Source organism: Bos mutus, chromosome 18 (assembly GCF_027580195.1).
Source record: "Bos mutus isolate GX-2022 chromosome 18, NWIPB_WYAK_1.1, whole genome shotgun sequence".
Lineage (NCBI taxonomy): Eukaryota > Metazoa > Chordata > Mammalia > Artiodactyla > Bovidae > Bos > Bos mutus.
The window spans coordinates 5,609,526-5,748,620 of NC_091634.1; the positions used below are offsets into that span (position 1 = coordinate 5,609,526).

The window sequence follows — 139,095 nt, forward strand, 5'->3', positions numbered from 1 at the left end:
TAATTCAAAGCAGAGATAAGAATGCATAAGTCTTGTGTTTCCTCCCTCTGTTGTTGGAGACTCTGTGGAATAGCAGTAGCTGATGCTCACAGGATGTTGGCTGTCCAGACACCGCGGGTAGAGAATCTATCAGTCAACAGGGTGAGCTGTGCTTGCCCTCAAACGACTCTCAGTGTATTGGAAGAGAAAGTGTTGGTTGCTCAGTCTCAGTCAACTCTTTGTAACCCCATGGACTGTAGCTCGCCAGGCTTCTCTGTCCATGGGATTCTCCAGGCAGGAAGAGTGAGTTGCTATTCCCTTCTCCAGGGGATCTTCCCGACCCAGGGACTGAACATGAGTCTCCTGCATTGCAGGCAGATTCTTTACCATCTGAGCCACCAGGGAAGCCCAAAGAGAGAGGTGGAGTAAAAACAAAAGCAAAAAAAGAAAAAGCATAGATTTAGTTTTTGTGGGGTTTTTTTGGGTAAATGACATTTTATTATTCAAATTCTCTGGTGTCAATGTGCAACAGGAAAATCACTTCCTCCTCATAGACTGACTTGCATTTCAGCAGCAGCATCAGTGGGAGGTGGGTATAGAAACAGTGGGATGTTAAAGAAAGTTCATCTTCTTTCCAACAGAGCAAGAATTTCAACTTCTTTCCCAAGGTAACATCTGTGTTTATGTAGTGATCTTAGCCACTTTTGCTTCTTCTAGTATCTTAACTTCTCTTTCAAGTTTTCTTTTTATTATTATTTTTTTAATTGGAGGCTAATTACAACATTGTAGTAGTTTTTGCCATACATTGACATGAATCAGCCATGGGTGTACATGCGTCCCCCATCCTGAGCCCCTGTCCCACCTCCCTCCCCATCCCATCTTGAGACTGAGATAGAGAATCAGAAATGGTCACTGAGGATTATCATCAGGCAACTGTGAGCAAGTCAAATCAAGTGGGCTGGAGTCTGAAGGAGCAAGACAGTTGAAGGAGTGGGAAGAAGGGAATTCCAGGAAAAAGGAAGGATGTGAATTGTTGTGATAAAAGGAAAATGTGTTTGTTTGTTTGTTTTTTTTAAGGGAAGTAAATTCAGCTGGACTTAGGACAAGAAATGCTAGTAAGATGGGAAATGCCTTAGGTGCCTGACCTTGAATGTTATAACCATCCCTCACATTCCTACCGGACGGAGAGTTTATCTTCTCAAAAAACCAACTCTCGTCTTTGCTGATCTTTTATTTGTCTGGTCTGTATTTCATTTACTTCTGCTCTGATTTCTGTTAATTCTTTCCTTCTGGTGAGCATTGGGCTTAGTATTTTTTTCTTTTAGTTCCTGGATTGTTAGATTGTTCCTTAAAATCTTTCTTTTGGGATTTGCCTGGCAGTCCAGTGGTTAAGACTTCGCCTTCCAATGCAGGGGGTACGGGATCCATCCCTGGTCCTGGAGCTAAGGCATCCCACATACCTTGAGGTCAAAAAAACAAAACATAAAGACAGAAACAATTGTAACTAATTCAATAAAGACTTTAAGAATGGTCCACATCAAAAAAAAAAAAAAAATCTTAACAAAAAGACTAGTTATCATATTCGTTTCCAAGTTTAGCAAGATTCTCATTTTTACAAAAATGAAAACTAATGAAGATGTAAAGCAATCTATCTGTGCCTTGGGTCTAACAACCCAAGTATTTTATTAGCTTTCGGGTGACACAGTTGACAAGCAAAAACTGTACTTATTGAAGGTGTACACCTGGATGTTTTGACTGAAATGTTTATTTTTACATATGGCTTGAGGCAAGCTGGAGACTGCTCCAGAAAAATCCCTGCACAGACAGATTTAGCAAGTCAAGACCTGCAAAATTATTGATTAAAATTCTTTGCAAACTAAGGTTATTTTCCATACCAAATAGATTACCTGAGGGACTTCCAGCAGCCTGTATAGTCAGAATACTACCAGTTTCACAGGGGTGTTTTATGTACTATCACATGAATGTATAATTTAGATTTCTCCACAGTTGGAACTATGTTCCCTGAAAATTTTAATAACTTCTGTAACCCTGTAATATGTATATTATTCTGCCTTTGTTTAATTTTCTTCATGCATGATAACGGTAGAAAAGATGAAAATGAATTATAAATATGGTGCAGGCACTGACTCCATGGATGTGAGTTTGAGCAAACTCCGGGAGACGGTGAAGGACAGGAAAGCCTGGCATGCCGCAGTCCATGGGGTCAAAAAAGAGTCAGACACGACTGAAAAACTGAAGAACAACCGTGTATTTTTATTTTTGTCTCCTTTCACTTGTTTACCAACTACATGTTTATTAAATTTATTATTATGTGTCAATCATATATTTTTTACCAACACAGGCATGGCTTCTAAGCTCCTGGGTTTTACATCTGTGTAGGGAGTCAGAATATAAAAGTAAATAGAAAGAAATACAAAATAATAATGATAAAATGTGAAATAGGTGTCAATGGTGTACTTCTGCAAGTTCAGTCCCTCCTGTGTGACGGATGATGGTGTCTCTCTTTTCAGAATAGAAGGTCCAGGACCTGTACGATATGAGAGTCCCCATGTCTCCACTAGAAAATCCTGGTCTTCCTGCCAGGCCGCTCTGAAGCCCTCTCCACGTGTGCTCAGGAGGATGTGAGGAAGCAAAGGTGCCAGTTGCTCGGTCACGTCCGAGTCTTTGTGACCCTGTGGCCCACAGCCCACCAGCTTCCTCTGTCCGTGGGATTCTCCAGGCAAGAATACTGGAGTGGCTTGTCATTCCCCTCTGCAGGGCAGCTTCCCGACCCAGGGATCAAACCTGTGTGTCCTGCATTGCAGGCGGATTCTTTACTGTCTGAGCCACCAGAGAAATCCCCATTCAGAAAGATGCTCCCCCCACAGAAAGAATCAGGGGAAATGTTTCTGAAAGCCTTATTTCTGTTACAGGTTGGGAACGGGACTCTGGCTAACGTCATCCTCTTCTTCTGTAATGTCTCCCCAGTCTTGCTTGGCCACAAACAGAGACCCCCGCAGACGATTGTCACCCACGTGGCCGTGGCCAACTTCTTGGTTCTCCTCTCCGCTGGGGTTCCCCACACGATGGCAGCTTTTGTGTCAAGGAAGCCCCTGTCCAGTCTTGGGTGTAAGCTTGTGTATTACATACAGAGGGTGGCTCGCAGCACCACCCTGTGCTCCACCTGCATCCTGAGCACCTATCAGTCCTTCACTCTCACCCCCAGGACAGCGGCGTGGGTGATGCTCAGAGGAAGAGCCCCCAGGGTCACTGGTCCTTCCTGTTGGGTCTGCTGGATGCTCAGTCTATTCATGAATATCTGGATTCCTGTGAGCATCTCTGGTCCACAGGATGAGCACAACTATACTGATGCCCAAGGCAAGTGGTTCTGCTCACCCTCGGCTTCTAAAGCAGGCTGTGTCTACTTGTGGTCCACCTCGGATGCCGTGTTTCTTACCCTCGTGGTCTGGTCCAGTGGCTCCATGGTGCTTTTCCTGCTCAGACACCACCAGAGGGTGCAGTATATTCACACCCCCACTGGGCACCACAGATGCCCCCCAGAGACCAGAGCTGCCCACACCATCCTGATGCTGGTGGTCACCTTTGTCATCTTCTACCTGCTGAATTCTGTTTTCACTTTTTATATCAGGGCCCATGATGATTTTCGGCTGTGGTTAATGCAGGTCTCAGATGTCTTGACTTCGTGTTTTCCCACCATTTCCCCCTTCCTGCTACTCCTTAGGGATCCTAGAACCCTCAAGTTCTGCTCCTGAATCTTGGCAAATAGCTGGGGAAACAATGGAAAGAGTGACAGACTTTATTTTCGGGGGGGGGGGGGCTCCAAAATCACTGCAGATGGTGACTGCAGCCATGAAATTAAAAGACGCTTTCTCCTTGGAAGAAAAGCTATGACCAACCTAGACAGCATATTAAAAAGCAGAGACATTACTTTGCCAACAAAGGTCCTTCTAGTCAAAGCTATGGTTTTTCCAGTAGTCGTGTTTGGATGTGAGAGTTGGACTATAAATAAAGCTGAATGCTGAAGAATTGATGCTTTTGAACTGTGGTGCTGGAGAAGACTCTTGAGACCCTTGGACTACAAGGAGATCCAACAGTCCATCCTAAAGGAAATCAGTCCTGGATGTTCATTGGAAGGACTGATGCTGAAGCTGAAACTCAATACTTTGGCCACCTGATGCAAAGAACTGACTCCTTGGAAAAGAGCCTGGTGCTGGGAAAGATTGAAGGCAGGACGAGAAGGGGACGACAGAGGATGAGATGGTTGGGTGGCATTGCCGACTCAATGGACATGAGTTTGAGCAAACTCCAGGAGATAGTGAAGGATAATGTAGTAAACAACAGTAAAGGGAAGGCTGGCGTGCTGCAGTCCATGGGGCTGCAAAGAGCTGGACGTGACTTAGCTACTGAACAACATCAAAACCACGAAGGTGTTACAAATCATCAAGTTCAAAATAAAGTCTCCATCTGTGCCCTGCGACCACACGTAGCCTCTGCTTGTTGGAAAGGAGGATAAGAAAGAACCTTGGGTGTTTGGAAAAGGGAGAGAACATGACCATTCTGTAAGTTCCTACCCTTCATAGACAAAAGTTTATGCATGACACCATCAATGTCGCGTCACATCCTGTGTGCGATCCACATTCCGTATTTCCAGGTTGGTGGATTACGCTTTAGATGGAAACACAGCCTGTGATCTTTCACAACAGAAGCAAAGGCTGAAACTGGGCCTGTTTGCATATTAAGAACCAGTCTAACCCCACCTCCCCCCGGAGTGTGGGATGGACATGCAAACAGGGTTGTATTTAAAATGCAGAACCAATAAGGACCTACTGTAGACACAGGGAACTCTGCTCAGGGTTATGTGGCAGCCTGGACAGGAGGGAAGTTTGGGGGAGAATGGATACATGTGTATGTATGGCTGAATCCCCTTGCTGTCCACCTGAAACTGTCACAACATTGTTAATCAGCCATACTCCAATACAAAATAAAGTGTTAAAGAATAAATAAATAAATACAATTTGTAAAACAAAAAAGAATCAGTCAAGGTGTCCATTAGGCTAATTTCATCACAGTATTATAATTATGGAATCATAACTACGTCTATCCCACCTCTCAATCCATGAGAAATGAAGTTTTTGATTTCCTCAAGACATTTTTTTATATCCTTTGCTTTATTTAATCCTCTTAATGGCCCCAAGAATTTAAATTATTACACCAACGAGGGAAAAAAAACACTTACAGGTGAGCCCATGTAGGATCTTGGGCCAAATAGAGACTTGGGTTAGTATTCTGCAGACTGGGCATTTAACGTGCTGCCTGTCACAGACTGAAGGGGCATCCTGGAGGCGACGGCTCATTCGTCCCCATGAACAGAAATTCCTGAGCAACACATGCGTCAGGGAGGCTTTTCTCCCAGGACGGGCCGCGGTAAACCTCTGGTGTCGCCTCCATGGGTCACCACCACCATCTCTCTTCAGGGTCATTAAAGTCCCACTGAGACTTGACTCTCAAAAAGCACCCCTTCTCATGTAGTTTCTCCAACTCGGCACTCACTACAGAGCACAGGTCTTTTTCGAGCCTGCAAAAACAGAGACAGAAGGAGAAGAGATGGAGACAGGATGAGATGCTAAGATGGGTGTCCCAGAGAAGCTAACTTTTACCGTCCCCTGGATCTCTCTCTACCTCCAGCTTCATGCAGAGATTCCAGGGCACTAGCGCTCCTTTCCACAGAAAAGCAGAGCACAAAGGAAAGAGACGGGAAATCCCCAGGAAAGATGATGAAACAAACGTAAGACGGGGTATTCCAATGAAAAGCACAACCACAGAGGGCCTACACAGCACAGAAAACCATACTCAACACTATAATAACCCACAAGGGAAAGGAATGCGAGTAGAAAAGAACAGATATAATAGACACGGAACACATAACTGAATTACTTGGCTTTACACTGGAAAGCGGCACCGTTATAAATCAGCCATATTTCCATTTTTTAAATGTATGACATAGCATCTGCAGAGACGCGGATGGACCTAGAGACTGTCAAACAGAGTGAAGTCAGTCAGCGGAAAACAAATGCCGTGTATTAATGCAAATACGTGGAATCCGAAAAATGCTGGTGTATACAACCTTATTTACAAAGCAGAAGTAGAGACCAGACATTGAGAACAAACACATAGACGTAAAGGACAGGGGGGTGAGAAGAACTGGGAGACTGGAACTGACACTCGTCCACTGTTGATACTATGCATAGAATCGTGACTAAGGAGAACCCTCCGTACAGCACAGGGAACCCTACTCAATACTCTGCGACCTAAATGGGAAGGAAACGCAAAATCGAGGGGATGTAGGTAGCAGACGGCTGACGCCCTTTGCTGCATGGCAGAAACTAGCAACACTGCAAAGCAACTAGACCACAATAAAAACTTTAATGTGTGTCTTAGTTCTGAAGTTGATAACACGAAATACTCAGTGTACAGCTTTCGACCAACTTCTCAAAGTGGGCAAGGTTCCCTGGTATTGAAGAGGATTCCTGCTAAAGCATGCTTAGTTTAACGTCTTTCTCAAAAAAATAAATAAGTAAAACCACAGCTTATCTTTCTGACCTCATCTCCAGGATATTAAACAAGGTGGGAAGTGTTCTAATCAAATGCTCTTCTTTCAAACGAACTCACAGTTGCCAGTGGCAAAAGAAATAGAGTTTGGGATGGACATGCACACACGGCTGTATTTAAAATGGGTAACAAGGCCCTACTGCAGACACAGGGAGCTCTGCTCAGTGTCATGTGGCAGGCTGGATGGGAGGGGAGTTTGGGGGAGAACGGGTGTATATATATGGATGGCTGAGTCCCTCCGCTGTTCACCTGAAACTACCACAACATTGTTCATCGGCTGTACTCCAATACAAAACAAAAGTTTAAAAAATCAAATGCACTTCTTGTGATGCCCCCAAAGATCACACAGAGCTCGGTCCAACCTCGGGGCTCCACACACATTCCTCTGACTTCCTCGGGGCACACGCCGCCCTTACCTGCAGTCACTGTCCGTCTTCCCCGCCTGCCACATGGTTCGTCCCTCCAGCCTCGCCGGGTCCCCCACAGACACGCCTTCCCTCACCACCCTGCTCTCCACCACAACCCGGAGCTTCCCTCCCAGCATTCACGCAGCTAACCCTGCTGTCACGGGTCTTGGATTTGTTATCTCCCAAAGACAAACACACACCAGCATGAAAAGGCCCAGGACCGTGTGTCACACCAACCACCACACCCCCGTGCTCGGCCCAAGGTCAGCACTGGGAAGGAAGTCGCTGAGTGAACATCTGAGTGAGACACGGCAGGCGCCAGAATGAGAAAAGTAGGGGACTCTCCCCAAAACACCATGTGCGTAGGACCGCGCCATCGTCTGGGGACCACAGGCACACATGGCTGGTTAATTCAGCCTAAAGACTAAAAAGTCAGCTTGTCCACTGCAGGAACCATGTTTCAAGCGTCCAGTACACGCACGCCGCTAGCGGCTCCTCTACTGGACAATGTGGATGCAGACCACCACGCGTGATGCCGGAAGTTTTGCTGGCCCGAACCGCCCTAGGAAACTGAACGCCCTGGGAAACCGAACCGTGGGCTTGCTTTAGGACCTCGTCCCATTCGTCCCCATCCCGACAGCCGCTTCCCCGTGGAGGAGTCGGGGGATTACCCGAGTTTCCGCAGCTTGCACGTCGGCTTTCTCAAGGGCATCCACAGCCTGCTGACTCCGTCTGGCCCCAGGTTGTTTCCTAAAAGGTTCAGGTTCTCCAGGCTTTTACTGCTTCCGAGAACAGAGGACAGTGGCCAGCAGCAAGCGGCCGTCAAACTGCATTTCTCCAACCTAGGGGTGGTGGGACAGAAGCGTGAAAGATGGTCCTCCAAGATGGAGGAGTTACAGACAAAAGGGACACAGAATTTAGGGGGACACATACTGAAGGGCTTCCCAGGCGGCTCAGTGGTAAAGAATCCACCTGCCAAGGAGAGAGACACAAGAGACATGGGTTCAATCCCTGGGTGGGGAAGATCCCCTGGAGAAGGGAATGGCAACCCCCTCCAGTACTCTTGCCTGGAGAATCCCAAGGACAGAGGAGCCTGGCGGGCTACAGTCCACAGGGTCGCAAAGAGCTGGACCCTGAAGACAGGCACACAGTACACATGCTACTGAAACAGGCTTGCTAACACACACCAGACACTGTCCAAGTGTCGACAGGCAGCATTCAATCCATATACCAATCCTGCGAAAGGCAGGGGTTATCCTAAACCCCACCTGACAGGTGAGGAAACTGAAGTTTAGCCTGCCCGGATACGGAAGAAGTGGTTTCACTATAAAGTGGACGTGTTCATTTACAAGGCCCTTAAAAGGACAAAAATAACACTACCACCCCTCATTACACTTTTTCCATCCTATTTCTAATTTTCAAATGCAAAAATCTGAAAATACTCGCTACTAGCAAGACTAACGCAAAAGTTACAGGAGACTGACACACAAATCATAGATAACAGACATTTACACAGGTGGTAGATACACAGGTACCTGGATGGGAGATGTTAACTGACACACAAATCATAGATAACAGACCTATACACAGGTGGTAGATACACAGGTACCTGGGTGGTAGATGTTATAGATACAGAGAGATGGGAGAGGAGACAGAGAGATTACAGAATAAGTCTTTCAGGCAGAATGTAAACTACCACTGAATCTTGTTCAAAGGTTAATGGCAATTCTTTGTACCCCTTTTGCACCTTTTCTGTAAATTCAATGTATTACTAGAAGAAAAGGTAACCAAAAAAGAAAGAAAGAAAAAGCACTGACTCACCCAAGTGTCTGCAACACACAGCTCGGACTTTTCAGGACACTGCACAGCTCCTTCACCCCCTCGTCCTGAATGTCATTGTTCCCGACGTCCAGAATCTTCAGGTGACCATTGCGCTTGAGGGCGTGAGCAAGCTCGCGACAGCCCGCCACCGTGAGAGAACAGTGTGACAAGCTGCAAGATGAAAAAAAGAAAATACAAACGAGGGAAAAGCAACCCCTGAACCCTTGCTCTCTGCATGTTCCAGCCCACCTTCTAAGGAAGAAAGCGACTCCAAAACCAGGCTTCTCCGGAGTCCTGGAAAGAGGAGGGTGCTGGTTAGGAGGTCTGAACACCTGGGCGCCCCATGTACCCGTGAACGGAAGAAAGCAAAAGGAACAGCCACGCGGCCCTCTCCCTGCCGACCCTCAGGCCACCGACAGGCTCATCTGTGTGCAGGACTTCTCTCTGCAACACTGACCCCCGGACTCATTCTTTTTCTTTTTTACTATCAAAGAATATTCCATCCTAAAGGAGATCAGTCCTGGGTGTTCACTGGAAGGACTAATGCTGAAGCTGAAGCTCCAATCCTTTGGCCACCTGATGTGAAAAACTGACTCATTTGAAAAGCCCCTGATGCTGGGAAAGATTGAAGGCAGGAGGAGAAGGGGATGACAGAGGATGAGATGGTTGGATGGCATCACCGACTCAATGGACACGGGTTTGGGTGGACTCCGGGAGTTGGTGATGGACAGGGAGGCCTGGGATGCTGCAGTTCATGGGGTCGCAAAGAGTTGGAGACGACTGAGCGACTGAACAACCACCACCACCAACACCCACCCACACATTCCCACCTCCAACAAAACCAAGAGCCTGCTGGGGACTGGCCACCAGGCCCAGGACTCAGATCCCAGCTGACCTCAGGCCGAGTGACACGACCCTCCTCTCGGCCTCTGACCGCAGGAAGTGGTGGAACTCACTTCAGGCTCTGCAGGGCGCAGTCTGCACGGCCCAGGGCTGAGCTCAGAAGCTTCACTCCCCCGTCTCCCAGGCTGTTCCTCCTCAGGTTCAGATGTGTCAGGCTCCGGCTCTGGAGGAGGGCGTCCGACAGGTGCCTGCAGCTGGGCGTGCTGAGCCGGCAGCACCAGAGCCTGCGCTCCCAGAAGCACAGAGACGGGCACTCGGGACAGCAGCTCGGGGCAACGCCCGCCCGACCGCCCCTCCGGGGCCTCCCTGAGCCCCGTCCCGGACACACCCAGTACCTGCCCGTTACCCTCTCTCACCCCAGCCTGACGCATCGAGCACACCAAGGATGTGCCCGTCACTCATGGCTGGGTTAAAAAAAAATAAAAGCATCTTTTGTTTTGCTTTTTTGAGCTTTATACAAATGTGTTAGGTCACTCCAGTCGTGTCCGACTCTTCGTGACCCCATGGACTGTAGCCCACCAGGCTCTTCTGTCCCAGGGGCCCCCCCACAGAGGGTCCTCCCCAGACACTGAGCCAGGAGGGACTCACTCCAGTCTCTGCAGGACACACTCAGGCCGAGTCAGGGAGCCACACAGCAGCTGCACGCCCTCATCTCCGAGTGGGTTCAGTCCCAGGCACAGTCGAGTCAGGTGGGGGGTGCTGGTGAGAAGTGAGGCCAAGTCCTCACAGGCGGCTGCTGACAGGTTCCCCTTCTCCAGCCTGCAGAGGGGGAGACGCCAGGTGAGCCGTACCCCGGCTCCCTTTCTGCTCCCCAACTCTCTGTCCCGGGGCCCAAGGCTGTGCAAAGATCAAGTCAGGTAAAGGAGAGAAGCACCAAGGAGAGTGAGGTGGCGAAGGTAACACTTCTCTACCACATGACATTCCTCATATGTGAAATCTAAATCTCACAAATGATCTCATGGAACAGAAGGAGGCTCACAAAACTGTATAAATCTTAATTATGTCGAATTGGTTCATAATGCTTTTCAAGTCTGCTACATTCTTCTGCTTCTCTGTACATTCACTCTAATTCCTGAGAGTTTGAAATTGAAACTCCAACTAAAAATCTTCATTTATTTACTTAAACAACTGTAATATATAATGGAACTGTATGTAACTTTGTTCTGTGTTTTCCAAACCTGTTTATATTTTCATAATTTAAAAATTAAAAAAGATAAAATACGTATCAAAAAAATTTTTAATTTAAAAGGAAACTCACAGACTCAGAGGATGAACTTATAGTTTCCAGGGGGGGAGGATGGGGGAAGGGATGGTTAGGGAGTTTGGGATGGACATGAGCACACAGCTGTATTTAACATGGAGCACCAACAAGGACCTGCTGTAAGCCCAGGGAACTCTGCTCTATGTGGCAGCCTGGATGGGACGGGACTTTGGGGGAGAACGGATGCATATATATGTTTGGCTGAGTCTCTTTGCTCTTCACTTGAAACTAACACAACATTGTTTGCTAATCAGCTATGCTACTGCTGCTGCTAAGTCACTTCAGTCGTGTCCAACTCTGTGCGACCCCATAGACGGCAGCCCACCAGGCTCCCCTGTCCCTGGGATTCTCCAGCCAAGAACACTGGAGTGGGTTGCCATTTCCTTCTCCAATGCATGAAAGCAAAAAGTGAAAATGAAGTTGCTCAGTCGTGCCCGACTCTTAGCAACCCCATGGACTGCAGCCTACCAGGCTCCCCGTCCATGGAGTTTTCCAGGCAAGAGTACTGGAGTGACCCCAATACAAAATAAAACATTAAAAAAAAAAAAAAAAGATTTCTCCATCTCAGTCCTGCTGACCTTTGGGCCAGATCGTTCTTGATTGGGGCTTCCCACGTAGCTCAGTGGTAAAGAATCCACCTGCCAATTGCAGGAGACCCGCGTTCAATCCCTGGGTCGGAAAGATCCCCTGCAGGAGGAAATGGCCAACCCACTCTAGTCTTCTCGCCTGGAGAATCCCACGGACAGAGGCCGCAGAGAGCGACCAAGGGTTGGACGCAACAGAGCACGTGCGCTCCAGGGCTCTGGAGAGTCTGATCACACAGGTGGTCCTGACCCATTAGATGCCAAGAGCAAACTCCCCTCCCCACATGTGAAAACCAAGCACATGTCCAGACACTGCCTCGCATCCCTGGCAGGACAAAATTGCCCCTGGATGAAAACTAGCCTGTTTGGAGGAGGCTGGCAGAGGCCTGAGGAGGTGAGACAAAAGAGACAAAAGCAGCCAATGGTCAAGACGGCCAAGACAAGGTGAGAGCGAAGCTGGCTGAGAAGGGGCCCCGAGGGGAGAGGGGAGAGGCAACCAAGTCAGGGAGGGCCCCCAGGGGAGAGGCGGCTGAGACAGGCCCCCGAGGGGAGGGGCAGCCGAGACGGGCCCCCAAGGGGAGGGGCGGCCGAGACAGGGGCCCTAAGGGGAGGGGTGGGAGGCATGAGGGTGACGAGACCCGTGTCGGGGGTAGGGAGACACAACACAGGGGTCCCCGAGGTGCCCCAGATGCAGCCCCACTGATACCCCCACTCTGCCCCGCAATCCTGCAAGGAAGGGCTTTCTGTGGAAGCAGGGCGACTTACGACAGCTCCTTCAGGGCACAGGTGGCCGTCCCCGGGGGCTCCCGCAGTCTCTTCAGCTCAACGTGGGAGAGGTCGTTGTCCGCCAGGCTGAGGAAGCTCAGACTCGAGTTCCTGCCGAGTTCGGTGAAGAGCTGATGGCAAACCTCAGTGCTCAGGCCACAGGACTCCAACCTATTGGAGAGACCCAGGGCTTCCCTGGTGGCTCAGACAGTAAAGAACCCGCCTGCCAATGCAGGAGACCAGGGTTTGATCCTTGGGTCGGGAAGATGCCCTGGAGGAGATGGCAACCTACTCCAGTATTCTTGCCTGGACAATCCTCAGGGACAGAGGAGCCTGGCCAGCTACAGTCCACGGGGTCAGAAAGAATCAGACACGGCTGAAGCAACTTAGCACGTGTGCTCCACCCCCATGCATTCTCCCCCTTTGCTAGCCTTCACATGCTTTTCCTGCAACATTTACTCCAGCCCTTCCAGTGAGTCCTCAAACCCACACATGATGTTGGGGACAGCCCTGGAACGCAGTGACTCACCACAGATACTTGAGGCCACAGGCTGAGTGCCCCAGCATTCTGAACACGCCCCTGGACACAGCAGCGTCCAGGCTGTTGGAGCTCAGGTCCAGGTGGGTCAGGTGCCGGTCACCACGAAGCAGAAGACCAAGCTTCCTCAGACCCTCCACAGGGGCCATGGACTTCCAGCTGCGGAGAGACGCAGGGATGGAGCGCTGGAGGGGAGGCGCTCCCGCGGTTCATCTTTCCAACACTGCACACACACCTAACCGCCAGGGCGAGGGACATGATACAAGAGGAACCCAGACACTGAGGGGCATCACGGTGCAGAACTGTACTCAATTTTTATTTCTAATTGGAGAACAATTGTTTTACAGTGTTGCTTCTGCCATACATCAACATGAACCAGCCACAGGCATACACAGGCCCCTCTCTCTGAACCCTCTTCCCGCCTCTTGCCTCATCCCAGCCTCTAGGTCATCGCGGAACACCAGGCTGAGCTCCCTGAGCTATACAGCAGCTTCCCCCCAGCTGTCTGCTTATATACTTTGGTGTGTCTGTGGGCTTCCAAGGTGGCTCAGCGGTAAAGAATCCGCCTGCCAATGCAGGAGGTGCAGGTTTGATCCCTGGGTCAGGAAGATCCCCTAGAAGAGGAAATGGCAACCCACTCCAGAATTCCTGCCTGGAGAATCTCATAGACAGAGGAGCCTGGTGGGCTACAGTCCATGGGGTCACAGAGAGTTGGACAACTCTGAACAAGGGAAGACGGGGGTGGGGCTCCCCCATATATAGAAAACTATAAAACACTGGTGAAAGAAATCAAAGAGGACACTAATAGATGGAGAAATATATCATGTTCATGGATTGGAAGAATCAATATAGTGAAAATGAGTATACTACCCAAAGCAATTTATAGATTCAATGCAATCCCTATCAAGCTACCAACGGTATTCTTCACAGAGCTAGAACAAATAATTTCACAATTTGTATAGAATTACAAAAAACCTCAAATAGCCAAAGCTATCTTGAGAAAGAAGAGTGGAACTGGAGGAATCAACCTGCCTGACTTCAGGCTCTACTACTATGCCACAGTCATCAAGACAGTATGGTACTGGCACAAAGACAGAAATATAGATCAATGGAACAAAATAGAAAGCCCAGAGATAAATCCACGCACCTATGGACACCTTATCTTTGACAAAGGAGGCAAGAATATACAATGGATTAAAGACAATCTCTTTAACAAGTGGTGCTGGGAAAACTGGTCAACCACTTGTAAAAGAATGAAACTAGAACACTTTCTAACACCATACACAAAAATAAACTCAAAATGGATTAAAGATCTCAACGTAAGACCAGAAACTATAAAACTCCTAGAAGAGAACATAGGCAAAACACTCTCCGACATACATCACAGCAGGATCCTCTATGACCCACCTCCCAGAATATTGGAAATAAAGGCAAAAATAAACAAATGGGACCTAATTAAACTTAAAAGCTTCTGCACAACAAAGGAAACTATAAGCAAGGTGAAAAGACAGCCTTCGGAATGGGAGAAAATAATAGCAAATGAAGCAACGGACAAACAACTAATCTCAAAAATAGACAAGCAACTCCTACAGCTCAATTCCAGAAAAATAAATGACCCAATCAAAAAACGGGCCAAAGAACTAAATAGACATTTCTCCAGAGAAGACATACAGATGGCTAACAAACACATGAAAAGATGCTCAACATCACTCATTATCAGAGAAATGCAAATCAAAACCACTATGAGGTACCATTTCACGCCAGTCAGAATGGCTGAGATCCAAAAGTCTACAAATAATAAATGCTGAGAGGGTGTGGAGAAAAGGGAACCCTCTTACACTGTTGGTGGGAATGCAAACTAGTACAGCCACTCTGGAGAACAGTGTGGAGATTCCTTAAAAAACTGGAAATAGAACTGCCTTATGATCCAGCAATCCCACTGCTGGGCATACACACTGAGGAAACCAGAAGGGAAAGAGACACATGTACCCCAATGTTCATCGCAGCACTCTTTATAATAGCCAGGACATGGAAGCAACCTAAATGTCCATCAGCAGATGAATGGATAAGAAAGCTGTGGTACATATACACAATGGAGTATTACTCAGCCATTAAAAAGAATACATTTGAATCAGTTCTAATGAGTTGGATGAAACTGGAGCCTATTATACAGAGTGAAGTAAGCCAGAAAGAAAAACACCAATACAGTATACTAATGCATATATATGGAATTTAGAAAGATGGTAACAATAAACCTGTATACGAGACAGCAAAAGAGACACTGATGTATAGAACAGTCTTTTGGACTCTGTGTGAGAGGGAGAGGGTGGGATGATTTGGGAGAATGGCATTGAAATATGTATAATATCATATATGAAACGAGTCACCAGTCCAGGTTCGATGCACAATACTGGATGCTTGGGGCTGGTGCACTGGGACAACCCAGAGGGATGGTATGGGGAGGGAGGAGGGAGGAGGGTTCAGGATGGGGAACACATGTATACCTGTGGCGGATTCATTTCGATATATGGCAAAAGCAATACAATATTGTAAAGTTAAAAAAAATTGAATTAAAACACACACACACACACACACACAAAACATCCTCTTCACTCCCGGAGTTGCTGAACTGGTTTCCTTCTGCTTTGGGAGAAGTCACCATCTCATAAAGACACTGAAGTCTGTTTCCCCAGGGACTTCCCTGGTGACCCAGTGTTTAAGATTCTGCCTCTCAGTGCAAGAGGTGTGGGTTCAATCCCTGGCTGGAGCTAAGATCCCACAGGCCTTCCAGCAAAATAATAAAAAAAACAACAGAAGCAGTACTGCAACAAATTCAATAAAGACTTTAAAAATGGTCCCCCCATCAACACACACAAAATCTTTAAAATAAAAAAAACTTTGTTTCTCCGCCATAACGTAAGCTCCATAAGGCAAGAAGTAACAGTTCTGGGACTTCCCTGGTGGTCTAGAGGTTAAGAATTTGCCCGCCTATATTGGGGACACAGGTTTGATCCCTGATCCAGGAGGATCCCACGTGCTGCAGGGCCACTAAGCCCATGCGCCAGAACTCCTGATGCCCAGACACCCTAGAGCTAAATGATTAAAGGGTCGGGTCCCCCAGTGTTCACCGCAGCACTGTTTGCAGTAGCCAGGACACGGAAGCAACCTAGATGTCCAGCGACAGATGAATGGATAAGGAACGTGTGGTCTGTATATACAACGGAATCTCACTCAGCTGTAAAAAACAATGCATTGGAGTCAATTCTAGTGAAGTGGATGAACCTAGAGCCTGTTATACAAAGTCAGAAAGAGAAAAACAAATACTGCATATCAACGCATGTATATGGAATCTAGAAAGATGGTATGGATGAACTATTTGCAGGCAGCGATGGAAAGCAGACAGAATTGTGGAAACAGCAGGGGAAGGAGAGGGAGGGGCGGATGGAGAGGAGCACCAACGTGTACACACGATCGGTGTAAGGTTGGGGAGCGTGACAAGCTGCTCTGTGGCACGGGGAGCCCCTTCCGCGACAGGGGAGAAAGCGGGGAGGCAGGAGGCCAATGGATGTGTAATTATGGCTGATCCGCCTTGTTGTCTGGCAGTAGCTAACACAACGAGGCAAAATTAAAAAAAAAAAAAAAAACACACACAAAAAGGTCAGACTCAAATAAACCAAGTAGAAATAAAGGGTGCCACGTACAAGGGAATGCCACACACTAATTCTAGAGCCATGATTCATGACAGTAACTGAGCTGTTAATGGCTCTGAAGGAATCTGCTCTAGAAAGGTCAAGTCTCTGACCAGCTTGCCACTTCTAACTCCATCAGCTGGCCATTTAAAAAAAAAACTTAAGTCGACTCTGCCTAAGTAGGAGCTTCGTGACTCTAAGTCCCTTGATTTTATTCTCCTAAGCGCCCAGCTCACTTTCTGGCTGATAGATACTTATGACCGTCATCAAAAGATAAAGTAAGTTGGGTTATTCTCCAATCGTGTTCTTCAAATCATGAGCATCTCACACTTACGCCAGTTTCTGAAGTCTGCACCGTGGGTTTCCCAGCTTGAGACAGAGTCTCATCATGGAGGCAGTGCTAAGCTTGCTGTTACTCAGGTCCAGCTCACTCAGGTTCCCGCTGCAAAACACCGAGCAAATATCCTCCCACTGATGCATCCGGAAATCAGCAACCCTCATCCTTCGTGGGGGAAACAAGAGAGAACGCTGATGAGAGTAGATGAAACCCAACCAACACCCAGCATGTGAAGTACAGGCAGCAGGAAGACACCCTCACCAGGGACTCACTGGGGCCCTGAATATGAAAGTGTGCAACCCGAAAAGCAGAGACACCACTTTGCCCACAAAGGTCCGTCTAGTCAAGGCTATGGTTTTTCCAGTGGTCATGTATGGATGTGAGAGTTGGACTATAAAGAAAGCTAAATGCCGAAGAACTGATGCTTTTGAACTGTGGTGTTGGAGGAGACTCTTGAGAGTCCCTGGGACTGCAAGGAGATCCAACCAGTCCATCCTAAAGGACATCAGTTCTGAATATTCATTAGAAGGACTGATGCTGAAGCTGAAACTCCAATACTTTGGCCACCTGATGAGAAGAGTCAACTCATTGGAAGATATCCTGATGCTGGGAAAGACTGAGGGCAGGAGGAGAAGGGGATGACAAAGGATGAGATGGTTGGATGGCATCATTGGCTCAATGGACATGAGTTTGAGTAAACTCTGGGGGATAGTAAACGACAAGGAAGCCTGGCGTGCTGCAGTCCATGGGGTCGCAAAGAGTTCAACAGGCTACGACTTAGCAACTGAGCAACAGTACTACTGATACATCGTTTAAAACCACTGAGGGGGAAAAAGCCAGTAAGAAGCTGTGCTGTAGAGAAGCAAGAAATAATCTCAACATCAGAAGATCTTCACTTCAGGGAAGGTCTGAAACTTCCTTACGCCTTAGGATGATCACACATAAAGGGAGGGATGATAAGGTGAGATTACTTTTGGAAAATCACTTGTAGTAAAAGCACTTACATGACCCAATACTGAACATCACCAAAATAGTCACCTATTGAAGTTTTAGGGATTCCAGGACAGGACAAATGATCACCAGTAAGTATCAGTTCAGTTGCTCAGTCGCTCAGTCACACCCGGCTCTGTGATCCCATGGACTGCAGCAAGCCAGGCCTCCCTGTCCATCACCAGTTCCCAGAACTTGCTGAAACTCATGTCCATCAAGTCGGTAACACCATCCAACCATCTCATTCTCTGTTGTCCCCTTCTCCTCCTGCCATCACACCCCCAAACCAAGCACCTTATTAATATCACAGTCAGGTGAACACAAAGAAATTAAGCTACTCAGCATTTCAACTTCTTCACTCAAAACTGAACTGGTGCTTCTCGAAAATTTGAGGGTTAAACAGGAAAGGGTTTGAGAACATATACAGCAACTCCTGTTTCAAGATAACAATTTAGAAAACATTTCTGGGACCTGAATTTAGGAGAACAGCTAAGCTTCCTTATCATCCAGCCGGGAAGCCAGAAGTGTCAGGGACAGGATGAAAAAGGTCACAGGAGAAGAACCAAATGAAACTCAAGTATTTTAAAATATTATTCCTTTAGGAGGACAAAGGGACAAACACAGAGAAAGCTTTAAGACTTTGGTGACACCACTGGCCCCACTCTGGCTCCAACACATGCTCAGAGGAGAGCCACAGGGCATTTTATGGACGGTCTGGAGCTCTGAAATAGAGCTGGGCACTGACCCGGGCCGGGCTACTTCAGAGCCACACGGACTAAGAGAACTGTGCATTCTTATCTCTGAGTGACAACACCAGACCCCCCTCCACTGAGTTTCGGGCACCTGTTTGACACAGGTAGATATCATCTCTTGATGCCTGGTACATGAACCTTCAACATGCAGGGTCTGAGATACAAAAATTACCCCTAAGTAAATGAGTTAAGAATCCAGGGAACCCTACATAAAACCTAAAGGAAAAAGTGCTCACAGACTGGAACTGATCTAGGATGCTTGGTCAATCCTAAAAGAAATCAACCCTGAATATTCACTGGAAGGACTGATGCTGAAGCTGAAGCTCCAATACTTAGGCCACCTGATGCGAAGAGAACTGGCTCACTGGAAAAGACCCTGATGCTGGGAAAGATTGAAGGCAGGAGGAGAAGGGGACGACAGAGGATAAGATGGTTGGATGGCATGACTGACTCAATGGACATGAGTTTGAGCAAGCTCCGGGAGATACTGAAGGACAGGGGAGCCTGGCGTGCCGCAGTCCGTGGGGTCTCAAAGAGCCGGACATGACTCAACAACCAAACAACAACAAACCATGGATTACACAACAGACCAGACCCCTAGTGTTTCCTGGAAGAACGTGGGCAGAGCCTGCGAAGGGGAGCCAAAGTCAGTTAAGGAGGAGGGCCTCCGGAATACTCACTCCGGAGTTCCCAGGCCGGAAGTCTGTTTCTTTTCCAGGACACGGTGGCTGACAGAGAGCCTCAGCTTTCGTAACTTCTGACAGTGCTTGAGGCAAAAGGAAGAGACCCGGAGGTGTTCGCAGCCCTGAATGTCCAGATCGGCCACTGGGAGGCGATTCAAAACCCGCCGGGCCAAGTTTTCGTCCTGGGTCTCGTGCAGGCACTGGAAGAGCCACAGGAAGTCAAAGCGCCCCGAGACGGCGCCGCACCTCTCCAGCTCCTCCGCCCAGTCCAACACCTCGTCGGCCACCCCGGGGGACATCCGGCAACCCACGGCCTCTTCCAGTTGCCTGGCCAGGTCTGTTCCTAAGAGACCGAAGAAAAAGCGCACCATCTGACGCCAGTAGGGGTTGGCGTCGGCAAAGGCGTGGTTCAGCCACCGCCTCATCTCCTGATGCCGGGGGACCCCGCCCAGCGAGCCTTGGGCCCCCCAGAGCACGTAGAACAAGGCCCCGAAGAACTCCTGGAAGCTCCGGTGAGCAAACGTCACGCAGTGCTCACAATCGCTGACCCTTCGAAGAATCTGCAGCCTCAGCAGACCGTCGATGAAAGGGGCTTCCAGGCGCCAGCGCTCCAGGGCGTCTCCCGCGAAGGTGAAGGCGGCCAGCCACAGCCCCTCGGCGGCCAGCGAGCAGAAGGCCCTCCACTGTCCGGCCGAGCTGCCGGTCCGCAGACCCGGCTCCGCCCCCGCGAGGAGGCTGCAGAAGAGTTGGGCGTAGAGGCCGGTGGGGGTGGGCGCGCCCGGCGCCGGTGCCGGGCTGCCGGCCAGCTGCCGCTTGAGGCCGGCGCACACAGCCCAACACGCCAGCGGCGCGGCGCACAAGCGGACCAGGGTCTCTGACCCCTGCATCCGGCGCCAGGCCTCCTCGGCCACGTCCGGGTCCCCCAGGAACCTCCTGAGATACTCCCGGCGGTCCCCTTCGGTGAAGCCCGGGATGCCCACGCGGCACGGCCTGAGCAGCAGCCCGCGGAGGGCGCGGCCTCCGGGGGGCCCAGCGGTGACAAGCAAGGTCGCCTCGGGGACCAGCTCCTTCTTCAGCAGGCGGACTAGGATGCTGGCCGCCGGGAGCTCCTGGTACCAGTCGGCGCCGGGCCGGCTGGCCGAGCCCTTGGAGCCCAGGGTCACCTCTTCCGCGCCGTCGATGACGAACAGCAGCCGCTCGGGGTGCGCCCTGAACTCTTCCACGGGGACCTGCGAGTCCGGCCAGTCCAGGGCCAGCAGACCAGCGAAGCTGATGTCGCCGAGCTTGGCCAGCCAGTGGCCACTGATGTAGAAAACGTAGGAGAAGCGGCCCCGGAAGAGGACGCCCTCCGCCCAGTGCAGCACCAGCTTGGTGGCCAGGGTGGTCTTGCCCACGCCGGCCGCGCCCTCCAGCAGCATGGTGAGGGGCGGCGCCCCGGCCCCCCGCGGGCGCAGGAGGCCCCGCAGCTCCGCGTGCTCCCGCTGCGTCACGTTCCGCAGGTAGATGTGGTCCTCGGGCCAGGGCGTGCGGTCCCACAGGGCCAGGATCCGGGTCCTCAGCCTCTCCCTGTATCTTCTTCTGTGGGCTGAAAGGGAAGGGAGGCGACACAGACAGCCCAGAGGCTCCTGAGATGATGCTCAGCATCACTAAGGACCAGAGAAACGCAAGTCGGAACTACAGGGCGGTGGGAGCGAGGTTTGGGCGAACGGATACAGGTATAGGTACGGCTGAGTCCCTTCGCGGTCCGCCTGAAACTGTTACAGCATTGTTAATCCACTGTGGTCGCTCTAGAGTTGCTAAGTCGTGTCTGACTCTGCAACCCCGTGGACTGTCGCCCACCAGGCTCCTCTGTCCAGGGGATTCTCCAGGCAAGAATACTGGAGTGGGTTGCCATTTCTTTCTCCAGGGGATTGTCCCCACCCAGGGATCGAACCCTAGTCTCCTGCACTGGCAGGCAGATTCTTTACCCTGGAGCCAGTGGGGAAGCTGTACTCCAATATGAAATGAAAAACTTAAAAAAAAAAAAACAACCTACAATGAGGTATCACCTCACACTGGTCAGAATGGCCATCATAAAAAAGTCCATGAGAAATAAATGCTGGAGAGGGTGCGGAGAAAAGGGAGCCCTCCTGCACTGTGGGTGCGGAGTGGAAATTGGTGCAGCCACTAAGGAGAAGAGTGTGGAGGTTCCTTAAAAAAAAACTACCACATGCCCACTTCTGGGCATATATCTGAAGAAAGCCAGAGTCCGAAAAGACACATGCATCCCAGTGTTCACAGCAGCACTACTTAGAACAGCCAGGATGCAGAAGCAGCCTAGATGTCCACTGACAGACAGACGGATAAGAAAGACCGAGAGTGTGTGTGTGCGCGTGTGTGCGCGCGCACGTGTGCGGTGGACTACTACTCAGCTGTAAAAAGAATACAATAATGCCCCCTGCAGCATATGGAATGGACTTGGACACCACTATACTAAATGAACTAAGTCAGACCTACATACAATATCACTATGTGACATCTAAAAAATTCAAACCAGTGACTATAGCAGAAAAGACGCACTGACACAGAGAACAAAGCTGTGGTTGCCCATGGGGGGAGGGAAGGGGAGGGGCAACATGGGGGGGGGGGGGGAGGGGAGGCACAAACTACCGTTCCTAAGGCTACAGGGATGCTGTGTACAACATGGGGAATAGAGCCAATAGATATATTTTTAAAAACTGTAAATACAGTGCTGCTGCTGCTGCTAAGTCGCTTCAGTTGTGTCCGACTCTGTGCGACCCCATAGACGGCAGCCCACCAGGCTCCCCCGTCCCTGGGATTCTCCAGGCAAGAGTACTGGAGTGGGGTGCCATTGCCTTCTCCTGTTACAATTGTGTAAAAAATAAAATAGAGCTACCTATCACTGCAGCGCAAAATCCAGAGACAGACACTGTACCTAAGCCCTTAGAGGGGACCCGGTGAGAATGTCCGGCTAACGGTGACCTGTTGCTCTTCCAGGCTTGATCAGAAGGTCAGATGGGCTAGTTTCTGGCACACTATAACTGGAAGGCAATTTCAAGGCAGGAGCGAAAGTAGAACGCATGGAACGCGCGTTCCACCGAGCAGCTTGTCTGCGATCATCGTGTAGTCTACAAACCTGTCTCTTCCAGCGTCTCTGGTTCTTCCTGGTTTGGATCTTGGAGTCTGCACACCTGTGACATTTCTGAAACGAAACAGGATGGGATGCTGAGATTCTGCCCGGCTGGAGAATAAGCTCAGAACCGTGGGTGATCTCAGCAGAACCAACCATTTCTCTGCCAGACGTGGGATTAAAGAGACTGAAAGTCATACCTTCCAGCTTATCAACCTGACCACACTGAAAACATGCTCCTTTGCAAAACTGCAGCTGATGTTAAAAGTGCACCCCTATGGACACAGGGAGAGGGGAGGAGAGGGTGAGATGCATGGAGAGAGTAACACGGAAAGGTGCATTCCCATATGTAAAATAGATAGAGAACGGGAATTTGCTGCATGGCTCAGGAAACTCAAATGGGGCTCCATATCAACCTGGGGGTGGGGGGTGGGGTTGGTGGGGAGATGGGAGGGAGCTTCAAGAGGGAGGGGCATGTGTATACCTATGACCGATTCATGTTGAGGTTTGACAGAAAACAAAAGTCTGTAAAGCAATTATCCTTCAATCAAAAATTTTTTTAATTATTAAAAAAAAAAAAATACCACTGCCTGGAGCCCTGGATCCAGCCAGCACCCCCCACCCGGTCTGGAATGCTCCCCCCACCCTCCACCCCCCACCCCATTTCCGCTTAGCTCGCTCCATCCCCTCGGAGTCTCCGCTCACATCTTGGCGCCTGGTGACCTGGGTGGGCCTACAGTGTGTCAGATGTGGTGAGTCAGAAAGAGAAATACACATAGCATATATGGATTACATATTTGTGGAGTCTGAAAAAATTGGCAGAGATTATCTTAATTATAAAGCAGAAATAGACGAAGAGAAGGAGCATATGGACACCAAGAGGGCCTGGGGGGCCTGGAGACGGGACGCACAGCGGAGACTGCGCGTAAAAAGGCGCCTAATGAGACCCTGCTGCCCAGCACGGAGCTCCTATCAGCGCTCCGCGTGACCGGAGGGAATCCCAGAGAGGGGTCTAGACGCCCTGCTGCACAGCAGGAACTGACAGCACTGTAAGCAGCCATACTCCCAGAAAGACGGCTTTAAAAAGAAAGTAAAAATATCTGGACCCTACCAACTGCTGTAAAAGCAAAAAAAAAAAAAAAAAAAGGTAGTTGCCGATCCTGTTAAGGATGCATCACACGCCTTCCTCACCACGTGCCTTCCTCGGCCCCACTCGCCCTCCCCTCCCCTCCCCACCCCAGCCCTGCCCCTCCTTTCCTCTCCCCTGCACTGCTCACCGTCTACCGGGTTCTACAATGTACTGATTCAGCACGTCCATCACCAGCTCCCTAAGCTGGAGCAGGAGACAGCTAAACACCCACCATGCATGTGACGCAGCCATCCCACACCCAAGCATAGATCCAAAGAAAACCAAAACTTTAAGGACGCCCGCACCACAACCATCACGGCGGCACCAGGTCCAACAGCCAAGATGCAGAAGCAACCTGAGTGCAGAAGGGCAGAGGGCTGGATAAAGGAGGTGGGGCGCACGGACCCAAGGCGGTGTCAGCCGCCACGAAAACGGACGAGAGACGCCACGCTCAGCCGCGGGGAAGCGCAGCGGCGACCACACGAAGTGAGGTCAGCGAGGAGAGGAGACACAAGCGCCGTGCAATATCACTGAGAGCTGGAGTCTCAACATGGACACACACGAACTTGCTTAGGAAACGGAAGCAGCCTCACAGACTAAAACCAGAAACCACGGTTACCAAGGGAAAGGTGTGGGGCAGGGAGGAGTCAGCAGACAGGAGAACGCAGACACACTGCTGTTTATAGAAGAATCCACAAGGACCCACTGCGGAGCACAAGGAACCCTGCTCAACACTCTGTAACCACCTATATGGGAGAGAACCAGAAAAGAACACGTGTGTCTACGTATAAATGAACTAAGTTTCTGTAAACACACACACACACAAATCCCACACCATTGTAACTCACCTATATACGCCAATTGAAAAAAAACATGGAGGGAGGGAGAGAAAGGGACAGAAGAACCGCTGGCCCTGTCCCCTCAGGCCTTGGGGACCCGGGCTGGTGTCGCAGCCCTGGGGCCTGAGCAGGCTCGGGTCCCCAGGCGGGACGGGGCTGAGGGCGCTGGGCAGGCTGTGCCCGCGGTGAGCCCCCCTGGACCTGGCCTTCCTGTTCCCGTCTGCCTGAGCCCACTGTCTCCAGACCCAGGGGTCTCTCCTGCAGCAGAGCCAACCCTAGCGCCCCCAAAGGACGGTGCGGTCTCTGGGCTGGAGGCGCTTCGCAAAGTCCCTGGGGCGCCGTGTGTCCTGGGGGTGGGGTTCAGCCTCCTCGCTTAGGATCCCCGCCTGAGGACAGCTCCCTCTGCAGAGCGGTGTGGCAGGAGCTGGGGTGTGTCTGGGGATCAAAGGTAAGGAGAAAGAAGGACACACAGGCCTTAGGTGTCTCCATTCTAATCAACACCCCAGGAACAGGCTCTGGTTGCCCAGGTAACCGGAGTTGGGCAGGAAGAAATGCTGCCGCCTTGTGGCCATTCCCTGTAACAACCCCGTGAAAACCGGTGCTGATGGGCCCAATATTCACCAGGCCTGCAGGGCTGGAAATGACACCTGCCCTCAAGAAATGCCCCGGGGTAAATCAATTCACAACAGGGCTGATTAGAAGATAAAGACTTTGCATCACTAATTATTCAAGCAATGCAAATCAAAACACAAGACATTATCAGTCCCACTGCTCAGAATGGCCATCCTCCAAAAGATTTTGTAAATATTAAGTGTTGCACAGGGCGATGGGAGCATGGAATCCTCCCACACTGTAGGCGGGATATAGGAAGGAAACAGCTCAGAGATGTCTTAATACACTAAACATAGTGTATAATACCACATGATTTCCCAAGCCCACGCCTTGGCTTAGATCCACAGAAAATCATAATTTGAAACAACACATGCACCCGTATTTTCAGGGCAGCGCTTTTCGTAATATCCTAGGCAGAGCATTGGCCAAAATATCCACGGACAGAAAACTGAGTACCTGGTCCATCCACACACCAGAATACACTCAGCCATCAAAAAGAGCGGGAAAAAAATGCCACCATCAGCAGCATGGATGGGCCGAGAGATGACCACAGCAAGTCAGTAAGAGAGGCAGAAAAATAGACCGCTTACAGGTGAAAGCTATAAATTCATACCAATGAACTCATTTACAAACAGACTCACAGACTCAGAAAACCAACTTATGATTATTAAGGGGAAAAAGGGGGAGGGGGAGGAGAAGGGAGACATTAAGAGGTTGGGGATTAACAGATACACGCCACTTATGATCCTACTGTTAGACCAGGGAAGTCTACTGAACACACTCTCATAATATATATGGGAAGAGAACCTGAAAAAAAAGATACACATCGATGTATAACTCAATCATGTTCCTGTTCACCTGAAACAAACACATCGGAAATCGACGCTACTCCAATAGAAAATAAAAATTATATTACCAAAAGAAGAAAAAAGTTGCGCATGGAAAAATGCTGCCGCTTTGTGGTCGCTTTTGGTAACTACAGGGGAAAAACCTGTGCTCAGGGGCAGTTGACCCTGATAGCTCAGTTGGGAAAGAATCCACCTGCAATGCTGGAGACCCGGGTTCAATTCCTGGGTCGGGAAGATTCGCTGGAGAAGGGGATAGGCTACCCACTCCAGTATACTTGGGCTTCCCTTGTAGCTCAGCTGGTAAAGAGTCCGCCTGCAACGCTGGAGACCTGGGTTTGATCCCTGGGTTGGGAAGATCCCCTGGAGAAGGGAAAGGCTACCCACTCCAGTATACAGTCCATGGGGTTGCAAACAGTCGGGCATGACTGAGCGACTTTCACTTCATTTCATGGGCACTTAATATCACCAAGCCTGCAGGGATGGATGGAAAGAAACACCTGCCCTCAACAAATGTCCCTGGGGAGGTCCAGGTAAAGAATTCAAAACGGAGTAGACGTTTAATAGGCAAATTTCAAGAGGTTAGTTTTACTCACACTGTTTTTTAAAAATCACCTGAAAAAGCTTTCAACATCGCTAAGTCTTAAGAGAAATGCAAACCAGAACTCAAAGGAGGTTATCACCTCACTGGTCAGAATGGCCTTTGTTAAAATGTCCACAAACAATAAACTCTGGTGAGGGTGTGGAGAAAAGGATGCCTCCTGCCTTGACGCTGGAAACTTGTAACAGCAGGATGGAGGACTAAGTGGAGGGTCATTAAGTAAGTGAAGAGAGAATGAAGTTAGGACACTTTCGGACCCCAGACAGAAAAAGAAACCCCAAATTGATTAAAGACCTCCATGGAGGCACGACTACTCTAAACCTCTTGGGCAAAATATAGGCTGAGCTAGTTTTCACATTAACCACAGCAGTGCTTTTTGGGCCCAACTCAGAATAATGAAAAAGAAAACTCAATGAAGGGAAAAGCATTTGCACAGCTAGGAAAAGCCATAAAGAAAAAGATAAGCCTCAGAATGAGAAAAAAAAAAACCTTTGCAAATGAAGATACCCACAAAAAATTCATCTCTGAAACATGCAAACAGCTCCTGCAGTGCAATATCAAAAAATACAAACCAAATAACCTAATGGAAAAATGAGCCAAAGACCTAAATGGACATTTCTCCAAGGAAGGCATCCAGATGGCCATAAAGAACGTGAAAAGATGCTCAGCATCACTGTTAGAGAAATGCCAATCAAAACGGCAATAAGGTACCATCAGCTCAGCCCCTCAGAATGGCCATCCTTGGAAGAGCTACAAAGATAATGGCTGTGGAGGGCGGGGGCACAGGGACTCCTCTTGCTCTGTGGGCGGGGAGGGACGAGGGTGGGTGCGGCCACAAGGAAAGCAGTATGGAGATTCCTTAAAACACCAGACGCCTTACGTCTGAGCCGCCAGGGAAGTCTTAAAACACTAAACGCAGATTAACCGTCGATCCAGCAACCCCAGCCTTTGCCTTAGGTCCGGAGAAAGTCACAGTTTAAAACGACACATGCATCTCAATCTTCAGTTCATTTCAGTCGCTCAGTCGTGTCCGACTCTTTAAGAAAGACCCCATGAATCGCAGCACGCCAGGCCTCCCTGTGCATCACCAACTCCCAGAGTTCACTCAGACTCACGTCCATGGAGTCAGTGATGCTATCCAGGCATCTCATCCTCTGTCGTCCCCTTCTCCTCCTGCCCCCAATCCCTCCCAGCATCAGAGTCTTTTCCAATGAGTCAACTCTTCACATGAGGTGGCTAAATTATAGAGTTTCAGCTTTAGCATCATTCCTTCCAAAGAAATCCCAGGGCTGATCTCCTTCAGAATGGACTGGTTGGATCTCCTTGCAGTCCAAGGGACTCTCAAGAGTCTTCTCCAACACCACAGTTCAAAAGCATCAGTTCTTCGGTGCTCAGCTCTCTTCACAGTCCAACTCTCACATCCATACATGACCACTGGAAAAACCATAGCCTTGACTAGACGGACCTTTGTTGGCAAAGTAATGTCTCTGCTTTTCAATATGCTATCTAGGTTGCTCATAACTTTCTTTCCAAGGAGTAAGCTTCAGGGCAGGACTATTCACAATATACAAGACACAGCATCAAACCAGAATGTCCATCAGTAGAGAAACGAAGAAGAACGGGTCCACCTACACCCTGGGATACACTCAGTCATCAAAAAGAACGAAAACTGCCAACGCAGCAGCATGGATGGGCCTAGAGATTTACCATACGGCGTGGAGTCAGAGAGGGAAAGAGAAATGGTGTACCACTTACAGGTAGAATCGGTAATGCATGCTGATTAACTCATTTATAAACAGAAACAGACTCAGACTAAAAAAGAAACTTTTTTTTTTAAGTCCAGGGGGAGGGATACATTAAAAGGGTGGTTAACAGATACACAGTACTTATTATCAAATAGATAATCCCAAAGGACCTACTGAATAGCACAGGGAAGTCTACTGAACACACTGTAATAACCTACATGGGAAGAGAACTGGAAAAAAGATATAAATCTATGTGTAATTGGATCAAGTTCCGGTACACCTAAAACAAACACAACATCAGAAATCAACTCTACTCCAATCGAAAATAAAAATTAAATTTCAAAAGAAAAAAAGTTGCGCGTGGAGAAATGCTGTCGCCTTGTGGCCGCTTTTGGTACAACACCTGAAAAGCCTGTGCTCATGACCGCTTAATATTCAGCAGCTCTTCCAGGATGTAAGGAAATGATATCTGTCCTCAAAAAAATGTCCTGGGGTAGGTCCTGGCAAAATAATTCAAAAGAGAACAAACAGTGATGAAGGCAACCTTGAGAGGTCAGTTTTGCTCACACTTTTTTTTTTTTTTTAATCACATGAAAAGCTTTCAGCATAACAAAGCGGAGGACGGATACTATAAACCTCCTAGGACACTGTAGGCAGCCAGGCTTTCACATTAATTGCAGGCAGTTCTCTTTGGATCCACCTCTCAAGAGTAATACAATTTTTTTAAGTCAACAAATAGGACCTCATCAACCTTACAAGCGTTTGCACAGCAAGGGAATTTATAAAGAAAAAGACAGCCCTCAGAATGGGGAAAATATTTGCAAATGAAGAGGCCCATAAGCGATTCATCTCCAGAACATACAAACAGCTTGTACAGCTCAATATTTTTTAAAAAATGCAGTAGAAAAATGGGCCAGAGCTCTAAATGGATACTTCATCAGAGCACATGAACACATGCTCAGCATCACTAATTACAGAGATGCCAATCAAAACTACAATGAGGTATCAGCTCACACTGGACCGAATGGACATCTCAAATATTCGACAGCCATAAGTGCTGGAGAGGGTGTGGAAAGAAGGGCACCCTCCTTCACCGTGCGTGGGAATGGAAATCATTGCATCCACTCTGGAGAGCAGTACAGAGGTTCTCGAAGACACTCAACAAGTACGATGTGACCCAGCCATCCCAGATCTGGGCACAGATCCTCAGAAAACCAAAATTTTAAAAGACGCCCGCGCCACAATGATTACGGCGGCACCAGGTCCAACAGTCAAGATGCAGAACCAACCTGAGTGCAGAAGGGCAGAGGGCTGGATAAAGGCGGTGGGGCGCACGGACTCAAGGAATGTGACTCGGCCCCAGGAAGGATGAGGGACGCCATTTGCAGCCAGGGGTGAGAACAGACAGGCTCATCCCAAGGGAAGTAGGCGAGACGGGGAAAGACAAGTATCCCATGAAACCACTTTCAGCTGGAATCTAAACATGGATACACGTGAGCTGCTTACAAAACAGAAACAGCCTCACAGACTCGGAAAAGAAACTCAGGTTACAAAAAGGAAAGGTGAGGGCCAGGGAGAAATTAGCAGCTTGAGAATAACATAGACACACTGCTATTTATAAAAGAATCCCCAAGGACCCACTGCGGAGCACAAGGAACCCTACTCAACACTCTGTAATAACCTATATGGGAAAGAACCGGGAGAGAACATGCATGTGTCTATGGACAAATCAGTCTCTGTACATCTGAAAAACACACCCACAGCCATTGGAAATCACCTGTATATTCCAACTGAAAATAAAGACGGAAGGAAAAGAGGGAGGGAAAAGAGAGACAGACAGAAGAAACGCTCTCTTCCCCTCAGGCCTTGGGGACCCGGGCTGGTGTCACAGCCCTGGGGCCGCAACAGGCTCGGGTCCCCCGGCGGGACTGTCCTGGGGCTGAGGGCGCTGGGCAGGCTGTGCCCGCAGTGAGCGCCCCCGGAGCTGGCCTTCCTGTTCCCGTCTGCCTGGGCCCACGGTCTCCAGACCCAGGCGTCTCTTCGGCAGCAGAGCCAACCCTAGCGCCCCCAAAGGACGGTGGGGTCTCTGGGTTCCGTGCGTCCTGGGGGTGGGTTCCCACCTCCAGCCTCCTCCCTTAGGGTCCCCGCCTGAGGACAGCTCCCTCTGCAGAGCGGTGTGGCAGGAACTGGGTGTGTCGGGGGATCAAGGGTAAGGAGAAAGAAGGAAGGAGACACAAGCCTTAGGTGTCTCCACTCTAATTAACATCCCAGGAACAGGACTCGCCCTGAGGCTCTGGTTGCCCGGGTAACCCGAGTTGGGCGGGAAGAAATGCTGCCGCCCTGTGGCCGCTTTGGGCAACAACCACTTAGAAACCGTGCTCGCGGCTCTTAATATTCACCAGGCCTGCGGGGCTGTAATTGGTATCCGCCCTTGAGAAAGCTCAACCCGGTGCTAAGAGGGGCGGGCGGGGGTGGGAGGGAGCTTCAAGAGGCGGGGGACATAAGTGTACCTGTGGCTGATTCATGGTGATGTATGGCAGAAACCAACCCAACACTGTAATTATCCTCCAATAAAAAAAAAAAAAACTGTCTTGGGGTAAATCACCGGAAAAGAATTCAAAACAGGGCAGGCTTTCAATTAGCCAATCTCAAGAGGTAAATTGTACTCACACTGTAGAAGATTAAAAGCCCATGGAAAGAGACGCAGCATCACCAGTTACTAGGTAAATTCCAATCAAATCTACCAGGAGAGCAGCTCACACCGCTCAGAAGGGCCATCCTCCAAAAGATCTACAGAGGTTAAATGCTGTCGAGGGCGGCGAGGGGGGGAACAGGGAATCCTCCGACATTGTGGGCTGGAGGTAAATAGGTGGGTGCGGCCAGGAAGGAAACGGTATGGAGATTCCTTAGAACACTAAATATAGAGTTAAGCCCACTCCTTGCCTGAGATACCAAGAAAACCACAATTTTAAATGGCACATGCACCATTATTTTCAGGGCAGCGCTGTTTATAATACCTAAGGCAGAGAATCAAACAAAATGTCCATCGATAGAGAAAGAAGCATCACCAATGCATCTAGACACTGGAATACACTCGGCCAGAAGGACGAAAAAATGCCACCGAGAGATCATGCTAAGTGGAGGAAGTCAGAGAGAGACAAACACGCTAAGATATCACTGACAGGTGCAATCTATGAACCCACACAAACGAACTTACTTATAAACGGACACAGACTAAGAAAACCATCTTACGATTTTACAAAAACTTGGGAGGGATACATTAAGAGGCTGGGGCTAATATACACACACCTGAGCCTCTTGCTAAAATGCTTCAGTCGCATCCGACTCTCCGCGACCCCATGGACTGTAGCCGATCAGGCTCCTTTGTCCGTGGGATTCTCCAGGCAAGAATCCTGGAGTGGGTTGCCATGTCCTCCAGGGGATCTTCCATGGACCAGGGATCAAACCCGCGTCTCTTGCGTCTCCTGCTTTGGCAGGAGGTGTCTTTACCACTGAGCCACCTGGGAAGTCCATATACACGCCGGTATATATCAAACAGATAATTTTTAAAAACCTACTGAATAGCACAGGGAAGTCTATCGAACACACTGTGATAACCTAAATGGGAAGACTCCAAGAAGAATATATAAACGTCTAGGTATTTCCTGTAAACAAACAGAACATCGGAAATCAACTCGACTCCAGTAGAAACTAAAAACTAAATTATCAAGTAGCGCATGCTGCCACCTGGTGGCCACTTTTGGTAACAACACCTGAAAAACCTCTGCTGATTGGCACTTACCATTCACCTGGCCTCCCGGATGTAAGGAAAAAACACCCGTGGTCAACAAATGTCCTGGAGTAAGTCCAGGAGAAAGAATTCAAAGCAGGGCAGACGGTCAAGAAGCAATTTCCAAGTTTACTCCTACTGTTTTTTTAAAGTACATTGTAACCTTGAAAGCAATTATACTCCAATTTTTTTAAAAAGAGAAACACTCCACTTTGCTAAATATTTAAGAAATTCTAATCAAAACTACAATGAGCTATCAGCTCACATCAGTCAGAATGGCTATCGAAAAGTCTACAAGCAATCAATGCTGGAAGGCGTGTAGGGAACAGGGAACTGTCTTACACTGATGTGCGTGCTAAGTCACTCAGTCGTGTCCGACTCTTTGAGACCCCATGGACTGTAGCCCACGGGATTTCCCCGGCAAGAATATTGGATAGGTTGCAATTTCCTTCTTCAGGGGATCGTCCCAGACTAGGGATTGAATCTGCATCTCCTATGTCTCCTGCATTGGCAGGCGAATTCTTTACCACTGAGCCACTGGGGAAACTCAAATAACTAAATAAGCTTAAAAACAAAAACAAAACAAAAGCAGGGCTTCCCTGTGTGGTCCAGTGGCTACAAATCTGCCTTGCAATGCAAGAGACACCAGTTCAATCCCTGGTCCGGGAAGACCCCACAGGCTGTGGAGCAAATAAACTCCTGCTCAACACCTGAGCCTGTGCTCTGGAGCCCGCGTGCACCTAGAGCCTGTGCTCGGAAACCAGAGACGCCCCGCTGACTGCAACTAGAGAAAGCCCGGGCGCAGCAGTGCAGACCGAGCACAGCCAAAAATGAGTAAGAAGTAAATATTTTTGAAACAAAAGCTGTCTAGTAACAGAGCTGAACTTTCAGTTCCCTCTTGGTGCTTTCTTCCCATAACAACCCTCTCCCGGGCCAGGGCGCCGGACTCTTACAGCCCGTCAGGGAGGCTCCGGCTCAGGGGGGACCAGGGCGCCGGACTCTTACAGCCCGTCAGGGAGGCTCCCGCTCAGGGGGGACCAATAATCAGGGAGGACCCCACAAACGCCCCGCAGCGCGCCCGCCGTCCGCTCACCGTGCAGCTCTGCTCGCATCCGCTCGCACAGCGAGCTCAGCCGCAGGTCCTCAAAGACGCGGAGGGCCGCCTCCCACGTCCGCCTCCCGGGGAAGCGCTCCTCCAGCAGGCAGAGCAGGTCGGCGGGGCCCGCGGCTCTCAGGTCTGCCCAGGGGATCCTGCGGGCGCCCTCCGGCAGCAGCTCCGGGCACTGCAGGGCGAGTTTGAAGTCCTCCAGCTGCCAGGGATCCAAGCCCCTCAGGTGGGACAGCAGCTGGTCACGGGCACCATCATGCCCAGAAATGCCGGCAGGGGAAGCCATCGGCCCGGGAGCGAGGTCTCCAGCCGCAATAGGAACAGCTCCTGCGGAAACAGACAGCGGAGGCCAGGCACCGCGACTCTCACCCGCTTCGCGCAGCGGGATCCAGCCACGCGCTGCTTTCTCCGCGCAGCACGCCTGCCTTGTTTTTCTGTGCCTACTGACCTCTCTCTTCCACAAGGAGGGCTTCCCAGGGGGGCTCAGCCGTAAAGAATCCGCCTCCCAGTGCAGGAGACCCGGGTTCCATCCCTGGGTCGGGAAGAGCCGTGGAGGAGGAAACGATAACTCACTCCAGCATTTTTGCGGGAGATCTCATGGACAGAGGAGCCTGACGGGCTCACAGTCAGAAACGACTGAGCAACTAACACTTTTATTTTTTTCTTCCTTTTTAAGACTAAGATCCTATTGTATTACTATGTATCTCCCACAGAGTAAATGCAAGTCATGCAGGAGGAATTAGTTTGGGGATGTGCCCTACAGCAAAGGGCCCCCAGTCATCTATACTCTTTAGTACCCTGAAAATTGTAAGAGGATCAGCCTCATGTTAAACGTTCCCGCCACACACACAGACCCTGCAAAGAAACTTCTGCAGGTTCTGGCTTGTCTCCACATTCATGAAGATGCTTGTTAAATGTTTGCAGTGTTAAGGGTTGGATTTTTTTTTTTTTTCGTATTCAATTATACCTCAATATAGCTGGGTTTTTTTTTTTTCCCCCTTACCTTTAAATCCATCACTACAAAGCTGTTTAAAAAAAGAAAAGAAATAAAAAGCCAGAGTAAGGAGACCTCACTCACCAAGCTGTCTTCTCAGCTCTTGCGAGTTTCTAGAACGCAGACTCCGGACCCGCAGCAGTCTGCCCCACCCCTCCCCAGCCTGTGATTGGCCCCGGGGCCCCTCCAGCTCCTATCAGGTCTGTCTACGGGTGTCCCGCCCCCTCCGTCGCAGCCGCGTCTCCGGAGGGTGGAGAAGCCACCTGCCATAGGTGATCCTGGAGTCCTTCTCTTCCAGGTGTAAGTTGTCCCGGCTAAGAGAGGGATGCAGAGTTGGAGGTTCTAATTAAAACCCAGCTGATGTAAATGAAATCTCCCACATCAGCAGGAGGCCAGTGGTGTGAATACCTGTCCTAGAGTGGGGCCATAAAGAAGGCTGAGCGCCGAAGAATTGATGCTTTTGAGCTGTGGTGTTGGAGAAGACTCTTGAGAGTCCCTTGGACTGCAAGGAGATCCAACCAGTCCATTCTAAAGGAAATCACTCCTGAATATTCATTGGAAGGACTGATGCTGAAGCTGAAACTCCAATACTTTGGCCACCTGATGAGAAGAACTGACTCATTGAAAAAGAGCCTTACGCTGGGAAAGACTGAAGGCAGGAGGAGAAGGGGACGACAGAGGATGAGATGGTTGGATGGCATCACTGACTGCATGGACATGAGTTTGAGTAAACTCCGGGAGTTGGTGATGGACAGGGAGGCCTGGCGTGCTGCAGTCCATGGGGTCGCAAAGTCGGACACAACTTAGCAGCTGAAAAACAACAACAACCATCTTCAGGGCAGGGTGGGGTGTGCAGAGATCTTAATAAGATGATGAAAGAGGAGACAAATAAAGAGTCTGTGAGACTCCGACATAGGGAACAGACTGGTGGTTGCCAAGGGAGAGGCTGGGGAGGACTGGGGCTTTGGATTAGCAGAGGCGAAAGATTATGGAGGGATACGATCGTACTGCAGAGCTCAGGGGACTGTATTCAACTTCCCAGGATAACCCATCATGGAAAAGACTATTTAAAAGGATGTATGTGTCTGCGTGTAACTGAATCACTTTGCTGTACAAGAGAAATGAACTCAGCATTGTATATCAACTATGCTTCAATAAAATAAAAAAAAAGAGTCCATGAGGTCTGAAAAGCACAACCACATCTGGAACCATTTCTTCTCCCAATGCAAGGAAAACCACCCGTGAACCCATTCCGTCAGATACACGGAGGCTTTTCCACTGAAGTCAGGATCAAGGCAGCTTAGTCTTTATACCACCACTATTTACTATTGTATTACCAATTAAATTAGTGATTTTAATGAACAATTATAACTCATTTAACTCACCCCTGGAGGGAAGTAGGCTTCTTGACTCCTTCCTGTCATAAACATCTCCCAAAGCAGAAGGAAAATGCACTTGGTCTGCCCCACCATCCACCTTTCCCCCCCTTTTTAAAAAAATCTTTTAAAGTATGCAAGTAGGATAGCACATTTACAGTAGACTTGAGAAACAGACTAGGAGAAGGCAATGGCACCCCACTCCAGTACTCTTGCCTGGAAAATCCCATGGATGGAGGAGCCTGGTAGGCTGCAGTCCATGGGGTCGCTAAGAACGATGTTACATATAATTCCACTATCTATTGCAATTATTTTTTAAGTAGATAAATTAAGACTTTTAGTTGGAGTTTCAATATTAAACTCTCAGAAATCAATAGAATGAATAGACAGAAAGAAGTCTATGTGTGTGTGATGTTAAGTTGCTTCAGTCGTGTCCGACTCTGCAACGCTATGGACTGTGGCCTGCAAGGCTCCTCTGTCCATGGGATTCTCCAGGCAAGAATACTGGAATGGGTTGCCATTTCCTACTTGAGGGGATCTTCCTGATCCAGGGATCAAAGCTGCATCTCCTGCAACCCCTGCATTGCAGACAGATTCTTTACCGCTGAGCCACTGGGAAAGCCCATAGAAGGATACTATAGATCTAAAAAGCACTATGAACCAATTCAACAATTAAGATTTATACAGTTTTCACACAACAGCAGGGAATAAATTCTATTTAAGTTCCCATGGAGTATACACTAGGAGACACTGGAACGTGTTGTTGTTCAGTCGCTCAGTCGTGTATGACCCTTTGCAACCCTATGAACCGCAGCACACCAGGCCTCCCTGTCCATCACCATCTCCCGGAGTTTACTCAAACTCATATCCATTGAGTCCATGATGGCATCCAACCATTCATCCTCTGTCGTCCCCTTCTCCTCCTGCCTTCAATCTTTCCCAACATCAGGGTCTTTTTCGATGAGTCAGCTCTTTGTATCAGGTGGCCAAAGTACTGGAGTTTCAGCTTTAGTCCTTCCAATGAATATTTAGGGTTGATTTCCTTTAGGACTGAACATATCCAGGGATGTAAACCAGGTGAAAAAAAATGTCACGGTCTAAAGGTTTTGAAAGCATACAAAGTCTGTTCTCTTGTCACTGTGGAATTATGTTAGAAATCAATACCAAAGGATATTTGAGAATAACCCACAATGTGCCCCGCCTTCCACCTTTAATAGGCTGAGGATCCAGGCAATGGGCAATTGTAATTAGTTTTAAATTTAGCAATGAGGAAACAATTAGAGCAAGGCGTAAGGCCTGGAAAAGAACAGGTAAAGCTGTATATGCAGATTCTTGATTACATATTGGAAAACCCAACAGATTTTGTGGAAAAGCTATGACCAAGATGTGTGTGTGATATTCTGACATGCTCTGTCTCTGGGTCTCCCTCTGAGAGGGTCTGTTTTGGGGAGACCCACATTAGGACCTGCTGATGCCAAAACCTTCCTTTTGCTCAGTGAAATTACATTCCAAATAGGGGTGATGGTCATGGGAACAAGATCATCCGGTTAATGGCTCTAGAGGTTTACCGCTGGACGCAGCATCTTTGTGCTGAGGACAGGCGTTTTGCCCTCTACGCGTCCGGGGGAACTCCCCAAACCTGTCATTTTCTAAAGTTGCTTGTTCTGCTGAATCGAAGAGGCAGGGGCGCAGGTCCTTCCCAAATGGGAGCACCCGTGAGGATAAGCCTTGCAGCCCAGGCCCTCCCACTCAGAATGCTAAATGCTTTCCAGCTTGTGCGGTGAGGAGGCGGCAACGTGCCAGCCGCAGCCAATGGGAAACGAGGGCGGAAGCTGAGCGGCGCCCAGAGCTTATAAAGGTGGACGGCGGGCCGGCCCAGCGCCTTCTCTTTCTGCTTTGGGAGATGTCTGTGACAGGAAGGAGCCAGGAAGCCTAGCTCCCTTCGGGGTGAGTGGGTTGTTTTCCTTTTCTACGTCCTAGTCTTCCACGGCACTTTCCCACAGTTACTGGATCAGACCCGTGCATTCACGCTTCTCTTTCTAGTTCCTCGAGGTGTGAAGTTCGGTTGTTATATTGAAGACCTTCCCTTTTTCTTAACCTAGGCTTCTTCTTTTTGCTCAAACAGCAGAATAACGGAATCAAGAGTGGAGGTGGTTCTTATCCACAGGGAGCTTGCAATTATCCACAACCACTGCTGCAAAGGGAAAGAGAGAGAACTTTGAGTCAGCGCCCAGCACAGGATGACTTAAGCAACCGGGAAGTTCCCGGATGAGGGGATGAGCGCTGAAGGAGGATAAGGAAAGATGACTCAGAGACGGGCTCCCCTGGTGATCCAGCGGTTGAGACCCCACCTCCCGGTGCGGGGGCGGGAGGGGGCGGGTTCCATCCTGGTCAGGGGGCTAAGATCCCACGTGCCTTGTGGCCAAAAATCCAAAACATGGAACAGAAGCATTATGGTAACAAACTCAATAAAGACTTTAAAAATGGTCCACATCCCAAAATCTTAAAAAACAAAAAAACTCGGAGAAGCAATAGGATGTGAGCATAAGTAGACCGAGACTCAAGCCCCTCCTGATAAAGACTTCATTCTCTCTTCCTCCACATTCCGCTCTTCACACACAATAAATCCGGTGCAAGCGGGTGGAAGAAGGATGTGATGTGGAGAAGATAGGTAGCAGGGAATAACATACATACCTTTTAAAAAATATTTACATTAATTCTTTAATACCATATATTATCAAATCCATATTCAAACTTCCCCAGCTGTCCTAAGAATATCTCCTACAGCTGTCTTATTTAAACTAGGAGCACAAATTGCATCCGCTTATTACAGGGTTTGAGCTTCCCAGGTGGCACTGATGTAAAGAGCCTGCCTGCCAATTCAGGAGACGTAAGAGACGCAGGTTCGATCCCTGGGTTGGGAAGATGCCCTGGAGAAGGAAATGGCAACCCAGTCCAGTATTCTTGCCTGGAGAATCCCATGGACAGAGGAGCCTGGCGGGCTACAGTCCACAGGGTTGCAAAGAGTCAAACAGGACTGAAACGACTTAGCAAGCACGCATTACGGCTTTTGAAACACTTTTATTTTAGAACTTCCCTCCCCTCCCCACCCTTTTGACATTAGCTTGTTTTTTTTTTTTTTTTTTTTTATTGTGAGTCTTTAAAATAACCATGGTATAGAAGGAAGCCCGAGTCCTTCTCGGAAGCTTTGATGTACCAGGCGCTGTCTTAAATGTACCTCTGGGGGTGTCTCTCTGAGAACCGTGCCCGGCAGCTATGATAAGATTCCCGCCATCAAAGGTGAGAAAAGAATAAACGCCAGAGTGGATTTGAGTCTAAATGCTGAGCCCCAGCACCGGATGGACCCCAGGTCTTTCCACAGGACAGAGAGTTTCCCAGGAAGGGAGGGAAAGAGAAAATCCAGCACGTGACAGGCTTCACCGGTTACAGTGTTCGTCACTCAGTCATATCGCACCTTTTCGTGACCCCGTGGACTGCAGCCCGCCAGGCTCCTCTGTCCATGGGATTCTCCAGGCAAGGACACTGGAGCGGGTTGCCATTTCCTCCTCCAGAGGCTCTTCCCTGCCCAGGGATGGAACCCAGGTCTCCTGCACTGCAGGCGGGTTCTTTAGGTCTGGACCACCAGGGAAGCCGCCAGGCTCCATCAAGTCTAAATAAACCTCCTCCCCGGGATGGTGCTCTCACATTCTGTAACCTCATGTCTCCACAGGCTGCCTCTGTCTTCTCTTCTAGCTGGTCCCCTCTGCCCGCTGGTGCTGCAGTTCCCAACCCTGAGTGACCATGGGCGACATGAACTTGAACTCTGACCCCTCCTCCTGCCCGTCCTCCCCTCTGTCCCCCTCTGGTGTCTCCCCTCCCTCGCTGGAGTCCTCCTCCTCCTCCACCCTCCCCTTCAGAAACGGAGTCATGCCTTTCATGCTTTCTGTAAGCGCGGAGCATCTACAAAGGTTCAAGCAGCTTTTGGTGGAGGAGAACCCCAGACCCGGCTGCAGCCCGCTCACCTGGGACCAGCTGAAGTCAGCCCGCTGCGGGGAGCTGGTTCATCTGCTCACCGAGTACTTCCCGGGACAACGCGCCTGGGAGATGGCTCGTGACATCTTCGCCAAGATGAACCAGACAGAGCTGTGTCTTCAGACGCAGAGGGAGCTGAACGGTGAGAGGGGATCTAGAACAGAGCTGGGGGTGGGCTTGGGGGCTGGAGAACTCAGCACTTTCTCAGCCGCTCCTGTGGGCCAGCTGAACAAGGGAAAGAAGTGGAGTGTATATGTGTGTGTGTGTGTACACACAGACATACACACACATGTACGGGCTTCCCTGGCGGCTCCGTGGTAGAGAAGTCGCCTGCAATGTAAGAGACACGAGTTCAATCCCTGGGTCAGGAAGATCCCCTGGAGAAGGAAATGGCAACCTGCTCCAGTATTCCTGGCTGGAGAATCCCATGGACAGAGGATCCTGGCAGGCTACAGTCCATGGGGTCACAAAGAGTCAGACACGACTGAAGCGACTTAGCATGCACGCATTACAGCTTTTAAAACACTTTTATTCTAGAACTTCCCTCCCCTCCCCACCCTTTTGACATTGGCTTTACATTACGACTAAGCGACTGAATACACACACACAGACACCCTTCCCGGTACCGTCTGCCTCTGCACCATTCTCACCTCCCAACATGGTGATGGAAGCCCAGGTATTTTCCTCTCCCTGCGCCAAGGAGATGAGAGGATGAGACTTGTGGATGGCCTGGCCGCCACTCTCCTTAAAGGCCCTGTTGCCTCTGGGTGGCTCTGTCTTTCTGTCCATCTTGTCATGCCTATGAGGCAGCCTCCTTTTTGTTTTTTTGGTCTGTTCCAGAAATTTTACCTAACTTGGAACCAGAGGCCTTGAGCCTGAGAAAGAGGGAGCTGACTTTGGAGGAAGATGAGTCTGGTACGTGCTGGCCCTGTGTAGACCCTGGCAGACAAGAGGCGGTGGGTTGGGATGAGATGCTGGCTTCCTGAGGTGGGGGGCACTGCAAACGGGTGTGCCCAGTGTCCCTTCTGTGAATCAGAACTTCAGATAAAGGAGCGCTTGTGAACTCATCTCAGAAGGAAGTCCAGCCACCATCCTTCTCTCTCTCGGTTGGATTCAGTCTTTTTTTTTCTTCGTATTTTTTTTTTTTATTTATTTTTGGCTGTGCCAGGTCTTAGTTGCGGCATGTGGGGTCTAGTTCCCTGACCAGGGACACAGCCTGCGCCCCCTGCATTGGGAGGGTTGAGCCTTAGCCCCTGGAACACCAGGGCTTGCAGGACAAGTGCCTCATCAGTGCACCTGTGTCCCAGAGCCTACGGTAGACACGGAGGCTCGTTCTCTGGTTGATCGGTTAGTTCTCACGAACAGCTGATGCTGGACCCTGTGTCTCCCCCGTCTCGTTCCTGCAGATAAAATTCGGGAGTACAAGGCACGTGTGATGAGTGAGCACTCAACCCTGTGGGACAGGACATCTTGGCCTGGGAACAACGTGGACTTCTTTTACCAAGAGCCCTGCAGAGAAGACACACTCCTGCAGTGTCTTCTTCTCCCCAGAAAGCCCCAAGGAAGACAGCCCAAGACCGTGGTCCTTCAGGGAGACGCTGGCGTCGGGAAAACCACCATGGCCAAAAAAGTGATGCAGCAGTGGGCAGAGAACAAGTTCTACGCCCACAAGGGCTGGCTCGCTTTCTACCTCCACTGCCAGGAGATGGACCGGCCGGAGGAGCAGAGCTTCTCCGAGCTGATCGCCTGCAAGTTGTCCGGGTCTCCAGCTCTCGCGTCTAGGATCCTCTCCCACCCAGAACACCTCCTCCTCCTGCTGGATGGCTTCGAGGAACTAACCTTGACCCTCATAGACAGACGGGAGGACCTGAGTGAAGACTGGAGCCAGAAGATGCCAGGCTCCGTCCTCCTGACCAGTCTGTTGAGCAAAAGGATGCTCCCTGATGCCACGATCATCGTCTTCCTGAGGTTCAGCTTGTGGAAGACCGTGAGCCCCTTTCTGAACAGCCCCTCTCTGATCACCCTGATGGGCTTCAGTGCGCCTGAGAGATCCAGGTACTTCAGGTCGTACTTCAAAAACAGGCGCGATGCCGACGCAGCCTTGCGTTTTGCCATGGGCAACGCGGTCCTCTTCTCCATGTGCCGAGTCCCCGTCATCTGCTGGCTGGTCTGCTCTTGTCTGAAGCAACAGATGGAGAGAGGAAGCAGCCTGCCGCGGGCATTCCCCAATGCCACGGCCGTGTTCATCCACTACCTCTCCAGCCTGTTGCCAACCAGGGTGAGGCATGTCGTCGGCGAGACCCCCCAGGAGCAGTTGAAACGCCTGTGCTCCTTGGCTGTGGAGGGCATGTGGAAGAACCAGTGGGTGTTCAGTGAGATGGACCTCAAGCTGGCCAGACTGGACGACAGGGACGTCGAGGTGTTTCTCGGGGTGAGGGTCCTCCGGAGGGCGGTGGCTGGCGGGGACCTCGTCGCCTTCGCCCACCCGAGCTTCCAGGAGTTCTTTGCCGCCCTGCTGTTCGTCCTCTGCTTCCCGCAGAGGCTCAGGAATTTCCAAGTGTTGGATCGCTTCCGCATCTTTCAGCTGCTCGCTCATCCCGGGAGAAGGAAAAACCACCTGGCCGGGATGGCGCTGTTCCTGTTTGGGCTGTTGAATGACACGTGCGCCCTTGCCGTGGAGCAGCTGTTTGGGTGCAAGGTGTCCCTGGGGAACAAGAGGAAGCTGCTGAAGGTCGCCACCATGCCGCCCGACGGTGACCCCCTGACTCCGCAGCACGGGCTCCCCCAGCTGTTCTACTGTCTGCACGAGATCCGGGAGGAGGTCTTCGTGGGTCAGATCCTCCACAACCACCGTAAGGCTCTGCTGGTCATCAGCAAGATCAGAGACCTGCAGGTCTCCGCTTTCTGCCTCAAGTTCTGCCGACAGCTGCGGGAGTTAGAAGTGACCATCTCCTGGGCCGTCGCCAAAGCCACCAGCCTCTCACCAGGCCCTCTTCCTTCCCCCCAGTAAGTGCTCAAATCTCTCCTTCGGTGGGATTCGGGGTCCTGTTGGGGAGCCTTGTCTAGCATCTCCTGGGCATCAAGGGTGACCGCCTGTTGTGAGTTGATCCCTTGTGCATGGGAGTTTGTCTTATAAACAGGCCGTTCCAGTTTAACAAAAAAAAAGAATTGGTAGTGGTGGGCTCAATGGTGACTTCATTATCTGAACCCCAGAGACCGTCAGTGAACTAGAGAAACTTCGTGTATTTTTTTTCTCTCTCATGCAACTAAAGGAAGTCCTGGGTTAAATGTTGCAGAGCATGTGTTTAGTCATATTCCGAGTAATTCTGCTTGAAACAATATGGCTTCGTTGAAAACACAAGCAGGAAACCAGCGTTTATGTCTTGGCTGGGGGTTGTCGTGAACATTTGGTACAGTTTCACTGACCCACGTGTCTAAGAGTGTGTGACATTCTAAACCTCCCATCATTGTTTAGTTGCTAAGTCGTGTCTGATTCTTTGCAACCCCACGGACTGTAGCCCGCCAGGCTCCTCTGTCCATGGGATTCTCTGGGGAAAACACTGGAGTGGGTTGCCATGTCCTTCTCCAGAGGGTCTTCCTGACCCAGGGATCGAACCCATGTCTCTTACATCTCCTGCACTGGCAGGCAGGTTCTTTACAGCTGACCCACCAAGGAAGCCCCAAACTGCTGGTGGAAAAGCATAAAATGGAAAAGAAAGTAACTCCTAAGCTGGGGGAAAATAACAGGACAGACACTATGCCTGGGGTTGCTGGGTTCCACTAAAACCAAGAAAATCCTGGAACAAAAAAGCAAGATGCACAGTTCACCTTCCTTCCTGCTATGCTGAGTGCCCTCCCCACCACGCACCTGGGGCTCCCTCCCATCTGTCACCCCTTCATTCTGTGGGGCTCCCTCCCGTCTGTCAGCTTCATTCTGTGGGGCTCCCTCCCGTCTGTCCCCTCACTCTGTGGGGCTCCCCCCGTCTGTCCCCCTCACTCTGTGGGGCTCCCCCGTCTGTCCCCCTCATTCTGTGGGGCTCCCCCATCTGTCCCCCTCACTCTGTGGGGCTCCCCCGTCTGTGCTCCTCACTCTCTGGGGCTCCCCCGTCTGTCCCCCTCATTCTGTGGGGCTCCCCCATCTGTCCCCCTCACTCTGTGGGGCTCCCCGTCTGTCCCCCTCATTCTGTGGGGCTCCCCATCTGTCCCCCTCATTCTGTGGGGCTCCCCCATCTGTCCCCCTCACTCTGTGGGGCCTCCCCGTCTGTGCTCCCTCACTCTCTGGGGCTCCCCGTCTGTCCCCCTCACTCTGTGGGGCTCCCCCGTCTGTGCTCCTCACTCTCTGGGGCTCCCCGTCTGTCCCCCTCATTCTGTGGGGCTCCCCCATCTGTCCCCCTCACTCTGTGGGGCTCCCTCTCTGTGCTCCTCACTCTCTGGGCTCTCCCCGTCTGTCCCCTCATTCTGTGGGGCTCCCCATCTGTCCCCCTCACTCTGTGGGCTCCCCCTGTCTGTCCCCCACACTCTGTGGGCCCCCCCCTGTCCCCCTCACTCTGTGGGGCTCCCCCGTCTGTGCTTCTCACTCTCTGGGGCTCCCCCGTCTGTCCCCCTCATTCTGTGGGGCTCCCCCATCTGTCCCCCTCATTCTGTGGGGCTCCCCCATCTGTCCCCCTCACTCTGTGGGGCTCCCCCGTCTGTGCTCCTCACTCTCTGGGGCTCCCCGTCTGTCCCCCTCATTCTGTGGGCTCCCCCGTCTGTCCCCCTCATTCTGTGGGGCTCCCCCATCTGTCCCCCTCACTCTGTGGGGCTCCCCCTGTCTGTCCCCCTCACTCTCTGGGGCTCCCCCGTCTGTCCCCCTCACTCTGTGGGGCTCCCCCGTCTGTGCTCCTCACTCTCTGGGGCTCCCCGTCTGTCCCCCTCATTCTGTGGGCTCCCCCGTCTGTCCCCCTCATTCTGTGGGCTCCCCCATCTGTCCCCCTCACTCTGTGGGGCTCCCCCGTCTGTGCTCCTCACTCTCTGGGGCTCCCCCTGTCCCCCCTCATTCTGTGGGCTCCCCCGTCTGTCCCCCTCATTCTGTGGGGCTCCCGTCTGTCCCCCTCATTCTGTGGGCTCCCCCGTCTGTGCTCCTCACTCTCTGGGGCTCCCCGTCTGTCCCCCTCATTCTGTGGGCTCCCCGTCTGTCCCCCTCATTCTGTGGGGCTCCCGTCTGTCCCCCTCATTCTGTACACACTGTAATGTTTTCAGTCTCCAGGCACATGCTGTCCAGTGGGGTCTGTGATGGGGAAGAGTGAAGGTGAAGACCGGAGCCAAACCACTGAACACGCTGCTGTTGGGAGAGACTTTAGACTCTGTGCTCACCATGCCCTAATAGTAATAATGATACTTTCCCCTTATTCTGTTCCTTTATAGAGTTTTTTTCTTCCTTTTTAAAATTTTTACTTTATGTGTGGTAGAGCCAGTAGAGCCAATTAACAATGCCACAATAGTTTCTGGTGAACAGCGAAGGGACTCAGCCCTACATGTACACGTGTCCATGCTCCCCCAAGCCCCCTCCCATCCAGGCTCCCACACAGCCCTGAGCAGAGTTCCCTGTGTCTACAGAAGGTCCTTGTTGGTTCTCCATTTTAATAGCAGCGTGTGCATGTCCATCCCAAATTCCCTAACCATCCCTTCCCCCCATCCTTCCCCCTTGCTAACCATAAGTTCCCAAAGAGTCAGACACGACTGAGTGACTAAAATGGACCATAAGTTCATTCTCTGAATAAGTTCAGTCTCTTTCTGTTTCATAAGTTCATTTGCATGATTTCTCTCTAGATCCCACATACGAGGGGTGTCATATGATACTTCTCCTTCCCTGACTTACTTCAAGGCGTTTCTCCTTAATGACAATTTCATAGGCACACAGTAAGAATACGGTTTCTATCTGGTGACCTAATACCTGCCCGCATATAAATCCTGACTGATCACAGCGCAGCGCTCTCTCTCCCTCAGTCATGTTAAACTGTAAGTGGGGCCACAAATCTCCCTGGAATAGAATGAGAAGTCTCAGAGCAGTTCTGCTGGGCGACTCTGTATTTATTTTTTAAATATGTATTTGGCTGCGTGGGGTCTGGGTGGCGGCAGCCGCTCCCTGCTTGCATCATGTGGGATATCCCCTCGCAGCGCAGACGCTTCAGCTGTGCCTCCTGGGCTCAGTAGCTGTAATGCGGGGGTTTGCTGCTCTGCAGGCATGTGGGAGCTTAGTTCCCACCAAGGATCAAACCCACACCCCCTGCATTGTGAGGCAGATTCTTAATCACTGGGCCACCAGGCAAGTCCCCTGGGCCACTTTCTAAATGAGGGCATCTCAGGAAAGCCCCAAAGGGATCCACGATCATAAGCAAGTCCTGGGTTTGCTGGTAGGTTTTCTCGAGCTTAATAGCTAATGATGAGCTATTTTTTCTTTTTCTTTTTTTTTTTTTTTACTCCCACACAGACCAGAAGGCAGTGACTTGCGTTCTCTCTGGTGGCAAGACTTCTGCTCTGTGTTTAAGACACACGAGAGTTTGGAAGTCCTGACTGTGAGAGACAGTGTGATGGACACAGAGGCCGTGGAGACTCTTGCCACAGCACTGAGGCATCCCCACTGTAACCTCCGGAAACTGATGTGAGTGCCAGTCAGCCTGACCTCAGTGTCGGCCGCTCAGTCGTGTCCAACTCTTAGCGACTCCATGGACCGCAGCACACCGGGCTTCCCTGTCCTTCACCATCTCCCAGAGCTTGCTCAAACTCATGTCCATCGAGTCAGTGATGCCATCCAGCCATCTCATCCTGTCTCCCCCTTCTCCTCCCGCCTTTTCTCTTTCCCAGCATCAGGTTCTTTTCCAAGGAGTCAGGTCTTCACATCAGGGGGCCAAAGTACTGGAGCTTCAGCTTCAGCATCCATCCTTCCAGAGAGTGTTCAGGGTTGATGGGCTCGTAGGACGCTGTGATAACTGACACCGCTTGCTTCCTCAGCTTTAAGCGTGTGGGCTCCCTCGTGGTGAGTGAAGGCATCATCAGAGTTTTGGTGGAAAACCAGTACCTGAGACACTTGGAAATACAAGACACAGAAGTGGGATGCCAAGTGATAGATGCTCTCTGCAACACCCTGAAACACCCATGGTGTTTTCTGCAGTTTCTCAGGTGAGGCCCGAGGCGCGGCGGGGACAGGACACCGGCACCCAGGGCACTGGTCGCAGGCTCAGTCTGGCTGACGTCTCACTGTGTGCAGTTGCTGCTCGTTTCACCCAGCTTTCTTCTCTTATCAAAGTGTCATCGATTTACAATATCGTGTTAGCTTCAGGTGTACAGCACAGCGATTCCGTTCTGCAGATAGATTTTTTTTTCAGATTCTTTTCCATTATAGGTTATTGTGAGATATTGAAGATAGTTCCCTGGGCTATGCTGTGCTGTGCTAAGTTGCTTCAGTCCTGTCCAACTCTGTGCGACACCATGGACTGTAGCCCACCAGGCTCCTCTGTCCAGGGGGATTCTCCAGGCAAGAATACTAGAGTGGATTGCCGGGCCCTCCTCCAGGGGTTCTTCCCGACCCAGGGATGGAACTGGTGTCTCCTGCAATGGCAGGCGGGTCCTTAACCTGGGAAGCCCTACAGTTTCCTGTGCTATAGAGGAAACCCTTGTTGCTTCATCTACTTTATTGTTTAATTGGACTCTAGTTGCTTTACAATGTTGTCTTTGCTTCTGCTGTACAGCAACGCGGTCGATTCTGGACATAATCTGTCCTGAACATAGACCTGTTCATCCCGGACTCCTGATCTCTGCCTCTCCCCATCCCTTTCCCCTTTAGTAACTGTGACTTTGTCTCCTATGTTTGTGAGTCTGTTTCTCTTCTGTAAATAAATTCTTTCATGTTATGCTTCAGATTCCACATACAAGTGATACCAAAATGTCTGTGTTTGACTCACTTCACACAGTATGATCATCTCTGGATCCATCTCTGTTGCTGCAAATGACAGCCTTTCATTCCTGTTTGTGACCGTTCACTCAGCTTCTTTTTTAAGATGATGGTCTCATGCATGCATGCACTGTGAACCGCTCACCACCGTCAGGCTAATTAACCCCTTGGCCGGCTCACAAGCCGCCGTTTAAACCCTTGAGATCAGCTCTGTTAGCCACGTCCGTGCACACGGCCCTCGAGTTAATCACCATCAGCAGATTGGACCAGTGATCTCCAGAGTTCAGTCACCTTATAACTGGGGGGTTGTGCCCTTAAACCATCATTTCCTCCACCCCGCCCCCCACCTGCAGCCCCTACTCTGTCCGCTGTTTCTTCATCCTGAAGGTGGTTTGGCAGATAAGCGTGGAAAGAAGGTGTGCTCGAGGGCAGGCGGAGTCCCTGTCTGGGATTAGAGCCCCACGGTTACCCCACGCCAGTTCGTCACAGCCCCGCGTGTGTTGTTTTTTATTGTACTAGTGAAAGTCACTCAGTCATGTCTGATCCTTGGTGACCCCATGGACTACACAGTCCATGGGATTCTCCAGGCCAGAATCCTGGAGTGGGTAGCCTTTCTCTTCTCCAGCGGATCTTCCCAACCCAGAAATTGAACCGGGGTCTCCCGCATTGCAGTGCATTCGTTACCAGCTGAGCCAGCAGGGAAGCCCGTTTTCCGTTGGTGATGTGCAGTTCAGATGCTGAATGGATGCGGGTTCACCCGGGGAGGATGGAAGCCCCCTCCCGCGGCTCTCGGGGAGGGACGAGGGCCGAGGAGGATGCGAGGTCGGGTGGCTGGGGGCACCACACCCCCGGGAGCTCAGGGCTGCTGTCCCTGTGACTCCCCGCAGGCTGGAAGGTTGCCCGTTTGACCCCACCAACGGGGCTGACCTCACCAGGAGTCTCAAGAGGAACATCCACCTGAAGACCCTGATGCTGAGACGTGGCTCCCTGGAGAGGGGCGATGAGTGTCCCCCGGTGCTGGCGCCCCAGCTGGAGAGGCTGTCGTGAGTCTTACCGGGTGCCGTGCTGTGCCTGAGACGGTCGGTAGACGGAGGAAAACAGAAGAGGGGGGAGAGTGCATCACGGAACAAAGCAAAGTCTTGTGATTGTTAATGATGTGGGAGGAACAGTGAAGGGTTGAGACAGAGAGAGAGACAGATAGACAGACAGAGAGACGGACAGACAGAGACAGACAGACACAGACAGAGAGAGACAGAGACAGATGGAGAGACAGACAGGGAGACAGAGAGAGAGACAGGCAGAGACAGGGAAAGACACACAGAGAGAGACACCGACAGACAGAGACGGAGAGACAGACAGGGAGACAGACGAGGAGGCAGGGAGAGGGCGAGACAGAGACAGACAGGGCTCTCACCCAGCACGTGTCCGCACCTGCTGTCCCGGGAGGTAGAAGCATAGTCATCCTGGCGCGTCGTCAGCCCCTCTTTGCACTGGAACCTCGCCGGCACCATCTTCCCTCCTCACAGGTGACCCCGGCCCCGGGACCCGCGTCCCATCTGGAGGTGGGCTCAGGCTCCCTACCTGTGTTTGCCGCAACACGGCCGCACATGGACCCCGACCAGGAGCACGGGTCTGCAGGCCCTCGGGCTCTCGAGCGGCCTCATCAGCCGTGTGTGCTTTTCCCAGTCAACTGACGTCTTCTGTGTTTCATTGTTTCTACAGGCTGTTCCTTTTTGGTGCTGGGTGGTAACATGTATGAACACGCAACAGTTTAAGTGTCTGTCTTATCTGCCGCTGAGGCCTGAGCTGTTCACACACACACACACACACACACACACACACACGTAGAACTGCCATGTCACGGAGAGTGCTTATCTTCAGGATTACCAGGCTCATTTCCAGACCACACGTACCAATTTGCAGTCCCACCTGCGGTGTGTGTGAAAATCCGCCCGCACCAAATTCTCATCAGACTCTTGTTACTGTTACAGCTTTGGCCCATCTGTTGAGGAGAAAATGACATGCTGCTGTTTATGTGTAACTCAAGCACTAGATTATTTTTTAACTGAAGTATAACTGACTCACAACCTTAGTGAGTTTCCAGTGACCTGGTACTTTCTAACTCACAGAACGATCACCACGCTAAGTCCAGTGATCAGCTGTCACCACACCGAGTGATGACAACATTAGGTACTTTCTTTCCTCCATTTTATTTTCTTAACGTTTAATTTATTTTATTTATTTGGCTGAGCCGGTCTTAGCTGCAGCACGTGGGACTGACCTCCCTGACTGGGGATCGAACCTGAGCCTCTGCACTGGGGCCGTGCAGGCTTAGCCACCAGACCACCAGAGAAGTCCCAGCAGCAGACACTTTCTTATTTACATCTGCCCTCCCTCGCTGTGGATGAAAACGCTTTCAGAACCATCCTCTCCACCTTAGCTGTTTTCTTCGTCTGCTTTTGGCTACATGGCATGTGGGAGGTTAGTTCCCCCACCCAGGATCAAACCCGTGCCCTTGCAGTGGAAGCGCAGGGCCGTAACCACCGGACCTCCAAGGGAGCCGCTGCATCTTAGCTTCTCTAACACCAAGGCCTGCCTTACGTCTTCAGGGCACCTTTCCATCTTTCTGTAACTTTCTGAGATGTTGTCTCTTCCCACGTCATCTCCATAAATGTCTTCACTCTTAGAGTCCCTGCTGGTCGCTTTCTACCCTCTTCATCCCTCTCTATAACTGTTTTCTTGATCCACAATTCCTTCTCACATCACGACCCCCAGTCCTCTCCTTTAAACCCGGGAAGCCCTAAGAGGTGGTCACAGAAGTGGGAGGAGACGTCTGCCTTTAGATCGGAAGCCCAGATGGAAACCGTTGAGTCTCAGCAGGAGACCAGGAGAAACCCAGTCAAGGGAACAAATTAAACTGCATCCCGACTGTGAGTGTCTCACCCACAGGCTGGAGAATTGTGACCTCACGCCGCTTTCCTGCGAAAGTCTTGCCTTTTCTCTCGTGAGTAACCAGAGTCTGACCCACCTGAGCCTGGCAGAAAACGCCTTGCAGGATGACGGGGTGAAGCAGCTCTGGAACATCTTGCAACACTTTCCATGTCCTCTGCAGAGGCTGGTGTAAGTCCCTAGACTTACTAGCGGTGTGCTCTCTGGAACTCCCTGGGGAAGAATAGGGCGGTGGGGAGAGACTGCCCTGTGTATGTTATATGTTCCTTTACGCCACGGATTGATCAAGCGCCTACTGCACGCGTGGCTTTGTGCGGATACTGGAAGAAACCGTAACAGAGAGGAGGATGGCAGTGGTTTCAGTTTCAGGGGCAAACTAGCTAGGGACAGAGTTCTCAGAGTATGTGCCGGGCGACCCAGCGGGGAATCACAGAGGCACGGCTTTGTGAGATGTCAGAGATGCTGACGTCTTTTCATCACTGCAGGAGCTATTAGCTTGAGGCAGTTCCAACACCAGATCATGCTAAATTCCTTTCAGCGATGCTGTGCATGTGTGCTAAATCACTTCAGTAGTGTCCAACTCTTTGCAACCCCATCTACTGCAGCACGCTAGGCTTCCCTGTCCTTCACCGTCTCCCGGAGCTTGCTCAAACTCATGTCCGTTGAGTCAATGATGCCATCCAACCACCTCATCCTCTGTCGCCCCCTTCTCCTGCCCCCAGTCTTTCCCAGCATCAGGGTCTTTTACAATGAGTCTTCTCTTCACATCAGGTGGTCGAAGTATTGGAGCTTCAGCTTCAGCATCACCCAATGAATATTCAGGGTGGCTTCCTTTAGGATTGACTGGTTTGATCTTGCTGTCCAGGGGACCCTCAAGAGTCTTCTCCAGCACCACAGTTCGAAAGCATCAATTATTATATTTAGGTAAAGCTGTTGTACAAAAAAAATACAAAAGGCAGCAAAGAAGCTTAAAGGCGTTTGGTTGGGTGTTTCTTTGCAGGCTGAGGAACTGCGCCCTGACCTCCGAGTGCTGTCAAGATATAGCATCTGCTCTTGATAAAAATAAAACCCTGAGAAGTCTGGACCTTGGCGCTAACAGGCTGAGGGACAGCGGCGTGGTCCTGCTGTGTCAGCCCCTGTTGAACCCTGACTCTGGCCTCCAGGTTCTCGAGTAAGCTGTCCCCATTGCTTCCTTTGGGACCGGGGTCTGTAAAATTCTCAGGGTAGAATGTGGGGACGTGTTTTGCATTGCTGGGATTTGCCATCCATTTGGGTAGAGGACTTAGAAGCTTCAGAGCAGTGGTTCTCAGAGTGTAGTCCTCAAATATTGTTCAATCGCTTGGTCGTGTCTGACTCTGTGACCCTGTGGGCTGTGGGGCTGTGTGTGTGTGTGTGGTCGCTCAGTAGCATCCGACTTTGCAACCCCATGGACTGTAGCCTGCCAGGTTCCTCTGTCCATGAGATTTTCCAGCAAGAATACTGCAGTGGGTTGCAATTTCCTCTTCCCAGGGATCTTCCTGACCCAGGGATCAAACCTACATCTCCTGCATCGGCAAGTGGATTTTTTATCACTATGAATGTTTTTGTCTGGGAAGTTGTTAGAAAGGCAAATTCTTGCATCATTTGCCTGCATGTGTCTGGTTTATCTCATTGAGCATTATGCCCTCGAAGTCCACCCAAGTCATCACAAACGGCAGGGTTTCCTTCTGCTTTGTGGCTGCAACGTGTGCTGTTTTGTAAACGTGCCACAGCTGCTTCTTCACGGCTGCGTAGTATTCCATGGTGTGTGCATACCACACCTTCTTTATCCATTCATCTGGCGATGGGCATCTAGGTTGCTCTATATCATGGCTGTTGTAAACAGTGCTTCTGTGAACATGAGGTGCAGATAACTCTGATATTCTCATTTCTATTTCTTGGGTCCATACCCAGACGTAGGGTTGCTGGATCACGTGGGCCCCGCACAGCCTGTCTCACAAACACCTCCCATGATTCCCAGGAATGCTAGGGTTTAAGGACCATCATTCCAGGAAAAATTCTTCCATTCAGTGAAACATTTGTTAGTTTTAGACTAATACCTTAGCCTTAGATGGAGTCTTCTGAAATCAGTGTTTATGCTTAGGGACTCTCTTCTCTGTATATAATTCTTTCTTCTCTTATAACATCTCTATGCCAACATCATACTAGTCAGTGACTTAAAAGGATCTACCCTATTTTTAATTGTTATAGTGGCTACTCCAGATATTTGGAAAAGATTTAAAAACATCTCTTCTCCAGTAACAAAGGTTGAAACTTTTTTAGACTTATTTTTTATTCATTTTAAATTTTGTACTGGAATTGATTAACAATATTGTGTCAGTTTCAGGCACACAGCAAAGTGATTGTTATGCATATACAGTTTTTCTTTTTTTTTTTTTGCCTCTTTCCTACCTGCATTTTCTGCTCACTATTGGTATGATCTGGGTTCTAAGTCTAGATCTTTTTTTCACTCAGATATGTGAGCTTTTGTTTTTTTTTTTGAAGTACAGTTGCTTATCATATTACACTAGTTTCAGGCATACAGTATAGTGATTCAGTATTTTTACAGAGTCTACCCCATTAAACATTATTATAAAAATGATGACTACAATTCCCCATGTTGTACAATACATCCTTGTTACTTACTTATTTTATACTTAATAGTTTGTCTCTCTTAATTCAATTAGTTAATTTTCCCTTTTTTCCATCTCCCCCTTGTTAACACTAGTTTGTCTTCTATATCTGTGAGTTTTCTTGTTTTGCATATTTACTCACTTGTGTGATTTCTTATATTCCACATGTAAGTGACATCACTTAAGTCTAGATCATTTAAATCACTTTATGTTACATCTTTAATTCCTAGGATTAATCCTGATAATGGATTTCATTTTTGTTGATAATTAACTACTCGAAGGGAATTCACTGCAGGTCACAATTCTTTTACTCCAGAAATTTAGTCTTGGGATTTAAATATTGATTTATCTCCTAGGTTGAGTGAAGTATATTTGCAAGTATGGAATACATTTTCAGGTAACCATAAGTGAAAAAAAAAAAAATATATATATATATGTATATTTGAATCATTTTGCAGTACAGCAGAAATTAATACAACATTGTAAATCAACTATATTTTTAATAAGTAATCTATTTTTAACTTTTTTATTTTGTATTAAGGTATAGCTGATTAACCAGAGAAGGCAATGGCACCTCACTTCAGTACTCTTGCCTGGAAAATCCCATGGATGGAGGAGCCTGGTGGGCTACAGTCCATGGGGTCCCTAAGAGTCGTACACGACTGAGTGACTTCACTTTCACTTTTCACTTTCATGCATTGGAGAAGGAAATGGCAACCCACTCCAGTATTCTTGCCTGGAGAATCCCAGAGACGGAGGAGCCTGGTGGGCTGCCGTCTATGGGGTTGCACAGAGTCGGACACGACTTAGCAGCAGCAGCAGCAGCATAGCTGATTAACAATGTTGTGATAGTTTCAGGTGAACAGTGAAGGGACTTGGCCGTAACATAGATATACATGTATCTATTCTCTCCCAAATTCCCCTCCTAACCAGGCTAACACATAGCATGGAGCAGAGTCCCCTGTGCTACACAGTAGTTTAATTTTTTAAAACTGCTACTATATATACAACAGATAACCAGCAAGGACCTACTGTGTAGCACAGAAGAACTCTGCTCAACACTCTATAACCTAAACGGGAAAAATTTTTAAAGAAAAGATACATATACATGTACAAGGGAATCTCTTGGCTGAACACCTACAACTAACACAACATTGTCAACCAACTATGCTCCAATATAAAATTTTTAAAAGGAAAGTAAAACTTCTGTTGTTGAGTCACTAAGTTGTGTCCAACTCCATGCAACCCCATGGACTGCAACATGCCAGGCTTCCCTGTCCATCACCAACTCCCAGAGTTTGCTCAAACTCATGCCCATTGAGTCGGTGATGCCATCCAACCAGCTCACCCTCTGTCATCCCCTTCTTCTCCCGCCTTCAGTCTTTCCCAGCATCAGGGTCTTTTCCAATGAGTTGGCTGTCCTTATCAGGTGGCCAAAGCACTGGAGCTTCAGCATCAGTCCTTCCAATGAGTATTCAGGACTGATTTCCTTTAGGATGGACTGGTTGGATCTCCTTTCTGCCCAAGGAAGTCTCAAGAGCCTTCTCTAGCACCACAGTTTGAAAGCATTAGACTATTCAGAAGTAAATGAGGTATTCCGGCCACAGTATGCCTTCCGGGCTGTGAACAGCTCGGCTGGCCATCGCTCAGCCGCGGCCTGTTTCCCTCCCGCAGGCTGGAGGAGTGCCAGTTCACCTCCGTCTGCTGCCCAGCCCTGACCTCCGTGCTCCTCCACAACCGGACCCTGCGGTACCTGGACCTCAGCGGAAACGGCGTCGGGCTCCAGGGCGCCAAGCTCTTGCAGGACGCCGCCCTGAAGAGGGTGCTCCGCCCCGAGGTCGTCCTGTACGTCCCGCCGCTTCGGGTGCGGCAGCCACAGGCCTGGGAGGGAAGGCGCCTCGTCGGGAGGGCGACCCTGGGCCCGAGGTGCTGCTGGCGGAGGTGGCCACATCCTGCACCCCTTTGCTGGGGGTCTACAGTTCCCTCATGGGGCTGCCACACCCCAACTCCTGCTTGTCTGTGATGAGAAAGTGGACCCGGATACTCCGTCTGCTCTTTTTTTTTTTTTTTAAAAATTTTATTTAATTTTTTTTTACAATAGGTCCTGTAGGTTATCTATTTTATTTTTTTAAATATTTATTTATTTGGCTGCTCAGGATCTTAGTTGTGGCATGTGGGATCTAGTTCCCTGACCAGAAACTGAACCTGGGCCCCCTGCACTGGCAGCACAGAGTCCTAGCTGCTAGACACCACCAGGGAAGTCCAGTTATCTATTTTAAACATAGCAGTGTATGCATGTCCTCGTCTACCAGGTGGCTCAGTGGTAAAGAATCTGCCTGCAATGCAGGAAACCCCAGTTTGATCTCTGGGTAGAGAAAATCCCCAGAGAAGGGAATGGCAACCCACTCCAGTATTCTTGCCAGGAGAATCTCATGGACGGAGGAGCATGATGGGCTACAGTCCATGGGTTCAGAAAGAATCAGACTTGACTTAGCATGTGTATGGGAAGTTGGAAGACTCTGGGCTCGCTGCAATCATTCTTTTGATGTGCACCTCAGCTCCCTGGGACCAGGATCCTGTTTTCACGTCCTGAGTTTCCTCAGGGCTCACCGTGGGGAGTGGGTGCAGTCTGATGGCTGCTGGATGGCAGCTGTTCCTTCCTGAGTTCCCTCTGGGCTCACCAGCTCACCTTTGGCTGTACCTGCAACCGCTGATGCCTGTGACATCCTTTGTTTACTGATCCGACAGGCAGTATTCCATTTATCCATCTCCTGGGTGCTAAAGTTCTATTCTAGAGGATTTATGTATTTTTCCAGGACTGCAAAAAAAAAAAAAAGGCATACACTGATTCTTATCTTTCACAGGAAGAAGAAACAAAGCAATGGAGTGGACATGATCAGAAGACTGGAGGGCCCAGTGGTGAACAAGGACATCCTGAAGATGGTCCAGGACTGGAAAGATGAGTTCTGTGATCAGGCCGCAGGGATGGTTTGATCTCGTGACCCCAGCCCCCTGCCCTGGATATAGTTGTGGTTTTTTTTCCTGATGAAAATCGGGAATCGGTTGCCTTGTCTGTGGGCCATTCTGAGTCTGGGATGGCGCAGTTAGTTCCAGGAGATGCTACGGAGCATGACCTGCAAACAGCCCCCTGGGAGATACTGAAGGTTGTGTGTCCAACAGAGATTAGTTCATGGAATTGGGGTCACCATGGTAAGGAACATTACAGCTCACGTCTAATCCTGGCTTCCAGATGTCTTTGAATATGTCCTGTTAACAGTGTCACAGACTCACCTACTGGGGTATTGCAAGAATTGAATTAAAAATGTGCATGAAAGCAATTAGAAAATGTTTCGAGTGTTTATTTATAAATAGACTTGCAAGTCACCTGTTACAAAGAAAGACATCTTGCTTTGAAAGAGGGTTCAGATCTAGAGAGCGTCCTACTGAGTGGAGTCAGTCAGGGAGAGAAGGAGAAAGATCATGTGACATCCCTTGTGTGTGGAACGAAAAGAGATAATACCGATGGTCTGACTTACCAAACAGAGACTCACAGACTTAGAGGACAGACTTATGGTTGCCCTCAGGGCCGGGTGGGGGGAGGGACATGCACACACTGCTGTATCCAAAATGGATAACCAAGAAGACCCACTGACAGCACAGGGAACTCTGCTCAGTGTTAGGAGGCAGCCTGGGTGGGAGGGGAGTTTGGGGGAGAATGGATACATGTATATGTATGGCTGAGTCCTTTTGCTGTTCACCTGAAAATATCATAACGTTGTTAACTAGCTATACCCCATACAAAATAAAAAGCTTAAAGTTTCGGGGGAGAAACATCCCAGGAAGATAACATAGCAAGCAATGGAAAAGGGAAATTACCTCATGTTTAAGGAACTCTTTTTAAAAGGTGAAAGGTGGACCTCCCAGGTGGCTGGGTGGTAAAGAGTCTGCCTGCCGATCAGGAGACAGGGGTTCAATCCCTGGTCCATTAAGATTCCACGTGTTCAATGCACGATACTGGATGCTTGGGGCTAGTGCACTGGGACGACCCAGAGGGATGGTATGGGGAGGGAGGAGGAAGGAGGGTTCAGGGTGGGGAACACATGTATACCTGTGGCGGATTCATTTTGATATTTGGCAAAACTAATACAGTTATGTAAAGTTTAAAAATAAAATAAAATTAAAAAAAAAAAAGATTCCATGTGTTGTGCAGCAACTAAGCCAGTGAGCTGAAAACAACAACAAAAACAGTGAAGTGTGACTCTCAACTTTTTAAAGGAGGTTAGTCCATTAATAGAGTAAAGCAAAGGGGATTTCTCTGTGACTTACACTAGGATGGGCCTGGGCCCAGACTGGGGGTCTAGAGAGTGGTTTCCTCAATTCTGCCTCCCCAGTTATCATCCTAGGGCCTTGAGAAGTTGTACAAGGTGCACGTGGCTTCCGGTGCAACCTCCTGGAAGGACTGCACCGCCCAGAACAGACTTTGCTCTGGTGTTTTCCAGCCACCCTGCTTGTAGGACCTCAGCTCCCCGAGCAGAGACTGAGCCCTGGGCTCTTGGCAGTGAAAGCGTGGAGTCTTACCCCTGGATCAGCTGGGAGTTCCCCAGACTATGGGCTTTTTGGGTTCTAGCCATCTAGCCCAGGACTCCCCTGGGGGCCCAGTGGTAAGGAATCCAACTGCAGTATAGGAGACAAGGGTTTAATCCCTGGGTGGGGAAGATCCTCTGGAGAAGGGAATGGCAACCTGCTCCAGTATCCTTGCCTGGAGAATCCCATGGACAGAGGAGCCTGGCGGGCTACAGTCCGTGGAGTTGGACACAAGGGAGCATAGTACAGCTAACACGGCTAACTAGCACACAACTAGTTAAAAGTTAGGACAGTGTTTAGAACTCAAAGACCTCGAAAGCAGTCATATAGTCATTTTCTTTTTGTTAGCATGAGTTCATGTGCCCAACGCACAGGGAAGCGAAACAAACTGAAACGTCGCAGTTTGGAGCAGAGGAAGGTTTACTGCAGGGCCAGTCAATGGGACGAGTGGTCCATGCCCTAAAAAACCCTGAGGTTCCCAAAGGGTTTTGGCAAACCATTTTTAAAAGCTAGGTGGAAGACGATACTTTAAGTCAGAAAAACATGGTGTACTAATGCATATACCCCGATGCTGGGAAAGATTGAGGACAGGAGGAGAAGAGGGCAGCAGAGGATGAGAAGGTTGGACGGCATCACTGACTCAATGGTCATGAGTTTGAGTAAACTCTGGGAGTTGGTGATGGACAGGGAGGCCTGGCGTGCTGCAGCCCACGGGGTCGCAAAGAGTCAGACATGACTGAGCGACTGAAGAACAACAACGCATATATATGGAATCTAGAAAAATGGTACAGGTGAGCCTATTTGCAGGGCAGGAATAGATGCAGACAAAGAACAGACTTGTGGACACAGCAGGGGTAGGAGGGGGTGGGAAGAACTGAGAGCTGCATGGACACTTACACCCTTTACCATGAGCACAACGGAGAACCAGTGGGAAGCTGCAGCATGATGCAGGGGTCAGCCGGTGCTGTGACGAAATATAAATGCACATGATTCTATAACATATATACATCAATAAATAAATGTGGGAGAATAGCCAAGTCTTCCACATGGAATTCCAACGTAGCGACTAAACAATGCAACAGCCCGGCCCCATCCTGTCTTAAGTGAAATGAGTGTGGCCTGAGGCTCAGGGATTTTAAACGTTCCTCCAAGTGATTCCAACCTGCAGAGAAATTTGGGAATTACTGGGGTGGGACACATCACTACTGTGGTAAAGGTTCTGCAATATATGTGCATGAAATGAACACATTATACACCTTAAACCTACGCAGGGTTGATGATTCTCTTAATAAAGCTGGGGAAAAAAAGAAAGAAACACTTTGGGAGAGAACCATTCACGTGGAGACTCAAGGCACAAAATAGCTGGTCTTACTATTAACTGAGACGGGCATTTTTTTAATTTGTATTTTTTATACAATTTTCAAAGGTCCCACTTAATTTACAGTTATTACAAAACACTGGCTATAAATTCCCTGTGCTGTGCACAACATCCCTGTAACCCACCGTCTGATATCCCCCCACCCCTGAATTGACCCCTCTGCACCTGCTGCTGGTAACCAGTGCCTTATTCTCCATGTGTGTCTGCCTCTCTTTTGTGACACTGATTAGTTTGTTGCCTCTTTGGATTCCAGACATCAGTGGTGAAATACAGTGTTTGTCTCTCTCTGTCTGACTTATTTCACTTTAGTACGTGTGATGCTTAGTGGCTCAGTCATATCTGACTCTGTGACTCAATGGACTGGAGCCCGCCAGGCTCCTCTGCCCATGGGATTCTCCAGGCAAGAATACTGAAGGGGGTTGCCATGCCCTCCTCCAGGGGATCTTCCCGACCCAGGGATTAAACCCAGGTCTCCCACATTGCAGGTGGATTCTTTACTGTCTGAGCCACCAGGGAAGCCCAAGAATACCAGAGTGGGTAGCCTATCCCTTCTCCAGAGGAACTTCCTGACCCAGGAATTGAACCAGGGTCTCCAGGATTGCAGGCAGATCCTTTACCAGCTGAGCTACCAGGGAAGCCCTCACTTCAGCATACTACCCTCCAGTTCTAACCATGTTGCTGCACATGGCAAATTTTGCTCTTTTTTCTGCCTGAGTAATTCTCCATTGTATAAACGCACCACATCTTTATCCACGCGTCTGTTGGTGGACACGGAGGTTGTTTGCATACCTGGGCTATTGCAGATGCTGCCGCTATGACCATAGAGGTGCAGGTATCTTTCCAAATGAGAGCTTCTATGGTTATCCAGATATATACCCCAAGAGTGGACTTGTTGGGTCATATGGTAGTTTTATTTGTATGTACTTCTTCTTTTTTTCTCTTGCTCATTTTTTAAATTATGAAAGTATGATAACATATTTACAGGAGACTGGGGAAAAATAGAACAGAGTTACATATAGTTCCACTATACATTACAATTATGTTTAGGTAGATACATTAATATTTTTGAAGTTTCAATGTCAAAGGAGTTTTTAGAGAAACCTCCATAATGCTTGCCACAGTGACTGCACCAATTTACATTCAAATTACATCAAATTACATTCCTAGCCAACATTTCTTATTTGTGTTCTTTTTGATGATAGCTATTGTGACAGGTGTCGGGTGAGATCTCACTGTGGTTTTGATTTGCATCTCCTTTATTAGCGATGTTGAACACAGGTGCACTTTAGAACACTGGAGAAGAATTGTTTGATAACAAGCAGGTGCATATACCACGGGGCTTCCCAAGTGGTGCTAGTGGTAAAGAACCCGCCTGCAAATGCAGGAAACGCTGGAGACGTGGGTTTGATCCTTGGGTTGGGAGGATCCCCTGGGGGAGGGCCTAGCAACCCACTCCAGAGTTCTTGCCTGGAGAATCCCATGGACAGAGGAGCCTTGCAGGCTACAGTCTATGGGGTCGCAAAGAGTGAGACACGACTGAGGGACAGAGCACGTAAATACTATGAATTCACAGGAATCCAGATAAGAGGGTGTTACGGAGAAAGTCAACTGAACAAGCAACAGCAGCATCCTTAGAGAGTGGTCAGCAAATGCCAGCCCACACACATACACCCACACCCCGTTGCTCTGGGCCAGCCAGGTGAGGGCTGTACTGACCCGCGGGTCTTCAGCACAGGTGAACTAAGGCCGACAGAGCATCCTCACCTGACAGGTGGGAAGGGGCGGGGCAAGCAGGTGCAGAGAGCCGCTGCTCCCCGTCTACCCTGGGTATGCCCACTCGGAGCGTAGCAGCCAATAGACGGCAAGAACGTCACCACACGGATCCCCCCAAAGGCCCGTCATCACCCCTTGCCGGTGGGATCCCGTCCTAGAGGTGAGGAGTCAGGGTGGTGGGCGTTTCCTCCTGCCTTCTCCCTGGGATCTTTCTCTCCCTGTTTTTCTCCCTTCCTGGTTGGAACCTACTCGCTGAGCCCTATTCTCTGCTCCCAGTCTCTCCAGTTAGACTCGTCAGAGCCCAGGGACCAAAGAAACCCTCAGAGAGAAGGAGGTATGTCCCATTGCTCTGCTTTGATGAAAAAGTCCACCCACAAAACACATCTGTTTGGCATATTTGGGTACATCTCTCAGCTCTTCCCAACCTCTAGGTCTGAAGTTGTTGTTTAGCCACTGAGTTTTATCTGACTCTTTGCAAACCCTATGGACTGTAGCCCACCAGGCTTCTCTGTCCATGGGATTCTCCAGACAAGACTACTGCAGTGGGTTGAGTTTCCTCTTCCAGGGGATCTTCCTGACCCAGAGATCGAACCTGGGTCTCCTGCATTGGCAGGCGGATTCTTTACCACTGCGCCACCTGGCAAGCCCCTTGGTCTAAAGTAGAGGATGAACTTGGGGTGCTCTGACTTGAACGTCAGGACCAACTGATGTGTGTCTGTGTCTTAAAGGGGTCTGGGGGTGTTACTCACCGTGGCTTACAGTCATCAAAGCGCTCTGCGACACCCTACAGTCCTGAGGGTGCTCTTTGTCACGGGAGGAAACCGAGTTACTGAGGGAAACGCCTTTGCCTGGGGCACCAAGACTCGATATTCAAACGGGGTCTGATTTCAGGCCCTGTAATCCTAACAGCTTCTGTAGGATCACTCAAGACCCCCGTGCAGCAAATGAACTTATCTACAAAACGAACACACAGACGTAGAAAACAGTTTTCTCCAGTTGCTGCCCGAGGGCTCTGAGTGGAAGCTAGTCTCTCGCTGCAGAGCAGGGGCTCAGGGCACTCAAGCGTCAGGAGCTGAGGCTCCCGGGCCCTGGAGCTCTGCTGCATGGGCTCAGCTGCCCTCGGCATGGGGGACCCTCCTGGGATCAAACCCGTGTCCCCGGCATTGGCGGGAAGACTCTTAGCCACTGTATTCCCAGGGAAGTCCTCAGAATACCTTTATACCAAGAGTCTTTACTGTGTGTGTGTGTAACTGGATGTTACGTTAACAAGTGCAACCGGAAAGAACTCATCTGAAAACCCTGTGACTGATTTTCAGTAAGTGACGGTAACCTATTGGCCAATTCCATTAAGCCTAGCCTGTTAGCCAGGACCACTCACTGGCAAGTGTTTTCAATCTTCCTCTATGACCTACCCCAGGGCTCAGCAGGTAAGGAATCTGCCTGCAATGCAGGAGACCTGGGTTCGATCTCTGGGTCGGAAAGATGCCCTGGAGGAGGGCATGGCAACCCACTCCAGTATTCTTGCCTGGAGAATCCCATGCACAGAGAAGCCTAGTGGTCTACAGTCCTTGGGGTCGCAAAGAGTCAGACACCACTGAGCAACTAACTCTTCACTCTTCTAACAGGTCCCATTGGCTTCGTTTACCAAAGACTACTTTTCCATTCCACCTGAGCTCTCAACCTTGCATCAAGATGAGAGAAGCCAAAATAGCCCCCTTCTCCAATTACGGACTGCAGTGGTGTTTCGAGCAGCTGGGCAAAGAGGAGTTCCAGACATTTAAGGCCCTCCTGAAGGAGCATGCGTCAGAATCAGCAGCGTGCTCCTTCCCGCTGGTCCAGGTGGACAGGGCTGATGCGGAGTCCCTCGCCTCCCTCCTGCATGAGCATTGCAGAGCATCTCTCGCCTGGAAGACATCCACTGACATCTTTGAAAAGATGAGCCTGTCGGCACTGTCTGAGATGGCAAGGGACGAGATGAAAAGTGAGATTGGGGCAGATCTCGGGGGTAGGGGAAACAGGGGGTGACCTCAAGTTCCCAGGGGATAGGGAAGGTACCGTTGGGGGTGGGAGGGTGTCCATCTCTACAGCGGGACTCTGAACTAGGAGAACTCACTCACTCACTGCTCAACCTGCCTCGCTGGAAATCCAAGTCATCTCCAGCCCGTGAAACAGTGAAGGAGAAGACAGGTCTGCCTGGTGGGCTGAAGGTAGCAGACGGCACGTGGAGTCAAAAGTGCCACGCCAGAGCTCTGGTGGCCCCACATGTGTGACTTCTGGCAAAGTCTCTCCTCCTCTACATCCGGGGGACCGTATTTGTGCTGCGTCTACGTGCTGTTGCCAAGGTCCAATAAGATAGTGAATCTTCATCTTGTTTCTCCTCATTAATTTTCTGTCCGGAAGATCTGTCCTCCGGTGAGAGTGGGGTCCTAAAGCCCCCCACTACTCTCTTGTCGCCTTCAATTCCCCTTTAACAGCGGCCAGCATCGGCCTCGCGCACTGAGGTGCTGCTTTGTTGGGTGCGTGTATCTTTGTAATTGTTACATCATCTTCTTGGATAGATCCCTCAGTCATTATGTAGTGGCCTTCCTTGTCTCTTGTGAATGTGCTTGGTCCTGTCTGACTCTTTGCAACCCCATGGACTTGTAGCCTGCCAGGTTCCTCTGTCCATCTTCCTGGAATTTTCCACCGTTTCCTCCTCCAGGGGCTCTTCCTGACCCAGGGATCAAAGTCAAGTCTCTCATGTCTCCTGCACTGGCAGGTGGATTCTTTACCACTAGCGCCACCTGGGAAGTGCCTTCAGTTCAGTTCAGTCGCTCAGTTGTGTCCGACTCTTTGCGACCCCATGAATCGCAGCACGCCAGGCCTCCCTGTCCATCACCATCTCCTTATTTTTAAAGACCATTTTATCTAATATGAGTATTGCTACTCCTGCTTCTTTTGACTTCCGTTTGCATGGAATGTCTTTTTCCAGCCCTTCACTTTCAGTCTGTGTGTGTCCCTAGGTCTGAGGCATTTGGGTTTGTTTGTTTTTAAGAACAGTAACAGCTGTAGAACGGGTGTCTCCCTTATTTCTTGCCTTAGATTTAGAGACTATGGTTCAAGGAACTTCTCTAAGGATTGCCCTCCCTCAGAATGTTGGTACGCATATTCTAGCAATGTACTTACATCAAGTTCTGTGGTTATCTTAAGGTATTTCAAAGAAAGGTAGTAGGAAAAAAATAATAGCTCTCCTTTATCAGGAGGAATTCTCTCCTTCAACTGTGGACAAAAACTTAGAGTCCCAAGTGTGAGCAGCCAGATTGGCTCTAAAGACTTACAGGTATTACACACCCAGATGTTGCTCATCTGTTGTGTCCATAAAGAGCTTGAACAGAAGCTCTTCCTTCTGAGAATCAAAAAAAAATCCCTGGATGGAAAACATGTTACTGTTATTCATAGGAAATTGTTGTTGTTGTTCAGCTGCTCAGTCATGTCTGAGTTTGCGACCCCATGGACTGCAGCACGCCAGGCCTCCCTGTCCACCACCAACTCCTGGAGCTTACTCAAACTCATGTCCACTGAGCCAGTGATGCCATCCAACCTTCTCATCCTCTGTCGTCCCCTTCTCCTCCTGCCTTCAATCTTTCCCAGCATCAGGGTCTTTTCCAGTGAGTCAGCTCTTTGCATCAGGTGGCCAAAGTATTGGAGCTTCAGCATCAGTCATTCTAATGACTAGTCAGGGTTGATTTCCTTTACGATTGACTGGTTGGATCTCCTTGCAGTCCAAGGGCCTCTCGAGTATCTTCTCCAACACCACAGTTCAAAAGCATCAATTCTTCAGCACTCAGATCTGTTTATAGTCCAGATCTCCCATCCATACATGACTACTGGAAAAACCATAGCTCTGACTGTAAGGACCTTAGCCAGCAAAGTGAAATCTCTGCTTTTTAATACACTGTCTAGGTTTGCCATAGCTTTCCTTCCAAGGAGCAAGGGTCTTGTAATTTCATGGCTGCAGTCACTGTCTGCAGTGATTTTGGAGCCCAGGATAATAAAATCTGTAGGAAATGAAGGTTATAAAATCAAAATAAGAGTGGATGTTTAGTGATCAGTACCCCCAGCCGAGCCACCGTGTTGAGACTGTCACGGGCCCTGCGTCTCCATTTTCCTCGCTGCAGACGAATTGGGGAATAAACTGTGAGATGCTGAGACGAGTGTGGGTTCCCTTCAGTATTTTGGGCTGGAGATGTTTTCATCCCTGATGAGGGTAGCTGCCATGACGTTATTGAGACACCGTCTCAACTGTTCTTGATTGCAGAGTATCTACTGGCTGAAATATCAGAAGATTCTGCACCAACAAAGACTGACCAAGGTCCAAGCATGAAAGAAGTGCCAGGTTAGTTGGGGATCTCGGGGAGGGACGAAGTGGTGGAAACATGGATGTGTGTGAATTATGCTGCTCTTAACATTTATATACAAGAATGTGATCATGGGAAAAAAAATTTTTTTGATATGGATCATTTTTAAAGTCTGTATTGAACTTGTTGCAATATTGTTTCTGTTTTATATTTTTGTTTTTGTTGGCCCTGAGGCATGTGAGATTTTAGGCCCTTGACCAGGGGTCAAACCCACAACCCCTGAATTAGAAGGTGAAGTCTTGACCACTGCACCACCTTGGAAGTCCTGGTGGTGATATCTAAGATATTAGTGGGGCTTCCCAGGTGGCTCAGTAGTAAAGAATCTACCTGGCAATGCAGGAAACCCAGGTTTGATCCCGGGATCAGGAAGATGCCCTGGAGGAGGAAATGGCAACAGGGACTGTAGCCTGCCAGGGTCCTCAGTCCATGGGGATTCTCTAGGCAAGAATACTGGAGTGGGGTGTCATTTCCTCCCCCAGGGGATCTTCCCCACCCAGCGATTGAACCCTCATCTCCAGCGTCTTCTGCATTGTAGGCAGATTCTTTACCACAAAGATACAGAGGCAAGCAGCAAAGTCTCTGGCACCGCCCATGGTGGGGAGACAAACTTGTAAAGCGTCAGGTGTGACGTGAGGGAAAGAGAGGTCCAGTTAAAGGGACACAGCTCTATTTCCCAGGACATCCATCCGCTCTGAGGCAGTGATCTTAGGGACAGAGATCCTTATACGCACATTGCTAGGAAGAAAGGAAAGCGCCCCAGAGGCAGGCTGGCTGTCTTCGCAGCGACTAAGTCTGTGGTCTTTGTTTTGCGTCTTTGCTTGTTTCTCGCTAAAACTGTGACTCTCTTCACACCCAGTCCCATTCTTCCCCTCTCTTCCGTCCCATGCAGGCCCCAGAGAGGACCCACAGGACTCGCGGGACTACAGGATCCACGTGATGACGACATTCTCCACCAGGCTGGACACACCCCAGCGCTTTGAAGAATTTGCCTTCGAGTGTCCGGACGCGCATGCGCTATCGGGGGCATTTAACCCAGACCCCTCGGGGGGCTTCCGGCCTCTCACGGTAGTTCTGCACGGACCCCCGGGGGTTGGTAAGTCCTCGCTGGCCCGGAGGCTCTTGCTGTTCTGGGCGCAAGGCGACCTCTACAAGGGCTTGTTCTCCTACGTCTTCCTTCTCCGTGCCAGAGACCTCCAGGGGTCCAGGGAGACCAGCTTTGCGGAGCTCATCTCCAGGGAGTGGCCGGACGCCCCGGTCCCGGTGGAGAAGGTCCTGTCCCAGCCCGAAAGGCTCTTGATTGTGTTGGATGGACTCGAAGAGCTGGAGCTCACCTTCAGAGACCAGGACTCCAGCCTCCTGGCCGACTGGGCGGAGAGGCAGCCCGCAGCCGTCCTGGCGCACAGCCTGCTGAAGAAAGTCCTGCTCCCCGAGTGCGCCCTCCTCCTCACCGTCCAGGACGCGGGATTGCAGAGGCTCCAAGCCCTGCTCCGGTCTCCCCGTTACCTATGGGTCGGGGGCCTCTCAGTGGAAAACAGGATGCAGTTGCTCCTCGGCGGCGGAAAGCACTGCCGTCGTAAGACATGCGCCTGGCACGCGGGGGCCGACCACCAGGAGGTGCTTGACAAGTGTCAGGTGCCCGTGGTGTGCGCCCTGGTCCGTGAGGCCCTCGAGCTGCAGGGGGAGCCGGGGAAAGGCCTTCCCGTCCCCGGCCACACCCTCACGGGCTTGTACGCCACCTTCGTGTTCCAGCGGCTGGCTCCCAAAGATGCAGGCTGGCGCGCGCTGAGCGGGGAGGAACGCGGTGCCCTGAAGGGCTTGTGCCGGCTGGCAGCGGACGGCGTGTGGAACGCGAAGTTCGTGTTTGACGGCGACGACCTGGGCGTCCACGGGCTGCAGGGGCCCGAGCTCTCCGCCCTGCAGCAGGCGAGCATCCTTCTCCCTGACGGCCACTGCGGAAGGGGCCACGCATTCTCCCACCTCAGCCTCCAGGAGTTCTTTGCAGCCTTGTTCTATGTCCTGCGAGGCGTCGAGGGAGACGGGGAGGGCTACCCGCTGTTCCCCCAGAGCACAAAGAGTCTGACGGAGCTCAGGCATATTGACCTCAACGTTCAGCTGGTCCAGATGAAGAGATTCCTATTTGGCCTTGTGAGCAAGGAGGTGATGCGGGCCCTGGAAACCCTCCTAGGCTGTCCCGTCGCCCCCGTGGCTAAGCAGCAACTTCTGCACTGGATCTGCCTGCTGGGTCAGCACCCTGCTGCCGCCGCCTCCCCAGACTTGCTCGAGGCCTTCTACTGCCTTTTCGAGACACAGGACGACGAGTTTGTTCGCTTGGCCTTGAACGGCTTCCAAGAAGTGTGGCTGCAGTTGAACCGGCCAATGGACTTAACGGTGTCTTCCTTCTGTCTCCGGCGTTGCCAGCATTTACGGAAAGTTCGACTGGATGTCAGAGGGACCCCAAAGGATGAATTTGCTGAGGCATGGTCCGGGGCTCCCCAAGGGTGAGTGCCCCACCTCTGCTGTTCCCGTTCTTGTGTTTCTTTCCAACACAAGAGAGGTATAACTGAGCAAAATTGCACGTATGTAAGGTGTATGACTTGGTGTTTTGATGTACCTGAAATGATCACCGTCAGGCTAGTCAGCACACCCATCGCCTCATATAGGTACCATTTTCTTTGTGTGTGAAAACACCTAAAGACTATCCCCCTGGGTGTGCATCATTGTGTTAACACATTAGAGCTCCAGAATGCACTCATCCTGATAGCTGCAACTTTGTACCCTTTGGCCAACATCTCCCAGTTCCCCACCCCAAGGCCAGGCAACCACCGCTCCACACCCGGCTTCCGTGAATTTGACTGCTTTAGAATCTAAGTGAGACCGGACACGTCTCTCTGTGACTGGCTTATTTCACTTGGCACAGTGTCCTCTAGCTGACCGCTGTTCTGGCCAATGGCAGTGCTTCCTTCTTTTTCAAGGCTGGATAATATTCCATTGTATGTGTGTACACCACATTTTCTCTTTGTATGTATGTATTTGTAGTTGGAGGCTAATTGCTTCATAGTGTTGTGTTGGTCTCTGCCACACATCCACGTGAATCAGCCACAGGTATACATGTGTCCCCCGCTCTTGAACCTCCCTCCCTGCCACCCCATCCCAGCACTCTAGGTCATCACAGCACCGAGCTGAGCTCCCTGTGTCATATGGCAAATTCCCATCAGCTATCTGTTTAACATATGATAATGTACCTGTCTCAAGGCTACTCTCTTGATTGATCCCGGCCTCTCCGTCCCCCGCTGTGTCCACAAGTCGGTTCTCTAGGTCTGTCTCTCTTCCTGCCCTGCAAGTAGATGCGTCAGTACTATCTTTCTAGATTCCATATATATGTGTTAATATGCAAAATTTATTCGTGTCTTTCTGACTTACTTCACTCTGTATATAATAGGCTCTAGGTTTATCTATGTCATTAGAACTGACTCAGTTTCTTTCCTTTTTGTGGCTGAGTATATCCCACTGAGTATATATGTAACACAACTTCTTCATCCACTCCGCTATCGGTGGACATCTAGGTTGCTCCCATGTCCTGGCTGTTGTAAACAGCGCTGCAGTGGACACTGGGGCACACACACCAGTTTCTTTATCCACTGATGGACACTTAGGTTGTTTCTGTATCTTGACTGTTGTGAATAATGTACAAATACCTCTCTGGGACCCTGGTTCCAATTCTCTTGGACACATCCCCAAAAGTGGGATTTCTGGATCATATGGTAGAGGATGAGATGGCTGGATGGCATCACCGACTCAGTGGACATGAACTTGGGCAAACTCTGGGAAGTAGTTCAGGACAGGGAAGGCTGGCGTGCTCCAGTCCATGGAGTCACAAAGAGTCGGACATGACTTGGCGACTGAGCAACAGCAAATGGTAGTTCTATTTTTAGTTTTGGGGGGGACATTCCATACCGTTTTCCATAGTGACTACACTTTGACGTTCAAGAGGGAGCTAGAATTCAAGCACAAATCTTACTTAGAGCTGGCGGTATGCCCTGTGGGTACAGAAGTGTTCTGGAAGCAGTTTGGTTCTGACAACACTCCTCCAGACCATGAGATCAGATCCACTCAGAGCCTCTGAGACCCTCCCCCATCCTAACAGCCTGACTTCTCTCCTCGGGCGTGGATGGGGCAGTTGCTCATGTCAGAATCCATCCTGTGTGAACAAATGTTTGTTTCCTTCTCCACAATAGGCTGAAGATCAAGACCCTTGATGAGCACTGGGAAGACCTCTGCTCCGTGCTCAGCACGCACCCAAACCTACGACAGCTCGACCTGAGTGGCAGCGTCTTGAGCAAGGAGGCCATGAAAACCCTGTGTGTCAAGCTGCGGCAGCCAGCCTGTAAAATACAGAATCTGATGTGAGGCTTCCCAGACCCCGTACATCCCTTTGTGTGGCTGTGTCATGGCTCTCCTCTCCTACCTACTGATCTATAGAGTGTATTTGCAGGGAATAAGGGCTGTGGAAGGTGTAGCAACCAAGTTCCCAAAAGTATAGGTGGGGAATGACTAAGGATCTTGTGAAGGGATTACTAAGGTGGGTTCATTTACTCAGGGTTTTGAAGGATGAATAGGAGTTGGTTAGTTGGAGCAGGAAGTGAGGAAGGTTCATTTCAGTACTGTATTCATTGATACCATAAATTTACATTGTCTGTCTGATGAATCATGTGTCAGTACCTCATCAATGTTATATACAAAACACTTTAGATGTCATATGTATAACTACATATGTGTCTATGCATATGTGTAACACTGGACATCAAAAATGAAAATACAATGTAAAAAAGAAAATCATACATGTATTTATACACATAATGATTCACACATTGATAATGAAGAAGCATCAATAAGGTTGCTTTATGGATTCCTGGGTAGGAAAGATCCCCTGGAGAAGGAAATGGCAACCCACTCCAGTATTCTTGCCTGGAGAATCCCATGCACAGAGGAGCCTGGCGGGCTACAGTCCATAGAGTCACAAAGAGTCAGACACAACTTTGCGACTAAGCCGCAACAACAACGTGGTAGCCCTGCCTGGACACTGATGAATGAATCATTGCAAACTTTTACGGCATCCACATTACGGTCATAATCATAATACAATATTATATTGTACATAATACAATAAACATAATACAACATTGCTATATTTAAGAAAAACACTTACCTTTAATGATTGGCTGACAGGCTGTTTCTCTGGTTATAAGAGAGAAGAGCATTCTGTACACTAATGTAATTCTTTGAAAGCAAAGTTCTAAAATAGTAAGAAAACAAACACATCATTGATTTTATGCTGAATACCACTCACCTCATTCCTGTGTAGGGATAGGCGGTCCACATCAATGCCAGTTTTGCATACGATGGTCTACATGTGTGTTTTTATATTTATTGAAAAAAACCCCACATACACGAGAACTCGTATAGTTTAAACCCGTGTTGTTTGAGGAGCAACTCTAACTGCAAATAATGAAAGATCAGAGTCAAAATGGGAACAGAGTGAGAAGGAAAGATGAGGGTACAACGAAACCTCTCCCGGTGGTCCTAACTCACGTTCCCTTTTCCCGTCTGTAGATTTAAAGGGGCCCGGGTTACCCCTGGTCTCCGTCACCTCTGGATGACTCTGATTATCAACCGGAACATCACGCGCCTGGACCTGACGGGCTGCCGCCTGAGAGAGGAGGACGTGCAGACGGCGTGCGAGGCCCTCAGGCACCCACAGTGTGCGCTGGAGTCTCTGAGGCGAGTCGCGCTGGGGATGCTTTCTGCTGCTTGGATTTCAGGGCGTCACTGCTTTTACTCTTTATTTTGAAATAAGCTTTCGTAGAAAGCTGCCGAGGTCGTACAAAGGTTTGGGAGTCTGGGGCTGGTTGGCCAGGATGAGTGCACGGCCGTGTGTATGTAATAAACGCCGCCAAACCGGACACCGAGAGAGGGCGCAGATGGTGTCACGCGTACGTCACAATAAACGTAACTTCCGGGGCCTCCCCCGGTGGTGCCGCAGCTAAGACTGTGTGCTCGCAATGCAGGGCGCCCAGGTTCGATCCCTGGCCAGGGAACGAGACGCCGAGAGCCGCCACTAAAAACCCAGTATGCCTGCAGCACACGGAACTCTGCTCAGGGTTCTGCGGCAGCCTGGACAGGAGCGGGGTTTGGGGCAGAGTCGGACTGACTGAGCCACACACACACACACCCCCCACACACACACCCACGCAGGCCCACACACACCCCACACCCACACACACCCACACACACCCACCCACGCAGGCCCACACACACCCCACACCCACGCAGGCCCACACACACCCCACACCCACACACACACACCCACGCAGGCCCACACACACCCCACACCCACGCAGGCCCACACACACCCCACACCCACACACACCCACACACAGACACACCCCATTTGGTGATACAGGCGTGTGCAGTTAGTGTAGTCATTCACCATTCCAGGGACATCTCAGTCGCTGCCAGTTTGTGATTTCCTGGGGGTGTGTTTTGCCATTTAGATTCTCTGGGACTAAAAACCAGGACTACTCGGTGCTTTGGCTGTATTTTGAGAGAGAGAAACATGAGGTCTGTTCAGCTTTATTGACTAACATACCTCAATCCTGTATTATAAACATCAAAATTGCTGAAAGAATACATTTTAATGATTTCCTACCAAAAAAAAAAAATGATACTGTGTGACGTGATAGAGATGATAGCTAATGCTACTGTGGCAGTCATACCGCAATATATCAATGTATCAAGTCAGCAGGCTGACACCTGAACTTACATAACGTTATAGGTCAGGTAAACGTACAAAACGTCGGCTGGTGGTCATTGCTATGAATAAAGTAATACGGGGACGAGAAGACGGGGCAGAGGAGGGCGGGCAGGCGTGGTTGGGAAGGTGGTGAGACTGACTTACTCAGACAAGGTGGCATCCCAGAGGGTGAACGGAAAACTGAACCACAAAAAGATCTGAGACTGCGAACAGGCACAGCAAATGCTGGGACCCTCAGGTCAGAGCAGAGAACGCCCAGGAGCCAGCCAAAGGGACAGGGCGGCTGATGGGGGCAAGGTGGGCTGCTGCTGGGGAGAGCTGAGGACGTGCTCCACGTTGCCTGTCTCTGCAGGTTGGATCGCTGTGGATTAACCCCAGCCTCTTGTCGGGAGATCTCCCAAGTGCTTGCTACGTCCGGCAGCCTGAAATCCCTCAGCCTCACGGGAAATAAGGTGGCGGACCAGGGCGTGAAGTCTCTCTGTGACGCCTTGAAGGTCACACCCTGCACCCTGCAGAAGCTAATGTGAGCGGTACTCCTGTTCACGAGTCCTATCTTCCCTTGTGATCATCCCTGTCACAGCGGGTGGAGGAAAGGGAGGGGAACTGGCTGATGCATAAGCTGAGGGTTAGAACAGGGAGGGAGGGCCTCCTGCAGGGAGCCCTTTGTGGAAGTTTATTTCTGTTTAGTCGCTAAGTCCTGTCTGACTCTTTTGTGACCCCATAGATGGTAGCCTGCCAGGCTCCTCTGTCCATGGAATTCTCCAGGGAAGGATACTGGAGGGGGTTGCCGTGCCCTCCTCCAGGAGATCCTCCTGACCCAGGGATGGAACCCGCGTCTGCGGTGTCTCCTGCGCTGGCAGGCGGGTTCTTCACCGAGTGAGCTGTCATCTCCATTCTGGCCTCTCTCCTTCAGCCTGGGGAGCTGCGGACTCACAGCCGCCACCTGCCAAGACCTGGCCTCTGCTCTCATCGAGAACCAGGGCTTGACACACCTGTCCCTGTCGGGCGATGAACTGGGGAGCAAAGGGATGAGCCTGCTGTGTCGGGCCGTGAAGCTCTCCAGCTGTGGTCTGCAGAAGCTGGCGTGAGTCCACCCCGTGGCCCCCAGAGCATCTGTAGCTCTATTACAGCGAGTGCAGAGCAGTGGGGAAATGGTCAGGACGCGGGGACCTCGGAAGTGCCGTGTCCTGCCCTCTCCTGATAGCTTCTACCCTGGAAAATCCCACCTCTGCCTCTGTGTTTCAAGCCGGAAGTCCTCATTCATCCACATACAGCCACGTCTCATTACTCCCGGCAGTCCTGTTCTGTAAATTTGCCGTGAGTACGGGACAGGTGGACGCAGGATGAGTGACTCTCCAGGGAAAGACTCCCACAGTTCCTGGGCACCTCTGGTCACAGCGTTTTCTTAAAATTTCTTTTATTGAAGTATGGTTGATTTAGCATGTTGTGTTAATTTCTGCTAATTGCACAGGTGACTCAACTCTTTTTCAAAACGCTTTTCCATTGTGGCTCGCCACAGAATGTTGAATGCGCTTCCTGTGCTCTGCAGTAGGACCCTGATGTTTACCCATCCTGTCTGTAGGAGCTCACGTCTGGTGACCCAGACTCCCCATTCTTCCCCTCGCCCGACACCCCTGCCCCTTGGCCACCACCAGTCTGTGAGTCTGTTTCTGTTTAAGAGAAAAGTTCATCTGTGGTGTTATTTTCTCCAACCGATCGATACCTAACCTTGTTTTATGTGTTTCTGTTTACAGACACCTTATGTAATACATATTATTGAATCATTAACATTGAACTCGGGCTTCCCTGGGGGCTCAGTGGTAAAGAATCCGCCTGCCAATGCAGGGGATTCCTCCCTGGGAGGGGAAGATCCCCTGGAGGAGGACATAGCAACCCACTCCAGTATTCTTGCCTGGAGAATCCCATGGACAGAGGAGCCTGGTGGGCTACGGTCTATGCGGTCGCACAAGAGTCGCAAACGACTGAGCGACTTAACAACAAACGTGGAGCTCGCAACCAACAGCACTGTACTCGCGCCCGCAGGAAGCTTGTGGAACACGCCCATTTTCTCTAAGGCGCCTTCCAGCCTCTGTAGCCTCGGGCTGTCCCTGGGGGCCATCTGAAAGGCCGAGGTCACTCTGAGGAGCACACCTGAGCTTCCTCTTCTCTGTGTGTGCCCCGCAGACTAAACGCATGCAGCCTGGATGTGGCTGGCTGTGGCTTCCTCGCCTTTGCACTCATGGGCAACAGGCATCTGACGCACCTGAGCCTCAGCATGAACCCCCTGGAAGATCCCGGGATGAACCTTCTGTGCGAGGTCATGATGGAGCCGTCCTGCCCTCTCCGGGACCTGGAGTAAGTTTCCCCGCTTGTCGGAGATCAAGTCTACCACACGGTTTAGCCGGCCGAAAGAGAGGGCACCTCGAGTTAGTTCTAGGGTCCGTCTCCGCGTCCCCGTCTGGCTCTCTCTGTCCCCCACCTCCAGCTCTCCCTCGCTCTCCGTCCCCTCCCACCTCCCGCCTATCGCAGTTTGGTGAACTGCCGCCTCACCGCCTCGTGCTGCAAGAGTCTGTCCAACGTGATCACGAGGAGTCCGCGCCTGAGAAGCCTGGATCTGGCCGCCAACGCCCTGGGTGATGAGGGGATTGCGGCGCTGTGCGAGGGACTGAAGCAGAAGAACACCCTGACGAGACTCGGGTAGGGTCCTGGGACCACCTCCCAGAGGGCTGGGCGCAGGGGGAGGGGAACGCAGACGTGACGCCGCTCCCACAAAGAGCAGGTTCTGTTCACCATCCCATCGAATGGAGCCCAACCTCGGCAGGGGAGCAGACCGAGGCGTGCAGTCCGACTGGACACCTGTATATGCATGAATGAAATACAAATGCTGGAGAACGTGGTCCAGAGGTGGTGAGAACTAAGTAGATAAATGTTTGCTGGACACAGTGCCAAACGGTGGAGGTGCACAGACCTGGCATTGCCCGTCTAGTGAGAAGGATGGGTCAAAAAGCACATGATCAAACGGTGGAGGTATACAGACCTGGCATTGCCCGTCTAGTGAGAAGGATGGGTCAAAAAGCACATGATCAAACGGTGGAGGTATACAGACCCTGGCATTGCCCGTCTAGTGAGAAGGATGGGTCAAAAAGCACATGATCAAACGGTGGAGGTGCACAGACCCTGGCATTGCCCGTCTAGTGAGAAGGATGGGTCAAAAAGCAGATGATGACGCGGGTGGAGCTCAAACTCTCGAAAGCACCAGAATCACCCCGGAGGCTTCTTAGAACACTGCCAGTACATACGGTGGAGTGCTATGCAGCCCTGAAAGGGGAAGGGCTAAAGCCATTTGCAGCAACAGGGATGGGCCTAGAGATGATCACACTGAGTGAAGTAAGTTGGGCAGAGAAGGACAATATCATATGATATCACTTAACTGTGGGATCTCAAGAAATGACACAAATGAACTTACTTATGAAACAGAAACAGACTCACGACATAGATAGAAAACAAACTGATGGTTACCAAGGGGGAAGAGGGTGGTGTGAGAGGGATAAACTAGGAGGTTGGAACTAACATACACAAAATACTGTGTATGAAAATAATCAACGAGGACCTACCGTAGAGCACAGGGAACTCTACTCAACATTCTGTAATAACCTACGTGGGAAAAGAATCTGAAAAATGGTGGATTTATGTGTGGTGTCACCGAATCACTTTGCTGCACACCTGAAACCAATACACTATAAATCAACTACACTCTCATAAAGTTTTTAACAAAGAAGACTGCTCCACTGGCAACCACTGGTTTGTTCTCAGTATCTGTGACTCTATTCCCACTTTCTTCATTCATTTCACTTTTTAGATTCCACATTTAAGTGAAAACATGCAGCGTTTGTCTTTCTCTAGCTTCCTTTACCGCGCATAACACCCTCCAGGTCCGGCCATCTTGTTGCAAATGGCAAGGTTTTTGTTCTTTTTCATGGCTGAATAGTATTCCACTGTACTGTTAAAATTGCAGTAGGGCGGTTCCCTAGGGGTTCAGCGGTTCGGACTCTGCACTTCCAATGCAGGGCCATGGGCTCCATCTCTGGTTGGAGAACTAAGATCCCGCATGCCACATGGCACAGCCAAATAACGATGATAATAAGAGATATCTCCTTAAAATAAAATTTTTAAAAATGTTGTACAGGCAAGAATAGCAGAGTGGGTTACCATTCCCTTCTCCAGGGGATCTTCGCAACCCAGGGATCAAACCAGGGTCTCCTGCATTAGCAAGTGGGTTCTTTACCATCTGAGCACACCAGGGGAGCCCAAATAATGATAATAAATAAAAGAGACAGCTATCTAAAATAAGAAAGACTGTAGTGGAAGTCAAATACAGGTTGGAGGGAGGCTCCCAGATGGCGGGGTCTTTCTTGGCTGTGCTGACCCTGCAGGCTGGAGGCGTGTGGACTGACCTCTGAAGGCTGCAAGGCCCTGTCTGCCGCCCTCACCTGCAGCCGCCACCTGGCCAGCCTGAACCTGATGCGCAACGACCTCGGCCCCAGAGGAATGACGACGCTGTGTTCCGCCTTCATGCATCCCACCTCTAATCTACAGACCATCGGGTGAGCCCCCAGAGATGGCTTCTGAAATGCAAACAGACAAAATGTTTGTATCTTCCAAAAAACCACAAGGAGAATTACTGCAGGATCCAGCCAAACCACTTGTGGTCTTAGTGGTAGTTTGGTCGCTAAGTTGTGTCTGACTCTATTGTGAGCCCCCTTGACTGTAGCCCGCCAGGCTTCTCTGTCCATGGGGATTCTCCAGGCAAGAACACTGGAGTGGGTTGTTATTTCCTTCTCCAGGGGATCTTCCAGACTCAGGGATGGAACTCGGGTCTCCTGTGTTGCAGGCAGATTCTTTACTATCTGAGCTACCTTGGAAGCCCTAAAAGATACAGAATTTGATTTTTTAAAAAGGGTGGGGGGCTGAGTTTTATTCAAGGAGGAAGGCGCTGTCTGTCTGCAACAGCGCAAGAAGAGGTTTCAGACCCTTGGGTGGGGTGTCCGGGAGTCCTGGGGAAGGGAGAGGCATCAGAAGCAAATTCCCAGAGTAAGGAAGCCCCTTTCTGGCCCCCTTCCCAGGCTGTGGAAAGAGCAATACCCGGCCCGAGTAAGAAGGCTGCTGGAGCAGGTGCAGAGACTGAAGCCCCACGTGGTCATCAGTGACGCCTGGTACACGGAGGAGGAGGAGGACGGGCCCTGCTGGAGAATCTGAAGAACCTGAGAACCGCCCCGCCCACCCCCGCTCTGATGCGGGACCCTTCAGGAGACGGATGACGATTCCTGATCCTCACAAAGTCTCACTGGTGGTGGCTCCTGAGTATCCACTTCAGTTCGGTTGTCGGTGTCTGCCTCTGACGACGGCGTGTGCCCTTCACGTCCTGGGACTTCAGTTCTCTGTGAAGCGTCTGTCCTACCTGAACACACAGGGAGGACTGAATAAACACAGCATTTGGAAGAAGCATCCAGTGCCTCCTTGATTGGTGGGGGTGTGACTCCAGAGCAGACGAGGGAGGCCTTGGGTCTTTAAAAAAGTCACAACTCTGTTGATGTTTTTTCAACAAAAAATTTTTAAGTGCATATCTGAATTTCAAAGGAGGATGTGACTATCAGTGAACATCAGAAGTATGAACACAACGTTGAATTTATCGCTTAGTGTAGTAAAGAACTGGTCTGCCAGAGTCTCCTCCTCAAAGCAACCACGAGGTAGGTAATATTTTTCCTGTTTTTACAGAAAAGGAAGCAAAGGCCGATGGATGTTGACATTGGCCTGGTGTCACAAAAAGTCATTTAGTCATCCGGAGAAAACTCTAATTTGAAAAAAAAAAAAACACCTGCAGCCCAATATTCATAGGAGCACTATTTACAATAACCACATGGAGACAATCTAAGTGGCCATGATCGATGAATGGGTAAAGACGGCGCACAGGGAGTACTACTCGGCCGTAAAGAGAGCGAACGCTTGCCGTTTGCAGCAGTGTGGGTGGGCGCAGGATGATCACACTAAGTCAGGAAGAGAAAGCGAATGCCATGTGGCTGTCACTCCACGTGGAATCTAATACTCGACGCACAGCTGTGTGCACATTTACTTCCATATCTGCACCAGGGAAAGGCAGGGCAAGAGGGCAGGGACCCACTCCCGGAGGGGTCCATCCCTGCCGTTCAGTCGCTCAGTCGTGTCCGACTCTGCCACCCCGTGGACTGTAGCTCACCAGGCCCCTCTGTCCATGGGAGTCTCCAGGCAAGAATACGGAGGGGGTTGCCATTTCCTCTGCCAGGGGATTACCACTGAGCACCAGGGAAGCCCTGGAGGGTCCCTTGGCAAATCCAGGGGCATCGCCCTGACCAACCAAGTTCGTCTGGCCATGGTGGGGTGGGGACATCTGTACTGCGTCCTGGATGGCTGTGGGCTCGCCCTTGTCATTTTCTCCAGGTGGATAAAGTCGGGGGGCTGTGTGTGTGTGTGTCTGGTGTGAAGCCATGTCAGCTGGTCCTCTGAGCCACAAGTCCCCGAATGCCTGGCCTGGGGTCGCTGTGTAGAACCTCCCTGTTCACTGGGGGACAAGTAGGTGGGTGGATGAGTCCAGTTCAGTTAATCCCGCGGCCCCAGGAGCAGGCGCCCAGCCCACCTCCCTGCGCTCCCCCTGGTGCCCACGAGGTGGCGGCAGAGCGTCGCCTTTCCCTTTACACGCGCGGGAGCAGGAAGGATGGAGGGGTCCCTGGGGCCAGTGTCTCCCCAGCACCGCCGGCCTCCGGGCAGGATAACCTTTTGGGGGCGGGAGCCCCCCCTGAGCATGGCAGGACGTCAGCAGCATCCCTGGCCTTCCCCCCACTACATGCCAGGTGCACCCACGCACCCCTCCTCCTCTACCCTGGGAATTAGAGATGACCCCAGGGCACAGTCGCCTCAGCTGAGAACTGCCGCTTCACTTGAGACAGAAAACCCTCTCCTGGCCACACGTCCATGCCCCACAGGACGAAAGTGCCCTCCACACAGGCCCGCGTCCTCCAGACATGTTAGGGGGTGGCCACTGCCTGCTCCCCGCGGAGGAGGAGGGCTGTTTCCTAGACCCAAAGGTGCGGCTGCCTGAGTCACAGCCGCCAGAGCTTGGGAGCAGGAGGAGACGGGATAAATAAACCAAGTACGTGCCCCTGCTGGCTCACTGCACGCGCGCTCAGTCATGCCTGTGTGACCCGGTGGACTGCAGCCCACCAGGCTCCTCTGTCCATGGGATTCTCCAGGCAAGAATTCTGGAGTGGGGTGCCATGCCCTGCTCCAGGGGCTCTTCCTCGCATCTCCTGCGTTGGCAGGTGGATTCTTGACCACCGAGCCACCTGGGAAGCCCCTCGAGCTCACTGAATGCCACATTGTGACAAGAAGTGAACTGAGGACTGGAGAAGGCGGGCGGCACCGGCTGGCAGAGCAGTGTGCCTGGCTCCTAAGTCCCGCACTAGGCTCCTCCCGGGACAGGAATCGAGGTCAGTGACCAGAGGAGACCAGGCACTTAGAGACACCCCAGGGGTCCCTGCAAACAGTTGTGACAGGCAAGTTTTTCTTTGCACAGAGGAGGCAGCGGAGGGTCAGAGGGGTTAGTTCACTTGCCCAGGGTCACACAGCCTCTCTCTGTGGCCCAGAATCTGGCCCGGGTGTCAGGTGCTGCCTCTGCCCGCGGAGGTGGGGACAGAACGACTCAACCCAACGCTTACTCCTCCCCAGGGGACAGGGAACACCCCCCCACCCCCAGCAGGCAGCACTCCCCCCCCTCCCCCCCGCCTCCGGAAGCGCCCAAGGTCAGCTCTGGCCGACGGAGAAGGGACCTGCGGGCACCAGGAAACGTCCCCTCAGCCTTTGTTTCCCCGGCCTCGCTGGACAAACAGCAGCTTTCCCCCTCCCTCCCGTACAGAGGTCTGAGACCTCAGAAGAAACGGACCCAGGTCCACCGTTTCCAAGCGAGGCCACGGCCACTTGAGAACAAGGTGTCCTAATGAAGCCTCCTGGGCTACACGTCCCTGCCCACCGGTGGCCGGCCATGACTTTGGCTTCCGAACCAGAGGCCCCAAGGGGCTGTGGCCTGGGGCCTGCTCAGGGACAGCAGAGGCCAGGGGAGACTCAGGCCTGAGAGGACACACACCCCAACCCCTGCTTCCTCCTTCAGCTCCCCCGACTGGTTGGTCAGCTCCACACTCCGCGGAGGTCAGAGGAACCCAGAGGAACCCAGAGGAACCGTTTGGCCAGGCTGGAAACACACCCTGGGGGGACCCTACCTCCCCGGGGTCACCCACTGCAGCCTCCCAAGACCCCATGGTCCCCAGGCCTCCAGCGGAGGGTTCCGGGATGCTGGGGTGGTATCAGGCACCACCCCCACCCGGGCCGACCTGTGGGTCTGGCACGTGGCCCAGCAGCAGAAAGCCACTGCCCACCCTTGTCTTCCCCCGGTCCCGCTGGCTCCTAGGAGGCAGGGGGCGGTGTGTAGGCAGATACCCGCCCACCCACCAGAGTCCAGCTTCTTCCTAGAGGCAGTAATTCTGTCGCTGGGAAGTTGAGACAGGCACTCCTCTACGGTGACCTGTGACACCGTGGCTGTCCCCTGCTCCCCCAGTGGATGTGAGGACGGGACACAGCTACAAGGTGCAGGACAAGTCTTCCAAGACGCTGCACGCTGGCGGGGCCGCCGGGGCTGGTGGAGACGGGAGCCTGGGGTCCTTGGCAGCGCGGGGGAGAGCTGCCCGCCACTGCGAGGAGAGGCACGGCCTGTTCAGCCCCGCCCCGCCCCCCGGCCCCCGGCCGCCGGAGTCCTTTTAAAAGCAGCGGTGGGCGGGCCTCGCTCGGAACACCCGCCCCAGGTCCTCACTGGCCTGCCAGTCCTCCCGGATTGAGGACGCCGCTCACGCGGGGACCCAGAGCCCGCTGCCGGAGCCGGCCGGTCACTCTCCCAGGACATTCTCCAGGGAGCACCCGGGTACGCGCGCGGCCTGGGCCGATGTCGGCCTCTCTCCTCCGGCCTGGCCGGTGCCCCCCACCCACGCACCCAGCAGCAGCTGCCCGGGTGCGGGGCCCTCCGTTTCCCCGGACTCAAGAACCACGCACAGGAGGGACGATCGGATAGTGCGATTTATTGCCCCCGAGCCCTCTTCCCGCCGCGCCCAGGCCTGGGATGAGCCGGGACCCGCTGTCCGCGGGGTCGCCCGGGACGCGGGCGCTCTGCTCCGCACGCCTCCGCGACCCCAGACCCGGCGGGGTGGGGGAGGGCAGGGAGAGGAGAAAGGCTGGGACCGCGAAGGGGAAGAAAATAACAGGCGGGCGGGGGCAGGAGGCAGTGTGATTAAAAGAAAATTCTAAAGGGTAAAAGGACCCTCTCTCCCTTCCTGCTGGGGCCCCTCCGAGGGTAAAGGGTGCACGGCTCGCTGTTCTCGCAGCAGCCCTTTCGGCGAGGGAAAGGAAAGAGGGCGAATGGTCTTCCGCTCATGGGTTTCGTCGCGTCTTGGTCTCTCTAGTTCCCACCCAACGTCTCGATTCGGGCTTGGCCGAGAACCGACGGGGCCAAGCCAGGCCGAGCGGCGGGCGCGGGGAGGGGCCGGGCGACCTGGTGGGCGCTCCGCGCGCCCCGCCCCAGGCCCGCCGCACCCCCGGGACGCCCCTCTGTCCGTTTCGCCCCAGCCTCTGGGTCCCGCGCCGTCGTTCCCGCCCAGCCCGAGGGGCGCCCCGCCCCCCCGGGCCGCCGCCCCTACCGGCCCTCCCCGCCGCGGCACTCGCTGCACCGCCCGCCCGCCGCCTCCTCGTCGTCGTCCTCGTCGTCCTCGTCCCCGCCCGCCCGGTAGTAGTTCTGTCCGCAGTGGCTGCAGACCGAGGGCGCGCCCACGGCGTGCACCTTCTTGTGCCGGCGCAGCGCCGCGCCCTGCACGAAGCCCTCGCCGCACTCCACGCAGATGTGCGCCGGCTCCTCACCCCCCGCTGCTCCCAGCCCGTCCCCGTGCTGGGCGCGCTGGTGGGCCAGCAGCCCGGCCCCGTGCCCGAAGCCCTTCCCGCACTCCACACACACGTACGGCTTGGGGGCCGGGGCGCGCGCGAGCGGGGTCCCGGCGCCCTGGCCCCCGTGCTCGCCATGGCTGCAGCCGCCGCCGCCCCCTCGCCCGGCGCGCCCACCACGATGATGCCCTCGCCGTCGCCCACCGGGATGGCGATCTCGCCGTCCGCCGCCGCCGCCTCCTCGGGCGCCTTGGCCCGGCGCACGCTGGCCGCTAGCACCTTGGCCGCCACGCCCGGCCCCGACAGCTCGGGGTGCAGCCGCAGGTGGCGCGCCAGGCTCTTGGGCTGGCTGAAGCCGCGGCCACAGCGCGGGCACACGAAGGGCTTGAGGCCGCTGTGCGAGCGCCGGTGCTTGGCCAGGCTCTTGCTCTGCGTGAAGCTGCGGCCGCAATCGGGGCAGGCGTAGGGCTTCTCGCCCGTGTGGATGCGCTGGTGCTGCATGAGGTTGGAGCTCCAGCTGAAGCGCTTGCCGCACTCAGAGCAGGCATAGGGCTTCTCGCCCGTGTGGATGCGCCGGTGCTGCACCAGGTGCGAGCTCTGCGAGAAGGTCTTGCCGCAGTCGGCGCAGGCGTTGGGCCGCTCGCCAGTGTGCGTGCGCTGGTGCCGCGTCAGCTTAGACCAGTGGCTGAAGCTCTTGCCGCACTCGTTGCAGATGTAGGGCGCGGGCGGCCGCGGCCGGGGCGGAGGGCCGGCGGGGGCCGCCGATGGGGAAGGGGACAGCTTGGTCGGGGGCCAGCTGGGGACGTCGTCGTCATCCATGATGAGGATGTCCACTGCAAGGAAGTGGGGAGAGGACGTCAGAGAGCCCGCGGAGGGCGGCTGGGGCTGCTTCCCTGCCGCGCTGCGAGGCCTCGGGAACCGGCTCCCCTCCACCAGGCCGGGGGCGGCACCTCGGAGCGCCGAGAACCGGGCCTGCAGCTGCCAGGCCTGCCCCGGGCAGACGTGCTCGCTCAATCCCCATCCCCACACCCCCCAGTTTCCTGCGTTTTACCAAACACTCCATAACCATCCCCTAGGGCTTCGCCTTCCTTCACAGCCGTTTCCCCCACACCCAGAACAATGCCCGGGACTTGGTGGGGATTCCAGAAATGTCTGCTAAAGGAATCAACAGAATCGAACGGGGCTGCGCGTGGAGGGCTAGGTAAGGCCCTAGTACAGAACGATCCCTGAGGCAGGAGACCCTCGCACCAGGCGGCTCTCATCTCGGCCCGGGAAAGGACGGTGTCACATTTGGGTTCTGGGAAGACGACCGTGGCTGCGGGGGTCGGACTGGTTAATGAGAGCACAGCAGGAGAGCCCTGACTACCCCCCCCCACTAACTGGGGGTGCAACCCCACACCCCGCAACCTCTATCACAGACGTCCTCAGCCTGGGCCCTGGTTCTGTGGGCCCTGTGTGCCCAGTGGAGACAAGAAAGGAGCGCGGGGCCTCGTTCCCGGCGCCTGCGAACTGAGGACACCACCTCGGACACCTCCGCGGGCCGACTGCCCGACAAAGCCTTAATACATTTACACCGCCCCTCGCCCGGGCGGCCTCCCGGGAGAGATGAGCGGCTCCACGAGATCTGGGTGCACCCTCGGCGACATCTGCCTTCCCTGTGCGACTCGGGCCTGAGCTACAGAATGGAGACGGATTTAGGGGGCTCCAGCTCAGACACCTGCCAGGGGCCAGAGCTCGGGCCCAGCCCCGCCCACCATCCTCCGGCTCCACCCCCTAGGCGTGGCCTCGCCCCCCACACGGCCCCGCCCACCAGTCTCCGGCTCCACCCCTGGGCACAGCCCCTCCCACACTCGGACCCAGCCTCGCCCCGGCATAGCCCCGCCCACCAGCCTCCGGCCTGGGCCGCGGACACAGCTCCGCCCACCAAGCTTCGGTTCCGCCCCGGAAATAACCCCGCCCACCAGCCTCCGGCCCCGCCCCCAGGTGCCACGCGAAGGCGTCGCTCAAAGGTGAACCCCACCATAACCTACCTAGCTCTGTTTTCCCGCCCCCTCTCACTAGCCTGCAGGCCCACAGGGCCAGCGGTCGGACCGTGTTCCAGCACCCGGCCTGGGACAAAGTGCCCCAACACTGTCCTCGAGATAACGTCCTCGTGCACTCGGTAAGCATCTGTGCGTTAAGACCCGCGAGGTGGGCGCTGGGGACTCGGGCCTTCGCAGCGAGGACACCGAGGGGCCAGCCAGATGAGCCGCCTCCCGCGGCGACACGGCCTGGGGGCGGAGAAGCACCAGGGGCCCGCAGTCCGGATCCCAGGTGGCCGCCCTGAGCTCCGGCAGCGCTGGGAGACGATGCCCCACGCGCCACCCCCGGTGACTGAGCACCGACGCTTTGAGAACCAGGGCTCCACGCGAGGAGTACCGGAACAGGGCCTGAGCTGGGACAGGACATCACTTCGGTAGGAAGCCTGGGCGGGGTGGGAGGCGCTTCCGAAGAGATGGCCTGGGGCCCACTCCACTTTGACGTCAACATAAATCGGGAACTCCAGGGCGGCCACCGTTAGGACTCCACTGCCTCTCGGGCCCCAGTCCCACCCTGATCGGGGCCCTGCGATCCAGCAAGCCACGCAGCGCGGCCAAGGGAGATAAGGAGGAGAAACAGTCATAAGCACACGACGTCCTAAGGCGTGGGGAAGGGAGGGGATGGGAAGTAGGCTTGCTATTGGCGGAAGGCCGAAGTACACGCTCTGCTTTCCAAGTTGTCCCTAAAGTTTAACAACAGAGACATGACTCGGCGATGACGCGCATTTGCCATCGCAAGGACCGGGACATAACATAGCCCACCTGAACCTGTGAGACCCCTGGGACTCAACCAGCAGTCCTGGATGCGGGTGGGGGGCGAGGGGCGGAGCGCCGGTCCGGAAACAGGAGAGAAAGCTCGGGGCGGGGGCGAGGGGGGGGGGGCGCCGCAGGGCTGGGCTGATAGTGGGGCTGAGCCGGGGGCGGCACTGCGCCGCCTTCACCACAGGCACTACTTTTCGAGCAGGTGTTAAAACGGCCCAGTGGAGGAGTGTCTACTCACTCCGGGAGGCGGGCCTGCCCCTCAACCAGCGGACCTCTGGTCTCCTGCAGTGGGTGCAGGGCCCCGCGCTCTCGTGCACCCCCGAGTCCGACTCTGCACCCCGTCCAGGTCAGGAAGATGGTCAGCGGCTGCCCCCGGTCCGCCCTCCCTACCGGAGCCCCTCCGTGCCCGGTCCCACGCACCCTCCCCCACCCCAAGCCCAAAGAGCCGTGCAAGAGCCGCCCCCTCGCGTTCCTGCACGCCATCACCCAAGTGCACATCCCCAGACATGAGTTCGGTCCCTTTACTTTTGACTTCATCTAAGTCTTTTAGGTCCTGTGTAATACACAGCTTCGCCGGTCTCTTGCTTTTCCTGACAATCTTCTTTTCACGGAGCCCTGCGGCCCTCTGGACCCTCGCGGGCTGCCAGCTCCTCCTCGTGGGCTGCTGGGGGCCCAGCCCCGCCGGTTCTGTGGTCAGTCATTCTGAAGATGCAATCCCGTTCTCTCACTAAAAGCATGGATTATCGTCTCTCGTGTGATGGCGTATCGTTTCTGTGACATCAAGGGCCACTGACACGCAGGAACTCAGACATCTACGGAATCATGGAGGGATGCACGGCGCGGCCCCTGCACGCAGCGGGCACAGAGGGGCCCCGCCCCCGTCGTGACAGGGCATTTATCCTGCATTGATTGTGGTCAGCTCCACATTCCGTTTAGTAGGTGGAGTAGTTTTGAGAAGCTCCCTCGCCCGCTGGTTGGGACCCAGTGGTCAATTTCACGGGTTTACGGCGGAATGAACCTCATTTTCCCTCATCTGCCCGGTCTTCCGTTGTCCTCCAGCATGACCAAGTAACCTTCCCTTTCCTCACTGCACTCTGAGTCCACGGATTTACACACATCTGGTGGGCTGCACCCCTCGCCTGTCACCCCGCCAGCTGTGGTGCGTGGGAGCCTTGAAGGGGCTCCGAGTCCTCCGGATGGGACCTAGGGGGTCCTGTGACAGCGCCTCTGCCACCACAGGCTCACCCACACTTTCTTCCCCAGACCTGCAGCCAGCCAATCTACAAGGGCGCTCTGGTTTCTCTGAGCAGGAAACAATTTCAAGCTCCAAATCTGGAAGTGATCACTGCTTTTTTTTTTTTTAAGGTAAAATTCCTGTAAGCTCTAACTGACACTTTCCATACAGATCCAGGCCAGTAGGCTTCTCTGCGGTCTTCCTTAGACGCCCGCATCCCCAGTCCTCACAAGGCGAGGAGAGAACCCAGAGGCGCCGTCTGTGCCAGGCTGCTGACACCACAGCACCAGCATCGGGATGGCGGTGCGCACACCGGCACGGCCAAGCGAGGTTCCTCAGGACTCGGGCGCCCACCTCACAGCCAGCCTGGCCCCGCTCCCTGCCCGTGGATCCCTGGCCCGCGGATCTCCCGGAAGGGCCCACGCGGAGCCGGTCTGCTTGGCTCCGCCCTTCCAACGTGCAGGTCGCTTCTCCATATGATGTGACCCGCGGCCTCCCTTTCCTTCCCCCAACAATCAGAAACAGGAGCCCTCCACTTTGCCCTGGCAGAAGGCGCCACTGACTGGCTGAGCGCAATGCCGTCTCCTCTGCCTGGGGCCGTTCGCTCTTTCCCCAGGTACCCGGGGGGATCTGCTTCTTCAAGCCCAGCGACTAGATTCAAAGACCATCCATCCGAGCGGATGTTCTCAGAGTTTCGACTTGCTCTTTCGACACCCAACTTTTCCATTTCAGGAATGTTTTCTAGATGCGTAGGTTTCACTGTTCTCTTCCTTATACAGGGTTTTGTCTTTTGGGGCTTTCTTTAACTAACTTCAGTACCTTTTTTTTTTTTTTAAACCCTTTTGTAATCTTTATTTCTTTTTGATTTTACAACCTTCCTCCTTTTCACCTTCAGGTTTTCTCAGGGAACGATGCACTCACTACTTTTACTCGGTCTTCAGCTGCTCCATCTTTGTCTTGAAATGGCTTTGTCTGTGTTTCTGGCTGTCTGCTGAGCTCTGCCCCTGGGCCGCGCGGTCCTGGTCTTGTTCTTCCAAGCCCCTCCGCACAGTCCCGCCTGTCTGGTTGTGCACCTCTGACACACCGCAGCCTCCGCATCTGAGGACACCCTCCTCGGCCCCTTTCTCTTATTCTAGTAGCTCCTGCGGGGTGGGGTCAGCAGAACAGAACTTTAGTTCCCTGTCTGCCCATCTCTGGACGTCCACTTCCCTGAATTCGCAGGCGGCTACATTCTGGGCAGTGTTTTCAGCTCCTCGGGGGTCCTCTGCCGCGTGTGTGACCTGCTCTCCCAGGGACCCTCGCTCTGCCGCCACCCCATTTGGTCAGTACCTTCCCCTCCCCACTGCAGTCCCCACTGGACCCTGAAGCCCCTCCGTGCAGGCCCTGCCCTGCCTGGGGCCTCCATGGCGGGTGCTTTCCCTGGACACAGGAAGCCGCGGGCCCAGGCAGTCTGTGCACCCCGCTGCTGCTCTGCATGGAACACCCGCTGCAGCTGCTGCCCACAGTGACCCCCGAGGGCGGCCTGGTGGCCAGCTCCCCGCCCCCTAACACCACGCAGGCCGTTGGCTCGTCCCCATCCCCCTGTGCTCGGGGCTCTGCCAGGGCACGTGGGTCTTGCCTGGGTGAGGTTGCTGTCTTTTCACGCGGGGTCTGCTGTTGCCCCAGCTCAGGAAGAGCATTTCAGGGGACTCTGTGGGGTGATGCTAGTGGCACTGAGATAGGAGAGGCGGGCCTGACCGTGTGAGGCTGGGACCCTGGCCCTGGAGGGTTATCTCCAACCCACTGGCTGAAGACTCCTCCCCGCCTCAGTCAGGCCTTCTCTTCACCTACGATCCGTGTTCAGAGGACCTCTCTCTGAGTGCCCACGTGGAAGACCTGGCCAGCTCTCACACCGCACCCCTGCCGGCTCCCCACCTCCCCCGGGGTCTGGGGGGGGGGCGCGCGCGGTCAGTGCGCCCGTGAGGTGGTCAGCACAGACCTGGCTGCAGCCTGCAGACAGTCCAGCCCAGCCCCAGCCCTGGCTCCTGGTGGCCCCACCGTCCCATGCCCCGGGCTCACAGCCCTGCCCCCGGGGCCCCTTGGCCCTCCCCACCGCACCAGACAGCACCAGCGGTCTCAGGGCAGGGGTCCCACACTGCCCCTCACGGGAGGGGCCCACAGGGGTGCCGACAAGGGGGAGCAGAGCAGCTGGGAAGCGCGCAGGGGGTCACAGGGTGGGGGCCCGAGCAGACCACTGGGCAGAACAGAGGTGAGAGCCCACCTGCCCTTCAAGGTCTGCCCAGGAGAGCGCCTGAGTGGACAGCGTGCACAGTCAGAACCCTGGGCTCCGAGGTAAACCGCCTTCCGGAGGCGGCTGGGGGCAGAGGACAGTCAGGGGAAACGCTGAGTCCGTCAGCTGAGATGAGCGTTTGCTGCTCGCGGAGAATTTATGGGTGAGCCGCTGCGACACCTGGGGATGCTTTTTGAAATCCTCCAGGAAACGGGCACAGGCAGTGTAGGCCCACCCAGTGTGGTTCACTGCTGGGGCCAGGCAGCGCGACGTGCGGCCACCACACTGTCGGGCTGGAAGTTTCCAGAAGGAAACCAACTGTAAGGTTAATCTTACTTTAAAGCGGTAAAAAAACAGGGAGGGGGGGCGCCGTGGTGAAGGAGGGCCTGGGCCCTCCCTGTAGGGCGGGGTCTGTTCCCCCAGGCCTAGAGCCCTCACAGTGAGAGGTCATGGACGCCGGCCGGGACGCACGAAGACGCATCAACAGCAGCACAGAGCGCTTCACACTTTATTTCACAGGCGCCCTGCATGGAAGCCCGGGGCCGGGGAGATGGGCCACGGCTCCCCCTGAGGGTGGGGGCTGGCGAGGCTGTGGCCCGGCCTCAGCACGCGAAGCCTCATCCCCGGGGGCTCACAGAGGAGGTTACTCAAGCCAGGTAACGCTTTATTAAATAAGGCAGGCTGCCCATGTCTTAAATGAAGATGAAAACCCGGGAGGACCCAGGCCCACCCGGACGCCCTGTGTCCTCCTGACCCCCAGCCCCCGGGCCCTCCCCAGGCTGAGGAGCCCCCACCCGCGGCAGCCGAGGGGGCTGCCCCCAAAGGCTCCCAGCTGGGGGGCCACGGAGACCCCACCAGGCCCGGGAGGCGGCTGGCTGGGCCTGGGAGGCGGGGTAGGACCCCGAGCCTCCAGGAGGCGGGCAGGGCGCGAGGTCAGCCGGGAGAAGCCCAGGGCCCCTCACCTGGGTTCTCGTGACTAGCCATCTGCTGGTCCTCGGAGTCCAGCGGCCCCGGAGACCAGGCCTCTTCCCGCAGCTCCATGTCTGGGCCCTGTCGGAGGGGAGACAAGGAGAGGGTTCACAGGACGCCAGAGCGCACGCGGGGGCCCGAGCTGCACCCTCCGCCCCCCGGCTGGACGGCCACAAGACAGATGCGGGCAGCGCTCAGCCCGAGCTGGGGACCCCAGCCGCCTTCCCAGGGCGACTGCCCCGAGTGGAGGGGTGGGGGCGTGGGGGCCACGGGGTTCCCAGGAAGCTGGTGGCCCGGGGACACGCCACCCCGAGACCCCCGGACACAGCAGGCGCTGCTGACGGTGAGCGACGCCCAGGAACTGCCTGAGTAGCGTGGAGGCTCCAGGTCCGGAAGGCAGCCCACCGAACGCTGACACACGGGCCGCCAGACCCTTCCACCCCAGACCCCACAGGACAGACGGCCGGAGCCGAGCGGGTACCACCCCACAGTCCGGGTACAGGGCGGTCGGGCATGCCAACCAGGACGGCCGCCGTGAGAACAGCCTAGCAGGCCGACCACAGGGGCTCAGCCCACGCAGCCCCAGAATCCCGCTCTGAGGCCGCCTTCACAGCAGCGCTGCGCAGAGGCAGCGAGGGGAGCGGAGCAGGCCATGGAAGATCCGGCTGAGGCCAGGCTGCCAGGCCGGGGATTGGCGGAGCGCCCACGTGTGGGCACGGGGCTTCTCTGAGTGATGAAATGTTCTGGGACGAGACGGTGGCAGTGGCTGCCGAATTCTGTGAGTAACACCCGGTGGACTGTCCCTTTCACGAGGGTGGCTTGTGTCCCAGTGAGTCCGTAAACAGACTAAGATGTGTGTGCAGGCCCTGACTCAAGCACCGTCCGTGTCAGAAACGAGTAAAAGAGAAACAGGAGCGGCAGCGCAGGAGGGGCCGCTCGGGGAGACTTCTGATCCACACCTATCTGCTGGGCGGCCACCTGTGGGGCCGGAACAACTGCGTCCAAGTCAAGCAAGCAGAGGCTTCCCGGCCAGCATCCACCTCCGCCCGCTTCCTGCACTGAGAAGGCGGGGGCCCTCCATCCTCCTCAGGGTGTCCACAGGCTCCAGGGGAAGGGACGCAGGACAGGGAGGTTTTGGGCAGCTTGCCCCAAGGCCAGAGGTCCCCACACCCCCAGACGGGGCAGCTCAGGGAGTGAGGGAGACACCACCTGATTCCCATGGCGGGCGGGGAGCGGGCCTCGAACTGCAGGACCCCCGCCCACACCCAGCTCCTGGTGCAAGGAGCTCCTCTGAACCCATGACTCCCCGAGAGGAGGAGGCAAGTCCCCCGCGATAGAGGGTCCCGCACCAGGAGGGAACAACGCCCCAGAGGGCGGGGAACCTGCAGACATGACCTTCCTTTGTCTCCCCCACCGCAGCCCAGGCTACCCCCCAGCACGCAGACCCCCGCTGGCGCCCCGCCCTGTCACTCGGGTTTTCCCGAGCTGGTGCTTAACAGAATCCATCTGGTCTCCTGCTGATCGCCTCAGTCAGTCCAGCTGGAAGCCCCAGGAGGGCAGAGGAGGGCAGGGTAAGGCCCCTCGACAGACTGGAACAGAGTGGGGGCGGGGGTGCACACACGATGATCCTCCTGGGAGCTGCCGTCCAACGAAGGGCGCTTTTCACTGGGTCTAAGTGGGATCGAGGTGTCCACACACACCCTCAGCGAGGCCGACCAGCGGCAGGTCAGAGTCTGAGACCCGGAGACTAGGGCACAGGGTCGCCACGATTCGGGGAAGCGCCCGCCACGCAGGGCGCCCTGGGAAACGCCTGGAGGAGCCCAAGGCAGAGCCCGCAGCGGAGGGGGCGGGGTCGGTCGGACGGAACTCAGAACCTGGCAGGAAGCCCCGACTGGGCCCCACAGGCGGCAGCTTCTCTGGCTGACTTCTGGGCCCACGGGCTCTCCACCTGGCGCACGGCACACCCGGGCCCCGGGGCAGTCTGCTCTGCATTCTGTTTTTGGCCTGAGCAGAGGGCGGTGACCCCCCACCCCGCCCCCGTCCCCCGAGGAAGGGAGACTTAAAGCCAGCCACCGGGTAAACACCCTGGCATCCACCTGCTGGGCCTCTCGTGGGGGCCGCTCTGGCTCGGGGGCCGGGCCCTGTGCCCCCACCGCGGCCTCACACAGCAGGGACCCCAGGAGCCCGGGGTTGGGGGTGGGGAGGAGCCGGAGCGTGCCCTGGGAGACTCCCTGGATCCCTGTGAAGGGCCAACGGCGTGCACTGGAGAGTCGCCCCGGCCACTCGTGTGCTCCTCCACTGCGGCCACTCGGGCTCCTGTGTTGCCCCGAGCCCCAGGGCCTTGGGGTCCAACCCCGGGACCTGGGGGGAGGGGGAAGCCACAGCCCTCCCACCCAGAGCTGGGGGCTGGGGCAGCCCCTGACCCGGTGGCTCCCTGGGGGAAGTGGGGTGATTCCCGCGCCAGCCCGACTGTGGAACCTGATGTCCCTGGAGGCTGAAGGTGGTGGGTCCTGCCCTCCCCGCCCCCCAGACGCTCCACGGCCCGACACACCTGTCAGGCCCGGCCGCCCCACTCTGACCCCCACCCACTCCACAGAGACGAAGGCCCACCCCCGCGGGGCCCTGCAGCGATCCAATTAGCCTGGGAGCCGGCAGGGCCTGCGAGACAAATTATTATTATTGTTGTTATTAGACCCACCCACCTGCACTGGATGCCTGCCCACCAATTACCCGCCGGCTCTTTCTTCCGCTGCCAATCTCGCCGCCTCCTCCGGCCGGCCCTGCTCCAGCGCCTGCCCAGGGTTCCCGCTGCCGGAGACAGCTGCCCCGGCTGTCCCCTTGCTTCTCCGTCCCACCCGCCCCACGTGCCTCTCTGTTCCTGGGCTGCCGTCAGGCCTTAGCTGGGACCCCCGGCTCCTCCCCGGCCATTCTTCCCCAGCCCCTGTCCCAGCCTCGAGGCCACCGAAGCCCAGTGGCTACCTCTCAGCGTCCACCCTGGGAGGGCCCTGCACCCACCCTCACCGCCCTCTCCCAACTCCCACCCCCGGGGCCTGCACCCTCCAAGCCCTCTCCAAATCCGCTCCCCACACCACGGACCGGTTCATCTTTTCCAGGCACTAGGTTCAAACAAATCAGTCGACTGAAAGGGGGCAGAGGATGGGAAGAGACACTTCTCCAAAACGACACGCAAGGAGCTGGCAAGCACACGAAGAGATACATGCTCGGCGTGGCGTCAAGACCCCAGAGCAGGCGCGCCAGCCGGACGCGATGACCACAGAAAGCACGCGCACGCCTGCGGAGAAGCAGGGCCTTCCAGCCATGAACCCAAGAGGAGTGAAAACACGTCCGCACGACAGTTTACACGCGCGTGTTTGCGGAAGCACAAGTCACAGGAGCCGCGCGTGGAGACAGCCCAAACGGCTGTCACCGGTGATGGACGCGCGTGCAGCCCGTGGCAGCTGGAGGAGCAGGAAGAGGAAGCGCTGGTCTCGGAGGGGAGACCGTGGTGACTCTGCTTGCCCGAGAAGTCAGGACGGGCAGACCCAGACAGGACGCGGACCTGTGGTCCCCAGGGGCACGTCCCTGTGCACGTGGTCACCGTGAGCTGTAAGAGGGTGACCTGTCTGCACGGCAACCACCTCACAGGGGAGCTGCTGTCTGTTTTATTAAGGGCAGCTCGGTCCCACCACCCCCCTACCTGAACTACCCCACACATGGCCCTCGCACTAGGTCCAAACTCCAGACCCGGGCGGCGTCTGCCAGGTCAGCCCGCAGACGCACTTCCTCCTGGGAGCCCTGCCCCACATCACACGTGCCGGGCACCTTCTGGCCTTCCAGGGGTCTGCTCTCCAGTGCCCGGCCACCACCAGCCTTCCTAGAGCTTCCCACACGTCTGCCCTTAAATGCTGGTAAATAAGTGAAGATTCCTTAAAACAACAAAATACTCTTCAGGCCAGAAAAACACAGCTGCACACGTGGGCCATCGCTGGTTGTCACCCCTTGACCGGGCGATGGGCCAGACTCCGCTCCCTCTGGGGGCGCTGGGCTGTCCTGGCTGGTATCTGCAGGATACTTCTTTCCTCCTTGCCCCCGCCCCTGTCTGCTCCCTGGAGACCTGCCGCCAGAGCCCAGAGAACACAGCACCTCCCCCAGGAAGCCTTCCCAGACTCCTCCCTTCCCTCAGCTCCACTGTCCCTTCTCCCCACACAAGACCAAACAACAACACCGAGGACTGGACACAGCGTGGGCACCGCCTGATCCCCACAGCCACTAAGGGGATGGGAGGCTGCCCTCGCTGGGCTGGTGGGTGGGTGGCCAGGGTGGAGTCGGCCTCACCCCCAGCCACACCATCCGGGGCGGGTGCTCCACCCCGGGCCTCGTCTTCAAGGGCTTGGCATCCAGATCATGAGAGGAACGGCCGCGCTCCACAAGGAGCTGGGCGCCCAGGGAACGTGGACAGGCCTCTGGAGCCCAGTTCAGACCCGTCCAGGGCTGACCCAACCTCCCAGGGCCTCGGGACACACCCGCGGCCCAGCCTCCAAGGCCAGTCCTCCCCTCCGCCAAGAACACCAGTACCGGCTCCCTTTACTCCGGATTACAACCAAGCCCACATCCCTGGGAGGCTCTCCCTGACTTCCTCCACCCTATGTGTCCACACACACCTCAGCAGACGGCAAACTCCTCCAGCCCAAGGAGTCAGGACGTCCTGGCCGGCCTGACCCTGCGCCTCCAGGCTGGACCACGTGTGGGTCCCCAGCATCACTCGTGACGAGGCAGCCCGCACAGGAGCCCCCATTTGGCAAAGAGAGGCCAGTGTTCTGTGGGCCCAACAGTCAGGCAGGCAGAGCAAGGAGACCCCCACACCAAGGTGGACCCCAGGAGCAGCCGGCTCAGCCAGGGGGCAGCGCAGTGGTGAGAGGCGCCCTCTCTGCCACCAGGACAGGGCTGCTGGCCCCGCTGGAGAGACAATCAACCCCCCGCAACTGGGGCAGGGAGGCCTCCTAACACACGGACCGAGAGTCACACCTGAAAACAGGCGCCAGCTCTACGTCTCCGAGCCAGTCATCGGCCCCACCCCATGGCGGGTATCCAAGTCCCCTAACCCCAAACCAACGGATACCTCAGAGACCTCCAGAACAGCCTCCATCTCCCCAGACCCCAAGCCTGGCCAAAAGAAGCCAGCGGAGGCGGCAGCTCTGGTAAAGGCCAGGCTCTGGACTCCCGCCAACCCTGCACCAGTGCGGGGGGCTCAGCCCACCGCCGAGTGGGGTGACCACCCCCACCCTGGGGCCTCTGGGGTACGAGCCAGGCTCCTGGCTGCAGTCTGCCTCCACAAGGAGGCCAGGGCCACAGCGGGGTCCCAGGCACAGCCTCGGCCAGCTGGGGGCGCTGCAGGACACATGTCCAGGGTCAGGGCTGGGGGCGTCTGAGCCCAGGAGTGCCCAGAAGGGACCACCCGAGACCCAGGGCAGCCAGGCAGAGACTGGAGGTCAAGACCAAGACTGCCGCCACCAGCCCAGGACTCAGGCCCCCCTCAGGTCCCCAGGACCTCTCGGCCAGCTCCTCTGTCCTGTGAGACTCGAGACATCTCCCCCGGGCTCCTCCAGCTCCCGGCTAGCCTGGCAACCCCCAGCCCCTGCCTGGGGCGTCCGAGCCTCTCCACTACTGCACCGTCCTGCCCCACCCCTAGCGGAGCACCGAACCAGGACCACTGTGTCCCAGGCCCAACACCAGGCGGGGCTGGCAGCTGCGTCGATGGACGAGGCTCACCCAGGGATGATGGACCGTGCTCTGGGTCATGGGGGCCTGAGGAGGAACTGAGCCTGGGAAAGGGGAAGCGGCAGGTCCAAGGTCACGGGGCTGGAAGAGACGGAGCCCAGGAATGCCGGGCCGGCCTGAGGCCTCTGCACCCGCTTCACACCCCCTTCTGAGAGCTGTGCGCTGGCTCCAAAAGGAGAGCATTGGGAGCCTTCCTACCAAGGTCAACGCCATTAGTACAGCCCCTCTTTTTCACTAGTAGAAACTGAGAAATTCCTTGTGCTGTGAGGTCAGAAAGGTGATGATGAACGTGGAGCTGGGACCTGAAACTAGTCTGTCTGACCCCAGAGCCCAGGGCTAACACGCAGCAGTGCCGCCTGACGCCCGGGGCCACCCTGGGCCGAATCCTTCCAGTTCTCTAGCTCAGCCTTCGGGGGTTAGACTCCAAGACCTCCAGGAGTAAGAGGCTAAGACAAGAGACAACACAAGAAGGAATCAGATCTGAATGTTCTGGGGCTCAGGCCGGAGGGCCTGCCTGCAGAGGCGGAGGGTGAATGCCAGCTGAGCCAAAGAGGCTTATGTTCTTAGGGAAGAGATAAGCCACAGTAACCGGGCTTCCCCGGGAGCAAGGGCAGGCCCAACCCCCAGCTGGATCCTAACCCTGGATCCCTAAGACAGGTCCAGGCACCAGGAACCACGCGGAGCACACAGACCAAGTCAGTCCCTTCCTACAGTGCCCCTCTGGACTGGGGCTGGGGCGCCCTCCCTGGTCCCCTGGGTGAGGACAGGAGTGTGGAGGTGAGGAGGCGCATGGGCCCGGTCCAGCTCTTCCGCGCACACAGCGAGCCTGCTTCATCTCCCTGTCCTCGTGCCAACCAATGGGCCCGCAAGAGTCTCTGTCCACACTCGCCGTGGCTCACTTTTCCGTCTGATCACGCCATCCCTGGCTGGCCTGTGCCCCAGGGGCACCCGTTTCCACGAACTGGGGTGCTCCCCTTTATGGCCGGGCCGCGAACAGGGGCTCAAGGGCGCTATGCGGCGCCCGGGAGGCCTCGGGGTGGCCATCGGGCCCGGCCGCCGGCCTCGCCCTGCCCCGCGGGCCACGCGGTGCCTGACCTTGGCCTAACATTTCCCCTCCAGCGCACGCGCTTCCTGCCCGCCGCCCGCGCCCGGGCGAATGAATGAGCCTCCCGCCGGCCGGAATGCCCGTAATTACCGGCCGGATCAAAGGCCGCACGCAGCGCGCCCGGGGCGGCAACGGGATCTGGCTCCTTTGAAAAGGGGGGAAAGGGGAGCGGGCAGGCCAGGGGCCGCCACCGGTCCCCCGGGGGCCGCCGTTTCCGGTCAGGCCGGCTGGGCCCGCGCGCGCCGCCTCCCCCACCGGGGCCTCAACTTCCCCCGGGAGTCGCCACCACTTCCGGCCACGAGCGGCCGGGAAGGCTGGGGTGGGGGTGGGGGCGACACGGCGGCCCCACCGGCGAGCCCGCGCTGCGCGCGCCCGCCTCGGGCGCGCCCCCGGGCGTGGTGCGCGCTCCCGTCCCGGCGCGCGCGCCCCGCCCCGCGTCAGCGGCCGCGCGCTCACTCACGCCCCCGCCCCCCCGCGGCGCGCACGCGCACTCGCCTGCCCAGTCGCGCTCGCCGCCCGCCTCCCCGCCCGCCCCCCGGCCGCAGCCCGGCGCCCTGAGGCGCGCGCCCACCCGGCCCCGGGCGCACGGCCCCCGCCCCCGCGCCCTCCCCTCACCTCCTCGGTCCCGGGGCCGCCGCGCCGCACTCCTCCTCCTCTCTCCTCCCTCGCGGATGGTGGCAGCGGCGGCAGCGGCGACTCAGACCCTGGGGTCAGGGGGACGGGCGCCCAGGCCGGAAGTGACCTTCCTGGCCGCTTCCGCCCGCGCCGCTCCCCCCCTCCCCTCCCTACCCCCCTTCCAGCCTCCACCCCGTCCTCGCCTCTCTAGGAAGGCGAGTCCGGCGACCCCCCCCTAGCTGCCGCGGGCCCCCCCCCAGCTCTATGGTGCGGAGCGGGCGCCCCAGGGTGGCACTTCCGGACGCGTCTAGGACACGGGTCCTCCGGCCACGCTCTATGGCGCTGCGCGACGAGGGGCTTCGCGCCCCGCCCCCTTCCAGGCCAGGAGGAGCGGGCTCGGCCCGTTAGGCGGAGACTTCCGGGTGCCCAGGGAGGTGCCCCCCGCCCCCGCGCTGGGCTCTCGCGCCTGCGCGGTCGCGCGGTAGGCGTCGTGGAGGGTGGCGGCCAGGGCCGCTCAGCTACCCCGGGTCCGCCGGTCGTCTCTATCGTTGTAACCCGTTCCATGCCGGCGCCGCCCGCGGCGGCCGGAGCCCGTGCGCCCGGAGGGCTCTCTCGTCTGCCACCCTGGTCCCTTCTTTACTGGACTGATCGCTTCAGGCTCCTCCCAGCGCCCGCTTGAGCCGGGGTCCTCCCTTCTAGAGCGACAGTAACACATTGTGCGCCTGCCTCCAGGGGCTTTAGGTACATTAAGTAGTTTGTGGATAATCCAGTACCGTTTTGCAGATAACGAGGAATAGAAAGGTCAAGGCACCTGGCCAAAGCCACACACCGAGGATGCGGGTCCTGGGCTCGAACTCGTGGAATCGGGCTCCCAATTCCTGCATTGAGCAGTGCCTTTGCAAACTGCCTCCTGTCACTGAAGGTTGATCATAACGTCCAGGGATTCACTTCCTCCTCTCTGGAGAGGAGGGCGCTTTGTGAGCTTACCTGTTTCTGTTAATAAATACATGCTTTTTAAATAACTTACACCACAGTGTCCTCGCAGGCTGAGTCCCTCTGATCCCTTTCTGGGTCTACAGTTGGCTGGCTGTCACCTGAGCGTAACAGGTGGTGTAACAGAGGAAGGTTTGATCCCGGGGTCAGGAAGATGCCTGGAGAGAGAAATGGCAACCAACCCACTGGTCTTGCCTGGGAAATCCCATGGACCGAGGAGCCTGGATGGACAGAGGAGCCTGGTGGGGAGGAGGAATGGGGAGTTTAATGGGGACAGAGTTTGTTTGCAAGATGAAAGCAGCTTTGGAGATGGACCGTGGTGATGGTTATACAACAATGTGAATGTACTTAGTGACATTGAACTGTGCGCTTTAGAATGGTTTAGATGGTAAGTTGTATGTTATGTGTACTTACAATAATTAAAAGTTTAAAGAGAAACAAACTTGTGGTTTACTATTGTAATGTATGGTGTTATGGTCTGCATGTGTACCCACAAAATCCCTATGTTGAAACCTAGTCCATGAGGTGATGCTCTGAGCTTCCTAGAGGAGGGCATGGCGCCCCACTCCAGTATTCTTGCCTGGATAATCCCACGGACAGAGGAGCCTGGCAGGCTACAGTCCATGGGGTCACAAAGAGTTGCGCACAACATAGCAGAGACAATAGTGGCTTATGATGCTGGGCGTATTTTTGTATGATTTTTACTATCTGTAAATGTTTTTTGGCTGGGTGTCTGTTCAGATCCTTTTCCATTTTTGATGGAGTTGTTTTAGAGGTCTTTCTGTATTTGAGTCCAAATCCTTTATCAGGTACAAGTTTTACAAATATTTTCCTCTAGGTTTGTGGCTTGTCTTTTGATTTTCTGAATACGGTGTTTCAGAGTAGAAATCTTTAACCCTATCAAGTCCACAATACTACCTTTTTCTTTTGTGGACTGGCTTTTTGTGTTGTGTGTTAAAACTCAAAGTCCATGATCCACAGGCCAAACCCAAGATCATGTAGATTTTCTATGTTTTTGTCTATTATTTTGATAGTTTCATATTTTAAATGTCTGTTAATAAATTTGAATGAATTTGGTATCAAAAAAAGAGACTCCCGAGTTTCCAGTCCCCGGTCAGGGAACTAAGAAACCACATGCCGTGCAGTGCGACCAAAAAATATATATAAATAAATAAACAAAATTTAAAAAGGAGACCCAGAGACCTCCCTTACACCATGTGAGGACACAGCAAGAAACCAGCCATCTGCTGCCCTGAAGAAGGCTTTCACCAGAACACGACCTTGCCAGTACCTTACTCTTGGACTTCCATTCCATGGAACTTGGACTTCCATGTTCAGCTGCTGAGTCGTGTCCGACTCTTTGTGACCCCACGGACTGCAGCACGCCAGGCTTCCCTGTCCATCACCAACTCCCAGAGTTCACCCAAACCTATGTCCATTGAGTCTGTGATGCCATCCAACCACCTCATCCTCTGTCGTCCCTTCTCCTCTTGCCCTCAATCTTTCCCAGCATCAGGGTCTCTTCCAGTGAGTCATCTCTTTGCATCAGGTGACCAAAATACTGCAGCTTCAGCTTCAGCATCCGTCCTTCCTGAGGGGACACTGCAGGTACTCCTATAACATCTGTCCACCCTCTGCATCACTGATGTCCCCAGATTTCCACACCTCCTCTTTGGGTCCCAGGCGCTGAGGGCCGCAGGGGACGGAGGGGACGGTTCACTCCCGACTGTCCTGTCCCCTCTGCTCCAGTCTCGCCTCATTTCAGGCTCAGAAAGAGCTTTCATACACACCCAGATATGCCTGTCTGTCACCCTGATCTGCCTGTCTATCACCCTGACATGACAGTCTGTCACCCTGATATCACTGTGTCTAACACCCTGACATGACTGTGTCTATCACCCTGATATGACTATGTCTAACACCGTGACATGGCTGGCTGTCACCCTGATATGACTTGTCTGTCACCCTGATATAACTGTGTCTAACACTCTGACATGACTGTCACCCTGATATGACTTGTCTGTCACCCTGATATGACTGTATCTAACACCCTGATACGGCTGAGTCTGTCATCCTCATACGACTGTGTCTGTTACCTGATATGACTGTCTGTCACCCTGATATGACTATGTCTAACACCCTGATATGACTTGTCTGTCACCCTGGTATGGCTGTCCGTCACCCTGATACAACTGTATCTAACACCCTGATATGGCTGTGTCTGTCACCCTGATACAGCTGTGTCTGTCAACCTGATACGGTTGTGTCTGTCGCTCTTATATGACTGTGTCTAACACCCTGACATGACTGTCTGTCACCATCACCCTGATATGACTGTCTGAAGCCCTCCAGTGGCTCCCCAGCACCCTCAGGAGGAAGCCACAGCTGACTGAGCTCCGAGACCTGTCAGTGTGTGGCTCTGGCCCACGGGTCTAGACTCTCAGAGCCGCCCCGGCCCCCAGAGTGATGCTAGACCACGGCCACAGAAGCGACTGGAAATTTTCCCAGCTGTGCTGCCATCTCCCCACTTCTGGGCATTTTCTTTCACTGTTCCCTTAAGCTCTGTTGCTCTCTCTCATTTTGCCTCAGTAATTCCTACTCATCCTTCCTGACTCAACCAGGTTGAGTACCTCCCCCGTCCTCCACCTCCCTGTACCATTCCCATTATAATGACAACCCCTTTTTGTCCAGAACCCACAGTGAGCAAGGACAGGGCAGAGATTCGATCCCACACCTATCGGGCTCTGAAACTCTGGTTACTGCTTGGGGTTTCCTCAAAAGCCCCTTGCGGCCCTAACGCTTTGGAGCTCTATGATCCAGGGTGTGGCTGCTGCATGCAGGTTTCAAAGATTCCAATCCCCAGAAATCCGATCACAAACTAGGACTTTAACAGTTAGGGCTCAGCTTGCATGAAACAGAAACACAGTTCAAATAGGTTTAAGGCCAAAAACAAAAAGGGGGGAGGGCAATAACATTGTGTTGGCTTATATAACATCCAAAAAATTCCACACATATAAACACCATCAGGTGTGATTTGATCCAGGAGCTCAAAGAATGTCACCCAGTACTGGTCTCTTGCCACGTATCTTTGGGCTCTGCTAGCCTCCGTTTTGTTTCATTCTAGGCATGCATATGGTGGCAAGATGGCCTCCAGCAGTTTCCAAACTATGCTTACCTCTCTAAAAATTAGGTGGAAAAGTTGGTGCGTGCCTTTCTCTCCCTTGTCCTGGCAAACGGCCCAGTTCTATTTGGTTAAATCTGATTGGGTGGCCTGAACCAATCACAGTGGCCTGGGAGGGGGGTGCTGTTCTGATTGGCTAGTCCTGAGTCACAGGATCACTCCTATGGAGCCAGCTTCCCCAAAACCAGGTAGAAGAGGAGTCGGGAAAAGGTGACCCTTTCGGCTCCCCAAAAAAACTGGGTGCAGTTACCGGAGACAAGGGAATGGATACTGGGAGGATAGTGAAGGTTTCAAGGAAGGGTCCAGGCTGGTGACAGGTGGGCATGCTGGGTGCTTCACAGGCGTTTCCTCACCTTATCTTCATCATTGTGCAAGGAATTAACAACATCAGCTAAAGTGTGTCCATGGGGACACTGCTGGGCTCGTCACTTACCTGATCTCAACTACTCCTCACAACAATCCCATGAAACAAGTCCCCTGCTCCCCTGGTGGCTCAGATAGTAAAGAATCTGCCTGCCAACACAAGAGACCTGGGATTGATCCCTCGGTCGTCCCCCTGGAGAAGGGATAGGCTACCCACTCCAGTATTCTTTGGCTTCCCTGGTGGCTCAGATAATAAATAATCCGCTTGCAATGCAGGAGACCTAGGTTTGATCTCTGGGTTGCGAAGATCCCCCGGAGACGGGAACGGCAACCCACTCCAGTATTCTTGCCTGGAGAATTCCATGGACAGAGGAGCCTGGCAGGTTATAGTCCCTGGGGTCACAAAGAGTCAGACACAACTGAGCAACTGAGAACACACAGATGTGGAAGACAGAGGACAATACGGATGCACACACGTGCACATAAATGTATCTTGTTCTAGCACACTCAGGCTGCTATCACAGAACATCGCAGACTGGGTGACTTCTCCACAATGGAGATTCATTGTTCACAGCTCTGGAAGCTAGACGTCCAAGGTCGAGGCTGCAGCACGGTTGCCTTCTGGTGAGGCCCACCCCCACCACCACCTTCCTGGCTCACAGCCAGCACCTTCTCCATGTGGCCTCACATGGTGTAAGGGTCTAGCAAGCTCTCTGGGGTCCCTTTTATACAAGCGCTAATTCTGGTACCTGAGGGCACCTCCCTCATGACCTAATCACCTCTCAGAGACCTCCCCCCCCACACACACACCAAGGCACCGGCCACGTTAGGATTTCAGCAGAAATGCTGGGGAGACGTGAATATCCAGATCATGGCAACTCCCTTTCTAAAGGAAACATGGGGACTTCCCTGATGCTTCAGTGGTTAAGAAATCTGCCTTCCAGAGCAGGGGACATGTGGTCAATCCCTGGTCTGGGAATGAAGATCCCACAGGTCTCAGGGCAACTAAGCCCGTGTGCCCCAACTACTGAGGGCACATGCCACGACCACAGAAGCCCGTGCGCCCTAAAACCTGTGCTCCCCAACAAGAGAAACCACCGGAATAAGAAGCCCACACACCACAATAAAGAAAAGCCCTCACGCGGCAAAGACGACCCAGCACAGGCGAATAAATAAATAGATTCTCAAAAAAAAGAATGAAATGTGTGTCTCCTTAAGAGGCTTTTCTAACTCCATCTGTAAAAGAGTGAGAATCCCCGAGTGAGACTGAATTGGTTATTCACTGCTCTTCCTAACACTCTTGACACCCAAGGGGGGAAAAGATGGACCAGAGAAATAAGACACAGCAAAACCCCCAAAGACCTCCTTAACTATTAATCCAACCAGCTTTTAATACATTTCATTACAAAATGAAGTAGGATCCTTATTACTGAAGAAGCAAAGTACATTAAGATCCTCTAGATCTCAGTTCATTTCCAGCCAGACCGTGGTTTGGCAATTACAGAAACGTCAGGAGAAAGTTAACGAGAGGTGGGGGCAGGGGCAGGCGTTGGTTGGTGTAAACAAACTATAAAACCCATTAAACTTTCCTCTTAGGCTGGCGGGTTGTTCCCAGAGCTATAAAAAGTTCAGCGTAAATTCCGAATGGTTGTGAGGTTTAAAAGGGAACGCTCTCTTGTTGCCGGAGGAGTTCGTTTAAAAATAAACGTTTATTTATGTCTGGCAGTTTTTCCCGACATTATCACAGGACAGAAGATAAATTTGGGGCTGCTGGCTCTGCATCTGATCCCACTACTGTCTCCCTGACTCCCCAGAGGGACCACTGAACAGGCAGGGGCTGCCTTTGTGAAGGTGAGGGACTCTGGACTCAGACTTGTTTTGGTTCTGCCGCTCAGTCATGTCTGATTCCTTTTGCCACCCCGAAGACTGTAGCCCACCAGGTTCCTCTGCCCATGGGATTCTCCAGGCAAGAATACTGGACTGGGTTGCCATTTCCTTCTGCAGGGGATCTTCTGGACCTAGGGATCCAACCTGCATCTCCTGTGTCGGCAGGAGGGTCCTTTATCACTGAGGCACCAGGGATGCCGGGTTACCCAGCTTCGATTCCTAGGCAGGGAACTAAGATCTCCCAGGTGGTCATTCTCAGCGCCTCTCTCCAGGCTGCACTGTGCGTGTGTGTGTGTGTGTGTGTGTGTGTGTGTCGGGGACTCTGTGGAATGACAATGAACAGCACACGAGGGCCTCAGCATCCCAGAATAAGTGGTTCTGGGGAACGGCCACTTCCCACAGGGACCCGTATCTCGTATTTACAAGACTGTTATTTCTGGGTTTGGCTGGGATTCTCTCTTGACCAATGAAACTAAAAACTATTATTATTTTCTTAGAAAGTAGTGCATCCTGTGGACTCGGGAAGGGGGAGGGGGAGAATGAGATAGCAACACTGAGGCACACACGACCGTGTGTCAGATAGTCAGCAGGAACATGCTCTGTAGCACAGAGCTTGTGCTCTGATGACCTAGAAGGGTGGGGGGGAGGCTCAAGAGGGCGGGCACATATGTATACATAGAGCCGATTCACTTTGCAGTTAGCAGAAACTAACACAACATTGTAAAGCAACTACTACAGTTAAAAACCAAAAAAAGTAGTCGATCCTCCTTGTATGTGAATTCCATACCTTCGAATGCTCCTACTAAGTAAATGGGTTTATGCCCAACAATTACTCAAAATCAAGACTTGCAAGAAACCAACTCTGACGACACATGTCCTGGTCTGTGCGCGGGTTGGAAAAGAATTTCCAGACATGAGGCAGAATGAGAGAAGGATAAAGTTTATGAGAGCGCGCGACACTGTTAGAACAGCAGGCCGGCTCAAGGGAGAGCTAACCTCTCTCATGAGCTAGTAGTCGATGTTTGTAGACTGGAAGGGTGGCATTAGGTGATCGGTTAGGATGCTATTCCAAATCCTGAAAGATGATGCTGTGAAAGTGCTGCACTCAATATGCCAGCAAATTTGGAAAACTCAGCAGTGGCCACAGGACTGGAAAAGGTCAGTTTTCATTCCAATCCCAAAGAAAGGCAATGCCAAAGAATGCTCAAACTACCGCACAATTGCACTCATCTCACACGCTAGTAAAGTAATGCTCAAAATTCTCCAAGCCAGGCTTCAGCAATATGCGAACCGTGAACTTCGTGATGTTCAAGCTGGTTTTAGAAAGGGCAGGGGAACCAGAGATCAAATTGCCAACATCCGCTGGATCATGGAAAAAGCAAGAGAGTTTCAGAAAAACATCTATTTCTGCTTTATTGGCTATGCCAAAGCCTTTGACTGTGTGGATCACAATAAACTGTGGAAAATTCTTCAAGAGATGGGAATACCAGACCACCTGATCTGCCTCTTGAGAAATTTGTATGCAGGTCAGGAAGCAACAGTTAGAACTGGACATGGAACAACAGACTGGTTCCAAATAGGAAAAGGAATACGTCAAGGCTGTATATTGTCACCCTGTTTATTTAACTTATATGCAGAGTACATCATGAGAAACGCTGGGCTGGAAGAAGCACAAGCTGGAATCAAGATTGCTGGGAGAAATATCAAGAACCTCAGATATGCAGATGACACCACCCTTATGGCAGAAAGTGAAGAGGAACTAAAAAAAATTAAAAAAAAATTTTTTTTAATTAAAAAGCCTCTTGATGAAAGTGAAAGTGGAGAGTGAAAAAGTTGGCTTAAAGCTCAACGAAGATCATGGCATCCGGTCCCATCACTTCATGGAAAATAGATGGGGAAACAGTGGAAACAGGGTCAGACTTTATTTTTCTGGGCTCCAAAATCACTGCAGATGGTGACTGCAGCCATGAAATTAAAAGACGCTTACTCCTTGGAAGGAAAGTTATGACCAACCTAGATAGCATATTCAAAAGCAGAGACATTACTTTGCCAACAAAGGTTTGCCTAGTCAAGGCTATGGTTTTTCCTGTGGTCATGTATGGATGTGAGAGTTGGACTGTGAAGAAGGCTGAGTGCCAAAGAATTGATGCTTTTGAACTGTGGTGTTGGAGAAGACTCTCAGGAGTCCCTTGGACTGCAAGGAGATCCAACCAGTCCGTTCTGAAGATTAGCCCTGGGATTTCTTTGGAAGGAATGATGGTAAAGCTGAAACTCCAGTACTTTGGCCACCTCATGGGAAGAGTTGACTCATTGGAAAAGACTCTGATGCTGAGAGGGATTGGGGGCAGGAGGAGAAGGGGACGACAGAGGATGAGATGGCTGGATGGCATCACTGACTTGATAGATGTGAGTCTCAGTGAACTCTGGGAGTTGGTGATGGACAGGGAGGCCTGGCGTCCTGTGATTCATGGGGTCGCAAAGAGTCGGACACGACTGAGCGACCGATCTGATCTGATCTAGGACGCTACAGGGTGAGTCATAGGGTGGATGTTTTACCTGATATGGGATCAGGAAGATTGGAAGAAAAGCCATGACAAACGTAGACGACGTATTAAAGAGCAGAGACGTCACTTTGCCAACAAAGGTCTGTCTAGTCAAAGCTATGGTTTTTCCAGAAGGCTGACCCCCAAAGAATTGATGTTTTTAAACTGTGGTGCTAGAGAAGACTGTTCAGAGGCCCTTGGACAGCAAGGACATCAAACCAGTCAATCCTAAAGGAAATCAACCCTGAATATTCATTGAAAGGACTGATGCTGAAGTTGAAGCTCCAATACTTTGGCCACCTTATACAAAGACCTGCCTCACTGGAAAGACCCCGATGCTGGGAAAGATTGAGGGCAGGAGAAGAAGGGGATGACAGAGGATGAGATGGTTGGATGGCATCACCAACTCAATGGACATGAGTTTGATCAAACTCCAGGAGATAGTGGAGGACAGAAGAGCCTGGCAAGCTGCAGTCCACGGTGTCGCAAAGAGATGGAAATGACTTAGCGACTGAACAACCAGGGGTCAGGGAATTGGCCGGTTTAGACCTATAGACTCATGGCAACAGTTGCTATGGGGCTTGGTCAGTTCCAGAGATTTTAGTCCTGTGACCTTGGTACAGGGCTCCACAACACTGTGATCTTGGACTTCCAGCCTCCAGAATGGTGAAAAATTAAACCTCTCTTTGTCTCCCTCCTGCTGTAGGCCCTGCTCACTGTCCCTACACCCACGGAAGGAGGGCTGGGGGGTGGCATGTATTCCAGCCAGCGAAGAGCCTGCACCCCACCCTCCTCTGCAGGTCCTAAAGCCTGGGTCCAGCCCCACTCCTGCCTCTCTCCCACTGTGTCACTTGGGCCAAGCCTACTCACCTCGCAGGGCCTCACTTCTCCTGACTGTAAAATGGGCTCATGCTTTGATCTGCTCTGCCTTCTACCCTGGGTGAGTGTGCCGGTGAAATAACGTAATGGGGGCAGCGTGATCCCATCATTAAGCAATTCATTCCTAATTTCCTTATTTATCCTGAGTGTTTCCTAAGGGGAAGATGACTCACTCTCGAATTCAGCCCCCACTCCCTGCCCTGGAGCCCTCGCTTCACGGTGGGGTGCAGACTGCCCCGTTCATCCCAGGACTTGTCCCCTCTCTTATGCAGGGGCTTGTCTATCACCTGTTTATCCAGGAACATTACCTGAGCCTCCCGGCCGCTCAGGGCAGGGCCAGAGACCCAGGGGAGAGCTCAACGCCCTCACCACCCTGCTGGATCTCCTTAAAGACCCGACAGAAAGAAAGCGTTAATTATTATTTTGAGTAATAATTATATTGTGCTACAAAGAAGCCGGGGAGCTTTGGTGGGGTACGGCTAGGTTTGGTGCCAAAGGAATTCTCGCCCTCAGGCCTGGGAAGTAGGGTAAGAATTTCTTTCCTCCCCTGCTTATTTACTCTTTTCCAGAGCAGGCCCCAAGTAAGGAGCTGGCAACCACTGGATCTGTGTTGATGAGTTCCTTACCAGAGGGTGGGCGGGGCAGCCACACACCCACAGAGATGGAGAGAGAAGGGACACTGTGGAGGCTCAGATGAAGCCCTTCGTCCAGGTTTATTGCAGTGGGCATGGTCTGGGAGGGCTTCTTGGAGGAGGTGACATGGGACTTGATCACTGATCAGCAGGTACGTAGTACTGGGTGAAGAAATGGAGGGAAGACATCCAGAGAGTCCTTTTATGCTATTCCTCACCCATAACGACGGCACACGTGAGCACTGGAGAAACGGCTGCCTTGTGCGGGTATTGCATAACTCATCAAGGCGATGTTATGTGTATAGCTACTGAATTTCTGGGCCCAGTGAACAGTGACAATGCAGAGCCCCATGTTAAAAAAAAAAAAAAAACATTAAGAATTTGAAGATGGGTCTAGCATCTACCAAAGTCAACTTCAAATGCAGATTTTCACAATATTTTCTTATCTCAAAGGGCACCTGAAATATACTTGAAGTGATGTTCTTTAATATCACTGGTGTTCATTTTTTAACATTAAAATACCTCAATTTACACCCCGCCACACACACACAAAAAGATAATTTGAAGATGGGATTTTCCCTGTGGTCCATTGGTTAAGAATCCACCTTGCAATGTAGGGGACACGGGTTTGATCCCTGGTTGCGGAACTAAGATCCCACATGCCATGGAAAGCTAAGCCCTGCATGGCAACTACAGAATGGTATGCTCTAGAGCCCGCATGCAACAGCTAGAGAGCCTGCGCACCGCAACCAAAGACCCTGCATGCCACAACTAAGACCCAAAGCAGCCAAATAATAATGATATATATGCATACATATAAAGAATTTGAAGGTGGTCTGTGTGCTCAGTCCCTCGGTCCTGACAGACTCTTTACCACCCCATGGACTGCAGCCCACCAGGCTCCTCTGTCCATGGTATTCTCCAGGCAAGAATACTGGGGTGGGTTGCCATTTCCTCCTCCAGGGCATCTTCCCAACCTGAGGATTGAACCCATGTCTTTTGTGTCTCCTGCATTGCAAGTAGATTCTTTACCACTAGTAACACCTGGGAATATATCTGCGTGCTAGGTCACCTACAATTCAGATGAAAACGCTGACGTGTTGTAGCTAGGGAGGATGGCACGGGGTGTGTGTGTGTGTGTGTGTGTGTGAGACGGTGCTGGAGGGGATTCTGAACCTTGACACACCCATTGTGCAACGCTGAAGCTCCAGATGGACCTGGAATCTGTTTGCCTTGTCCTTCCTCCTCAACCCTGCCCGTGTCCTGAGCCTGCTGAGCTTCTGTCTTTATATTAATAACAATATACAAGTGCCCAGCAGGAATCAGACAAGGGATAAGCAGAGGAGATTCTGTGGTGAAACAGGGTATTTCATTACATGGCAGCAGGCTGGGGGTGGGGTGGGGTGAACTTTGCGTCTGGGTTGGGCATGCTTTCATTACTGACTCAACCATAGGTAAAGTGAAAAATTAGCTAATGTTTATTTGTGCTGTGCTTAGTCGCTTGGTTGTGTCAGACTCTTTGCAACCCCATGGACTGTAGCCAGCAAGGCTCCTCTGTCCTTGGGGAGTCTCCAGGCAAGAATACTGGAGCGGGTTGCCATGTCCTTCTCCAGGGGATCTTCCCAACCCAGAGATCGAACCCAGGTCTCCCACATCGTGGGTAGATTCTTTACCGTCTGAGCCACCAGGGAAGCCCACTAGGGAATGAATGTTTATCTACTGACTCCCTACTCTGCTAGGCAAGCCCTGACACTCCTGGTTTGCCCCAAAGCTGGAGGAATCCTGGGTCTATGAAGGGGTCCTATTTTGTGGGAACTTGCAGGCCAAAGTCAAGGGTTTAAGCTATTGTTGTTGTTTGCCTTGCCATGCAGCATGCAGGATCTTAGTTCCCCAGGCAGGGGTTGGACTCACGCCCCCTACAGTGGAACCTCAGAGTCTTAACCACAGGACTACCAAGGAAGTCCAAAAGTTTAAGTTTTAGGAAGAGCCTTCTGAGGAATGGATACACAAAATGTGGTCTATTCATACCATGGAATATTACTCAGCCTTAAAAGAAAAAAGGAAGGAAAATGTGACACCTGCCACAACAGGGGTAAACATTATGCTAAGTGAAATATACCAGTCACAAGAGACAAGTACTGTATGAGTTCATTTACGTGAAGTGCCTAGAATATTCACATTCATAGGCAGAAAGTAGAATGGGGGCTGCCAGGGGCTGGGGCATGGGAACGAGGGAGTCGAGTGTGGCGGTCTCAGTTTGGCAAGATAAGGAGTGTTTTAGAGATGGACGGTGGTGATGGTTTGCACAATGTGAATGTCCTAAACGCCACCCAACTGTTTTTTTTTTTTTTGCTGTACCGCGTGGCTTGTGGGATCTTAGTTCCCCCATCGGGGATCGAAACCAGGCCCCTGAAGTGGAAGCCTGGAGTCTTAACCACTGGACCACTAAGGGAAGTCCTTTAGACTCATTTCCTAAGACCGTAGAAAACTGGGACGAAAGCAAGTTTCTTTGCTGGGGGGAGGGGCAAAACATTCTCCTCTGTCCACCTCAAGGTCTGAAATACCTCTTAAAAAAATCCAAGTGGAGACGTCGAGTGGGCAATCGGAAGTGAGTGGGAACAAAGGTCAGCAGGAAAGACTCCGATGTGGCTGGAAACCAATGGGCAGGAGGGGAGCGTGGGCCAAGGTCCGTGAGGCCACAGTGAGGAGGATGGTTTTCACCCGCTCTCGGACAGGAGGTTCTGACTCAGCCACAGACCACTTGTGAAACCAGGGGGAAAGTGTCCGTCTGGTCAACGCTGGTTCCGCGCCAGTCACTGTCTCACCCCGTCTGCGCACCAGCCCCGGAGGCGGAGGTGGGGGCGAGGGGCGTATCTGCCTCACCCTTCCCAAGGACACGAGGTGTGGCCCCGGGCGATGACTGAGCCCGGGGTCCGTGCGGCTCCCGGGCCGGCCTCGGTCTTGTTCCCGTCTGTGCATCTCTTTCCCGGGTCTGAGATAGGGAGGCTGCGGCCCGGTCCCCGGAGGCCAGTCGAGACCTTGCAGACAGCCCCCTCCCCGATTCAAAGGCGGGGAGGCAAACGGAGTCTAGGACCCGCGCACCAGGCTCACACGGCAGAGCACGGCGCCCTGGCCGGCCCCCGGAGGGAGCCCCCCCACCGGAGGCCCGCCACCGCGGCCGCGTGGCCAACTCGAACCCCGCTGCGTACGCATGGGGCGGGGAGGGAGGATGACGCGCGGCCCGTTGTCAAGGAGACGCAGCGCGCAGCTCTGATTGGCGCGGAGCTCCGCTCGGGCCCCTCCTCCCCGCCGACCGACTTCTGGGCTGCAGGGACCTTGTTTCCGGACGGGCCGCTCCGGTTTCCACGGCAACGCCGCCCTGGCTCCTCCTCCTTCGGCCCCTTCGGCGCGCCTGCGCCTTCCCGGGGTCGGGTGGTGGGGTGCCCGCGCGCGGGCCCGGGCGAAGACCCGTATGTGTGCGTTGTGGGAAATGTAGTCCAAAACCTGGCGGCGCCTTGATGCATCTTGGGAAATGTAGTTCTGGCGCCTGCGGCGCCTTCCGGGGACGGGCGTGAGGCGGGGGGGGGGGGGTCGCCTAGGCGAGGGCCAATGAGAGGCCGCCTTTGCCGCGGTGCTCCCTGGGAGATGTTGTTCTAGGTGAGGGCTGCGGGGTAGTTGCAGGGGGGAAGCGGCCGCGGGGCGTCTGGGAGGGTTGGGGGGAGGGGGAATAGGTGCGTTTGGCGCAAAGCCTGCCGGGGCATGGAGTCCTGGTGAGCGCTGTGCGCATGCGCGAGGTGCCGAGGGGGCTTGGGGGGCCTCGCCTGGGAGAGTGAGGTGAGCAAGGGGGGCAAGGAGGGAGGCGTCGGAGGGACCCGGCGGGATGAGCTTCGGGGAGGGGGCCGGCGGGGGCCCGGGGAGGGAGGAATGGCGGAGGTGGAGGAGAGGATGAAAAGGGAGCCGGGGGCTGGGAGCGCGAACGGGGGTGGGGGCGTCGGGAAGGAGGAGGGGTGTGGGTCCCGGGGGCAGAGAACGGCGGGGGTGCGGGGCGGGGGAGGGGAAGTAAGAGGGAGGGGGGCGGAGAACGGCGGGGCGGGGAGAGTTGGAGACGGAGGGGGAGGGAGAGGGGGAGGGGAGGGAAGGGGGCGGGGGTGCAGGTCCCGGGGGTGAGGAGAGTTGGAGACGGAGGGGGGCGGCGAGGGGGAGGGGTGGGGGAGGGGGGCGGAGAACGCCGGCGGGGGGCGGGGAGAGTTGAAGACCGAGGGGGCGCGGCGGGGAGGGGGAGGGTCGGAAGGGGGGAGGGGTGGGGTGGGTCGGAAAGGGGAGGGGGTTGCGGTCCCGGGGTCGGAGAACGCCGGGGGCGGTAGGGAGAGTTGGAGACGGAGAGGGGCTGGGTGGGGGAGGGTTGGAGGGGGAGGGGGGGGGACTGGCTGGGGCGAGGGCTGGGCCCTGCCTGGGAGTCTGGGGGCGCCGGCGGGGACTGACCGGGTCGGAGAGGTTTGCGAAAAGGGGCTCCGGGGAGGGGGTGGGCGGGGTGCGGGCGGCCCTCCGGCGCGCGGGCCTCTGCAAGCTCGGCGGCACTTCGGCCGAGCTGCGCCTTCCCCGGCCGGGGTCAGCTGCTCTCCTCCTTTCTCTCCTGCTTGGGGACGCGTGCCCCCCACCCTCCCCCCGACAGCCTGACTGGTGGGCGCGCCGCGCTGCAGGGCTGTGTTTGCTCTCCTGGCCGTCCGCGGCGGCTCTGCCGCCCGCCTTCTATTTCCCCGTTCAGCCCCTGCTCCCGCGGGTTCAGCCCCTGCTCCCGCGGGTGCTTGGGTGCAGCGCCGGCGCTTTTGTTGGAAGCGGTGTCCCCGGCACCGCACAGAGACGGGAGTGGGCAGGGCGGACGCTGGTGGAAGGCTGGCTTGGCGCCTCCGCGCGCGCCCCGCAGCATCTTTGTTTTCCGTACGTCTTGACTTCCTGAGACGTCTAGGTTGGTCCGACTTTCCCCGTTTTGCAGTCCCGGGGACGGAAGATTCAGAGCGTAAAAGGTGGTGTGCCTTGTCCTAGGTCGACTCGCTGGGAAGGTGGCCCTTTGGTCTGAGTAAATATTAGTCCAGTGGGCCGGTGGCTCCCCAGCAGGGCCCACTGTGCCCTTGCCCCCGCCGCCGGGGACTCGTGGAAGTTTCCGGGACACATTTTTGGTTGTCACAATTGGGGAGACACTGCTGGCATCTGGGTGAAAGAGGCTGCAAAACATTGGCCAGGTTAAAAGTGGTAGCCAGGCAGGCACGCTCCACCCAGAGCCTTCTCATTTATTTTTTCCGTCTTTTTTTTTTTTTAACATTTATGTTACTGTCTTTATTTTTTTATAATTTTTTAAAATTGAAGCATAATTGCTTTATAATATTGTGTTGGTTTCTGCCATTCATCACCGTGCATCAGCCGTAGGTATGTATTTGTCCCCTGCCTCTGGAACCTCCCTCCCCCTTTTTTGCATTTTTTTTTTTTTAACTTAATTTATGGAAGTTTAGTTGATTCACATTTTTGCTGTCCAGCAAAGTGATTCAGTTATACACTGCTGCGGTCTTGTTTCTTACTCTTTTCCATGATGGTTCATCGCAGGATTGATCATGAACCATATCATGATGGACTGGGATCCCGAGCTGTGCAGTAGAACCTTGTTTATCTGGCCTGTGTATAACAGTTTGTGTCTGCTAATCCCAATCTCCCACTCTGTCCCTCTGCTCCTCCCCTTGCGGCCACGCTTTAAGGCCAGTGTGAGTTCAGTCCCTGCCACTTATTAGCTGGCTGATCAAACCAGCTTAAGTCTGAGATGATCCTCCCTACACAGCAGATGTGCACAGCTGTGCACCAGTAAAACTTTTGTTTAAAAACAGGCTGTGGGCCAGTGGTCTCAAAGGTTTTAAGTTCAGGACCCCTTTATATCTTAAACAACTTTTGAAGATGCTCCCCAAAGCACTTTTGTTTACATCTCTGAGTCATCTCAGAAAGTAAAGCTGAGAAAATCTCATAATAGTAATTAATGCATTTAGAAATAGCAGTAGTTGACTTTTCCACGTTAACATAAATAGCACTTTTTTCTCTTAATTTTTTTTTTTCTTTTTTTATTGGAGTGCAGTTGATTTAGGGCTTCCCTGGTGGCCCAGCTGGTAAAGAATCTGCCTGCAATAAGGGAGACCTGGGTTCAATCCCTGGGTTGGGAATATCCCCTGGAGAAGGGAACAGCTGCCCACTCCAGTATTTGGCCTGGAGAATTCCATGGACTGTATAGGCCATGTGGTGGCAAAGAGTCGGACACGACTGAATGACTCACTTTCGTAGTTGATTTAAGGAGCTTTCCAGGTGGCACTAGTGGTAAAGAGCCCCTCTGCCAACACAGGAGATCTAAGAGATGCGGCTTCAGTCCCTGGGTTGGGGGTGATCCCCAAGAGGAGGAACTAGCAACCCACTCCAGTCTTCTTGCTGGAAAATTCACGGACAGAGGAGCCTGGTGGGCTACAGTCCATGGGGTCCCGAAGACTCAGACACGACTGAAGCAACTTAACATGCACCCACGGATAGTTGATTTACAATAGTGTGTTTCTGCTGTAGAGCAAAGTGAATTAGTTACACATGCACATATCCACTCTTATAGATTCTAGTCGTATATAGGTCCTTCCAGAGTATCCAGTAGGGTTCCCCGTGCTATTTACTAGCTTCGTATCAGTTCTCTGTTTTGTATGTGGTAGTGTGTATGTGTTAATCCCAATCTCCCAGTTTTTCCCACGCCCCATAACGGTATTTAAATGAATAATAACCGTGTTTTCCAAACGAAAAGTTGGAAGCATGGTATCACTTGTCTTTGCACATCTCAGTGTGACCTGAACAGCTGGGTTTCCACGGCCGCCACTGCTCCCGGCGAGGCCCCTGGAAGGCCTACCGCATGCTCGGGAGAGAAGGCAGGGAAAGGGGCTGGTAACTTCTCTGGGTCAGGAAGTGTGTTCTCACCTCAAGGTAGCCCCAGAGGAACGCCAGGGTCCCTGGGCCGTTTGAGGACCGGGGTTCCAGGCGGGGTTTATTTGGGGGCTGCGTCCTTCTCTGTCGGGGTGGGGCCGTTCTGGGCCCTGCAGGGTCCCCAGCAGCGTCCCCGCCTCCGCTGGGTAGATGCCAGCTGTGCCATGTCAGAAATGTCCCCAGACCATTCCAGATCACCCCGCCCTGGAGCCCTGCTCCGTGTCTTCAGTCCTCAGGACTGAGGCCACTGCCCGTCTGTGTCCCCCGCTTTGGGAAGGGGACAAGGAAGTGGGGGGCAGAGGGCTCCCTGGATGGGAACACTGGAGTGGGTTGCCATTTCCTACTCCACGGGCTCTTCCCGACCCAGGGATCGTACCCGGGTCTCCTGTGTCTCCTGCATTGGCTCACAGATTCTTGACCACTGAGCTGCCTGGGAAGACAGTCCAGTGACTCCACTGAGAGGGTGGAGGGTCTTACAGTCAGTCCCCAGCATCTCCCAGACTGTGACTGGGGAGCCCTGTGAGTGTCGAGGCCTGACCGCCGCAGAACAGGTGGCTTCAACCACAGACACTTGCTCCTTGTGGCTGGGGAGGCGGGGATCCGGCCGGGATCAGTGCAGGTGGATGGGGGTTTGGCGGGGGCCTCTCCCCCGCCTGCGAACCCTGCCTTCCCTTCCTGCTGTGTCCCCCCAGGTCGGGGCCAGACCTGCCCTGTCCTATGAAGACAGCCACACCCTGGGCCCCACTGCGACGACCTCACTGCACCTCCACGTCCTCCTCAAAGCCCCGGCCCCGCGTACAGTCACGTTGGGGCCAGAGAGTCCACATGAGCCCCAGGGGTGGAGGGGGACACGCTTGTGTCCACCCTGGTTAGTGAGGGAGAGGCAGGGCGGGGAGCACTTGGGAGCCAGCAGCCTCTGTCTCCGGGGTGCGGCGGCATCGGGGTGCAACCACCCGCATCGGAGGTGCTGATGACAAGGCCCGGGTACCCGGCACCGGCGGCCTCTGTGCGCGCGGCCTCGCTGGGTCCTCGCGGGGAGGACGCAGGAGTGGGGGAGAGTAGGGACAGGGGCCCACACGCAGCGGGTGAGCCCTTCTTCTCGGGGAGGGGGGGAAACTGAGGCACGGGATGGGGCGGCCAGCCCTCCCACGTGGGGGCCCTGCCGGAGCGCACCCTGACTGCGGCTGCTCCCTGCAGGCTCCGTGACCCCGCCGCCGGCCCCATGGAGGCGCTGGGCCTGGGCCCCGTGAAGCAGGAGCGAGGCGCCGCCGAGGGCCTGACCGCCGACTCGCCGTGGCACCGCTTCCGCCACTTCCACCTGGGCGACGCCCCGGGGCCCCGCGAGGCGCTGGGGCTGCTGCGTGCGCTCTGCCGGGCCTGGCTGCGGCCCGAGGTGCGCACCAAGGAGCAGATGCTGGAGCTGCTGGTGCTCGAGCAGTTTCTGAGCGCGCTGCCCACCGAGGTGCAGGCCTGGGTGTGCAGCCGCCGGCCACAGAGCGGCGAGGAGGCCGTGGCGCTGCTGGAGGAGCTGTGGGTGAGCCCGGGGTCTGCCCTCCGCCTGCCCACGGGTCCCCTGGTCCCCCTTCTCCCCCACGCTCACCCCTGTCCCCTCCCCTGTCCCTTCCCTCCTTACTCCCATTCCTCCGCCCTGGGTCCCTCCTCTCGGCCCCCGTCCCTTCTCTCCTTCCTCCTCGCCCACCCCCTGCCCCCCCCCCTCCGCCCTGGGTCCCTCCTCCCCCGCTCCTCCTTCCCCTCCCCCCATGCTCACCCCCTTGTCCCTTCCCTCCTTACTCCCATCTCTCCGCCCTCCGTCCTCCCCCTACCCCATGCTCACCCCTCCCCACGCCACCCCTGTCCCTTCCCTCCTACCCCATCCCTCCGCCCTCCGTCTTCCCCCTCCCCCATGCTCACCCCTGCCCTGGGTCCCCCTCCTCCCCTATGCTCGCCCCCCACCCCAGCCCCCCCAGCTCCCCATGGAGACACCCCCAACACCACCCTGAGGTCCGTGGTGTGGCGGCGGCGGGGGAAAGGGTGAGGCCTGCCTTGGCGGTAAGGGACGGTGGGTGCACAGGCGATCTTGAGCAAACTTCGGGAGACAGGCAAGGACAGAGGAGCCTACCAGGCTGCAGGCCAAGGGGTCGAAGAGAGCCAGACACGACTAACACCGCCCCAGACCCACCCTTCTGACGACTGATGCAAGTTCAGGGTCCGTGGACCACCCTGAGGGCTGACCCTGCCCTGCCCACAGCTGTGGTTGGTCCCGGCCGAAGGACACTGGTTAACTGCTGAGGAAAGACGGCGGGGAGAGGCCAGGAGAGTCCTCCTGGGACCCAGGGGGCAGCGCCAGCCCCGGGCGACAGCATGTGGCAGGGCACACGGAGGAGCCCCAGCCGGAGTGCTCCTGAGCTTCCCGCCTGGAGGTGCGGCGGGGCTTCAGCTGCATGCCCGCATGGCCCGGAGCCTCCGCTGCCGTGAGTTAGGTCCTGATATCGCCCAGCATGGCCCCAGGACCCAGTCTGGCGGGACCAGCCGGCCCAGGCTTCCCCGCCCAGGAGGCAGGGGCAGAGGGCAGGCCTCTCTGGGGCAGCCCAGGTCCTGCTGCGCCCGGAGGGTCAGCCCCGGGGCCTCCGGGCTGTAGTGTGACTGGCCTCCCGAGCACTTTAGAGTTGGCCTGGGGCCAGTTTCTCCCTGCGGCAGAGCTGTCCGTGGGATTCTCCAGGCAAAAATACTGCAGTGGGTTGCCATTTCCTACTCTCGAGGATCTTCCAGACCCAGTGATCGAACCCACGTATCCTGCATTGATGGGCAGATTCTTGACCACTGAGCCACCTGGTAAAGGCAGTCCAGTGACTCCACCAGGAGGTCCATGAGGCCTTTCCAGGAGAAATGTCTCCACACAGACTCCTCGAGGAGCCGCGACAAGAGCGTAAAGGAGCCAGAAGTTGTGGGTCTGAAGTCTCTCTGGACATGGACTTCTGGCCGGGCAACGCTGCTCAGAGCCGTCCACGGGACAGCTGGGAAAAGCTCCTTAATTTGGTCCTGAGTTGAAAGTAGCATCTGTGTTTTCCTTCTGCGTTTTGTCTTGGAGTTGGCACAGGGCATCGAGGCTAAAAGCAGGGTTAAAGCGGCTCCATCAGTGGTCTGTCTGTCGGGTAACAAAACCGCCTGAAGCGCAGTGGCTCAGAGCAGTAAACGGTGATGGTCTCCGCCGGCCCCATGAGTCGGGAGTGAGGGGCGCCCGCCCGGGCCCCTCAGGAGGCTGCGGGGGGCTGGAGGACCCGCTGCCGAGGTGCTCAGAGGGAGGTCTCGGGCCTCGCCATGTGGGTCTCTCCATGGGCCTGTCCACGGAGGACCCTAGCCTGGCGGCCGCTGCCCTCAAAAACCCGCAGCAGGACCCGGAGAGTGAGCGGTGGGGCTCCGGCTTCTCAGCTGGCCACGTGGGGTTTCTGGTTCCAGGGACCAGCGACGAGGGCGCCTCAGGATGCGACCGGAGGCTCTGGGGTCGGCGTGGAAGAGGAAGCCGGTGGGGCGACGCCCTCAGGTGAGCAGCCCCTCCTTCCGCACCACACTCCCCGCTTGTCCATCACTCATGCGTTCAGTGGACAGACCCCCACACGCCGGACCCCACTCCGCAGGGCCCGGCACACGGGGGTGGGGGTCAGACAGGACGGGAGCGCCCGCAGTGCGGACATCCCGTGGCTGCCTCGAGAGCCCGGCGTCTCCAGCCTTTCCCTGCAGCAAGAGCCCCGGCACAGAAGAGGCTAACCCACTCGGGATGGGCGCCTGCTGAACCAGGGTTGCGTCCCGGCAGCCTGACCCCAGCTCTGCACCCTGGTTCTCACCAGGCGCCTCCTTGGCAGCCTCTGTCCACCCCCCACAGCTTGTCTTTCCCCACCTGCCGGCCCATCCATCCTTCCCCCAGCCCGCCCCATCCATCAACCAGCCCACCCCCATCCTTCCCCCAGCCCACTCCCCATCCATCAACCAGTCCGTCCACCCACCCCCCATCCACCCATGAACCAGTCTTTCCACCTCCCCATCCGTGAACCAGTCTGTCCACCCCCCCATCCCTGAGCCAGCTGGTCACCCTCCATCAACCAGTCCGTCCACCCACCCAGCTTATGCACCCCCAGTGCCCACTCATCCCCCCGCCCATCCATCCTGGCTGTGCCCATGAACCACCCTGCCCCCAGTCCCTGCACCTGTTCACCCCCCCATCCATGAACCACCCTGTCGCCGGCATCCATGAGCCAGTCCATGGCCGTTCTGATTCTGTGCCTTTGCCTGCAGGAGATGTGGCCCCCAGACCTGAGGAACCGGCGACGGCGGACGCCCAGGCCACGCGCCCCTACAAGCAGGAGCCGGGCAGCCCCCTGCCGGCGCCGCCAGAGCCGCCGGCGCCCGGCCTGCCCGCCTTCCTGGCGGCCCCGGCCACCGCGTCCTGCCCCGACTGCGGCAAGGCCTCGCTGAAGCCTGCGCACCTGCTGCGCCACCGGCAGAGCCACTCGGGCGAGAAGCCGCACGCCTGCCCCGAGTGCGGCAAGGCCTTCCGGCGCAAGGAGCACCTGCGACGCCACCGCGGCACGCACCCTGGCGGCCCGGGCCCGGCCCTGCGCCCGCTGCCCGCGCGCGAGAAGCCGCACGCCTGCTGTGAGTGCGGCAAGACCTTCTACTGGCGCGAGCACTTGGTGCGCCACCGCAAGACGCACTCGGGCGCCCGGCCCTTCGCGTGCTGGCAGTGCGGCAAGGGCTTCGGGCGCCGCGAGCACGTGCTCCGCCACCAGCGCACCCACGGGCGCGCGGGCGGGGCGGCCCCGGGCCCCGAGGGCGCCGCGCCCTTCCCGCCCTGGCCCCTGGGGTAGCTCCGGCCGCGCGCCTGGCGCCTCTGCCCCGGTTCCGCACCCCAGTGCCCGAGCCCTGTCGCGTGATGCCCTGAACCTCACTCTGTGGGTCAGCCCCCGCCCCGCCCTCGTCCTCGCAGCTTCTGCGGTGCGAGGGTGCCTTTGCGGTCCTCCCCACCCCGACCCTCCCGGGCCCGGAGCCTAGACGAAGACCTGGACAGGGGCAGGGCCCTGGGCCGGAGGAGCCTGCAGGGAGGGGACTGGGTCTTGTCCTGCCCGGGGAGACCGCCCCTTGCCCCTCCCAGGACGGGTGGATCGCGGCACAGCTCCGACAGGACGGCCCGGGTTCCGGCAGGGGTATCGAGCTCTGGGGTCCTCGCGCTGCGAGCGGCCTGTCAGGCAGGCCCGAGGTGGACAGACGCCGGCTCCCGGGACGCGCGCCGGAGACCCCCGCTGGCTAGCGTCTGGAGAGTTGTTAATAAAGCCGCTGATGAGTTGTGCAGACCCCGGCGCCTGCATTCTGTCCAAGCTGTCGTCCGGGGAGGGGCATGGTGGGCCCCACCGGGGACCTTCCCGGCTGGCAGGGCCCTGGGAGTTGGCGCAGACCAGGGCTCGGTTCCTTGCCCTTGAGTCTAGAGACTCGATGAGCCCTTGAGAGGTGACGGAGTGAGTTGCCCTGGCTCCTGCGCATCGAGTGCAGGAGCCTGGCCCGGCTGCTGCTGGCGGAACCCCCCTCGGTCACGGCCCTCGCTTCGCTCTGCCAGCCCCTGGACCAGCAAGACCCAGGCCACGGGGCCCTGCCATCTGGCTGCGAGGGAGTCTGGGAAAGCGACTAGCTGGACCCCCCAGGCATTTACAGCCGGAGTCGGGCCCCACCTCTGAAACCATTAACAGCTGGTGGAGGCAGGGGCTCCAGGTGGTCTCCAGGGTGCCTCGGGCAAGCGCTCAGGCCTCAGCGTCCACCTTGTGGGACGGGGCTAATAACGCTCCAGAAGGGGCCGGCCCTGGAATTGAAGGCAGAGGCCTGCCCTTCCGGCCCGCAGAACAGTGACCCTCGCGGAAGGTCTCTGGCAGGGCCTCCTTCCACGCCCGGGGTCCGTGTGGCCACGCCTGGCAGAGGAGGTTGGCTTGGAGAGGCCATGTCTGCAGCCAGACCCGGCGAGGGGACCAGAGGAGGGGAGATAGGGGTGTCTCCCCTGGAGCTGGGGTCCGAGGACGGGGCTCTGCCAATAGCATGCCGAGTGCCAGCCCCCAGGGCCCCCTTTCAAGCACTCAAAGCTACCAAGTGCTTTAATCGTCAGAACCCAAGGAGACAAGCACTGTGGTCACCCCGCCGCACAGATGGGGGAACCGAGGCATCGGAGGGGTGTGTGGTCACGCCGCGGTTGGGGTCTGAAGCTGGTGGCCGGGGGCGCAGGCGGGTGGAGGACCCCAGGTTCGCGGTGTGGCAGCAGCATCCGGGGGCTCGCATCCTGCCCTCTAGGGGACCCACGCGGACTGCGGTGTCGGCCCCGCGCAGCGGGACCTGTGTAGCGCGGTGTCCACGACGGACGGCTCGGATAGGAGGGGGAGGCGCCTGCACACCGTCCAGGAAAAGTTGTCCAAACCCCGGAAAGTGATTCCGCTGGGCAGCCTGATAACATCATGCCGCAGTGTTGAAAAACAAGACATCCAACCCCGGGCTCCTCTAACTCCTTGCAAGTGAAACTGAGTCGGGCCAACAGTTGTTACGGAGAGGGGTTGGTTCACGACTCCTGCCAAGTCAGAGGTTAACCTGAGCACAGCTAGTTAGGTGTGGGGCCACGTTTACTCTGTCTGGTGGAGGAGGGCACCCGGGTGTGGAGGGCCACCCTCTGGGCAGGGCATGGACCAGGTGTGAGCAGCCACGTTTCTTCAGCACCCTGCTCCGCCAGCCGCATGGCCTTGGTCCTTCCAATCCTTACAACAAGCTCTGCATCCTGGGGGTCTGTGGTAAAGGAGCCCAGAAAATCCTCAACCCAGCATTGAGATCTATTGGTATGAGATTTTTTGTTTGCTTTGTGTGTGTGTTCTTTTACATTTTTTTAAGTTATGAAAGTATGATAACACATTTACAGGAGACTTGGAAAATACAGAACAAGGTTACTTGGAGTTCCACTTGTTCAGTCACTCAGTCATGTCCAACTCTGTGACCCCATGGACTGCAGCACGCCAGGTTCCTCTGTTCTTCACCACCTCCTCAGAGTTTGCTCAAATTCATGTCCATTGAGATGGCGATGCCGTCCAACTATCTCATCCTCTGTTGCCCTCTTCTTTTGCTTTCAATATTTCCCAGCATCAGGGTCTTTTTCAATAAAAAATTCCACTGTGTATTACTGTTATTTTTAACTAGGTAAATTAATATTTTCATATGGAGCTTCAATATCAAACTCTCAAAAATTAATGGAATGAATAGACAAAGAAGTAGAAGGATATAGTAGACCTGAAAAGCACTATGAACCAATTCAACATAATCAAGATTTAAATAGTTTTCACACAACAGTAGGATACAAATTCTATTCAAATTCCCATAGAGTGTAAACTAGGAAACACTGGAACATATCCAGGGATATAAATCAAGTTGCAAAAATTTTATGATCTAAAGGTATTGAAATCATAGAGTCCGTTCTCATCACTGTGGAATTACGTTAGAAGTCAATATCAAAAGATGTTCAAGAATAACCCATGTATTTTCAAGTGCAATGTAACATTTACCAAGAGGGATCTTTGACTTAGCCATTGAAAGCCTCAGTGAAGCTAGAAGACTGAAATGAAAACACATAGAGGCTGATTACAGAGAAGAAAGCATTTAAATATGAGATGGATGAGGTTTTTAAAAATCAATAGTTACAGCTTTATACTGAATACTACCTGAAGCCAGAGGCAATGAACTAGAGGTACTCACAGAATCACTTTTTCTTTAAAACACTATGAGGAGTGGGTGGGGGGAGCCAGCAGCTGGGAGAAAGATAGAAATGTAACCAGATCTATAGTATGACCCCACTGCACTCACAAAATGACACAGCAGATTTTGAAAGAGTCCATAAAAGAACTAAAACAAGCAAACAAAACCCAGGTACAACCAGGTCATCAGAGAGGAGACAAAGTCCGCAGACCTGCAGAATTTCCCACAATCGCACAGTTGGCCAGTGAGACACGAGGATGTCTCCAACTGCCTCTCCCTGAGTTAGGGCAACAACAGAATGCTGACCCCCAAGTCCCCTCTTTTCTCGGTGTGAGATGGTGAAAGCGAGAGGGGGAAAGCGGGGAGTGTTGGACCCACACTGGGCGATTTCTGGGCAGGAAAGGGAGAGGGCGTGTTAATCAACCCAGATCCCCAACCCCAACAATCACACACCTGTGTCCTTTAGAGGCTTTATTGTGATCCCTGGATCTTGGTCCGGGATGAGGAAGGAGGGATCGAGGGAGACACTGGAGCGTTCAGCACAGTGGACAGAGGTGTTTGCTCGAAGCTGAGCCCCAGGGAAGAAGGCTGCCTGCCGCCGCACACCCCAGAAGTCTGTCCTCGCCTCCCTTCTCAGGCAGAAAGAGAAGGGAAGCTTCAGGGAGACTGTGTAGCGCGTGAGGACCTCCTATTCGCTGCTCTACTGTACGTGTTGCTGCTGTGCAGGCACTCCGTCGTGTCCGACTCTTTGCAGTTCCAGGACTGTAGCCCACCAGGCTCCTCTGTCCATGGGATTCTCTAAGCAAGAAGACTGGAGTGGGTGGCCATTTCCTTCTCCAGGGTATCTTCCTGACCCAGGGATCAAACCAGGGATCGAACCCACATCCCTACGGCTCCTACGTTAGCAGGTGGGTTCCTTACCACTAGGGCCACCTGGGAAGCCCTTTATTGTGTGTATGTGCAGAGAATTCTCTGATAAGACTGAAAAGACAAATATGGCTCTAAAATTTTAAATCTTAGCAGACTTTGACGAATGCGAAGTAGCTGGACCACACATCACACGAACATGGGATTTTAGAAACTGCCCAACTCAAAAGAGGGAAAACGTAAAGAGTATAATTTGAAAAGTTACAGGCCCCCTATGTTCATAGCAGCAGTATTCACAATAGTCAAGACACGCAAGCAACCTAAATGTCCACCAGCAGAGGAGTGGGTAAAGAAGATGTGGTCCATATATACGATGGAATACTACTCAGCCATGAAAAAAAGAATGCAATCATGCCATTTGCAGCAACGTGGGTACGACTAGAGAAATGAGTGGATTAAGTCAGGTGAAGAGAAATACCAAATCCATATGAAATAACTTATATGTGAAATCTAAAATATGACACAAAGGAATCCATCTTTGAAAGAGAAAGAGACTCATGGACATAGAGAACAAACTGGTGGTTGCGGGGGAGAGGGGGCTGGGGGAGGGCTAAAGTGGGAGGTTGGGATTAGCAGACGTAAGCTTTTATATATAGGATGGATACACAGCAAGGCCCTACTGTATAGCGCAGGGAACTATGATAAACCTACGATAAACCATAATGGACGAGAGCTTTTAGAGTATTGTGCATATATACACACAAAGAACTGACTCACTGGAAGAGACCCTGATGCTGGGTAAGACTGAGGGCAGGAGGAGAAGGCGGCGACAGAGGATGAGATGGTTGGATGGCATCACCAACTCAACGGACATGAGTTTGAGCAAGTTCCGGGAGTTGATGATGGGCAGGGAGGCCTGGCGTGCTGCAGTTCGTGGGGCTGCAAAGAGTCGGACACGACTGGGCGACTGAACAGCAACAGTGATGGCAGTAGGGTATAACTGAGTCGTTTTGCTGTATAGCCTAAACGAACACAGCATTGTAAGTCAACTATAGTTCAGTAAAAAAAGGTTGGAAAAAATGTCCACAGCTTCTGGCCCACTCACCCGTTAAAGGCTAGGCCATGCTGTCTCCTGAACTCTGCGTCCTGGCTGCTGTCGGCTTCGGGACCCCGGGACGCGCCCACCTTTGCAGGCTCCAGGATGGATCAGCACGACCCCCCTCCGCCCCCCGCCTGACGTCACTCCACTTGAGGCCCCGGCGTGAAGGCACGATCAACACCAGCGAAGCTTTTCACAGGCTGCCCTCAACATCCTGACCCCTCCTGGACTCCACCGCATTCTGACTCACCAGCTTCTCACAGAAATGTGCTCTGGGGGTCAGCTAGGAAATGACGCTTCCTGACCACGGGTTGCTCTCCCGCTGTCTCTCAGACATCTTGCCCCTACTGATAACACGATTGTCAGCCTCAGCCACCCATCCTTGTTTTAAAAATCCACCGATTTCTTTGGCACTGGCAATGCTCACGTCTTTCTCACTAAACTTCTCTCAAAATAGGTGACTCTCCCAGGCGGAGTGGGGACCTTCCCATAGTGCTGGCGGTATGGCAGACTGGTCCCCTATTGTTGAAGGTAATTTGGAAATATATACTAAGAACCTCAGAACGGAGACTTCCCTGATGGTCCAGTGGTTAAGACTTCAAGCTTCCAACACAGAGGGCTCAGGATTGATCCCTGATCTGGGAACGAGGTTGAAGTAGGGGATAGAAGGGCCCCTGGCCCAGACAGCTGATATTTGCCAAATGGGGCAAAACTGAAGTTTATGTCTTCAGCCAGACAAGAACCATGCCTGTTTCCCTTCCTCCACTGATACGGAGGGAATAACTAACGGGGAAACGAGCTGCAGCAAAAACAGAAATGAGTGAACAGAATTTGCACACAAGAGGCCTGCAAGAGTTAAACAATCTTGCTTCTTCTTTAACTGTTATTAGCAAATACAGTCTTCCCAGGTGGCTCAGTGGGCAAAGAATCTGCCTGCAATGCAGGAGACCCAGGTTCGATCCCTAGGTCAGGCAGGAAGATCCCCTGCAGAAAGGGATGGCAACCAGCTCCAGTATTCTTGCCTGGAAAATGCCACGGACAGAGGGGCCTGGCATGGACAGAGGGGCCTGCTGGGCTACAGTCCACAGGGTTGCAAAGAGTCCAGCAGGATTGAATGGCTAAGCACACGTTCACACACACATTCTCTCTGACCCTTGCTGTCTTTCTCTCTTTCTATGTGTTTTTTCCTTCCGTCCATGCATCTGTGCAGATATCTAGCTATGTAGCTACCTAGCCGTATCTCCTATGAGATATAAGAGCTCTATCTCCTTTGAGTACTCCCTAAGTAGCAGTTGTTATTGTTCAGTCGCTAAGTCATGTCTGACTCTTTGCGATCCGACCCCATGGACTGTAGCCCACCAGGCTCCTCTGTCCATGGGATTCTCCAGGCAAGAAGACTGGAGTGGGTTGCCATGCCCTCCTCCAGGGGATCTTTCCAACCTAAGGATCAAACCCAAGTCTCCTGAGTCTCGTGCATTGAGGTGGGTCCTTAACCATCTGAGCCATCAGGGAAGCCTCGTCTATTATCTGTCAATTATCTGTCATCTCTTTCAGCTATATATCATCTATCAATTACCTCTCATCTATCAGCCATCCATCTACCAACCTACCCACCCCTGTCCACCCTGTCTTCACCTCCCTGTGTTCTCTCAGTATGCTAAAGTAGGAGACGGCAGACAGAAAATCCAGCTGTTCTTCCTGCTCCCTGCTGCAATTTTCTTTCCTCGGTCTTTCAATGTACACCTTCATCCTAATGTAGACACTTAAATATATTATTTGTTGGGACCAGACTAAATCCTCCTATATCACTTCTTCAAGTACTTGATAGAAAGCCAATGGAGTAAATGAACAGTTCCTTTGGATGTTCATAAGTGTTCCCAGCAGAAGTAAAAGTGCGTGCGTGTGTGTGTGTGTGTGTGTGTGTGTGTGTGTGTGGAGGGTGGGGGGCGGGGAGGAAGTCTCTCCCTGATGTTTTTGTGTTTTTTTCCCATGTGCTTAGGCTCAGAGTGATCAATATACCAACATGGCATCCTTAGGGGGTTGGCATACTCTGCCACCCCCCGGATGAAAGCACTGAGGGCCAGTCACTGTTGTTAACCTTGGCCTTGTAAGCCCCCTCCCCCCGACTCATGAAAATTTAACTGTAACCGTGGGGGCGGGAGCTGTAATCTCTGAGGAAGCCTTGGCGGAGGTCTGAGTCAGCCAGCCCAACTCAGGGTGTTTCCTGACTTCACACACCATCTCTTCCTTGACCCCGTGGTGGTTCACGGTGGGCTGGCTAATCGCCACGTGTTTGTGAACGTCCTGGTTTCCCCCCTTGGCTGATTTCTCATGCATGCCATGTGTGTGTGTGTGTGTGTGTGTGTGTGTGTGTGTGTGTGCGTGCGCACGGGGGGAGAAGGCACTCAGTTACGCTAGATGAGTATGTTCTAGAGGTCTGCTGAACCCCTGACTGGAGTCCTCAAGATTTTTCAAGAGGAGAGATCTCATGCAAAGAGTTCTTTATTTTTGTTAAAATTAATTTTCACTGGAGTAGAGTTGATTTACAGCGTTGTGTTGGTGTCAGGTGTGCAGCAAAGTGCGCCAGTTATATATATACACATTGGTGTTGTTGAGTCGCTCAGTCGTGTCCGACTCTCTGCGACCCCGTGGACTGTAGCCCGCCAGGCTCCTCTGCCCAGGGAATTCTCCAGACCAGAAGACTGGAGTGGGTTGCCATTCCCTCCTCCAGGGGATCTTCCGGCCCAGGGATCGAACCTGTGTCTCCTGCGTTGGCAGGCGTGTTCTTTACCTCTGAGCCCCCTGGAAGCCCACGCATATACACATAGCCACTGTTTTTTAGGACTCTTATATAGGCCGTTGCAGAGTACTGAGCAGAGTTTCCCGTGCTGTACAGCGGGTCCTTACTAGTTACCTATGTTATATATCGCACTGCGATATATACTTTTGTAAGTAGGTCTATTTGTAACATTTTTTTTTCCTTTTTTTAGATTTCGAATCTCATAACGGGAGGTATTCTGAACACACCCACCAAACAATAACAAAGGGACGCAGGAAACTCTGGGAGGTGCCGGATCGTCCTGGGCTTGGCTCCCCCTCGTGGTGGCAGGGGGATATAACAACTCCTAGGGCTTGGGGAAGGAAATGGCAGCCCACTCCAGTACTCTTGCCTGGAAAATCCCATGGATAGAAGAGCCTGGTAGGCTACAGTCCGTGGGGTCGCAAAGAGTCGGACACGACTGAGCCACTTCACCTTAGGGCTTGGGGGCTGTTTAAAGGAAGAGATGGAGAGACACGGGCTTCCCTGGTGGCTCAGCCAGTAAAGAATCCGCCTGCAATGCAGGAGACCTGGGTTCCATCCCTGGGTTTGGAAGATCCCCTGGAGAAGGGAATGGCTGCCCACTCCAGTATTCTGGCCTGGAGAATTGCACGGACCCCAGTCCGAGTCAGACACGACTGAGCGACTTTCACTTGGAGAGATATATGTATGTATGCAAATCCATATTCAGAGCCGTATCTGTACAGAGACATGCTTCTGAAAACTGTCGCCAAAAAAGCAAGGAATTCTGTGTTAACCTATATGAGAAAAGGCTTCCCAGGTGGCTCGGTGGTAAAGAATTCGCCTGCCAATGCAGGAGACCCAAGAGACATGGGTTTGCTCCCTGGGTCGGGAAAATCCCCTGGAGGAGGGCATGGCAACCCACTCCAGTCTTCTTGCCTGGAGAATCCCATGGACAGAGGAGCCTGGCAGGCTACAGTCGATGGGGTCGGGTCGCAAACAGTCCAGACACAACTTAGCGACTGAACAACAACTGCTACTTGGGGAATACTCAAAGGAGATATAGCTCTTATAGGAGATCCGCTAGGTAGCTACCTAGCTAGGTATCTGCACAGATGCATGGATGTCCACACATATACACACATCCACAGACGTCCAGCTGTGTCACAGAAATGTAAAGTGACATGTCCCCCACATCATCCGGGTTGTGTGTGTGTGTTTGTTTGTTTGCGTGAGATGCAGACCCCATGGCTTCACTTTTCACGGCACTGGTCACGCAGAGAAGCGGGTCCGCCAGGTTCAGATCAGCCGGTTTATCCTCGACAGCCTCCCCCGCTCCCGCTCTTTTCCAGCAGAGCCATTTACACCTCCTTGTCACCTTCTCCCAATCGGAACACCACCCCCTCCCCCCAGATGAGAAGGGAAGGAAGCCGGGAAGAGGGGAGAGGGAGCCACCCGGGGGAGGCGCGCACTAGGTTTCCGGGATGCTGTTTCTCACCCTCCTCCTCGCTGGGGGTCTTGCTTTTAAGGTTGAGGCAGGCGGGAGTGGTCTCCCGGCTAGCTCAGTCGGTAAAGCCTGAGCCTCTTAAAAGCGAGGCAGACGGGCATGGCAGTCCAGAAAGGTCTGCAGTGGGGGTGGTAGGGCTGGGGTAGAGATGAGGACCTGGAGCAAGGACCCCCGAGTCCGGGCTGAACCCGGGCTCTTCATCTCAGAGCCAGGACATCGAGTCCCGCGAGGACCCCAGGACGGTCGAAAGCCCGGGAGCAGAGCCAGCGGGCCGGGCCCCCTTCCCTTTGATTCCGGGGTCTTTCCTCTGGAAAACTGCTGCTGTCCCGGGGCCCAGAGGCAGAGAAAGGAACGGACAGATGAACGGAGGAAGCGAAACGGAGCGGGAGAGAGACCAAGCGCACACCCACCCCCCCACACACACACACTCTTCATTTGTTCATCCAGCAACATTTGTTCGGTTCTGGGGACCGTTTTAGGGGTTGCCACAGGGTTTCCCATCCTTGTACTACGGACACTGGAGGTCCAGTGGTTCTTTGCTGGGGGTGGGGGCTGTCCTCTGCCCCGGAGGATGCAGCATCCTTGGCCTCCACCCAGTGGATGCGGAAGCGCCCTCCCGGGTCAGGACGCGCGGAAGAGCCTCCGAGCCCGGCCGAAGGGGCCCGCCTGGCTAGCGCCGCGTGCTGGCGACTCCCAGGACGTGACCGCCCCCATCCCCGGGCCCCGCCGCCCCCGGCCTGCAACGAGCTTATTTCCCGGTGTGTGGCGAGGAGAGACGCTCCACAAACACGGAAACAGGTGGCCCGGGTGCCCCGGCAGGTGGAGAGAAGTCAAGGGCGTGCAGAGAACCCAGAATACCCCGCCTCCCCAAGCCCCGTCCACCGCCCCCTTCCCGCTAACGCCGACACCAGGCGGAGGTGGGCTGGGGGTCCTTGGATAAATGCGGAGCAAACACCTCGGGTTGCGGGGTCTGCGGGGGAAACGGGCAGAGAAATCTTCCTTCCGGGAAGCATCCTTGTCCTGACCTGAGAAACCCCTCCTGTGGGCGGGCGCTCCGCTCCGCCTTTCTCCCCCCACGCCCTCTCCCCGTCTAGTCTCCTCCGGCTTCCCTCCGCCCGCCTCTCCTCCTCGGGCATAAAAGCTGGAGTCTCTCGGGAGCTGGGACCCAGACCGGCCGACAGGAGAAAGGTGGCGGGGTCTGTCCACTCCAGCGAGGTGAGACCGAGGCGGGGAGGCTGGGGTCCTGGGAGGATGGAGATGCAGGCGGGAGGGGATGCGGAGAAGGGGAGGGGGAGGTGGGGAGGGACACAGGTGAGGCAGGGAGGGGGCTGGGGCCAGTGAGGAGGCGGCGTTCCAGGGCTGGGGGCGGGTTAGCGAGTGGATAGGGGAGGCACGGTGGAGGTCCGTGGCCCTGGTTTTTATTTGGAGGATGAGTGAGTGCTTTCCAAGGTTGTGTTGGTTTCTGCTGTGCGGTGACGGGAGTCAGCTATATGTGTACATAGACCGCCTCCCTCTTGAGCCTTCCTCCCATCCCACCCCCATCCCACCCCTCCAAGAAGAAGGTCATCATAGACCACCAAGCTGAGCTTCCCACTGGCTATGTGGGGCTTCCCTGGTGGCTCAGACGGTAAAGAATCCGCCTGCAATGCAGGAGACCTGGGTTCGATCCCCGGGTCGGGAAGACCCCCTGGAGAATGGAGTGGCTACCCACTTGGGCATTCTTGCCGGAAAACCCCATGGAGAGTGGAGCCTGGTGGGCTGCAGTCCTTGGGGTCGCAAAGAGTCTTGAGCCTTCCTCCCACCGCCTCCCCCCTATTCTTCCCCTCTAGGACATCACAGAGCCCTGGCTTGAGCTCCCCACTAGCTAGCTATTTTACACGTGGTGGTGTGTATCTATGTCAGTCTTACTGTCTCAGTTCAGGCCTCTCTGGTTCTGAAACGGGTCACTCATGCACTGCGGGGTTTGGAGGGGCATATTCTATGTACTATGTACTATGTATCAGGGCTTCCCTGATAGCTAAGTTGGTAAAGAGTCCCCCTGCAATGCAGGAGACCCTGGGTCGGGAAGATATGCTGGAGAAGGGGATAGGCTACCCACTCCAGCCACTCCCTTGTGGCTCAGCTGGTAAACAATCCGCCTGCAATGCGGGAGACCTGGGTTTGATCCCTGGGTTGGGAAGATCCCCTGGAGAAGGGAGAGACTACCCACTCCAGTATTCTGGCCTGGAGAATTCCATGGACTGTGTAGTCCGAGACTCAGACATGACTGAGCAACTTTCACACTTGCACACACACTTACATTCTATGTACTGAATATCCTGTTACTTACTTACTTTGGGATTCTCCCTCCACCAACTCTCATTTTACTTAAAGAAATGTGCTCCACATAAAGTTAAAAAATTCAGAAGTGTTCGTTTTAATTCTTGATTATATATTTATGACCCAAAATGTAGAGATGAACCTTCAGTTAACAACAGGATATCCTGCACTTTACAGTATATTAAGAGACAGAGAAAGATAAGTACTGTATGATTTCACTTACATGTGAAGTGAAGTGTGTGTTAGTTGCTTAGTTGTGTCCGACTCTTTGCAACCCCAAGGACTGTAGCGTGCCAGGCTCCTCCATCCGTGGGATTCTCCAGGCAAGAATACTGGAGTGAGTACCCATTCCCTTCTCCAAGGGATCTTTCCAACCTAAGGATCGAACCCTGGTCTCTCAAATTTCAGGCAGATTCTCTACCATCTGAGCTACCAGGGAAGCCCACTTAAATGAAAAGTGAAAGTGAAGTCGCTCAGTTGTGTCCGACTCTTCACGACCCCATGGACCCCCCTGTCTATGAGATTTTTCCAGGCAAGAGTATGAAATGGGTTGCCATTTCCTTCTCCAGGGGATCTGTCTGACCCAGGGATCGAACCTGGGTCTCCCACATTGCAGGCAGACATTTTACGTCTGAGCCATCAGAGCCTCAGACCCACTTACGTGTGGCATCTTAAAAAAAAAACAAAACCCCACAGAAGCTCAACCCAGTACTCTGTGACAACCTCGAGGGGTGGGATGGGAGGGAGGGTCAAGAGGGAGGGGACATGTGTGTACCTATGGCTGATTCATGTAGCTATATGGCAGAAGCCAATGCAACATTGTAAAGCAATTATCCTCCAATTAAAAATTTAAAAATAAAAGTTTTTTTTAATTTTTATTTTTTTAAATTATGAAAGTATGATCACACATTTTACAGGACACTTGGAAAATACAGAACTAGGTTACGTATAGTTCCACTGTAATTACAGTTTTTTTTAAAATAGACAAATTAAGATTTTTAGTTGGAGTTTCAATATCAAATTGTCAAAAATTAATAGGATGAATAGACAGAGAAGTAGAAGGATATAGTAGACTTGAAAAGCACTATGAACCATTTCAACATAATTAAGATTTATACAATTTTCACATAACAGCAGGATACAAATGGTATTCAAGTTCCCATAGAGTATAAACCAGGAGACACTGGAACACATCCAGGGACATAAAACAAGGTGCAGAAATTTCATGGTGTAAAAGTATTGAAATCACACAGTCTGTGCTTCTATCACTGTGGAATTATGCTAGAGATCAGTATCAAAAGATATTTGAAAATAAACCACATATTTTCAAGCGCAATGTGACATTTACCATGAGGGATCTTTGGGAAAAAAATATAAATTTTGAGGGGAAAAAAAAAAACCCACAGAAATTTCTGAAGGTGGTGGATACATCTATTGCAATGATGGTGTTATCGGTGAAAGGTCATGTCCACACTCACCAAGAGGCATTCTTTAAACATGTTTCATGTTTTTCTTTTTTTTTTCGTATCAGTTATACCCCAATCAAGCTGCAAAATTAGCAAATAACCCCCCTGCCCTTTCTCTGCAGCATTCCGCAGCACCCAGCCCTCCAGCCCTGAGATGCCTCAGTCTGTTCGCCTGCTCCTTCTTGCGGTCCTCCTCAGCCTGGCCGAGACTCCAGCCTCTGCCCCTGTCCACGGGGTGAGACCCACCTGTCACTGCACACCTGTCACTGCCCTCCCGGGAAAGGAGCTCTAGCTTTCCTGGCTGGGCAAGAGGGACGTCCCTAGCGGTCCAGTGGTTAAGACTCTGTGTTTCCAATGCAGGGGGTGCTGGTTTGATCCCTGGTCTGGGAACTAAGATCCCACAGGCCACACGGTGCAGCCAAAAATTTAAAAAAACATTTTTTTTTTCCTTAAATAAGAAAGACTGAATTCATCACTCTGGTCCAGGGCGGGGGTGGGGGGCGGGTTAGAACAGATCACAGGTGGAATACGAGGGGTCAGGGCTCAGCTTATCCAAAGCAAAAATACCCTAATGATTAGCGTTGGCCCAGAGATGCCCAAAGCTGCCTTCTAAGGCAGAGCTTCCCAACAATGTAAACTTTGAGTGCTGTAGCAAGCAGGAGAGTCACCTGGAGGGGCCCTGTATCTTCATTTTGCACTGGACTCCCTACATCAGTCCTCAGAACCCACGCTGGCATAGAGTAAGCCCACAATAATTTTAGTCACTCAGTTGTGTCTGACTCTTTGCGACCCCATGGACTGTAGCCTGCCAGGCTCCTCTGTCCGTGGGATTCTCCAGACAAGAATCCTGGAGTGGGTTGCCATGCCCTCCTCCAGTACCCTCCAGAGGATCTTCCTGACCCAGGGATTGAACCTGTTATCTTCCCGACACAGAGACACAGAGATTGAACCTGCGACTCTTAGGTCTCCTGCACTGCAGGTGGGTTCTTTACTGCTGAGCCACTGGGGAAACACAGATTAAGCCAAACGACTTCACAGAGTGGTGACTGAGCTGGGCGGTGTGCTGACCCAGGTCCTCCCAGCCGTGCAGACTGCACTTCCCATCTCTCTGAGCCTTGTCTCTCTCATCTCTATCTAGGGGCGAGGAGGCTGGACCCTCAACAGTGCTGGCTACCTCCTGGGTCCCGGTGAGTGACTCTCCATCCCTGCCTGGCGCCTGTGTTCGCAACTCGAAACTCCCAGCCCTATGGCCCCCCGCCCCCAAAGCCCATGGGCTTGATTTCCAGACCGGTCTTGGGGGTTAGTCTAGGGAAGTGATGTGCGCCGGGATCCCGGAGCCAGAGCGCTGGCTTCAAGTCCCGGCTCTGCCCCCGGGGGCGGGTGTGCAGCCTCCACGCCTCAGCTCCCCGGCCCGTGACAGCGGGCGCAACGCTGTCCCCACACTGCGTGAGGGTCAGACAGACCGGAGCACTTCCTGCCACGATCCCCTGTCCCCTCTGCCCGACCCTCCTCCCCATCTTCACTGGGCGCTTGCTGTACCACTGGAGACGTGCTCTCGTGCTCTCGGGACAGTGCAGTCGGTCAGGCACCAGGAAGTGTGGCAGAAACCATTCGAGGTTTGCTGCAGACGCAGGTGGGCTCAAGCCCCAGTTCTGCCACCTACGGGTTGTTTGTTGTTCAGTCACTCAGTCGTGTCTGACTCTTTAGACCCCAAGGACTGCAGCACGCCAGGCCTCCCTGTCCATCACCAACTCCCGGAGTTTACTCAACTCATGTCCATCGCGTCGGTGATGCCATCCAACCATCCCATCCTCTGTGTCCCCTTCTCCTGCCTTCAGTCTTTCCCAGCATCAGGGTCTTTTCAAATGAGTCAGTTCTTCGCATCAGGTGGCCAAAGTATCGGAACTTCAGCTTCAGCATCAGTCCTTCCAGTGAATATTCGGGGTTGATCTCCTTTAGGGTGGACTGGTTTGACCTTGCAGGCCAAGGGGCTCTCAGGAGTCTCCCCCGGCTGGGGTGGGGGGTGGGTAACCGGGCAGGTGTCTGTCTCTCAGAGCTGCGCCCCCGCCTGGTCAGCCCGTGCTCCGTCCCTCGCCCGAGCGGTGCTCTGGGACCACCGGCTGTGTGTCCTCTCTGCCTCTAACGACCTCCTGGTCTTGCTTCCCCACCCCTTGCAGTGCTCCCCCCTCCCCCGAGGGCAGACAGAGGCCAGAAGGAGAAGACGACCCTGGGGATCCTAGACCTGTGGAGAACCATTGGTGAGTAAAGGCAGGAAAAGGAGGGCCCACCCCATCCCCTCACTCTGCCCCACCTGCCGGCTCTGGTTTCAGAAACCCGCTGTGTGTGGGCTCCCTCCTTTGCTCTGACACTCACGAGTTGAGGGAGCCTGGGAGACTGACTGGGGCTTCCCTGGGAACCCACCTGCCCACGCAGGAGACATAAGAGACATGGGTTCGATCCCTGGGTCGGGAAGATCCCCTGGAAGAGGATATGGCAACCCACTCCAGTGTTTTTGCCTGGAGAATCCCATGGACAGAGGAGCCTGGCGGGCTACGGTCCATGGAGTCGCACAGAGTTGGACACGACTGAACGACTGAACACGAGAGAGTGATGCTGTTTGTTTCAAACGCCTAAAACGGTGTTATGAAGCCTCCTCACAATTCTGTAGTGTGGTCAGTGAGACTGCATGGAAAATTCCTAGCAGAGGGTCTGGCAGATGGTGGGAGCCAGGTGAGTGTCGGTGGTTCTAAGTATCTCTTTGCAGGGCCCCCCATCCACTTCCTCTTTGCTCAGCCCCGATCCTGTTTACCTCCTCGTCGTGCCTGGCTGGGTACCATCTCTGAGACTCCCCTCTCCCCCTTTGGCCTCTCAATGGAGAGAACCCTGGGGGCATGTGGCCTCGGGACATGTGGGTAGACACAAGAAGGCTCAGGGCGACCTGAAGGGAACCTGCTCTTCATCACCACCTACCAGATGCGGGCACTTAACTGTATCTCGGGCAGAGTTGCTCAACCTTAGCGCTGTTTACATTTGAGGCTGAACCGCTGTGTGTCAGGGGATGTTTAATAACGGATGCTTTTCAACTGTGGTGTTGGAAAAGACTCTTGAGAGTCCCTTGGGCTGCAGGGAGATCCAACCATTCCATCCTAAAGGAGATCAGTCCTGAATATTCATTGGAAGGACTGATGCTGAAGCTGAAGCTCCAATACTTTGGCCGCCTGATGCGAAGACCTGACTCATTTAAAAAGACCCTGATACTGGGAAGGATTGAAGGCGGGAGAAGGGGACGACAGAGGATGAGAGGGTTGGATGGCATTGCCAACATGATGGACACGAGTCTGAGCAAGCTCTGGGAGTTGGTGATGGAGAGGGAATCCTGGCATGCTGCAGTCCATGGGGTCGCAAAGAGTCGGACACGACTGAGTGAACAGCAACAACGGGTCTCCATTCATTAGATGGTGGTAGTTCCTCCAAGTTGTGACAACCAACAATGTGTCTGGAAATTGCCAAATATCCCTGGGTGAAGGGGGTGAGGGACTGGGGAGGAAGTAGGGGGCATTGGTTGGCCCCTAGATGAGAACTGCTAAGTAGTGTATGATTCCAAGGAAATCAAGGAAGTAAAACCAGCACTGCCCTGGTTAAGAATCCGCCCTCCAACGCAGAGGACACACGTTCTGTCCTCTATCCGGGGAGACCCCACGTGCCACGGAGCCACGAAGCCCAAGCTCCGCAATAAGAGGAGCCCCCACACCGCAAGGAAAAGCGGCCCCCATCCGGCACAACCAGAAAAAACCCTTGCAGCAACAAAGACCCAGCACAGCCCAAAAAATAAAGACAGAATTAAAAAAAAAAAAAAAAAACCCGCACAGCGCACAGTCCCAAACCGAAAACCCCAAAGGCTTACTGACGTGTGTCTCTCTTCCTAGACGGCCTCCCCTACTCCCAGTCTCTGCTGGCCTCCGGGAGTCTGGGGGAGACTGCTGCCAAAGCAGAGACCGGAGGTAAAGACTGGGGAACTGTGAGAGGTGGGGCGGGGGGAGCGGGGCTGGGAGGCTCGGGGAGGCGGGAAGGACCCTGGGCTCACCCACGGGCCCCGCACCTATAGCCACAGGCCCTAGCCCCAACCTCACGTGCTCAGCTTCCTGTCCCCCTCTAATTTCAAACAGTCCCTGGCGTTTCCTGACACTCTGGCCCGTTTCCAGCTATGACCCCACGCCCGGACCTTGGCCCCCTCCCCCAGTATCACCCTCCAGTTTAGCTCTAGCTGAGATGTGAACCTCAATCCCTCCCTCTGACCTCGAGGTTCACTCCAGCTTGACCTCTTTCCTAAATAAGATCTGGGGACTTCCCTGGTGGCCCAGTCGCTGAGACTCCAAGCTCCTAATGCAGTGGCCCCTGGTTCAATCCTTATTCAGGGAACTGCATCCCACGTGCTGCAACTGAGAGTTTGCATGCCGCAACCAAAAAAAAAAAAAAAAAAAATCCTGTCCACAGCAGTGAGGGCTTCCCTGATAGCTCAGTTGGTAAAGAATCCACCGGCAATGGGGAAGACCTGGGTTCGATCGCTGGGTTGGGAAGATCCCCTGGAGAAGGGAAAGGCTACCCACTCCAGTGCTCTGGCCTGGAGAATAGTCCATGGGGTCACAAAGAGTCGGGCTGAGCGACTTTCCATTTCACACAGCAGTGAAGATCCCACATGCTGCAACTAAGACCCAGCACAGCCAGATAGATAAATATCTTTTTTTAAGTAAAATAAATAAGATCTTTGTTTCCAACTTTTACACTCTGAACTCTGTACTCATCCTCAAAGGCTTCCCAGGTGGTATGAGTTGTAAAGAATCCACTTGCCAGTGCAGGAGATGTAAGAGACTCGGGTTCGATCCCTGGGTGGGGAAGATCCCCCGGAGGAGGGCGTGGCAACCCACTCCAGTGTTCTCGCCAGGAGAATCCCATGGACAGAGGAGCCTGGTGGGCTACAGTCCATGGGGTTGCAGAGTCAGACGCGACTGAGTAGGCACATGCACACTCATACTCAAACATGATCTGTCCCAGCTTTGGTTTCTGAGTTTCTTGAAACACTGGGTCTGTTCACTCTAGGATCTTGGCACCCAGTCTTGCTTCAATCTAGAAAGCTCTGTTCCTTTTTTAAATTTTTGACTGTGCTTTGCCCCTTGCGGGCGGGATCTTAGTTCCCCGAGCAGGGATGGAACCACAGCAGTGAAGGAACCAAGTCCTAACGACTGGGCGTCCAGGGAATTCTCTAGGAAGTTCTGTTTCTAGAGTTTTGCGTGGCTAGATCCTTCGTGTCATTCAGAAACCAGCTTAGTCATCACCTCTTCCATATAATGGTCACCTGCCCGTTTGATCTGACATTAATCTATTTCTCTCTGTCCCACATTGCAGGCAGATTCTTTACCATCTGAGCCACCAGGGGAACCCACTTACTAGCAGCATTTACCACGATATGATTCTCCCTCCTTCATAGTTTTACCTACTTATACTCTGTCTCCTTCCAGGAAAATCTAAGCTTCGTGAGAGTGGAGAGACCTTCTCCGTCTTGCTTACTGCCTAGTGCGATGGATGGTGCATGGTGGGTGCTCGGTAAATATCTGTGAAATGAATGAACTAAATTAACCAAGTGCAGGCTCACATACCACTGACCCAGCCGACCACAGACAAAGCCAACGATCAAGCCCCAGCTTTGCCTGCCGTTCTCAAGTTAGATTTTTAACCTCAATTCCACCTCCTTCGATCCCAACCTTATTTTGGGACATGCTTTGACAAGTATCTGGTGGAGGACTACTAAGCCCAGACAGGGGACACCTTCTGATTCACTGCTTCCCACTGCAAACTCGGCTACACTCTGGCTCTTGAAAACACTCCCCAGCATCACCATGTACCATCTCCAAATGGGAGTGCAAGAGGAAAGTAGGCGGGTAGGCGAATAGGAGACGGCAGAAGAAGCAAGGGCAGAGAGGAGGAGCTCTCTGTCCTCGAGAGAGTTGTCAAAACTGAGGTGAACCGAAGAGAGGTTCCTCTCTTGGGTCACCACAACACTCAGAACCTGGCTGGGGTAGCGGTGGGGAATGGAACCATTCAAACTGGCGTCTTTCTCTTGCACAGATCCAGGCGTGCTCGGCCAGAAAGTCCTCAAGGAGGAAGATGCCTGGGTTCCTAGATGTTCCCAGACTTCTGCTCCAAACCTTTGCCCCTCTGGCTCTTTCTGAAACCCTGTGTCGTCACCCTCTACTGAGACTGAGATCGTGAAATTAAAATCTCAGGAAGAAAATCTGAAGCACTGGGAGAATTGTTTGTTTTTTTTTTTCAATCTGCTGCTGCCAAGTCGCTTCAGTTGTGTCTGACTCTTAGTGACCCCATGCACTGCAGCCTACCAGGCTCCTCCATCCACGGGATTTTCCAGGCAAAAGTACTGGAGTGGGTTTTTTTTTTTTTTTCCAATCTACATTGGTTGAATCCACAGATATAGAACTTACTAATCAGAGGATAGGCTGTATTTCTTTGTCTTCTCTCTCTCTTTTTCGATTGAAATACAGTTGAAATATAAATTATATTTTATTTTCAGTATTCTTGCCTGGAGAATCCCATGAACAGAGGAGCCTGGCAGGCTATGGTCTGTTGGGTTGCAACGAGTTGGACACCACTGAAGCGACTGAGTACCCACTTGAGCATTTAAAGTAACTGTATTCTTTTGGAATTATGAACTGTTAGGTAATGTAATATTAATGCCCATTTGAACACTGAGATTCTAGGGTGTCTCTGCTTGAAAAGATTCTTCAAGGTAGCACTCTTTCATCCCACCTGGCTCTCCTCCAGCAGAAATTAAGAGAGCTCATTTGGAGCAGAATGGAGATAATGAAGTATTTCTTTTCAAAGAATCAGCATTTTCTTCTATTAATTAGCTTGGGAATTTGTTGGGGGCAGCAAACTCAAGGATGATATTGTAATAGATATTGGTGTCTGGCTGCTCGCACTTA

At 53.5% G+C, this 139,095-nt stretch overlaps 7 protein-coding genes across 10 annotated transcripts; 5 read left to right on the forward strand and 2 right to left on the reverse strand.

The window, feature by feature from the left end:
- The first annotated feature begins 2,735 nt into the window (after positions 1–2,735).
- Positions 2,736–3,752, forward strand: LOC102274643 (vomeronasal type-1 receptor 4). Its single transcript, XM_005910201.3, has one exon. It carries the CDS (start codon positions 2,853–2,855, stop codon positions 3,750–3,752), a length of 900 nt encoding a protein of 299 aa, XP_005910263.2. The 5' UTR covers positions 2,736–2,852.
- Positions 3,753–5,218: 1,466 nt separating this feature from the next.
- Positions 5,219–33,424, reverse strand: NLRP13 (NLR family pyrin domain containing 13). Its single transcript, XM_070388409.1, has 13 exons — positions 33,124–33,424; positions 23,904–23,953; positions 23,747–23,802; positions 23,129–23,202; positions 19,337–20,924; positions 16,912–17,079; positions 12,880–13,047; positions 12,351–12,521; positions 10,329–10,499; positions 9,794–9,964; positions 8,838–9,008; positions 7,688–7,858; positions 5,219–5,575 (listed from the first exon to the last, which is right to left on the reverse strand). Exons 1-13 carry the CDS (start codon positions 33,422–33,424, stop codon positions 5,452–5,454), a joined length of 3,384 nt encoding a protein of 1,127 aa, XP_070244510.1. The 3' UTR covers positions 5,219–5,451.
- A 3,964-nt stretch (positions 33,425–37,388) lies between these two features.
- NLRP8 (NLR family pyrin domain containing 8) lies at positions 37,389–56,349 on the forward strand. The gene is made up of 11 exons (XM_070386798.1): positions 37,389–37,455; positions 39,239–39,682; positions 40,381–40,455; positions 40,947–42,546; positions 46,010–46,180; positions 46,531–46,698; positions 48,358–48,513; positions 50,420–50,590; positions 51,420–51,590; positions 54,745–54,915; positions 55,935–56,349. The coding sequence occupies exons 2-11, from the start codon at positions 39,310–39,312 to the stop codon at positions 56,062–56,064; spliced, it is 3,186 nt and encodes a 1,061-aa protein (XP_070242899.1). The 5' UTR covers positions 37,389–37,455; positions 39,239–39,309; the 3' UTR covers positions 56,065–56,349.
- A 6,092-nt stretch (positions 56,350–62,441) lies between these two features.
- On the forward strand, positions 62,442–77,527 carry NLRP5 (NLR family pyrin domain containing 5). The gene is made up of 11 exons (XM_005891437.2): positions 62,442–62,786; positions 65,103–65,180; positions 66,092–67,700; positions 69,438–69,605; positions 70,813–70,980; positions 72,366–72,536; positions 72,927–73,097; positions 74,198–74,368; positions 74,543–74,710; positions 76,447–76,617; positions 77,137–77,527. The coding sequence occupies exons 1-11, from the start codon at positions 62,498–62,500 to the stop codon at positions 77,267–77,269; spliced, it is 3,297 nt and encodes a 1,098-aa protein (XP_005891499.2). The 5' UTR covers positions 62,442–62,497; the 3' UTR covers positions 77,270–77,527.
- Positions 77,528–81,641: 4,114 nt separating this feature from the next.
- ZNF787 (zinc finger protein 787) lies at positions 81,642–97,001 on the reverse strand. Its single transcript, XM_070387235.1, is given in 4 exon segments — positions 81,642–82,120; positions 82,123–82,854; positions 89,327–89,414; positions 96,832–97,001. Coding segments are annotated over 3 exon segments (1,152 nt in total). The 5' UTR covers positions 89,406–89,414; positions 96,832–97,001; the 3' UTR covers positions 81,642–81,779.
- Positions 97,002–110,993: 13,992 nt separating this feature from the next.
- ZNF444 (zinc finger protein 444) lies at positions 110,994–119,645 on the forward strand. 2 transcript variants are annotated; one of them, XM_070387270.1, is made up of 4 exons: positions 110,994–111,143; positions 115,497–115,833; positions 117,756–117,840; positions 118,590–119,645. In XM_070387270.1, exons 2-4 carry the CDS (start codon positions 115,522–115,524, stop codon positions 119,159–119,161), a joined length of 969 nt encoding a protein of 322 aa, XP_070243371.1. In that variant the 5' UTR covers positions 110,994–111,143; positions 115,497–115,521; the 3' UTR covers positions 119,162–119,645. The 2 variants fall into 2 exon arrangements, with proteins under 2 accessions (XP_070243371.1, XP_070243372.1); XM_070387271.1 differs by lacking the exon at positions 110,994–111,143 and adding an exon at positions 111,860–112,733.
- Positions 119,646–129,056: 9,411 nt separating this feature from the next.
- Positions 129,057–138,681, forward strand: GALP (galanin like peptide). 3 transcript variants are annotated; one of them, XM_070387300.1, is made up of 8 exons: positions 129,057–129,530; positions 132,223–132,335; positions 132,905–133,079; positions 133,239–133,287; positions 134,278–134,358; positions 136,027–136,101; positions 137,617–137,701; positions 138,224–138,681. In XM_070387300.1, exons 3-7 carry the CDS (start codon positions 132,963–132,965, stop codon positions 137,670–137,672), a joined length of 378 nt encoding a protein of 125 aa, XP_070243401.1. In that variant the 5' UTR covers positions 129,057–129,530; positions 132,223–132,335; positions 132,905–132,962; the 3' UTR covers positions 137,673–137,701; positions 138,224–138,681. The 3 variants fall into 3 exon arrangements, with proteins under 3 accessions (XP_070243401.1, XP_070243402.1, XP_070243403.1); XM_070387301.1 differs by having other exon boundaries at positions 137,617–137,690; XM_070387302.1 differs by lacking the exon at positions 132,905–133,079.
- The last annotated feature ends 414 nt before the right edge of the window (positions 138,682–139,095 follow it).

Excerpts from the sequence above, each read along its gene's own strand:
- NLRP13 (XM_070388409.1), bottom strand. The coding sequence starts at position 33,424 with ATGGCTTCCCCTGCCGGCATTTCTGGGCATGATGGTGCCCGTGACCAG. Across the intron at positions 23,803-23,903 it reads GTGCCGCCGTGATGGTTGTG|CTTAGGGAGCTGGTGATGGA; the intron begins GTGCGGGCGTCC and ends CTCCTGCTCCAG. Across the intron at positions 9,965-10,328 it reads TGTGTCCTGCAGAGACTGGA|GCTCTGGTGCTGCCGGCTCA; the intron begins GTGAGTCCCTCC and ends CTGGGAGCGCAG.
- ZNF444 (XM_070387270.1), top strand. The coding sequence starts at position 115,522 with ATGGAGGCGCTGGGCCTGGGCCCCGTGAAGCAGGAGCGAGGCGCCGCC. Across the intron at positions 115,834-117,755 it reads CGCTGCTGGAGGAGCTGTGG|GGACCAGCGACGAGGGCGCC; the intron begins GTGAGCCCGGGG and ends TTCTGGTTCCAG. Across the intron at positions 117,841-118,589 it reads CGGTGGGGCGACGCCCTCAG|GAGATGTGGCCCCCAGACCT; the intron begins GTGAGCAGCCCC and ends CTTTGCCTGCAG.
- NLRP5 (XM_005891437.2), top strand. The coding sequence starts at position 62,498 with ATGAGAGAAGCCAAAATAGCCCCCTTCTCCAATTACGGACTGCAGTGG. Across the intron at positions 62,787-65,102 it reads GGCAAGGGACGAGATGAAAA|AGTATCTACTGGCTGAAATA; the intron begins GTGAGATTGGGG and ends TCTTGATTGCAG. Across the intron at positions 69,606-70,812 it reads TGTAAAATACAGAATCTGAT|ATTTAAAGGGGCCCGGGTTA; the intron begins GTGAGGCTTCCC and ends TCCCGTCTGTAG.
- GALP (XM_070387300.1), top strand. The coding sequence starts at position 132,963 with ATGCCCTCCTCCAGTACCCTCCAGAGGATCTTCCTGACCCAGGGATTG. Across the intron at positions 133,288-134,277 it reads TGGCTACCTCCTGGGTCCCG|TGCTCCCCCCTCCCCCGAGG; the intron begins GTGAGTGACTCT and ends CACCCCTTGCAG. Across the intron at positions 136,102-137,616 it reads TGCCAAAGCAGAGACCGGAG|GAAAATCTAAGCTTCGTGAG; the intron begins GTAAAGACTGGG and ends GTCTCCTTCCAG.
- LOC102274643 (XM_005910201.3), top strand. The coding sequence starts at position 2,853 with ATGCTCCCCCCACAGAAAGAATCAGGGGAAATGTTTCTGAAAGCCTTA.
- NLRP8 (XM_070386798.1), top strand. The coding sequence starts at position 39,310 with ATGGGCGACATGAACTTGAACTCTGACCCCTCCTCCTGCCCGTCCTCC. Across the intron at positions 46,699-48,357 it reads TGTTTTCTGCAGTTTCTCAG|GCTGGAAGGTTGCCCGTTTG; the intron begins GTGAGGCCCGAG and ends GACTCCCCGCAG. Across the intron at positions 48,514-50,419 it reads CCCCAGCTGGAGAGGCTGTC|GCTGGAGAATTGTGACCTCA; the intron begins GTGAGTCTTACC and ends TCTCACCCACAG.